Source organism: Sorex araneus, chromosome 8 (genome assembly GCF_027595985.1).
Source record: "Sorex araneus isolate mSorAra2 chromosome 8, mSorAra2.pri, whole genome shotgun sequence".
Lineage (NCBI taxonomy): Eukaryota > Metazoa > Chordata > Mammalia > Eulipotyphla > Soricidae > Sorex > Sorex araneus.
This window is the reverse complement of record NC_073309.1, coordinates 48,012,325-48,156,503: the sequence shown is the minus strand read 5'-3', so window position 1 is coordinate 48,156,503 and position 144,179 is coordinate 48,012,325. Positions and strand designations below refer to the sequence as shown.

The 144,179-nt window shown below is 47.7% G+C and overlaps 2 protein-coding genes across 2 annotated transcripts; one reads left to right on the top strand and one right to left on the bottom strand.

The window, feature by feature from the left end:
* The first annotated feature begins 65,757 nt into the window (after positions 1-65,757).
* Positions 65,758-136,579, top strand: LOC129406809 (nectin-2-like). Its single transcript, XM_055145993.1, has 7 exons — positions 65,758-65,914; positions 88,041-88,403; positions 91,292-91,409; positions 113,693-113,841; positions 133,239-133,616; positions 135,234-135,351; positions 136,447-136,579. The coding sequence occupies exons 1-6, from the start codon at positions 65,836-65,838 to the stop codon at positions 135,305-135,307; spliced, it is 1,161 nt and encodes a 386-aa protein (XP_055001968.1). The 5' UTR covers positions 65,758-65,835; the 3' UTR covers positions 135,308-135,351; positions 136,447-136,579.
* LOC129406775 (non-histone chromosomal protein HMG-17-like) lies at positions 114,190-115,287 on the bottom strand. Its single transcript, XM_055145555.1, has 2 exons — positions 115,263-115,287; positions 114,190-114,494 (listed from the first exon to the last, which is right to left on the bottom strand). The coding sequence occupies exons 1-2, from the start codon at positions 115,285-115,287 to the stop codon at positions 114,190-114,192; spliced, it is 330 nt and encodes a 109-aa protein (XP_055001530.1).
* Positions 136,580-144,179: the final 7,600 nt, after the last annotated feature.

The window sequence follows — 144,179 nt, the reverse complement described above, 5'->3', positions numbered from 1 at the left end:
CTGTATCTCACAGTGATCCAATAAAACTTCTTAGGAAAAGAAAAGAAAGTGAAGCCAAGGGTGTGTGTGTGTGTGTGTGTGTGTGTGTGTGTGTGTGTGTGTGTGTGTGTGTGTGTGTGTGTGTGATGGATACTGACAAACTCACCCCTACTCCAAAATCCACTGGATGCAGATCCAGGAGTAAGCCCTGAACATCCCCAGGTGTGGCCTCAAAACCAGATAAAGAAATGAAGGCAGAGTGTGTTTCTGGCTCAGGAAACAGTCTCGAGGGCAGCTCAGGCCCCCGGGATAAAGCTCCTGTACCCCATGGTCACACTCTTTTTTAAAAAATTTTATTGAATCACTGTGAGATAGTTACAAGCTTTCATGTTTGGGTGACAATCACACAATGATCAAACACCCATCCCTCCACCAGTATCCCTGATATACCCCCCCTTTCCCACCCTCCCCTTGCCTCCATGGCTACATTCTTGATGTGACTCGACCAGAGGGCACCCTGACCACCCCATTCCTGACAGCAGGAGGTGGCCGTGATGGAGAGAGACTCGCTGCCGTCCTGGCTGGCACAGCCTGTCCTGTCATTCCCACTCACGTGCCACGGGGCAGTGCAGAGCACCTGGGCCCTCTTGCCCCATGCACCCGGCTGCCCTGCCTTTCCTTCTCACCTGCCCTGTGGCCGTGCAGCTCCTCAGGCACTGAGCCTCCCTGCTGGGTCCCTGCCCCTCTGCTCCCAGGGTCAGTGACAGTGTCACTCTGAGATGGGGCCTGGCCTGCTGTGAGAGTGAAGAGGAAATGAGCTTAATGAGCAGCTAGTCACTCTCTGGACTCATCTACTCTTCTTTTTATTTGGGGTCAGGGCTGGGGTTTGGGCCCCATGTGGAGGTGCTCAGGGCTCACTCCTCCTGATGCTTTCAGGACACTTTGTGGTGCCAAGTACAGAACTGGGGTCCTTCCCCTTGGTTGCTGCATTTCTTATGCTGCTCCCTGACCATCAGCACCTCCAGACCTGGGTTTCCTGGGAATGCTCTGGGTCCCTCCCCGAGAGTGACCCCCGCAGGCCCGAGCGTCTGGGTTGGGGACCCCTGCTCTACTTCAGTCTCCCAATATCCCCGAAGCAGCAGGAATAACCCCTCCTGCTCCCAGCACGTTGCTGAGTTGGCCTCACAGCAACAAGACAATGGCCCTGTTGTCCTGGGCTGTGGCCAGCATGGGGCTTAGCAGGGCCAGATTTCAGCACCCACCCCCCACCCCCATGAATGGGCATTTTCAGGGAAACTGAGGCCCTGAGAGGGGAGAAATTTTCCAACAGCAGCCCGGGGCTCTAGGCTGCTGAAGATGGACCACAGATGGGCCATCTTTGATCCAGCCCCGCTCCCAGCCCATCTCAGCCCAGCCACCAGCACTAGGATGGGACCTGGTCTGTTCTGCCTCAGTCCTCACCTGGCGAGTAGGTGGCATCAGTGAGTCGCAGGCACAGTGCTGGCACAGGGCCTCACTGTGGACAGGTGCTCCCAGCTCTGTCACCACCTGGGCTCTGGGTCCCACTGCAGGGTATTCTCAGAATCACTATCGGGAAAAAGGCACAGAGCACACAGGCGCCTGGGCAGCTGCCCTGCGCCCCAGGGCCCTCACATGGCCCAGTCCCGCCCAGCTGGCGCTGCACCCACTATTCTGGCTGTTCTGAGGTCCTGTGGATGCTGGTGGGTGACCCCACACCCTGGCCTCCCCTTCTCCCTGCGCTCAGCTCCCCTGACTCCCCAAGCTGAGAGCCGCCCTCCTTCCTGGCCCCTAGTCCCAGCCACCCCGGATGCAGGGCCAGTGGCCGCAGGGCCTGGCTCTCGGCCACTCAGAAGGGACAGCTCAGTCCTGCGGTGAGACTCCTGGGGAAATTAGTGTGGAGAAATGCAGCAGGGGATGACCCCACAGGAGAGGGGTCCCACAGGCTGCTGGACATTTCTCCCCAGGGCCTCCAGATCAAACACCCATGCATGGAGGGGCCAGGCCCAGGGCCACATGAGTTCTGACCCAGATGTGTGACTCTAGAGTGCCCATCACGACATGCACAGCACGCACCCACTGGGTGACCATCTGCCACTGTCCCCAATGCACCGGGTCCCAGGTCCTGAGTCCACTGAGCTCAGAGCACTTTTAGGCATGGAAACTGGAGTGAGTTCATCAAGGCGCCTCAGCTGAGTTTTCAGGGTCTGTGTGGGGAGGGGCTGGTGGCAAATGTGTAGATGCACAGACAGAATCAACAATGTGATCATTAAGGCCATGACCAGTGGACATTCTGGGGCAGGACCAATTCCACAACCAAGGTCACATCCCGGGTGCATTTGTTCAGGTCAGGACAGAGGACCTCATAGCCTGGGCCGGGCAGAGCACTGAGCTGGGAGTCAGTATGCAGTTTGAGTGGACTGATAAGAGTCTTTCCCAGGGAGCATGGGGAGTGGGGAGAGACTTGGAGGTTTTCATTGTGGTTTTTTGTTTTTGGCCACACCTGCCTGGTGGTGCTCAGGAATCACTCCTGGCAGTGCTCAGGGACCATCTAGGGTGCCGGCATTGAATCTTGGTCTGCCACCTGCAAGACAAGCGTGCTGCTCACTGTCTATCTCTCTGGCCCAGGAAGAGCATTTCCCATGCGTCTTGGCCATCTGGAAGTCCCCTGGGAGAGTGTCTGTCAGGGTCTGGTAGAAGGCTCAGTAGCTGGAGCACAGGGTCTGCTCTGCACATGGAGTCCCTGCATGGCCCCCAGCCCTGTATGGTCTCCCATCAGCCCCCTCCCCACTCTCACCCCTCGCTGAACAGAAGAATCTAAACTTTTCCCCCATCTGTGGATGGTTTGTTTTTGTTTTTGTTGCTGAGTTTTGCTGAAACAGAGACTTCCATAGGCGCCTGGTGGGTCGAAGTCAGTCCAGACCTCACTACAGATGCCCAGGCTCAAATCCCACCTCTGCCCTTACCGGCTGTGACAGCAGCAAAGGAGACTGCGACTCAGTTTCCCTTTCTATGAATCAGGACTGACAGGAGCTTTTGGCTCCTGGAGCTGTTGGGAGACTAAGTCCTGAGCCAGGGGAACCCTAAGAACAGCACTGACTGTGGGAGCATTCGGGAGGGGTCACTGTTCTCAGTCCCTTTTCACTATTTAGGAAGATGGACCAGAGAGGCTCAGGAACCAGCCTGATGCCTCCCAGCAGAGTCTGAAGGTTGTAATCGGCCCCTTCTTGTGCCAGGACATTCCCTGAGAATAATGACACCCTTTGTCATCGATTCTAAGACTAGCGCATCTTCCCCATCACTCCTCTGAGTGGGGTTGCTGAGTGTGCCTTAAATGACAGGGTTATGCTAGCGCAATTTCGTGTATACTGACCCCCTCTAAATGTAGAATTGGGCTAATCAGTTGCCTTGACCTTTTCACACCTGCTGGCCACCCTGGGTTCTCAGACTGGCAATTAGTAACAGTCTGGGGGGCTCAGGGCTTTGCAGATTCTTGTGTTTGTTGTTCTTGGTTTTGTGGCCAAACCTGACATTATTCAGGGGGACCATATGGGATATGCTGACTGGACCCAGGTCAGCCACATGCAAAGCCCCAGTTTTATGGTCAGGGCTACTTCTGGAGGGTGTTTCAAGGCAGAAATGGGGGTCCGAGGACTGGATGTGGCCCTTGTGCTCAGCTACTACACTAGGTTGCTGTCCCTGCAGGACCCCGTGGTGACAAGCCTTTCCCGCTCCCCCTGTCACCAGCAGGGACTGAGACTGTCCTGGTGCCACACCCTGTCCCTGCCTTCCCCTCTCCTGTAAAGGACCCTGGTGTCTCCATCAGGGTCCCCAGGATGTCCAGGAGAATCTCCCGACCCAAGACCCTGAATTCATCTCCCTGCAAAGGGCTTTGTCCATGTCAGGGACAGTCACATGCTCAGGGATTAGGACCCGGATGTCTGGGACCATTATTCTACCCACCACTGTCCCCTGGGCCTGCTCCAGTGCAGAAACCGAGACTCTTCCCCGGGAGGGTATTTGTGGAGGGTATTTGTGCACAGAGAGGATGATGGAGGGATGGAGGGATGGATGTGAAGCTGGGTAGATGAATGTTTATATTGACAGATGGGTGCTAGGTGGTTGGATGGATAGCACATGGACAGAATGACAGACAGCTGGCTCAATGACAGATGTATAGAAGCTACATAAACAATAGGAGATGGGGTATCAGGGCTTCCCAACGTGGGAGCTACCAAACCCTGGGATTGCAGGAATGATCCAGGGGAGTAACTGTAGCCTTGAATGCAGTTGTGAAGGGAGCAATTTTGTTTCTTTTTTTCTTATTCTTTTTTTTGGGGGGTTACATCTGGCAATGCACAGGGGTTATTCCTGGCTTATGCACTCAGGAATCACTGCTGGCGATGCTCAGGGGGCCATACGGGATGCTGGGAATCGAACCCGGGTTGACTGAGTGCAAGGCAAACGCCCTACCCGCTGTGCTATCGCTCCAGCCCCTGTTTCTTTACTTAAAGAAGGTCGGTTCTGGGACCTGAGAGATAGTCCAGGCTGTCAGGCACTTTCCTTGCACACAGGTGACCTAGATTCAATCATAGGAACTACACAGGGTTCCCCAAAACCCACCAGGAGTGACCCTTGAACACAGCTGGGTGTGGCCTAAAACCTAAAAAATGAGGTAGATTTCCAGAAGGGCTCTCGTGAGTCCTTTCCTGAAAACCCAGGAGTCAGCCCTGAGCAGTGCAGGTGTAGACCCAACCCACTTCCCCTCCCCAACCACCACCCAGTGAAGACCTTGGGGCTGGAGTAACAGCCCAGGGGCAGGACTCCAGGCTGTGGTGGGAGGGAGACAGCAAAGGGTTTCTGGGCAGCCCTGAGGGGGAGAAGGAGAAAGAAGGTTCCGGGCTGTGGGCAGGGAGGTTCCCAGCCAAGCTGGTCCCGGTGTCTGGGAATAAGGAAACTGCAGCGGGTCCCTCACACGGTCTCTCCCTCTGCCCGACAGGGCGCAAGTAGGTCAGCCCCGGGGACTGCTGGGCCCCAGCTGTGAAAGGGTCCAGGAGATCACACCGGAAACCACTTTCATGGAGCTGACACAGGAAGTCACTAGAGCCAGAACAGTTTGTCACATGCTTGTGGTAGGTCACAACCATTGACCAGGCCTCCTAGCCCTTGTTGAGCTCACTTCTTATGGGAGACTGTGTTACTTTCTCTATTTGTAGGTAGGAGGAAGGTTAAGAGCAAAAATGACATAAGACAAGGAGCATGTGTGATTTAGTAGCCTCGGCTACGATAAAGGCTTCACCTTCTCCCTTCGCCTTCTTAAAACTGCCCCCTCCTCATGCCCTATTTCCATGGGCCCCAATTACGCCCTTCACCATCATCGCCCCCCTGCCCCCCGTCCATACCCACCGGCACCCTCTGGGTCCCCGCCACCCACATCCTTCTTCCGTCCTACTCTGCCTGCGGGTCCAGCACCCTCTTCTCAGCTCATCCTGGATATGGTCAACGCCTCTGCTGCCGCCATCACCGACCCCGCCTATGACCAATGCTGGATCTGCTACTCCTCTCAACCGCCATTCTCCGAAGGCATTGCTGTCCTCGGCTCTCCATTGAACGTCTCTGACGCCAACGAACTCCGCAGGGAAGTGGAGCCCACGCACCGATTGACTCTGGGACAAGTGGTGGGATCCGGACTTTGCCTGTTGGGGCCCAATATGCTCCCCCCCTATGATTTAGTACCTGTTTGCAATCAGACTCTTGTTATATCCAATTGCTCTCTCCACGTTAATGCCACCCTCTATCCTTTCTACGTCTTGGCCCCCAATGCCACATTGCCTGCTCCTCTGGCCTGACTCCTTACATTGTTACATCTGCCTTTCTGGCACATAGAGATTACTGCGTTTTGGTTCTGCTTTTGCCACGCCTCACGGTTCGCCCTGCCGATGCTCTGTTCTTCTCCTCTTGTTCCTCTCTCCTGCGCCACTGCCGTGAGCCTGTTACTGCCATCATGATTGCCCTCCTCCTTGGTCTGGGTGCTCCAGGCGCTGGTACGGGCATCTGCTCCCTTGTCTCCTCTCAGGAAAACTTCCACCAACTGTCCCTTGCTGTGGAGGCTGATGTCCGAGAACTTAAACAGGGCCTTCACTACCTAACTGACACTGTTGGCTCTCTGGCTGAGGTCGTCCAACTAAACAGACGCAGCCCTGACCTGGCCTTTTTGCGAGAGGGGGGAGTGTGTGCCGCTCTTTAGGAGGAATGCTGTTTCTTTTAAGATAAGCTTGGGCTAGTTAAGGATAGCATTAGACGAATGGAAGAAAGCTTAGAGGAAAGGAAAAGATTGAGAGACCAGGAGGAATCTTGGTATAAAAATTGGTTCTCCACCTCACCCTGGCTCTCGACCCTGTTGCCTAGCCTCCTTGGACCCTTCATTGGGTTCTTACTGCTAGTTTCCTTTGGCCCATGGGCATTCCGCCGACTCACAAATTTCGTTAAGAACCAGGTTGATGAGGCAACCAAACGTTCAGTACAGGTCCACTATCAGCCACTCTGCCAACACGACCCCGAAGGGCTGGATAACTTGGAAAAGCCCACACTTCAGCCCCTGAGCTTTGCGGAGTTCGAGCACCTGGCATCCCGGCCCCGCTCACTCTGTTCCCGGCTGTGGAAATGCCTAAGATGGAGATAGCTTGGTGCCAGTATCTGGGTGCGAACATGGCACCACCTACAGTCGTGCACACATTTTTCTAACCTTTTTTGGTCACTGCCATGTCCAGAACTGGGAGCCCACCAAGTAACCTAAGACAGGCACTCCACCCATCATTATTATAATGGAAAAAGGGGGGAGATGTTGGAGACTGTTCAGGACCCTGAACAAAAGAGGACCCCGAAACCTTTACCCTGGACAAACCGGAAAATTCCATTACCAGCGTTTGCATAACCTGAGGCACATGTGCCCTTGTGACAAAGGAAATAGCTAAACTCAAGAAGTAAAAGTAGCCCAGGGCAGTTAACCATGAGACCCCAAAAAGCCCGTAAAGTAGAGTGCCTTCCTCTACACTAAAAGCCTTGTACATTCCTCCTGACAGATGCTCCTGCCAGATAAACCCTTGTCTTCCCCTCCCCACTATTTCTCAACCGACTCTTGGAGAATGTTGTAAGCCCACCAAATAACACCCCGAACTTTTCCTTATTTGGTCTGAGAAGACACTTCCCTGATGATTGACAACTCATGTACCAACCCCCTGCTAAGAAAGGTATAAAACCAGCATGACTGCCAATAAAGACGCTCTTGATCGGCACGTGTTGTCTTGAGCCCCTGTTTACTAACCTCACCAGTTTTATTTTCAGATTGGGACCACTCATAGTGTTAAGTTAAAAGAAATTGTATTGAGTTAAAATGGTTGGCAGCCCACTTCTGACTTTTGTAACCTCGTTTTGTTCTGCTTCTGTAACCATGCTTATGCCCCCAAACTGTATATTACAATGCACTATGCCTGAATCCTGTCACTTACATCCTGACATCTGCCTGTCGGTTGGGTTGGAATTCAGGTATGTGCCTAACAGATAGGGACCTGCTCACAGAAGGAGTTGCTGAAAACAAGGAGCCCAGATAGTGACTCCATTCCCATGGCCCAGCAGATAGTGACTCCAGCCCAGCAGATGGTGACTCAGGCCCAGCAGATGGTGACTCCGGACAAACCCCAGGTAGCGACTCCGCCCCTGACGCAGAGCCCAGATAGTGACTCTGGTCCCACAGCGTTACAGATAGTAACTCCTGACGCAGGGCAAGGAGATTGAAAGAATGTCTTTGGACACACGAATTCTAAGAAAGTGGCTCTGGACGAGACTACGTGACAAACGTGACTGGCCCGGAGGACACAAGCCCTATAAAAAGGCTGCCCTAGCTAGCACAAATCCTGCATCTACTAGGGGTGCAGCCCCAGGATGTTGGTCTGAATAAACTTTTGTCTTGCAAGACTGGCCCGTCTCTGCTTCTTGCAGCTCCAGACCCAACAATAGAACCCACCCAATTAGGAGCGCTTTCCACTGTTGTCTCTCTGCGGGCTGGAGATATTTCCGGGGGAGCACACAAGTGGCCTGTTCTCTTGGATTCAATTCTCCCCTCTCTTCCCATCTGCCAAGTCCCTCCCAGGATTGCATATGTCAGGAATGTATTTGTCTCCAGCCTAATAAGGAAGCTGTGGGAGGAGACCATTGGGGTCTGGCTAGTGTTTCTCTAAAAGCTTTTAACTGTTAGGTGTCTGGTTTCTCCAGGAGCAGCTGCCCCTGAGGTCCTGCTCAGAGGGAACTAAAGAGCGAGATGTTAGGACCCCGAGGATGAAGGACACCTCTGGCCACCCTGCTCCAGCCTGCTAGGACTCTCCCCCCACACACACTTTCTCACATGGCCTGGACTGGGACCCTGCCGGGCCTGACTCTGCTGCTACCTCTGCTCTTACCGCCCTGGACACCCACCCGAGCCAGTAAGTGACCCCTTCTCCTGCGCTCAGACCCCAGGCTCCCACCTGCACCCAGTCCTGTGCAGAACTCACCCCAACCCCTGAGTTCGGTAGCCTCCAGCCGCTTCCCCCACCCCGGGGAGGTTGATGGCGAAGATGTGGCAGGCGAAGGAAGGAACGGAGCCAAGATGGTTGGTCTCACTTGTAGTTTATTCCAATCTTCCCTCTATACACTCTCCTCTGGAACTCTCCCCCTGCCCCCTCATACAGCTACCTTAAATCTCCCCGTCCCCCAGCAGCCTGGGGCTTATCTAAAGGTGTGGTTACAATCCATAGGGGGTATAGTTCTATCTCTTAGGGGAATGCCTTCACTAGGACAGAATCTCTCTTTCAGCAGGAAGATCCACCCAAGGGCAGAATCCCATGAATGTGTTTCTCTTCTCCTCAGCCAGCAAACATATAAGAATTCATAATATTAATTATTTTGTATGGACACAATAAGAGATGCATTAAAGCTTATAGAATTGCTCTCCTGGGGCCATCTCAATCTCAGACTACAGTGCTCAGGCCAGATCAGTCTTTCCTATCCCTGGCAGGGTCCCAGTCTCATAATTACTATTGGATCATGACAGCATTTGTCTATGATCAAGCTCTTAACTTATAGTTAAGAATTAGGCACTTTGGCCAGGCCCATCTCGATTCCAGGGTAGCACATAACTCACCGCTTGCCCTGGATCCTTCCCGTCCCACGTCGGGGACCCTACTTTGGGGTGCTAGGAACTGAGGGCAACTGAGGCTTAAGTGGAGAAAGCAGATGTCCAGAAGGGAATAATATTCGAGGCCAATTAAGTCTTAAGTTATAAAAACATAATATTGTCTTCTTGTGTCTATACAAAAAAGACATAGCTTTAAAGTAAATTATCCAAAAGGCATAAAGAGGAGAGAAAGGCAATGTTATAAGATTCAGTGTCCTAGGAAGTTCTGACCTTACCAATTAACAGAGTTTGATTAGAGGAAGAGCAGATAAACTGGTAGAATTGGTTACAGATAAACAAAGGAATGGGAGTGACTCGGGAGCACTTTGATGGGTGTGACTGATAAACCTAAGCTCCTAGTGGCAAGGGGGAAAGGACAAACCAATGATATCCAACATCACACTTTAAAAAATTTTTTGGAGTAGGATTGCCACTTTTGATTTCAATCTGACTTCAATATTTAAACACTTAAAACAGACAGACATACAGAAAGACAACAAAATCACATGCATGTGCATTCATACATACCTGATCCTGATTCTGACCCTCCAAGAACCAGAGAAAAAAACTGATGGACAGAGAAAGAAAGGGCAGTCCCCAGGGTAAAAATTTCCCTATCGGATGCGCTTTCCCCTAGAGATCTCTCCGGCCCGCGGAGAGACAACAGTGGAAAGCGCTCCTAATTGGGTGGGTTCTGTGAGCGGTTCCGACCTGAAATAAAACTAGTGAGGATAATAAATAGGGGGCCCAAGACGACACATGCCGATCAAGGGCAACTTTATTAACTGCCACACTGGTTTTATACTTTTCTTAGCAGGGGGTTGGTACATAAGTTGTCAATCATCAGGGAAGTGTCTTCTCAGACCAAATAAGGAAAGGTTCGGGGTGTATTAGGTGGGCTTACAACATTCTTCAAGAGTAGATTGAGAAATAGTGGGGAGGGGAAGGCAAGGGTCTATCTGGCAAGAGCATCTGGCAGGAGGAATGCACAAGGTAGAGGAAGGTATTCTACTTAATGGGGGGCTTAATAGCGTCTCTTAGTTAACTGCCCTGGGCTACTTTTACTTCTTGAGTTTGGCTATTTCCTTTGTCACAAGGGCACCTTTGCCTCAGGTCAAGCAAAGCTGGTAATGGAATTTTCTGGTTTGTCCAGGGTAAAGGTTTCGGGGTCCTCTTTTGTTCAGGGTCCTGAGCAGTCCCCAACAATCGGCCAATTGGGATTATCCCCCATTTTCAGTCCAACTAGCCTGTCTCTTGCTTGTAGAATTGGATCCAAAAAGAAAATAAGAGAAGCACTTCTGTTTTTACAAAGCCGGCCAAAATTCATGAAAAAGGAATCCACACTGCAGTTTTTTCATTTTCTATCCATTATTCACTGAGAAGTTTTAGTCTCTTTGTAGGACACCAAAAGTGGTTTCTGTTTGCTGAAATAACAGCAAAACCTCGGCCCCACCTTTTCACCTGGCCTGGCATCCAACTCCCAGAGACTGGGTCCCTGTAAAGGACCTTACATCTCTGATTAATTTTATCTGAATCATTTTTAATTCTATTAGAGCTTATTTCTTCTGAGCTATCCTGAATTTTCCAATGTTTTCACGCCGATGTCATTTCATCAGAGCAATTCAAAAAATTCAATGTGAACAGTGCAAACTTAAGAAATTGAAATATCTTTTGCTTTGGAAAGTTGTTGTGAATTTTGCCCAGATAATCAGTGCAGGCAATTTGCCAATCTTCATCAATTTCCTACAGCTCCTGAATTTGCTCATTAGTCAATGGTACAATATTTTCAGTAGGATCGTTCCCTATTAATTGTCTAGTTCTTCTTCTTCCTTTAAAAATTATCTGAGGGGCCGAAGCGATAGCACAGTGGGTAGGGCGTTTGCCTTGCACGCGGCTGACCCAGGTTCGATCCCCGGCATCCCATATGGTCCCCCAAGCACTGCTGGGAGCAATTCCTGAGTGCAAAGCCAGGAGTCACATCGCTGGGTGTGACCCAAAAAGCAAAAAAAAAAAAAAAAAAAATTAAAAAAAAATAAAAATTATCTGAGATATTTTATTTACATAAGTAACCAATGTTTTACTAGGCTTGTTACATAAAAAACTCCATTCCACAATATTAGTTCCTTGTACCAAAATCCCAATAGGAGAATGTGAAGTATGCAACACTATCAGATTTAAACATTCTGAAGAGTCAATTCTATCCACCTGAGCCTTATTAACAATTTCTTCAATTATTTCTAATTTCTTTTCAGCTGCCAGGCTAAGTTGCCTTGGTCTGTTTAAAGAGGGATCACCTTCCAATGTTTGAAACAAATTTTGTAGGGCATAGGTTACAATACCCAAAGTGGCCGTAGCCAATTTATATTTCCTAATAGTTTTTGAAAGTCATTTAAAGTTCTTAATTTATCTCTCCGAATTTGGACCTTTTGAGGTGTAATTTTACTCTCCCATATTATTTGTCCCAAAAATTCCCAAGGAACCTGACGTTGAATTTTGTCCTGTGCAATTTTTAAACCCCATAACTCTAGTTCATAAGTTACAGACTCATAAACCTTTTGCAAATTTATATGAGGTGGAGCAGTGATAAGAATATCATCCATATAGTGAATAATTTTGACGTCAGGGTACTGTGCCCTAATTATATCCAGTGGTTGATTAACAAAATACTGACACATCCTGGGACTATTCATCATCCCTTGAGGCAAAACAGTCCAGTGATATCTTTTAGCAGGAGTTTCACTATTTAAGGAAGGCACAGTAAAGGCAAATTTTTCTCTATCCTCTTCTCTCAAAGGGATGGTATAGAAACAATCCTTTAGATCAATTATAATAATATTCCATTGCTTTGGAATAATGGCTAAATTAGGTAGGCCCATTTGCAAAGGGCCCATTGGTTCCATGCAGTCATTAACTTTTCTTAGATCACTTAACATTCGCCATTTACCAGTCTTTATCTTGATAACAAATACTGGTGAATTCCAGGGACTAGAACTGAAAACAATATGTCCCAATTCAAACTGTTCTGTAACTAATTCATTTAAAGCCTTAAGTTTTTCTTTTGTTAAGGGCCACTGCTCAACCCAAACAGGCTGAACCTTTTTCCAGACTATTGGGAGAGCTGTTCTTCGAACTGCAGCCCAAATTAAAAAGGCGATTGCTGAGACACCTCTTTTTCTTTAATATATTTCACACCAAGTTTGGGGGCCATATGTTGCAACAAATCTCGTCCCCATGGGGTGATAGCTATTGGAGCAATATATGGCTGGATGACTGCCGTGTCTCCATCAGGATCACTACAACGAAGAGCCTGCACACTCTGTTGAACATCAGTGACTACACCCATACCAGAAAAAGTAACGTCCACACAACGCTTTTGCCAAACTTTAGGCCAATGATGGGAGGCGACAACAGTAACATCAGCACCTGAATCTAACATACCCTCCAGTCTTGTTCCATCCTCAAAGGTCATAACCAAAGTAGGCTTATCATCAGTAATCTTTTTTGCCCAAAATATTTCTGCATCAGTGCTTCCAAAATCACTTTCTTTTTATGCCTGTATTTTTTCCTAGTATACACGGAAGCAAAAGCAGTTGAGCAATACGTTCCCCTTTTAATATTCTAATATCCGCTTGGACAGTGACTATAATTGAGATTTCATTCACAAAATCACTGTCAATGAGTCCCACTTGTACATTAACACCTCACAGAGTCATACTACTTCTCCCTAAGATCAATCCTGCTGTTCCTTTTGGAAGGGGGCCATAAACATTAGTTGGAATGTTATAAATTTTATTAGGAGTCAGAAACAAATCCTGTAAAACTGAAATATCAGCTGCTACACTTCCCTCTGTTGCTTTTACAAGGTCTGTGTACAATTTATTGCTAATGCCTTTTGGTTTATTGATTGTTATCATGGTAGGGGATGAAGAACTCTTGATAGATTTTTCTGAAGATTTCCTGTATTGTTGAAGGGGCCCTGGGTGGAGCCCTGACTCCCGTTTCCCGATGGCTCATTATCTTTTCTAACTTTTTTTCTTTTGTAATGGCATTCATTGGCCCAAAGCTTCCCCTTCCTACATTTTCTACAGACGCCTGGTTCTTTTCTCATTCTAGAGTTAATACTTGTACAATTTCGTCTGAGATGTCCCAAAACTCCACAGCCGTAACATTTTATCTGGTTTACTCTTTTAAAAGTAGCGGTTATTATTTGTGTCTGATGGGTTGGTGTTCCCACTTCCCTACATACTTTAATAAAATCATCCAGAGAGTTTTTTCCCATTAGCTTAGCAGTTTGAATTGCCTTTTTGCAGTCTGCTGTAGCATTTTCCACCGCAAAAGTTAGCATAAGCATTTCACGAAGGCCTTCATCAGGTATAGCCTTTTCAAGAGAATCTTGGAGTCTGGCAAAAAATCTGTGTAAAGTTCATTTGCTTCCTGAAAGATTTTTGTGAATGACATAGTACGTTTTGCAAAGGTCTCAAGATAACGCCACGCCTTTAGACAGGTCTTATTAACAGCTTCTAAAACGTTTGCCTCTAAACGGACTTGTTCTTCCACTAAAGCCCACTTGCCAGTGCCTAAAATCTGGTTTATAGTGTTATCAACTTGTTTTGGTGTTTTAATTCTAGCAAATTTCTCAGCCTCTTCTCTCCACCAGGATTTAAATTGTACATATTGAGAATTTTCTAACACTGCCTTCGCAAGAGTTTGCCAATCAAACGGAATTATAGTATTAGCTTCTGCAAAATTTTCTAGAAGGGCTAGCAAATAGTTAGAAGTAACACCATAGGTGGTCACAGCTTGCTTAAGCGAGGAAAGAAACTTAAAAGGAACAGGCTCATATTCCCCTGCCTGTCTTTTTCTTTCTATATCAGGATTACAAACAACTGGAAAAGTCATAAACTGAGCAGGCTGTTGACTCAACTTTGTTTTATATAAAGGAGCTTCACATTTTTGCATCAGAGAATGCAACTCAGGAGTAAAATTAAAATGGCGACACAGAGATTTCTCTTCCCTATTCTTATATAATTGAGGGGAAGGAACTGCGAACGAGTCAGGATCAGTGATACCCTGTTCAGTAGGCATTATCTTTCTTTCAGAAGGATGGTACATCTCAAGGTACTTCATTTGTCTAATTAATTTATCTAATTTTTCATTAACTTTTCTGAACTCTTGGGAGTTTACATCCTCTTTTAAAACCGAATTTTCTGTGACTGACTTGACGCTGTCAGACTCAGACTGGGCAGGTGAATCATCAATTTGATATGATTCACCAGATAAGACAGATGCTATCAAAGATTCTTCCCCACTTTTCTCCTCTAACACAGGAGTTTCCCTGTAAGTTGCCTTAGAATTTGATGAATTAGTGGAAAGAGTAGTATGAGAAGACGAAGGAGCTGATGAATCAGTAGAGAGAGTAGTATGAGATGAGAGAGAAGGTTCCTCATACTCAAAGTCAAACTGTGAAAAATTCAGGGTGCCAGTAATGCTATTGTACGCCCTCCATTCCTTTGCTGGGATCAAATCTCCATTTTTCTGTGCATGACACAGTTCTCTCCCTATTTTTACCCATAAATCTAGATTGAATTGTTCTGTATTTTTTGGCTTAAACCAATGACAATACTTTTGTATCCTCTCAAGGAGGCATCTTATTATCTCTTCCTTTAAGGGCAGACCAGCTGCTTCTGTTAGAGAGTTCAAAGTGTCAACATAGGCATCCTGCTGAGAAGTTACAGAATTGCCCATTGCCCCTTTTTCTTCCTTTATTTATTCTTTATTTCTTTTCTCCCTTTCTCCTTTTTCTTCTTTTCCATTTCTTTCTTTATCTATCTTTCTTTCTCCCTTTCTTTCTTTTTCTTCTTTTCCCTTCTCTATATTTCTTCTTTCTCCCTTTCTCTTTTTTCTTCTTCCTTCCTTATCTATGTTTCTTCTTCTTTCTCCCTTTCTCCTTTTCTTCTTCCTTCCTTATCTATATTTCTTCTCCCCTTCTCTTTTTTCTTCTTCCTTCCTTATCTATATTTCTTATATTTCTTCTTTCTTCCTTCCTTTCTCTTTTACTTCTTCCTTATCTATGTTTCTTCTTCTTTCTCTCTATATTTCCTTATGCCCTTTCTCTTTTTCTCCTTTCCTTCCTTTCTATCTCTATTTCTTTATTCCCTTTTTCTTCTTTCCTTCCCTCTGCCCGACAGGGCGCAAGTAGGTCAGCCCCGGGGACTGCTGGGGCCCAGCTATGAAAGGATCCAGGAGATCCCACATGGAAAACGCTTCCAAGGAGCAAACGCTGAAATACATTGGCGCCAGGACAGTTGGTCATGGCACCTCAGGAAACTGCACAAAGATGGCCAAACCCAGAGACCCCAAAGCTCAAGAACCCCAAGACTCCCTGGCCCAGGAGGGACTAGAAAAAAGAGAGGGAGGGGGGGCTGGAGTGATAGCACAGCGGGTAGGGTGTTTGCCTTGCACGCGGCCGACCCGGGTTCGATTCCCAGCATCCCATATGGTCCCCTGAGCACAGCCAGGGGTAATTTCTGAGTGCAGAGCCAGGAATAACCCCTGTGCATCGCCAGGTGTGACCCCAAAAAGCAAAAAAAAAAAAAAAAAAAAAAAGAGAGGGAGGGACTTGGAGGGAGGGAAATAAAATCATGAAAGAGGCAAAACAAAACAAAAAAATTGTTCTTAAAGTTTGTCCCTCTGGGCCCCCTTTATTTGTTTAAGATAGATGGCCAAACCAACAGATAGGTGGGCCAATGATAAATATAAGGAAATTACATAAATGTTAGGAGATGAGGTGTCAGGGCCTCTCAAAGTGGGCACTGACAGGATGATTAATTAGGGTGTTTACAACCCTAATCACACAGAGCTGTTCATCATGAATCATGTAACTTCAATAATCATATTTTTATGAATTATGTGACTTCATTCCACATGTTCTTTCTGTTCTTTGAACAGACCAACAGCAGCTGCACTTCTTATGGGGAGACTCTCTACTTTCTCTTTTCCTAGGAAGTTTGAAAGCAAAAATGAGGCAAAACAAAGAGAACATGTGTGAGCTCCATGAAGCCCATTTCCTGATGCTTTTTTTTTATCTGTTTGCTTTTTGGGTCACACCCGGTGATGCACAGGGGTTACTCCTGGCTCTGCACTCAGGAACTGCCCCTGGAAGTTCTCAGGGGACCATAGGTGATGCTGGGAATCGAGCCCGGGTGGGCCACGTGCAAGGCAAACGCCCTACCTGCTATACTATCACTCGGGCCCCTCCTGATGCTTTTTACTGCTGAAAGAGGAAGCCTAAGTTTAGCCTTACCAGCTGCTGTGAACAGTCCACCCCACCCCCTTTTTTTTTGCTGGCCCATGTCCATTTTGACCTCCTGCAAATTCCTGAGCTTTTCTTAAAAGCCAGGAGTTAACAATAGTTCATCATAAAATTCTGCCCCAAAGCTTGGGCCAAAGGGAGGCTAAGATAGTGGGAAATATCTGAGGCAGAAGGGTGACAAGAATTGTTGAATCCTTGCATCCTTGTGACACTCGCCAAGACACCAATTTTCATATAAAAGGGCCTACAGGAAAACCCTTATCTTGAACTTCCCTGCATTCCCTGTAAACCAAAAACCCGGTTTTTCTCTAAAAACCCCAGAAAAAGAGCCATAGTAAACTTAGTCCTGTACAAATCCTCCCCACTTGGTGATCTCCTTTTATTCTCTTCTACTTTCTGATAAACTTTTCTACTTTCCAACTCTGAGTCTGAGCATCTTTATACTCAATAATTTCATTGTTGAAAATATTGAGGACCCTGGGAATCCTGCACGAAGAGACCTGCTGTCACACTCCAGCCGCACCTGCATCCATGTCTGGCTACTTCCTGGCTCCTAACTAAGTGCTCTATGGATGACTTCAAGCTCCCTATGAAATCTGTCTGGGGGAGCACGAGAATTGGGGAGCAGGGGTCCATGTCTGGCCCCCTCACCTCTTACCAACAGGCTCAGTCCTAGCACCTGGGGTGTCACCCCTCTCCCGACTCACACACAAGTACATGATGCCCTTTGGGGCCAGAATAACCACCTTCCAGTGAACCCCACACAACAGCCATGCCGAGAGAGGCCGGAAGGGAAGAATATTCTAGGCTTTTCAGGTGCGTGTTGTTCTCTTGGTCCATAACTGGCTCTGCAGAAGGGCCCATGGTGGACAGCAGGGATGGCTGCTGCTCCCAAGAAAAGTCCCTCATGTTCCACAGGGTCCAGGGTCAGTGGGCCTGGTGGACCCCAGTGAGCACACAGATAATCATGTGTGAGCACTAGAGTTGGGTGTGGGAGCTGCCCCCACAGCTACAGTCACGGGGGCGGGAAGGAGAGAAAATAATAAGAGTGAGAACCAAGTAAAACACAAATTCCAAGCAGATAAGAGTGAGAAAGTGAGCCTGAGCTTCTTATACAACTTCCTGATCATCCTGGAGGGAAATCCAAACCTCACAAGATCTAAAGATTCTATTGTTCTGTGGATGTCTGTGTGTGCCTTTGTGTACATGTATGTATGTGTTTGATGCATGTCTGTCTCTGTGTTTGTCTGTGTGCATGTTCACTGCCACCTGTTCAGGACTAAACCTGCCCTTTGTGCTTTCATGTGGTCCCCAAAGCCGTTGCTCACAGCTTTCCCACAATCAGCTTCTCCCTCACCCCAGACCCTGAACATCCCTGCAGAAAAAGGGGGGGTTCTCTCTTACCACAAACTATCTGTCAGCAAACACTGGGGCTCTGCCCCCCAGACTCACTGGAGGGACTGGAGAGAGAGTTGGAGCCAGGTGAAGGCTGTTGTCTTGACTGAAGCTGACTCTGGTCCAATTCCCAGCACCTCATTGTACCTGAGACTCACTGGGAGCGACGCATGAGCACAGAGCTGGGAGCTGCCTTGAGTCCCAGTGAGGGAGGCAAAAGCCAAACAGAACAAAAGCCCAGAACAGAGAATCAAACCAATCCCTTCAATCCCCACACCCTGCCCGCCACCAAGAAGGAGCCCCCACCTCCTGCCTGGACCTCACAGTCGCCTCTCACTGGGCCTCTGGCTTCCACCTGGACCCCTACAGCCTGATCCCCAAGCAACACCCAGGGAACCCCAGAACACAGGCCCAGCGCTCCCCACGGTGCAGTCCCTCTTTACTGTTTGGTTGTTGGTTTCTGGGCACACGAGGCAGTGCTGAGTGCTCAGTGCTTGAGCTCAATACTTGGAGGTGAGTCCTAGGGGTGCTCAAGGGACCAGATGTACCTGAAAATGAATTATGAATTCAGGCCTTCTGCACCCAAAGCTTGTTCTCTGCCCTCTGCACTATTGCTCTCACCATATCTTCTTTGGGTCTCTCTGTAGTTCTGTCTGTTTCTCTGTCTGTGTCTGTCTGTCTTCTGCTCTGCTGGTTCCTTACCATCAGCCCTTCCAGACTTGATGGTATTGAGGTCAGAGAGCGAGAGCACAGCACGTATATACCCTGCATACAGCTGGGTGTGGCCCCCACCTCCTTATCTCCCTACCCCTCACCAAATGAACAGGAAGAGAAAATTGAGGCTCCAAGGGGGGAAGCAAGTTGCTCACAGGAGCTCGGACCCTGCCTGTGGGGAGCCCCAGACTGTGGCTGCTGGGGAGGATCAGTGGACGCTAAGAACTGGGGGTCTCAGGGCTGGAGTGACAGCACAGCGGGGAAGGCGTCTTTTCCACAAGGCTGAGTTGGGTTCAATCTCTGTAACCACACAGGGTTCCTGAGCACTGCCAGAATGATCTCTGAGCACCGCTGGGTATGGGAGAAAAAAAAGGAGAGAAAGCAAGCAAGCAAGCTTGGTTCCAGTTTCCAGCATGACAAAATGCCCGTGTCTCAGAGCCAGAGCCAGAGAGATAGTCCAGTGATTAGTGAGTTTCCCTTGCCTGGGACTAACCAGCGTTCCATGACCAGGATTCCATATCTTCCCTGAATAATTACCTCACTACCTGCCCCCCACTGTATTACTGTAACACTGTCACCCCATTGTTCATTGATTTACTCTAGCGGGCATCAGTAACGTCTCTATTCCTCCCAGCCCTGAGAGTTTAGCAGCCTATCCTTACTCATCTTTCCCAATGATTAGAGGCTCTTTCAGGGTCAGGGCAATGAGACCTATCATTATTATTTTTGGCATATCGAATATGCCAAGGGGAACTTGCCAGGCTCTGCCCGTGCGGGCGGGTGGGATACTCTCAGTAGCTTACTGGGCTCTCCAAGAGGTATGTGTGTGTGTGTGCCAGGGCTGGGTCCTTTGGGGCGGGGAGGGTTCTCACCTGCCCCCATTTGGGCACCCTAAGGGAAAACAGTCTTGTGCAGAGTCCTACCACCCGCCCCGTAAATAAAGAAAAAAGGAAGAAAGTGGCCTGTTCTCTTGGATTGATGATGGGAATTTTGAATTTTCCACGATTCTTTACCCCCACCCTTGATAGTGCGCATGTCAGGAATGTAGCTGCACAGCTGGCTCAGAGCCAATAAAGAAGCTGTGCCCAGAGACCACTGGGGTTGGGCAACAGTCCCTCTAATAGCTTGTAACTGTTCAGCATCTGGTCTGACAGCAGCAGCTGTCCCTGGGTTTCTGCTCAGAGGGAACTAAAGAGGGGCCCCGAGGGCGAAGGGACACCTCTGCTCCAGCCTGCTAGGACCCCCCCCAGCCCCCCCCCAATGGCCCGGTCCAGAACCCTGCCGGGCCTGACTCTGCTGCCGCCTCTGCTCTTATCACCCTGGAGACCCACCAGAGCCGGTAAGTGACCCCTTCTCCTGCTCTCAGACCCCAGGCTCCTGCCTGATCCCAGCCCTGTGCAGTGCTTGCCTCACCCCTGCCGCCCCCACAGGCAGGATCAATGGCCCGGGGGCTACCCCTACAGCCATCTGGAAACCATCAATCCTAGTCCCAGGGGCTTTGTCACTCTGTGTAGGATAACATTGCTTTGTTGTTTCTCCCTGACTGCAGGGAGTTTAGGTTTATTGGATTACACCCATCACAGTATTCCCCAGGCACTCACATTCTTCAGTTTATCTGTAACCCCTTCTCTGTGCTCTGCTTCCCCAACTGGGCAATCACCTTTATCCCCAAATCAGACTCTGTTGACTTGGTCAGATCCTACTAGGATACTGGATTTGTATTTGTAAGTGTAACATTGCTTTTCTCTTCTCCTTATGCCCTTTGCATGGTTATGTTAGAGCAAGGTCCTTTTTGTACAGACACAGGAAGACCAGTTAATGCTATGCTTTGTAACTTGGGAGTTAACTGACTCTGAATAATACTCACTCCTGGGCATCTGTTTTCTCGATTTAAGCCTCAGTTTCCCCTTAGTTCCTAGTGTTGGGTCCGGAGCCGCAAGAAGCAGAGACGGGCCAGTCTTGCAAGACAAAAGTTTATTCAGACCAACATGCTGGGGCTGCACCCCTAGTAGATGCAGCGATTTGTGCTAGCTAGGGCAGCCTTTTTATAGGGCTTGAGTCCTCTGGGTCAGTCACGTTTGTCACGTAGCCTCGTCCAGAGCCACTTTCTTAGAATTCGTGTGTCCAAAGACATTCTTTCAATCTCCTTGCCCTGCGTCAGGAGTTACTATCTGTAACGCTGTGGGACCAGAGTCGCTATCTGGGCTCTGCATCAGGGGCGGAGTCGCTACCTGGGGTTTGTCCGGAGTTACTATCTGCTGGGCCGGAGTCACCATCTGCTGGGCCGGAGTCACTATCTGCTGGGCCGTGGGAATGGAGTCACTATCTGGGCTCCTTGTTTTCAGCAACTCCTTCTGTGAGCGGGTCCCTATCTGTTAGGCACATACCTGAATTCCAGCCCAACAGACAGGCAGATGTCAGGATGTATGTGACAGGACTCAGGCACAGTGCATTGTTATATACAGTTTGGGGGCATAAGCATGGTTACAGAAGCAGAACAAAGCGAGGTTACAAAAGTCAGGAGTGGGCTGCCAATCATTTTAACTCAATATAATTTCTTTCAACTTAACACTAGCACCCCAAAAGTAGGGTCCTGACGAGGGACTGGATGTACCCAGGGCAAACTGTGAGCTACCCTGGCACCGAAACGGGCCAGGACAAGTGCCAAAATACTTGTCATAATACTATAAGTTAAGAGCATGGTCATACCAGCAATACCACTGCTGGGAATATATCCCAGAAAAGCCAAAAATTATAGTCGAAATGACATCTGCACTTATATGTTCATCGCAGCACTGTTTACAATAGCCAGAATCTGGAAAAAACCTGAGTGCCCTGGAACAGATGACTGGTTGAAGAAACTCTGGTACATCTATACAATGGAATACTATGCAGCTGTTAGAAAAAATGAGGTCATGATGTTTGCATATAAGTGGATCAGCATGGAAAGTATCATGCTAAGTGAAATGAGTCACAAAGAGAGAGACAGACATAGAAAGATTGCACTCATCTGTGGAATATAGAATAATAGGCTATAAGACTAACACCCAATAGTAGAAATAAGTACCAGCAGGTTGTCTCCATGGCTTGGAGGTTGGTCTCTCATTCTGGGCAACTCAGAGAAGGGAACACCAAGTAAAATGTGGTCGGAGGTCATGTGGGGGAAGGGTGATGCGGGCCAAATATAGACTAGAGACTGAACACCTTTATTGCAAACCACAACACCTAATCAGAGAGAGAGAACAAAAGGGAATACCCTGCCATAATGGCAGTGTGGGGTGGGGGGAGACGGGACTGGGGAGGGTGGGAGGGATGTTGGGTTTACTGGTGGTGGAGAATGGGCACTGGTGAAGGGATGGGTTATCGAACTTTGTAAATATAAATAAAAATTAGAAAAAAGAAAAGATGAAGCCATAAAATTTGCATGTAAGTGGATCAACATGGAAAGTATCATGTTAAGTGAAATGAGTCAGAAAGAGAGAGACAGACATAGAAATATTGCACTCATCTGTGGAATATAAAATAAAAAAACAGAATAGGAGACTAACACCCAAGAATAGTAGAGATAAGTACCAGGAGGTTGCCTCCAAGGCTTGGAAGCTGGCCCCACATGCTGGAGGAAGGGGCAGCTCACATAGAGAAGGGAACACCAGGTAAAGTGTGGTTTGAGGACCCGCACGGGATGGGAAATGCACTCTGAAAATAGAGTATAGACCAAACACGATAGCCACGTAGTGCCTCTTGCAAACCACAACACCCAAAAGGAGAGAGAGAACAAAAGAGAATGCCCTGCCACAGAGGTGGGGTGGGGTGGGGGGGATGGGGTGGGAGGATGGGAGGGATACTGGGAACATTGGTGGAGGGGTCTAAGCACAGGTGGAGGGATATAAACAAAATGCAAACATGAAAGTTCATAAGTTTGTAACTGTAACTCATGGTGATTCACTAATAAAAAATAAATAAATGAACAAAAACAAGAAAAAAAAGAGCATGGTCATGGAAAAATTCTGTCATGACTCAAGTAGTAACAACTGGACTAGGACTCTGGTAGGGTTAGGAAAGACTAATCTGGCCTGAGCACTGTAGTCTGAGATCTATAGCAAGATGTCCCCAGGGGAGCCACCCTATCAGCTAGATGTATCTCTTACGGTGTCCAAACAAAATGACTAATATTATTAGGAGTAGAATTAGGATGAATGTTTAAATGGTTGTTGGATTAAGGAAAGGAGAAATGCACCCCTATATGGTATTTTGCCGTTAGGCGGGTCATCTTACCTTGGTCTGGAGTTTTCTGCCAGAGATGATGCCAGGTTTTATCAGGTATTATCACACAGGGACTGCTTCAAAGTTTCCTATGAATCTCCCTCAAGTCTTTGATACTAGTTCCTGCCTCTGCTGAAGTCTGGTCACTGTGTGATTGGGGCATTTCAGTCTCTTTCAGGTCCAAGGGTCCAGCTGCTCCTCTGCCCGACGGCTCCTCTGGGGTCCCTGAGGGCCAGGGTGAGACCCAGGTGGAGCCCTGGGTGTGGGGACAGCAGGGATAGCCCTCCCCATGGCGGGTCTGAACAGTGAGTGGGAACAGATGCTGGCAGGAGGCCAAGGTCTACCTCACTCACAGGGTGGCCACCACCCTCCCGGGCAGGTCACCCGGGACTCCTAATTCAGCCCAGGAGGCAGGGCTGGACTCCCTCCACATGGGCCACTGTTTGGGGAGACGAGATGTGTGGGTTCAGGTGAGGATTTGGATGCAGGAAATGGAATCTTTGCTTTCTCCCTTGGAACTGAATGAGGACACTGGGGGTCACTCCTCAGCTCCGCCTGCCCCCCTCTTCCTCCCACTGTGGTTCTCTTCTCTTAGGGGTGGGGGTTGATAAGCTTTATCAGCGTGTGGGTGGAGCTGGTGCTGTCTGAGCCGTGCTCTCTTGGGATCTGTCACATGGGTTTGGAGCCCAGTTGCCCGGATCTCAGACTGGCTGGCACCTTCCCTGCCCTGGGAGGGGGCAGGTCACTGGCCGTCAAGGCTTAATGTCCAGATCTGTAAAGGGCACCGGCAGAGTCCACCTTGCTGGACTGTGCTGAGGACCGGGGCTGGGCTCCTGGAGCCTCTCTGAGCCACTGTCTCATTCTTAGGGTTCTTCACATTTTGGGGTGGGGTGGGCAGTTTACAGTCCACACCTCTAGGGTTCAGGGGTCACTCCAGTTTTTACTCAGGAGGTGCTCCTGGCGATTCTTAGAGGATCATTGGGGTGCTGGGGATCAAACCCAAGCCTCTTGCATGCAAAGCCCACATGCAATCCCTTGGTCCCTATTATTAGTATATAATAAGATATTAATTAAAATTTCAGGGCTAGGACTAGGATGAATTGAGTGCCTTGTTTTCCTGAATTCTGCTCATGTCAGGACTGTAGCTATTTTAGAGCAAATAAGGAAGCCTTGGGCTTAAAAACAATAGCTGCCCCTGGGGTCCTGCTCAGAGGGAACTAAAGCCGAAGATGTTACCACTCTGAGGGCGAAGGGACACCTCTGGCCACTCTGCTCCAGCCCGCTAGGACCGCCCCCCTCACACCCCCGCATGGCCTGGTCCAGGACCCTGCCGGGCCTGACTCTGCTGCTGCCTCTGCTCTTACTGCCCTGGGTGCCCACCAGAGCCGGTAAGTGACCCCTTCTCCTGCGCTCAGACCCCAGGCTCCCGCCAGCTCCCAGCCCTGCGCATTGCTCGCCCCACCCCTGCCGCCCCCACAGGCAGGATCAATGACACGCCCCCCCCCACCCAGTTCTACCCCTACAGCTATCTGGAAATCATCAATCCTAGTCCCAGGGGCTTTGTCACTCTGTGTAGGATAACATTGCTTTGTTGTTTCTCCCTGAGTGCAGGGAGTTTCCGTTTATTGGGTTACACCCATCACAGTATTCCCCAGGCACTCCCATTCCTCTGTTTATCTGTAACCTCTTTTCTGTCCCCTGCTTCCCCAACTGGGCAATCACCTTTATCCCCAAATCAGACTCTGTTGACTTGGTCAGATCCTACTAGGACACTGGATTTGTATTTGTAAGTGTTATATTGCTTTTCTCTTCTCCTTATGTCCTCTGCATAGTTACGTTAGAGCAAGGTCCTTTTTGTACAGACGCAGGAGGACCAGTTAATGCTATGCTTTGTAACTTGGGAGTTAACTGACTCTGAATAATATTCACTCCTGGGCATCTGTTTTCTATATTTAAGCCTCAGTTGCCCTTAGTTCCTACCACCCCAAAAGTAGGGTCCTGATGAGGGACTGGATGTACCCAGGGCAAACTGTGAGCTACCCTGGCATCAAAACGGGCCAGGACAAGTGCCAAAATACTTGACATAATACTCTAAGTTAGGAGCATGGTCATGGAAAAATTCTGTCATGACTCAAATAGTAACAACTGGATTAGGACTCTGGTAGGGTTAGGAAAGACTAATCTGGCCTGAGCACTGTAGTCTGAGATCTATAGCAAGATGTCCCCAAGGGAGCCACCCTATCAGCTTGATGTATCTCTTACTGTGTCCCACAAAATGACTAATATTATTAGGAGTAGAATTAGGATGAATGTTTGAATGGCTGTTGGATTAAGGAAAGGAGAAATGCACCCTTAGATGGTAATTCGCCCTTAGGCGGGTCATCTTACCTTGGTCTGGAGTTTTCTGCCAGAGGTGGTGGTTTGATCAGGTATTATCACACAGGGACTGCTTCAAAGTTTCCTATGAATCTCCCTCAAGTCTTTGATACCAGTTCCTGCCTCTGCTGATGTCTGTCCCCTCAGTGGTGGTCTGGCCTTCTCTGGGTCTGTTACTGGGGCTAGATGGGGCCTCAGTTCCTGTTTTCCTGTAAATTTGGCTTCTGCAACTTCAAGGCTACTGATATTACTTCCCAGGAGACTCACTGACATTGCCTAGGAAGGGGCCTTCCCTCCCTCCCTGCCTACATCATGAGCAGGTGCTGGGTGCCAGGTGCTCTAAAGCCCAGGACGGGGCTGTGAGTTCAAGACACTCAGAGCATCTTTTGCAGAGTTTGAAGGGGGTTCAGAGTCTTTCTGAGGGAAGTTACCACATGGGGTGTTTCTGGAATTATTGAGCAGAGGGTTTTGTGTTCTCCCCACCCCACAACATACACACACACAAACACACACACACAGACACACACACACACACACACATGCTTATTTAAAAACCACCCTGGTTTGTTACATGCATTCAGTATTCAACCCCATCCACCACCACTGTCACCTTCCCTCCACCATTGTATCCATTTTTCCAGCCACCCATCAAGCCTGCCCTCATGGGAGGATGCAATAATTTATTTTATTTGCGCATTACCCATTAATGGCTAAAAGAATGATCAAAAAGTATTTACTCATAAGAAGATTAGTGAAAATTGTATGTCATCATGCAAATATTAATTTCTCACCTGAGGGATTATTAAGATGTTGTTACATGTTCAGCTTCAGTGTTAATAGTTTTGTTACCCAGATAAGTTGGCTTCTGCATTGCATCTCAGCCAGTCTGGTGAGCTGCCACGTGTCTTAGTGATATATTGTTCCTGTATGCTTTTGTTCATTATGAAATATTTTAGGTTACTTCTGTTTTTTCCTATATGCTTTTGTTCATTTTTGAACAAATGTTTGAAGTTATTTCTGCCTTTGGAGTTGTTTATCTCTGTGCCTACCCCTGAGGCCTGTGTGCCCAGAGTGGCTGTATAAACCCTCTGCTGTAAGCCCTCGGGGTCGAGCTCTGGCCTCCTGCTTCGGCAGGACAGCTCGGCCCCAGCTAGCTGGAATAGTAGTCTCGGTGTGTGTTTTGCAATCCTGTGAACTTATTGTCTCTCTGAATACTGAGGGGTGGTCTCGGTCCTAACAGTTTGTGGGCACCTTGAAAGTTTTACGTTCTTTGTCTGTGCTGGGTCGCCCTATTTTTAGCTTTAGAGAATCATCCCTGTTTCCCAGAGGAGGAACAGAAAATGAAACCAGCTTCCTCTTCCCCCACCCAGCTGCTCCCAGCCTGTGTTGGCTCCTCTTACGCCCAGGCCCCCAACAGCACAGGGGGAGTGATCGCTCACTGCCCTGTGGGTGCGCGTGTCCCCGAGAACCCACGGGGGATGGGGTGAGAGACACACTCCCCAGGCCCAGAAGTCAGAGAAACAGCAAAAGTGAGGTGCAGTGAGGTGAGGCGTGTCCTGGCCTCTGGCAAGAACAGGTGTGGGCTGGACCGGTCTTGGCTCAGGGAGCTGCTGGGAGACTAAGGGCTGAGATGGGAGAAGCCCTGGAACAGCCCTGACTGTGGGAGCGGTCACTATTCTCAATCCTTTTTCACTAACTAGGAAAAGGACCAGAGAGGCTCAGGAACAAGCCTGAAGTTTTCCAGCACAGCTCTCTTTCACTCTCTCTTTCTTTCTTGTTTTTGTTTTGGGTCCTACTCTGGAGTCAGATATTACCTAAGAAGTTTCCAGTGCACTTGTTTACTGAATAGAAGAGCCTCTATAAGCGTGCAGGGACTGCCCAGCCTGAGAGCACGGGGCTCAGTGCTCCCAACAGCCCTGACCTGAATCTACTCACTGTCATCCTATTGCTCATTGGTTTGCTCAAGCAGGCACCAGTAATGTCTCCATTGTGACACTTCCTGTTACTGTTTTTGGCATATCAAATACACCATGGGTAGCTTGCCAGGCTCTGCCATGCAGGCGGGAATCTCTCCGTAGTTTGCTGGGCTGTTCAAGAGGGGAAGAGGAATTGAACCCAGGTCAACCACATGAAAGGCCTTTCCGCTGTGCTATCACTCATACATCCTGTTTGACGCCATAAACTGGGGAGTTTTTATAAGCAAGCAAGCATGATTTTAGTACAGAGGCAGGATGTCCATGGTTTGCCTTAAATGGTTTTAAAAATTTGGCAACTGGAATGACGTATGGCAGCTACGTTGTCTATAAATCAGGTTATTCTCAGGGTTATTCTTAGGGGCTTCCTGTTCTTGGGCTGCTGCATTCTCAGTGTCCCATCCTGTTTCTCAGCTCGTTTTTATGAGTCACCTCTTTTTAAAACAATTTTTTTTTAATTTTATTGAATCACTGTGAGATAGTTACAAGCTTTCGTGTTTAGGTTACAATCTCACAATGATCAAACACCCACCCCTCCACCAGTGCACATTCCCCACCACCAATATCCCGGGTATACCCCCCCTTTCCCCACCCTCCCCTGCCTCCATGGCAGACGATATACCCCATACTCTCTCTCTACTTTTGGGCATTATGTCTTGCTACACAGACACTGAGAGGTCATCATGTTTGGTCCATTATCTACTTTTGGCATGCATCTCCCATCCCGACTGATTCCTCCAGCCATCATTTTCTTAGAGATCCCTTCTCTATTCCATCTGCCTTCTCCCCTCTGCTCATGAAGCAGTCTTCCAGCAACGGGGCAATCCCCCTGGCCCTTGTATCTACTGTCCTTGGGTGTCAGCCTCATGTGATGTTATTTTATACTCCACAAATGAGTGCAGTCCTTCTATGTCTGTCCCTCTCTTTCTGACTAATTTTACTTAGCATGATACTCTCCATGTTTATCCATTTATAAGCAATTTTTATGACATTATCTCTCCTAACAGCTGCATAGTATTCCAGTGTGTGGATTTACCAAAATTTCTTTAACCAGTCATCTGTTTTAGGGCACTCAGGTTGTTTCCATATTTTGGCTATTGTGAACAGTGCTGCAATGAATATATAGGTACAGATGTCATTTCTACTGGAATCACCTCTTTTTTAATGTAAGTTTGGGGTCACCTTGTCACAATACCTTGTGTGCTCAGGTCTTACTCCTGGCTCTATACTCAGAGTGTACTCCTTCAATCTGTGTTCAGAGATAACTCCTGGCAGTGCTCCAAGGATTATATCTGAGCTGGAGTTTGTCTCAAGTCAGCTGTATGGAATGCAAATGCCTTATTTGCTGTACTGTCTCTCCAGCTCCAAATGGAATTTTATTCTCTTTTGGGCCATACCGGCAGTTCTTGAGTTTTTCCTGGCTCTGCATTCAGAAGTTACTCCTTTTGGTGCTCAGGGGACCATATGGGATGCCAGGATAGAACTCAGGACAGCTGCATGCAAACAACCTACCCATTGTACTATTGTTGTATCCTCTGAATTTTTTGTTTTCTGAGGGACTATCCTGGCTCTGTACTCAGAGATGACTCTCAGTGGACTCAGAGTGCCAGCGTGCAAGGCCAGACACGGTCTGCCACGTGCAAGGCCAGTGCCCTTGTACTATTGCTCTGCCTCCTACATGGAATTTTCTTTCTTCTTTCCTTTTTCTTTTTTTTCCTTAAAGTTGGCTCACTCCCATCAATGTTAGGGTTCAATCCTGACTCTGAACTCAGGAATTAATCCTGGTGGTGCTCTGGGGACCATATAGGATGCCAGGGATCAAAACCAGGTCAGCTTGTGTGCAAGGATAGTGCGCTCACACTGTAGAATAGTTTCGGCCCCCATGGAATTCCTTACCACAATATTTTCTAACAATTTAAAATGTAGTAAACTTGGTTATATAAAATCTGTTCACAGCACAGAGCAGCCCATGCACCCCAGAGTACACCATTCCCGTCCCTCACCTCATCCTGCCCCAGCTGACTAGCTGTCACCCCCACACATACTCCATCCTGCTGACTTGCAAGTGACCATTCAGCTGAACAGCCCCGGGCTCCTCCCCACCCAGATCTGTGTCCCAGGATCTGCAGCCCCTTCAGCCTGGGCCCCTCTCCTCTCCCCTGTTTCTCCCACAGTGGCCAGGGAGGTGGTCGTGCTGGCGCCCACCGAGGTGCATGGCTCCCTGGGCAGCACCGTGACCCTGCCGTGTCACCTGCAACCTCTGGACTCCGAAACCCCACGGATGACTTATATAAGGTGGACGCGGCAGGAACCGCTGGGGGACCCCAGCATTGTGGCCGAATTCCACTGGGACCGGGGCCCCAGCATCGCGGAGCCCGACCGTGTGCACTTCGTGGCCACCCGGATGGATGCGGATTTGCTGGATGCCTCGCTGACCATGAGTGATTTGAGCCCTGGGGACGAAGCCAACTACACCTGCGAGATCCACATCAGCACGTCCCAGATGGGGAGTGCCCGCACCTGGCTCAGAGTGTTCTGTGAGTGTGAGGGGCATGGCTTCATGTGGGGGCGTGGTCGCGAGAGCGGGGCTTCTGGGAGGGCGGGGCTCGTGGGTAGGGAGGGGCGGAGCTAGCGGGTAGGAAGGGGCAGGAAGGTCTCAGAAGGGGAAGGGTCGGAGACCAAAGGCGGTAAAGCAGCAATGGAGGGGCAGGGGGTGCAGAGAATCTGATTCGGGGATGTACTCTCTGACAGAAGTATCTGGTTTTTCTGCTTTTCTTGTTCCTGGAAGAGGCCTCAGTTACTCAGAGCCTGTCATTGCAGTTCTCCGGCTAAGTGGGTCCTAACACCCCCACCCTGTAAAATAAAGGAAATAGGAAGAAAGCGGCCCCTCAAGGGAAGTTGCCAAATAGGGTGTTTCTGGGCCCATCTGGCAAAGGTTCTTGTGTTCTTCCTCCCCTCTCCCCCCACACACACTTTAAACATCACCCTGGGCTACAAAGTTGTATATGATGAATTGTTACAGACATTCAATATTCCAATACAATTCCACCACCCCTCTCACCTTCCCTGCACCACTGTGTCCATTTTCCCAGCCACCCGTCAAACATGCCCCCATAGCAGGCTCTCCATAATGTATTTTATATTGCTTGTTACCCATTAAGGGCTAATAGAATGATCAAAAAGTATTTCCTTATAAGAAAATTAGTGAAAAATTTTGTATCTCATATGAAGATATTAAGTATTGGTCTGAGGAATTATTATGATTCTGTGCAACCTGAACAACCACCGGGTGCCCAAGATAAACAAAAAGGGAAAATAAATATAAACCTGTAAAAAGAGAAAGTTATAAAATATTGGGGGAAATTTTTTAAATCCACTTACTGATCTATAATTTTTGTGAGATTTCATAAGTTTGACTTTATTACTATCTTCACGATAAATTTTTTAAACCCCTCTTATATGTAGGATATAACAAATATAATAAAGGAACAGCAAATAGTCAAAGCACCCAAGCTGGTGAGCTGGGTGTGAAGGCCGTGTCCGTGGGGAGGGTGTGGAGGGGCGCTGGGTCACGGGGAGGGAAGTGCTCTGTGGGGGTGGGTGCGGGACTGGGAAGACGCTTGCAGGAAAAGGACAGTCACCAGCGTAGTAAGGCAGGGTGCAGCAGTGAAAATGGGGAAAGAAAAAAAAATACTACAATAAAATAGTGCTGATAGTAACAGAGAAGCAGGTGCCCCCGCAGTGGACGGACGCAACCCTAGTTCTGCGCCCCCCACACACACCCGCCCTAGACCCCTGGACCAAGGTGCACACCCCGGTGAGCAGCCTCGGGGTTTCCTCCCCGTCCTGACCAGGGTCCTGTTGGTCTGAGACCCATGTTTCACTCTCTTCCAGCCAATGACATGACCGAGATGGCTCAGATGACCGTGTGGGCACCCACAGAAGTGCACGGCCGCCGGGGCGACATAGTGAAGCTGCCCTGTGAGCTGCAGTTTCGGGGGTCCGGCACCCCGAAAGTGACGCAGGTAACGTGGACGCGGCGGGCACCGTCGGGGGAATCCAGCGTCCTGGCGGCCCTCCACCCGCTGTCCGAGCCCAGCATCTCAGAACCCGGCCACGTGGAATTCGCGTCCGCCTGGCGGGGCCCAAAGCTACGGGACGCTTCGCTGCTGGTTCGCGGGCTGCAGCCGGAGGACGAGGCCAACTACACGTGCGAGGTGACCATGACCCATGGCGGGACCAGGAGCGCGGCCACCTGGCTTCGGGTGTTCTGTGAGTGCGGCCGGGCTGGGCTGGGGAGGGAGGTTGGGGGAGGGGGAGTTGGTTCCCCCAAGCTCAGATACTTTCTCAGGGTGGGGTTGTTGGGTCACCCACGGGTCCTGAGGGGTTCCTCCCGGCTCTGCACTCAGAATCACTCCTGGCGGTGCTGCTGAGATCAAAATCAGGTGAACCACATGCTCAGCAAGCACCCTGCCCGCTGCACTGACCCTCCAGCACCCTCCCAAGTTATCTTTATAGAATTATAGATCTCATTTTATGAGCTAAATTTAAAAGGAAAGCACCAAATACTTTTGTCTTTTAAGCCTCTCCTACCTGTAACCAGGGCTTACTCCTAACTGCTCTCAGGGTTCACTCCTGGCGGGCTGAGGCTTCCACAATCTCTCTGGCCCAGTAGAAATAATAGAGTTTGTTTCTGCCGTAGCAGCTGGCCAAATACTTCTATTTTCACTGGCTTGTAGGTGCAACAGTATTAAAAACCACTGGTCGGCACATATGCTGCCTCAGCCCCTGTGCTGCTTGTGCCCATGTGGCCAAGCACACGTGTCCCCCGCATCTCCCCCCTTGAGATGTGTACTTTCATGCTTTCATGCCTAATGCTGGAATGTGTGTGGGAGCTCTATCCGCCCCTGGAGAAGCCCGGGTTCTCTCTTGAACATGTTATTCACTTCCTCTTTCTCCTCCCCTCCAAAACCTCCAAATCAAATCTGTTTTACTTCAAAAACAAAACAGAACACAACAAAAAGCCGCTGGTCTACACTGGCTCCCTGGGCTGCTCAGCACTATCCATTGTCTACACCAGTGGTCTAGATCACACCTAGGGGATTCTCACTGTTCCCTGTGTCATCTACACTGGCTGCTGAGACCTGGTCTCCATGGACACCCTTCCCTTCCTGCCCTGTCTACACTGGCCCTACAGAAGAGTCTACACTGTCCTTTCTGGTGCAGAACCCATTGCCCTCCGCCATGATACCATCTACACCGGCTTCTCAGGGGTGCCTCCCTGCCCCACAGCTGCCTCCCTGCTGCCCCGTGGCTGTCTACACGGCCTCAACACCATCTGCCTGGTCCTCCTCTCACAGTCTCACCCCCACTAGCGCCCCCAGATCAGGACCCCAGTACAGCCAGATGTAGGTCTCATTGGGGCCATGTCCTGAGTGTCCCCCATGGTGCGTACACCCCAGAGTGTCTGACACCCTCCCAACCCTCCCAGCCACCCACACCAAATATCACCAAATATCACTCTGGCCCCCAGGGGCTGTGCCCACCATCTCTGCTCTGACACCTTCACACGACTTACACTGAGCCCATCAGGGGTCTACACTGCACTGCTGGACACTCCGAACCCCACTGGGGAGAGACCCAGTCCTTCCTGATGGCCTGGTGATGTACCTCCACACCGACTGTCCAGAAGCTCAGATATGGGGATCCTGAGACGCAGTGCCCAGCTGCCCTCCCACCCCAAAACCTTTAGCCCTCTGTCCCTCAGGGACCCACATCCCTCCCCCAGGCCTCCCATTGCAGCTGTTCCTGCGGGACCTGAACCCCACCTGAGTTTGTGTTCCTCGGGGTTCCTGTCCCTGAGCCCATCCCTATTCCCTTCCCAGATGCCCCCCAGGTCTCCATCTCTCTCTATGATGACATCGGGCAGCAGGGCCACAGGGAGACCAGCCTGACCTGTGACGCCCGCAGCAACCCGGAGCCCAAGAGCTATAATTGGAGCACGTGAGTTCTGGGCTGATCAGAGTCTAAGGGGGGGAGACTGGAATGGAATCTCTGCTCTGAGAGAGGAGACTGGGGAATGGGGTTCTGGACTGAGACGAGGGAGAAGTCAAAAGGATCCAGGGAGAAAAGTCCCCTCTGTTCCCTGTTAAATGTCTCGTTCTGGGGCTGGAGCTTAGCTCAATAGTGGGCAAAGCCCTTGTGTGGGAGTGCGCAACCCCCAGGTGGGTGTATCCCCAGCACCCTTCACTCACAAGCTACAATAATGTCATGAGACCCAAACTTTAACAACCGAACTCAGAAATTTGCTGTCAGAGGGCGGGCTGCAGGGGTTGGGGGGTTGTATGGGAGGGAGCCTGGGAGCAGTGGTGGGGGAAGATGACACTGATGGTGGGGTGAGGGCTGCAATATAGTATGTCTAAAACTAACTATGAATAGCTGTGTAAATCACTGTGCCTTAATAAAAATAAGTCAATTTTTTCAAAAGTGTCTTGCACACATGGTTTCTGAAGGGCTGAGCCCAGGGGGCAGGTGGTACCCCAGCTCTTCCCAGGGCTGCTCTGTGCCTGTCCTCACCTTCCTACCGCATTCCCCACACTCCCCACTCAGCACTGGGCCATGCAGGGTCAAAGATCACTTGCACCCAGTAGGTGCAACATTTGCCCAGTCACAGCCCTAATGAAGCAGAGATTACAACAAAGGAGGCTGAAACTAGTACCGGAATTGAGGTGATGGGATTCATCTAAGGGACTGACTTGCCTCTGACTGAGGTGGCAACACTGAACAGAGTTGGGCTTGAGCTCTGTTCCAGTAAATTCTCAGACCACCAGGTGTGTGTGTTGGGGAATGACAAGGAAGCAGGAACCAGGGGACAAGGTAGGAGTGGAGGCCACACAGGTCCTGAGGACTAGAAGGTTCTCGATGGATTCTGAAGGCGGGTCTCAGGACCTGCTGAGCACTTGTGGGGGAGAGGGAGAGTCGGGGGGACTCCAGGTACCCCTCAACTTGGGTCACACAGGGGGCAGTGCTGGGTTCCTCAGTCCCTGTCACTCTGGGCTCCAGCAGAGACGGTGTTCTCACCAGCCTGTGTCCCCCCAGGACCATGGGCCCCATGCCCCCCTGTGCTGTACCCCAGGGCTCCCGGCTCCTGATCCAGCCCACTAAGGAGTTCATCAACACGACCTTCATCTGCTGTGTCTCCAATGCCCTGGGGACAGGCCAGGCAGCCATGAGAGTCCAGCTCCCAGGTGAGGACCAGTGGGGAACATGGAGACACCCCAGTAGGAGGCCGAGCAGAATTGCCTCTTTTGAGGTGACAGGAGAGTCCCTGGTAAAGAACCCCTCAGCTTTGAGATGCTCCTGGACTCCTGCCATGGCCTCTGCTGGACACTCAGAAAGGCCTTTCCAGGGGAATGAGGCAGAACTCTGGTCATTGCATTTATTCAAACACCAGAGATGTCCAGAAAAGTGGCACATTATTTAAAGGTAGCTTCAGGTATGATACAATCTAGGTGCCCTAGTTATGTGTATAAACCAGGATCTGTATTTTTTCCTGTCATTTTTTCTATGCTAGCTCTGTTCTTCTGACTCATCCTCACAAGACAGGGGATCTGTAGGCTTTTCAGATTCCCATCACACCGTTCAATAATGGAGAGGGAAAGATAGCAGCGCTTTCAATAGCTCTGCTCAAAGTCCCAGACCTGTCTCTCATTGGCTCCTTGAATTCACATGACCTCCAGGAACCAATCCAGCAGTGTCACGAGGGGAACACTGTGATTGGTCAGTCTCGGGTCCCAACTCCTGAACCACAGAGCTCTATGGAGTAACAGTAGGGACTGCACACAGGAGTGAGGGGCGATGTTTGTGAGCAGCGGGACCCCAAAGTCTCTGATCCTAACCCCCTGCCTCCTCCTCTCCTCCCAGGATCTCCCCAGGAACTGTCACCCTTACTCTCGGCTCTTTGGATCAGCCTCTGCGTTTCAGGAATCGTGGTTGTGGCTGTGCTGGGGGCCCTGGTTTATTCCTGGGGTCGGAGACAGTCCCGTGAGTGTCTCCCTTCTGGAACATTCCCCACCCGTGTGTCAGCCCTGAACATCCTGAGCCCAAATCCCTGAGCCCGACCCTGCGCAAGGCTCTGTGCTCGTCCCCCCAAGCAATCTGTCCTGCGTGTCCCCACAGCTGGGCGGCCCCGACCTTGCAGACAGGGTCACTGAGGCAGGGGCTGGTCTTCCACCCGAGAGAGTGAGGCCCCCGATTATAGGCTTGTCAGCACTGGGAGCCAACCAGGGGCACAGGGGGGCCAAGGGCAGAGTGACACCCCCCAGCTGTCCCTCATGTCCCTTGCTAAAAGAGACCCCCTGATGCCCCTACAGACAGGAGGGGGCAGCAGGAACTGGAACCCTGGTCCCCAGCAGGAGCTGAGGTGGACTTGTGAAAACTTGCAGGGACAAGTGAATTAACAAGCCATGATGGACTCAGTCAGTATTGATTGATTATAGGGCTGGAGGTCAGAGCAATAGTAGAGCAGATAGGGTTCCTGCCTTGCACACAGCGAACCCGGATTTGATCCCAGCACCCTATGTGGTCCCCCAGCTTCACCAGCAGTGTTCGCTGAGTGCAGAGCCAACAGTGGGCCCTGAGCTTCGCTGGTTGTGGGCTAAAACCCAATACTACTACTACTATTGGTAATAATGGGGCAGGGATAGTGTTTGGCTTGTGTGATTTATTGACTTATATCCAATAACAGGCCGGATAGGGTTTGTGGTATTGATTCATTGATTGAAAATTAATAACAGGCCGGGATAGGGTTCAGTGGTGGAACATGTGACTTGCATATGTGAGATGCCAGGTGTGATTTCTGACACTGCAGAGGAAGGAAAGGAAAGAATGAAGTGAATCCCGAGGAGTTACTGAATAAAACCTCTCTCCAACCCTGTTTTAGAACTGTGGGTCTCTGAGGGAAGGGGAGCCCTGTGGGCCTGGAGTCATGGTCCCCAGGCCCCTGGGTCTGCCCGTGACTGCCTGCAGGTTCCTGACGCGTCTGCTCTGTGTCCACAGGTCAGGACCCCCACGGCGCCCCTGATCACGGGGTAAGTGCAGGCGGGTGCTGAGGTGGATGAGGTGCCCACAGAGCACTGCCCAGTTGCTCTCCCAGGAGCACCCCATTTGTGGCTCCCAAATCTCTCACACTTACTCACAACCGACCCTAGTTTGCTGGCTCTGTGCTAGGGCTGCTGGTAAGTTTACATTTCTGCACTCCTGACTCTGAGTTTGGGGATCAGCCAGGGCAGAGCTGGAGAATCATGTGTTTTCAAGGAAGAAACACAAGCCCCCCCAGTGGGCAAAACATGTGCCAGCCAGGCCAGCACCACTTCCTGTGCTGTCTCTCAAACGTGGGGTCTACATTTTAATGGGTGTTCCTTGTCGGCCCCTCAAGATGCATCTGGGGAAACTGCCTGGCCCCCAGAGAGAAAGACCCACAGGTCTGACCTCTGGGCCGAGGGGCTATTGGGAGAGTCGCTGGTTTTGTCTGAAAGGACCTTGCAGGTCAGGTTTGAATCTCCCCTTTCCAGCCTGTCTCCTATGCAGCTGTGCAGAGTGAAGCCGGCACTTCCCAGGATCCACCGACAGAGGACAAAGATGGACCAACCTAGAGATGCTGGAGCAGGGGCAGGTGAGTTCAGGGCTGACCTCAGGATGCTGACCTCAGGACAAAGCTCTCCCTGTACACTGATCCCCCCCTTACTTTTTGAATAGCAGCATAGAAGCTGTCCAGAAGCACAGAAGCTTTTAGCATAGTGGCGGAACTCTACTTAGTCATGCCACAGCAGGTGCCCAGCAGATATGCTGGTTACTTAGTGTTACAGCTCAGTTACAGTTCACGGAAAGGGCCCTGGTGAATCAATCAGGGATACTTCTGGGGACTGTTTAAAGGCAAAAGTGAGGGTGAAGATCAGATTGTGGAGCCTTGTGCCTACTACACTAGGTCGCTGTCCCTGCTGAACCCCGTGGTGACAAGCCTTCCCCGCTGCCCCTTGTCACCAGCAGGGACTGAGACTGTCCTGGTGTCATACCCGGTTCCCTTCTTTGCCCTCCTGCCTCCCTCTCTTCTGTAGAAGGACCCAGGTGTCAGCCATGCAGAAGAAACTCCCAACCCAAGACCCTGAATTCATCCTCCTGCAAAGGGCTTTGTCCATGTCAGGGACCATCACAGATTCAGGGATTAGGACCTGGATGTCTGGGACCCATTATTCTAACCTCCACTGTGCCCTGGGCCCTGCTCCAGAGCAGGTCCTGAGACTCTTCCCCAGGAGGATATTTCTGCACAGAGAGGATGATGGATGAATGGATGGACAGATTGATGATGGATGGATGGATAAATAGATGGGTAGATAGATGTTGGATACTATTGGTTAGTCTTTTCTTTATCTGATATCTGATGTCTTTCTTTATCTGATATCTGATGTCTTTTCTGATATCTTTGATGAATACAGATGCTAAGATCCTCAAAAAAGTATATAGCGAGACCCTCTGCTCCGCCCTCCCGGCCCCGCTTCCCGCCGCCTGGACTCCCCGAGACCCTCCAGCCACCCCAGCCCGTCTCCTCCGCGCCCCAGCTCCTGACCTGGCTTCCTAACTGCGGCCCGCCCTCGCAGGTACCGTCCCAGACCCTCCGCTCCGCCCTCCCGGCCCTGCTTCCCGCCGCCTGGACTCCCCGAGACCCTCCAGCCACCCCAGCCCGTCTCCTCCGCGCCCCAGCTCCTGACCTGGCCCCCTAACTGCGGCCCGCCCTCGCAGGAAGACACCGGGGGCGTGTCCGTATCTTAGTGGGTGTGGTCTAAAGTGGGCGTGGCCTCCTCTCAGAGCGGCCGCAGTTATTCATTGTTACCTCAGCTCACTCGGTACTTGTATTTTTTTGAAAATTCACCTTTGCGATCTCAAACACGCAAAATAGCCATTAGCTTAGTCTGACACTATAAAAGGTGTCAGTTAATAAGGGAACTTTAGCACCATCAGAAAACCTTCTTTCCACAAGAAGAAAAAGTTATAAATAACTACAAAGCTCCAACTCTATACTTCCGTAACAATATGAAGAAGCAGCGAAAATCCCCTCCGAGAAGAGAGGGGGAAGAAAAGATACCAGAAACCTCAACAGGGGCTTCTCACATCTACGACCTCTCAGATAAACAATTCAGAGAGGAAATCTGGAGGAGAGTCGACCTACTCCAAGCAAATATGGAACAGACATCCAATAAATTAAGGGAGGAGATGAATGAAGCGCTGGAACGGTCTACCAAGAAAATACAGGAAGAAATGAGAGCAGAAATGAGAGCAGAAATTTCAAACCTTCGAACGGAAGTCTCACAAATAAAGGAATCGGTAGATGAAATAAAAATCTCACTAGATGCCCTCAACAGTAGAATGACTACAGCCGAAGACAGAATCAGTGATCTGGAAGATGAGCTGCAGAAAGCTTATAGACAACAACAAATCATGGCCAAAGACCTCAAAATGGCTATAGAGCGAATCAGAGCCCTGGGGGATGACTTCAAGAGGAACAACATAAGAATCATTGGAGTACCAGAACCGCAGGGAAGCAACCCCAATGAAAAAAACACAGTCAAAGATATCATTGCTAAGAAATTCCCAGAGCTGGAGAAGGCAGGCATCCAGATACAAGGAGTCCGAAGAGTACCAGCAAAAAGAGACCCGAATAAAAAGACCCCAAGGCATATCATAGTCAGAATGACGGATACCATGGATAGAGACACAATTCTGCAAGCAGCAAGGTCAAGGAAGGAAATCACATACAAAGGAGCACCCCTCAGATTTACGGCCGATCTGTCAGAAGAAACCCTCCGAGCCCGAAGACAATGGTGGGACATAGTGAAAAAACTCAACGAAATGAATGCCTCACCAAGAATACTGTATCCGGCTAAACTCTCACTCAAACTCGAAGGAACCATACACTACTTCTCGGATAAACAACAGCTCAGGTCCTTCATAGACTCAAAACCAATCTTGAAACAAGGTCTAAAGGGGCTAATGTAAGACAAGGAGGAGCCCCATAAGAACAACAAATCCCACAGAAAGATGACACAAAACCACATCACAATAATCTCTCTCAATGTCAATGGCCTAAATGCACCTATCAAGAGACACAGAGTGGCTAAATGGATCCGGAAATTAAACCCAACATTCTGTTGCCTGCAAGAAACACACCTGAACAAACAGAGTAAACATAGACTCAAAGTCAAAGGATGGAAAACAATCCTCCAAGCAAACAGCCCCCTTAAAAAAGCTGGAGTGGCCATCCTGGTATCCGACAACATAGATTTCAGGATGAAAAAGATCAAAAGGGACAGCAAAGGTCATTTTCTGTTTATCAAGGGATATGTACAACAGGAAGAAATCACACTCTTAAACGTATATGCTCCTAATGAACGACTGGCTAAATATTTAAAACAACTCCTAACAGACTTCAAAGAGGACATCACAGCAGCACAATTGTAGTCAGAGACTTCAATACGGCCTTATCGCCTCTAGATAGATCCACAAGAACAAAACTCAACAAGGAAACACTGACTCTGAAAGAAGAAATTGAAGAGAGAGGCCTAATAGACCTATACAGGGCCTTACACCCTAAAAAGAAAGAATACACATTCTTTTCCAGTGCACATGGAACATTTTCTAAAATAGACCATGTACTGGGCCCCAGAACATACCTCAATAGAATCGGAAAAATAGAAATTGTATCAACCATCTTTTCAGACCACGATGCGCTGAAGATAGAAGCTAACCACTCACAAACACGGAAAATCAAATCAAACACCTGGAAATTAAACAATTCAATGTTGAACAATGAGTGGGTCAGGAAGGAAATTAAGGAAGAAATCAAAAGATACTTAGAAACAAATGAGAATGAAGACACGAGCTACCAAAACCTATGGGACGCAGCTAAAGCCATGTTAAGGGGAAAATTTATAGCTCTCCAAGCATTCCTCAGGAAGGAAGAAAGGACCCACATAGATAGCTTGACTTCACAACTCAAGACCTTAGAAAAGGACCAGAAAAAGGACTCCAAACCAGACCGAAGGAAAGAAATAATAAAAATTAGAGCAGAAATTAATGACATCGAAACCAAAAAAACAATCCGAAAGATCAATGAAACAAAGAGTTGGTTCTTTGAGAAAATAAATAAGATTGATAAACCGCTAGCAAGACTCACAAAGAAAGAAAGAGAGAAAACTCTAATAAATCGAATCAGAAATGAAAAGGGGGACATCACAACAGAAACCAGTGAGATTTAAAAGATCATTAGAGACTACTTTGAAGGTCTTTACGCCACAAAAAAAGGAGAACCTAAAAGAAATGGATGGATTCCTTGATTCCTACAATCTCCCAACACTGAAGAAAGAAGACCTGGAATACCTGAATAGACCCATCAATGTTAAGGAAATTGAAACGGTAATCAAAAACCTCCCCAAAAACAAAAGCCCAGGCCCAGATGGTTTCACTGGCGAATTCTTCCAAACATTTAAAGAAGACCTATTGCCTGTTTTCCTCAAACTTTTCCAGGAAATTGAAAAAACAGGAACTCTCCCAAACAGTTTTTATGAAGCACATATCTCCCTAATACCAAAAGCAAACAAAGACACCACTAAGAAAGAAAATTACAGACCAATTTCCCTGATGAACACCGATGCGAAGATCCTCAACAAAAGCAAATAGGATCCAACAACTCATTAAAAAGATCATACATCACGACCAAGTGGGATTCATCCCAGGGATGCAAGGATGGTTTAACATTCGGAAATCAATCAACATAATCCAGCATATCAACAAAAGTAAAGACAAAAACCATATGATCATATCAATAGATGCAGAGAAAGCATTTGACAAGATCCAACATCCTTTCATGATGAAAACCCTCGCCAAAATGGGGTTTGGAGGAACTTTCCTCAAGATAGTCGAAACCATCTATCACAAGCCTATGGCAAGCATTATCCTCAACGGGGAAAAACTAAGGGCCTTTCCTCTGAGATCGGGCACAAGACAAGGATGCCCACTCTCACCACTCCTCTTCAATATAGTACTGGAAGTACTTGCGATACCTATTAGACAAGAAAAAGAGATTAAGGGCATCCAGATAGGAAAGGAAGAAATCAAACTCTCACTATTTGCAGACGACATGATACTATATCTAGGATAGCATTGATAACGTCAAAAGGAGCCTGGAAGAAAGAAAAAGGGCTAGAGAAAAACAGGAGTCATGGTATCAAAATTGGTTTTCCACTTCACCCTGGCTGTCCACGTTACTGCCTAGTCTTTTGGGACCCCTCGTGGGTCTCCTGATACTACTGTCCTTTGGCCCTTGGGCCTTTAGTCGCTTAACCTCTTTTATTAAGTCGTAGATCGATCGACTCGGCTACCAGAAGCACGGTTGCTGTTCACTATCATCGCCTTGGACCGATTCCGCCTCTGGAAGAGGGAGTTCCTGACCAAGTCCCAGAGACAGACCGGCTCAACTTCTCCCCCCTAGCCGAGAGATTAGGGTCCCCTTGGTACCATAGACTCTGGGCTCATTTCCCAGGGACACGGCACCCTGACACCCCCTCTCCCACTCCGGGTCAGCTGTGAGGTTAGCCTATGACGGGAAATAGTGTAACGCCAGACCCGAATAGGAGCAGCAAGGGGTCTCCATGACGGGAGTAGTGTGAGGCCTTACCTCTTGAGTCACCATCACATGTTCACTAAGCGCTTACCCTGTGCAACCTCCCCTTAGCTTCACTTCGGGGGCGGCTGGCAGAAAAAATAACCAAGCGCCACATATAAGAGCACAGTGATGGCAAGAGTAAGAATCCCCTCAAATAGCCTAAGACAGAGCCCCTGCCCCCTCGGGTCTGGAGGTACGTTACATAGCCTAAGACACGGCACCTCACCTACCCAGGCGGCTCTCAGTAGCCCTCAATTTTTTCATATATAAAAACACAGGGGGAGATGTGGGGGACCGGGACCCTGGGAAAAGGAGAACTTAGCCATTTCTCCAGACAGGGAGTGCCCACCAAGATATTGTATTATGAAACAGACATCCCGTACCAAGGGCGAGACCCACAAAGATGACAGGCATATCATGTTCCAGTCTGCTGATCCCCCTTATGCAAATGCCCAGCGAATGCCCCGCATGAACCACCCTGGCCCCCTTGCAAAAGCCTTGCCCCTCAGCCTATATATTCTGTAAACTTTCCTTCAATAAACGAGACCTTGACAACAGTTCCTTGCTTGGTCTCCCTCTTCTTTCTCGCCCTTGCTATTTCAGGTAGGGCCTCTTCAGACCCTGGAATAACTTAGTCCCGCGAGACGGGACAATCATCCTGTTTTGCTGACCAAAGATGTTGAGAGGTCAGTGGTTTGATATCCACCTCGAAAGGGGGATATGTTATGATGAAATTTATGATATGTATCATTGATTTTATAATGGATTCATAACACCTAGTTTAAAGAGATGATTTTACTGGTTAGTGGAAAGACCATTTTCAAAGATGTCCACCCTGTCTGCACTTGGGATGAACTTCTGTTTCAAGCTAAGAAAATGCTGATGTCAAGAAACTCTCTGTAGGGGGCTGGAACAACAGTATAGTGGGTGGGATGTTTGCCTTGCACGCGGCTGACCTGGGTTCGATCCTTGGCATACCATATGGTCCCCCAAGCACCACCAAAAGTAACTCCTGAGTGCAGAGCCAGGAGTAACCCCTGAGCATCGCTGGGCATGACCCCAAAATCAAAAAAATTAAAATAAAAATAAGAAACTCCTTGTAGCCAGGCTTATAAGATGCCATCGTGTGCATGCAACCCTGCATTGATTGAACATGAAACAAAAATTATGATTAGGTTTCAGTAATGCCTGATGAACACAGACTGTGGGACCCCTTGATGTTGGTGGGCCCCACAGGTGAATTATGTGAAGCGAGGAGAAAAAAGATGGTCACTTTCTCCACAACCGCCTCTACCACCAGGGACCCAGGGTTACTGGGTTCTTGTCTTGCTCTCGGAAAAGGATTTCAGGAGTAGACAAGCAGTGAAGTAAACAGATTTTATTTAGAGGTTTCTGAGGGAAGGAGAAAGGATAACTGGGAGAGAGAATAGTAATAGTAACGTGCTGAAGAGAGAACTCGGACTTCTCCTAGAGTGGAGAGAGCCCCTACACACATCCAAGCTTTAGACACGAAAGCATGAAAGTCCACATCTCAAGAGGGGAGCTGTGGGCGACACATGTGCTCAGCCACGTGGGCATAAGCAGCACATGGGCTCAGGCAGCATATGCGCCCCCTTCCTTTGTTCAAGGTGGATTTTATAGGGTTTCTTCAACCTGCCCCCACGTGGGGCTCCTTTCCAGATAAAAGTCCATTGCTAAGAAGGTTACCAGGGATGTTGGGAGTGGTGATGGCCTTCTTGGGGCTGAATTAATCAGGGAGAGTTTGAGGAACTTTCTGGGAGAGGGGTCCATCATCCTCAGGGTCTGCTGATGGTCTTTGATGGTCTTATCCAGTCTTCTGTTTTCTGGATCCAAAAGGTGGATCAGTCTTAAGATTCTCCTTCCTGGAAACTTTGATAATCGAAGTTTAATTGCCCAGGGCCTTTCCCTATATACGTGCCTACATCACCCTGAGATTTGTCTAGGCCTCAGGGGCTCGCCTGCCTGGACCCACCAGTCTGATCAACCTCCCATTCTCCTACCATGGATTGTCTCGATGCGCTGGATTAAGGGAACACTGGTCACAACAATAAAACAGTATTGCTCTCGAATTTTGTCCCCCTGGGTCCCCCACTTATTATTAGACTTTGCTTATTTTTCTTTTCCAAGGAAGGAGGACGTTTGAGAGCAAAAATGAGGCTAAACAAAGAACATGTGTGAGCTCCATGGACCCCACTTCCTGTTGCTTTTTATTGCTTTGCTACTTCCTGCCTTCTAAATAAATGTTTGCTTGTGATTCTGAGGTCCCGTAGAATCCTTCTGGGGGAGCACAAGAATCAGTGAGCAGGGGACATATCCTGACCCCTCACCTCTTTCCCCTGCTCAGTCCCTGACACCCTGGAAGTGGCACCCCTCCCCCCCACAAACACAAGATACCCTTTGGGGCCAGAACAACCACCACCCAGTGAACCACACAATGACAACCTTTATGAGAGGCCAGCAGGGGAGAATGTTCTAGGCTTTTCAGACATGTGGTGTTCTCTCAGGCCCAGAAATGGCTCTGCAGAAGGCCCCACGGTGGACAATAGCGATGGCCACTAGTCCCGAGGAAAGTCTTCCGGGTCACTACAGGGTCCCCAGGACTGTGGGCCTGAACCTCAGTGAGCACCACAGAAAACCATGTGTGAGCAAAGAGCTGAGTGTGGGAGCCGCCCCCACAGTTATAGCCACAGGTGGGGGGTGGGGAGGAGAGAAAATAATAACAGCGAGAACAAAGTGATAGTAACACAAGTTCCTGAACAGAAAGGGTGAGAAAATGAGCTTGAATTTCTAGGACAATGTTCTGATCATCCAGGAGGGAAATCCAAATCTCATGAGATCTAAAGATTTCTATTGTGTGTATGTCTGTGTGTGTCATTGTGTACATATACGTGTGTGTCTGATACGTGTCTGTTTCTCTGTGCATGTTCGCTGTCACCTGTTCAGGAATAACCCTGCCCTTGGTACTTTCACGTGGTCCCTAAAGAAGACCATCACCACTCCCAACCTCCCTGGGAACCTTAGCAACGAACTTTTACCTGGAAGGAAATCCCACGTGGAGGCAGGTTGAAGAAACCCTATAAAAGACACACCTTGAACAAAGGAAGGGCGCATATGCTGCCTGAGCCCATGTGCTGCTTGTGCCCACGTGGCTGAGCACATGTGTCGCCCACAGCTCCCCTCTTGAGATGTGGACTTTCATGCTTTCGTGTCTAAAGCTTGGATGTGTGTAGGGGCTCTCTCCACTCTAGGAGAAGCCCGCGTTCTCTCTTGAGCACGTTACTATTACTATTCTCTCTCCCACTTATCCTTTCTCCTTCCCTCAGAAACCTCTAAATAAATCTGTTACTTCACTGCTTGTCTACTCCTGAAATCCTTTTCCGTGAGCAAGACAAGAACTCAGTAACTCTGGGTCCCGGGTGGTAGAAGCGGTTGTGGAGAAAGTGACTGTCTTTCTCCTCCCTGCTTCACATAAGTCACCTGTGGGGCCCACCGACATCACTGGGAGACTAAGGACTGACATGGGGGAAGCCCTGGAACATCCCTGACTGTGGGAGCACTCGGGAGTGCTCAGTGTCCTCATCCCTTTTCACTAACTAGGAAAAGGACCAGAGAGGCCCAGGAACCAGCATGATGCCTCCCAGCAGAGCCCTCTGTCTCCTTCTCTTTCTTTCCTATTTGTATTTTTGTTTTCACGCCATGCTCTATTGGGGTGAGTAGCCAAGAAGTCTGGCTCACCCCTGTTTGCCTAATTAAAGAGCCTTTATTAATCCGCAGGGGCTGCTGAACCTACAAGGGTTTCAGGGCAAGGAACAGCCCAAGCTGAGTCCAGGCAGAGTTTTCACACATTCTTATCACATCCTGGTTGGAACATCCATGAGCTGTTTTTTTAAGCAAGCAAGCATGATCTTAGTACAGAAGCGGGATATTCCAGTTTAGCCTTCAAAAGTTTAGAACTGGTTTTTTTTGTTTGTTTGTTTGGCAGCTGGAAAGAGCAATGTATGGCAGCTACTTTGTCTATAAATGAGGCTATTCCCCAGTTTGTTCTGGGGTTTCCTGTCCCTGGGTCCCTGCACCCCTGCAGTGTCCCATCCTGTTTCTTGGCTCTTCTTTTATTCAACTTGTGTTTTTCTGCTAACTTTGGGTCATCTCGTCACAATACTTGGTGGAACTCGGTTTAACAGTGACCAAAATGCAGAAAGAGCCCAAAGAATGGGAAATAATATTTATCCAATACCCATCTGAGAAGGAATTAATACCCAGGATATACAAGACACTAGTAGAATTGTATAAGAAAAAACCTCCAACCCCATCAAAAACTGGGGAGAAGAAATGAACAGAAGTTTCCTCAAAAAAAAGAAATACAAATGGCCAAAAGGCACTCCTGGCTCTATACTCAGGAATTACTTCCTGCAGTGCTCAGGGACCAAATGGGAAACTGGGGTTGTGTAGGATAAGATAGCCTCTGGTAGTTTAGGCTTATTGGGTTACTCCCACCACAGTGCTCCCATTCCTCTGTGTTTCTTTGTAGCTTCTTAATGTTCTGTTGACTTGTAAATATTGTTTTTCTCTTCTCCTTGAGTTATTTGCATAGTTCATTCAGAGCAATGTCCTTTTTGTATGGACATAGCAAGAGATACATTGAGGCTTACAAGGCAGCTTTCCTGGCAACATCTTGCCACAGACTCAGACTACAGCACTAAGGCCAGATTAATCATTTCTCACCTTAGCAGGGTCCGAATCTAGTTATTACTTTTTGGATCATGACAGCATTTGTCCATGACCAAGGTCTTAACTTATAGTTAAGCATTAGGCACTCTGGCCAGGCCCATCTTGATGCCAGGGTAGCACATAACTCACCGCTTGCCCTGGGTCCATCCCGTCCCTCCTCGGGACCCTGCTTTTGGGGGTGCTAGGAAGTAAGGGCAGCTGAGGCTTAGGTTGAGAGAACAGATGCCCAGGAGGAAAATATCATGTAGAGTCAAATGACTCCCAGGTTACAAAAGCATAGAATTTGCTAAGTCTTCCTGTGTCCATACAAAAAAGGACATTGCTCTGAATAAACTATGCAAAGGACTCAAGGAGAAGAGAAAAACAATATTTACAAGTCAACAGAACATTAAGAAAGAAGCTACAAATAAACACAGAGGAGGGGCTGGAGTGATAGCACAGCGGGTAGGGCATTTGCCTTGCACTTGGCCGACCCGGGTTCGATTCCCAGCATCCCATATGGTCCCCTGAGCAACACCAGGGGTGATTCCTGAGTGCAAAGCCAGGAGTAACCCCGTGCATCGCCGGGTGTGACCCAAAAAAGAAAAAAATAAATAAATAAACACAGAGGAGTGGGAGCACTGTGGTGGGAGTAACCCAATAAACCTAAACTACCTGAGGCTATGTTATCCTATAGGGTTGAACCTGGGTCAGCCAGTTACAAGGCAAATGCCCTGGTCCCACTGTACTAGTGCTCTGACTCTTGGAATCTGGTTTTGAACAACACCCTGCAATACTCGTGGGTTACTACGGGCTCTACACTCAGGAATTACTACTACTGGCAGTCTTCAGGGAGCCCTATGGAATGATGTGGATCAAAATGTGGTCAGCCAGGTGCAAGGCAGTGGCCCACCTGCTGTACTATCTCTCCATCCTCACATATGAATTTTTTTTTTTGGCAGCACCCAGCAATTCTCAAGGGTTGCTCCTGGCTCTCTGCTCAGAGATCACTCTTGGTGAGCTCACGGGACCATATGGGATGCTGGGAATTGTTGGTCCGCTGAGCATCAATGCAAGCACCTCTGTATTAGTTCTGGTCATGGAACATTTTAACCACAATATTTTTTCAAAATTTAAAAATGCAGCGCCCCACATGCAGGCACTGGCAGGAGGGAACAGAGCAGAAATTCCCAAGCATGTGACACTGCAGAGCAGGGTCTGGATCCCGAGGACATGAGCACATTTGACATCTGTCCCCAGGTCACTAAAGTGACAGAATGAGATTCTGACCCTCTCAAGACATCCCAAATGCCTCAGGGCCATGTCATGTTGCCTGACTCAGCTGCCCTTCATGGCACCTGTATGAAATGTGGGCGGGATCTTCTCTTCTCTTCAAGTGTGGGCTCCTCGGTGTTCCTGTCCCAGAGCCTGTCCCTGTCCCGTCTCTAGATGACCCCGAGGTCTCTATCACCCTCTATGATGACATCGGGCAGCAGGGCCACAGGGAGACCAGCCTGACTTGTGAGGCCCGCAGCAACCCGGAGCCCAAGAGCTATAACTGGAGCACGTGAGTCTTGGGGCTGATCTGGGCCTGACAGGGGAGGCTAGGGATGAACTCCCAACTATTGGGGGGCAGGACCTGGCTTCCCAGACTCCAAGGTGAAGAGGAGGAGGGCCTGACCTGGACTCCTGTATTTGAGGAAACGGTGCTGGGAGCCAGGGACTAGTGAGGGGGCTGGGATGGACTCCTGGGTCTGAGGGAGAAGGGACAGGGGGTGATTACTAGTTCCTAGGGAAAAGGCTGCGTTGGACAGCTGGGTCTGAGGGAGGAGGTATTGGGGCTGCACCTCTGGGTCTGAGGGAGGAGGTATATGATGGATCTGTGGATCTAAAGGGGGGAGGATTGCAAGACAGACTAATTAGGGAGAGGGAGGAAAGACTAAGGTGTGAACTCCTTGATCAGTTTCGGGTATTTTTGTTTGTGTCAGGGGCTCAAACCAAGCAGTGCCAGGGCTTATTCCTGGCTCTGCAATCCGGGATCACTCCTGGTGCGGCTCCAGGGATTGTGTGGGGTCTTGGGGGTCAAATCTGGGTTGGTCACAGGCAAGGCAAGTTCCCTACCTGCTATCTCTCTGGCTCTGGACTCCTGGGTTTGAAGGGGAGGAGGCTGGCAAATAAACTACTGGGTCTGAGGGAGGAGGCTGGAGATGACCCCTGATCTGCAAGGAAGGAAAAGCAAAGGGATCCAGAGAGAGAGATAGAGAAAAAGAGAGAGAGAGAGAGAGAGAGAGAGAGAGAGAGAGAGAGAGAGAGAGAGAGAGAGAGAGTCACCTCTGACCCCTAATAGACTGTCTTGTCTGTGGGCAGGAAAAAGTGCTCAGGGCTCAGTTGAGGACAGGGACCCAGATGTGTGGACCTGGAACTCAAACCTAGCACCCACACCCACATTGGTCTTCTATGAAATAAAGGGAACATGCACACACAGTTTCTGGGGGCTTCAGCCCTGGCAGCAGGTACCCCAGCTCTTCACAGTTCTGCCCCTTGCCTTGTCTTTACCTCCTGCCCTCATCCCCACTGAGCACTGGGCCATGCGGGGTCAAAGATCACCTGCACCCAGTAGGGGCATCACTAGCTGGTTCCCCCCAAGGACCCGGAGAGCAGAGCAAAGGAGGCGGTAACTGACCCGGGGTCTGAGGGATCGGGGCAGCTCTGGGATTCTTCTCAGGACTGGGCTTTCCTCTCACTGAGGCAGGAGCTCTCTGGGTCACTGACAGAGGAGGGCCTGGAGGTCAGTTCCAGCAGGTTCTCTCAGGCCACCAGGTGTGTGCTGAGGAGAGCAGCAGCTTGGGGACAGGGGTCAGAGTGGAGGCCACACAGGCCCTAAGAACTGGAAGGTTCTGGATGGATTATGAAGCTGACCCAGGACCTGCTGTGCACTTATGGGGGAGTGAGAGGGAGAGTGGGGGGACTCCAGGTACCCCTCAACTTGGGTCATACAGGGGAAAGTGTGGGGTTGCTTAGTCCCTGTCACTCTGGGCCCCAGCAGAGGCCGCGTTCTCACCCGCCTGTGTCCCCCAGGACCACGGGTCCCTTGCCCCCATCTGCTGTACCCCAGGGCTCCCGGCTCCTGATCCAGCCCACTGAGGAGTCCATCATCACGACCTTCATCTGCTGCGTCTCCAATGCCCTGGGGACAGGCCAGGCAGCCATGAGAGTCCAGGTCCCAGGTGAGAACAGTGGGGAGCACGGAGATGCCCCAGCAGGGCTGTCTCTGAGGAGGGATGGGAGAGTCCCCAAGGAAGGAGCCCTCAGCCATGAGATGCTTCTGGACTCCTGCCGAGGCCTATGCCTGGACACTCAGAAAGGCCTTTCTAGGGGCTGGGGCCGAGCTCTCGCCATTGCAGCTGCTGGAAATGCTACAGATGGAGATGAAAATGGCCCAGTCAGGTTTGATTAGATCTGGGAGCCCCAAGTGCGGGTGTAAAGCAGGAACTTTCCTGATTTTCTCTGCACTGTTCTTGGTGCTGGCTCTATTCTCAGCCGACTCTGCCCTCAGTAATCAGAGGCACGTGGGCACTCCAGGTGCCCATCCCGCCCTTTAGTGGGGTCTGGGAGAATGCAACACCTTTTCCTGTTTTGCTTTTCTTTTGGTGGGGGGGAGTGTCACACTCGGGGTTGCTCAAGGTTTATTCCTGGCTCTGTTCTCAAGGATGATACCCGATAGTACTTTGGGGACCATATGGGGTAGTGGAGAAGGAACCCAGGTAGTTGTGTGCAGGGCCAGCGCTTCCCCACTGTGCAGTCTCTCAGGCCCCTGAACTCAACACTGACAGTGGTTCTGGCCAATCCCATAAGCCAAAAAGAGGGGAGCGCTCTGATTGGTCAGTCCTGGGTCCTGCCTCCTGGACCACAGATCTCTATGGAGTGAAATTAGGGGCAGCGGATAGGAGTGAGGGACAATGCGCAGGCAGGGGGACATCATAGTCTCCCATCCTAAATTCCTCTTCCTCCTCTTCCTCCAGGATCTCCCAGGGAACCGTCACCCTCTCGCTCGATTCTCCGGTTCGGACTCTGGGTTTCAGGAATCGTGTTTGTGGCTGTGCTGGGGGCCCTGGTTTATTCCCAGAGTCGGAGACAGTCCCGTGAGTGTCTCTGGAACATTCCCCACCCTTGTGTCGGCCCTGAGCATCCCGAGTCACGATTCCTGAGCCCGACCCCGCGCGAGGCTCTGTGCTTGTCCCCCCAGGCAGCCTGTCCTGCGTGTCCCCACAGCCGGGCAGCCCCGACCCTGCAGACAGGGTCTCCCACCCGAGAGAGTGAAGCCCCCGATTCCAGGCCCGATAAGCAGTGGGCACCCACCTGGGACACAGGGGGACCGAGGGCAGAGTGACACCCCCAGCTGTCTCTCATGTCCCTTGCTTGGAGAGACCCCTAATGCTCCTACAGAAAGGAGGGGGCAGCAGGCACCTGGACCCCTCTGCAGGGGCTGAGGAGGAAGAACTGGGAAATGTGAAGTAACAGGCCACGATGGGTTCAGCCAGTATTGATCGATGATTAATTCTAGGGCTGGGGACCCAGAACCACTGCACAACAGGTAGGATGCCTGCCTTGCCCACAGCCAGCCCCCTTTTAACACTGACTTCTTATTTGGTCACCCATGTCCACCATGTTGTAGGATATCATTGGTTTGTCCTTTCTCCTTTGTCACAAAGAGTTTGGGTTTATCTGGTAATAATCTCTAAACATTTTAAGACAACATTGGTAGGTCCTGTTCTCCTTGCTACAAGGAGCTTAGGTATATTGGTCACACCCGTCAAAGTGCCCCTGAGTCATTCCCATTCTTTTGTCTATCTGTTACCACTTCTCTATGCTCTCTTCCCCAACCAGTTATTCAGATTTTCCCCCAATCAGACTCTGTTAATTTGTAAGGTCAGACCTTTCTTGGACACTGAACTTGTATTGTAAGTTAATATTACCTTTCTCGACCGGCACCGCCTGCTGCCAAGATGTGATCTCGGGGGCCGCATGTGTGTGCGGCCTCTCCACAGCTGCATGAACGTGACTCCAGATGCCAGCTAAATTTTTCGGCATGGGTAGCTCCTCGCAGAATGTCTCCAGACTGAGAACTAAACCATGGCCCTATGCCCGCCCAGGAGGGGAAAGGTATTTCTCTCTCTTGTCTCTTCCTTGCTGGGGGTGAAGGGCGTGGTGACCGCCATATTATGATGACCACAGATGGGGTTAACAAGCTTGCAATGATCCAATACCTGGAAGAAATCTCCCTGGACTTAGTTGCTAAAGTACAGAAATCCAAAACCACGCAGCCGCTACCGTGGCCACGTGACCTCATATCTCTTCACAACAAGTCTGACTCTAGTGGGGTACTCCTAACAATAATAGTGAGGTTTGTGTTGAAATATTGAATGTAACCAAAGTAAATAAAGTGAAATTTATCAATTATAAGGTGGAGGGGTGTGGGGGGTGGCGAGATGGGAGGTGTACATTTTTTTTTGGTGGTAGGATATGGGCACTGGTGAAGGGATGGTTGTTTCAGCATTGTATAACTGAGACTTAAGCCTGAAGGCATTGTAATTTCCACATGGTGATTCAATAAAAAAAAATTTAAAAATTGCCTTTCTCCTCTCCTTGTGTCATTTGAATAGTTTACTTTAAAGCAATGTCTTTTTTGCATGTACAAAGAAAGACAGTTGTTAATATGCTTTTGTAACATGGGATTTAATTGGCTTTGAATATTATTCACTACCGGGCATCTGCTTTCTCGACTTAAGCCTCAGCTGCCCTTACTTCCTAGCACCTCCAAAAGCAGGGTCCCGATGAGGGACAGGACGGATCCGGGGCAAGCGGTGAGTTATGTGCTACCCTGGCATCGAGATGGGTCTAGCCAAAGTGCCTAATGCTTAACTATATGTTAAGAGCTTGGTCATGCTGTCATGATCCAAAAGTAACAACGAGACAAGGACCCTGCTAGGGATAGGAAAGACTAATCTGGCCTGAGCACTGTAGTTTGAGATCGAGGTGACCCCAGGAGAGCAATTCTATAAGTTTAATGCATCTCTTGCTGTGTCCATACAAAAATATTAATATTATGAATGCTTATATGTAAGCTGGACAAGGAGAGGAGAAACACACCCATGGGACCCTGCTCTTGGGCATGTTGTCCTGCTGCAAAAGATTCTGTCTAGAAGAAGCATTCCCTGATGGAAATGCTTCTTTTCTTCTAGGGGGAAAGAATTTTACCCCTATTGATGGTGACCACACCTATGTGCAAGCCCCAGCCCCTCATTTTTGGGGATTTAACTAGGCTGAAAGAGTGGGCTGGGGGCCAGTCCCAGTGCCAGATCTGGAGAAGGCAGATCGAGATCCAGATCCAGAGGAGAAGGAGAATGAAGTAGCATGGGGGAAGGAAGAAGCAGGAGGAGACTCAGAGGAGAATGGGGATTGGAATGGAATAAACTGCAACTTAGACCAACCAGCTGGCCCTTGTTCCTTCCTTCGCCTGCCTCGTCATCACAATCAACCTCCCCGGGGTGGGGGAAGCGGCGGGAGACTACCAAACACAGGCAGTGGGAGAGATAGAGCACTGCTGCCCTGTTGCCCATTGTGGTGCCTCCCTTCTTATTTTGTGTGTTTACACGCCATGTGTGATCCGTGAGTGCAGAAGCAGGAATAATTCTTGAGAACCAGTGGTTTTGAGCCAAATCCCAATAACAACAACAACAGCAACAACATTAATAATAGTGCTGGAATAGGATTCCGACTGTGTTGATTTTATTCACAGATAATTAATAACAGACAGGGATAGAGTTTGGTGGTAGAACATGGTATAGCACAAGTGAGATGCTGGATTTGATCCCCGACACAACAAAGAACTAAATCCAAAGAAAAGAATCTAGTGAATCCCGAGCTGACTGGATGCAGCTTCTCCCCAGCCGTGTTTTAGGACTGTGGGGCCCTGAGGGAAGGGGGAGTCCCGTTGGCCTGGAGATGCGGGACCCGCACCCCGGGGTCTGACCGTGACTGTCTGCGGGTTCCTGAAGCGTCTGCTCTGTGTCCGCAGGTCAGGACCCCCACAGCGCCCCTGAGCACGGGGTAAGTGTGGGCGGGTGCTGAGGTGGGTGAGGTGCCCACAGAGCACTGCTCAGTCACTCTCCCAGGAGCACCCCCTGTGCTGCCCCTAAATCAGCCGCATCAGACTCAAAGGCCGAGTCTAGTTTGCTGGGTCTGTGCTGGGGACTGCTGTTCAATTTCCATTTTGCCACTCCTGAGTCTGGGCTCAGGGGTCGCTCAGGGTGGGGTTTTGGGGACCAGACACAAACCCCCAATGGGCAAAACCTGTCCTCAGCCAGGCGAGCATCACTCTTCCCAATGCCCCTCTAAAGTGGGGTCTGCATTTTAATGGACGCCCCTTGCCGGCCCTTCATGCTGCTCTTGGGAAACTGCCCCACCCCGGGGAGAAGGGCCTACATGCCTGACTTCTGGAACCCGGGACTGCAGGGAGAGTCGCTGGTTTTGTCTGAAAGGACCTTGCAGGGCAGGTTTGAATCTTCCCTTTCCAGGCTGTCCCCTGTGCAGCTAAGAGTGAAACCAATGCTTCCCAGGACCCCCGGACAGAGGGCGCCAGGAGACAGACGAACCACCTGGAGACACTGGGGCAGGGAGGAGGAGTCAAGGCTGCCTGCTGTCCCCAGGACAAAGCTCCCTCCAGAGTCTGGGCCCTGCCCCAGGCAATCCCCAGGGGGTCTCCTCTGCATCCTAACTAACACAGTCCGCAAGTGAGAGCTTGGGGGCCCATCACCATCCAGTTTCCAGAGTGGCAGGAAGGACTCGCGGGACTCAGGGGAGCCGGGCGGTTCCTCACCCTGACCTTGTGCGATCCAGGTCTGCAAAGGGAAATCACGGGGCTCTGGGGGGACCAGCTCTGGCGCTGCTGTTTCCTGTCAAGTCCCACCCACCATCTTCTCCCAGGACCCCGCGTGCCGACCCCCACCCAGTTACTCAGCTCAGTTCCACATCCAGAGTTTCTCTGGGGTCCCCCTTGGGACCAACCTGGGCTCTAGCCCCAGCAGAGATGCAGCCGATACACGTCAGCGGACGCCCATCACCGCACAGTCAGCGTAGACTCTCCCCAAGCCTCACCCCCTACTCGTTTCGTGAAAGCGAAGACTGCTTATCGTGAGGTTGTGAGTTTGATCCCTGGTGCCCCCACATGTGCTGAGTGTGGATCCTGCCCTGATAATGAACTGAGCATGGTCAGTGGTCCACAGCCAGGGGTGTGTGAGCACCACAGCTAGAGAACTGCCGGCTGAGTGAGCCCCATAAGTGAGCCCCCCAGGAAGCACCATGACCCACATGTGGGACCCGCACCCCAGTGAGCACCAAAACCAGCGCGTGTGGGAGATGCGGCCCTTGCAACAGCAGCAGAGAAAGAAGAGGACACTTTCTTTTTATTTTCTCTTCAGTGGATTTTAAATTTTCTTATTTTAAAAAATTTTTTTCCTCATTTTGGGAGACCACACCCAGTGGTGATCAGGGATCATATGATGCCCATTTAGTGCTGATGTTTCCCTCGGTGAAACCTTCACTCAGTCCTTACAACCGCAATACCGGTTATTTATTTATTTATTTATTTATTTATTTATTTATTTATTTGGGGTGGTCACACCCAGTGATGATCAGGGGTACTCCTGGCTCTACACTCAGGAGTTACTTCTAGCAGTGCTTGGGGGACCATATGGAATGCTGGGGATTGAACCCAGGTCGACTGCGTACAAGGCAAATGCCCTACCCACTGTACTATCTCTTTGGCTCCAGTCCCGGTAATTTTTAAAGAATTTGCTAATGGGGTGATAGTGCAACAAATGGGATCCTGCCTTGCACATGGGTGACCCAGGATCTGATCTCTAGTACCACATATGATCCCCCAACCCCACTAGGAGCCCACTGAGGACAAACACCAGGAGTTAACTCCTAAGCACTGCTGGTTATAGTCAATTAAAAAAAAAAGGTTGGGAGGCTCTATGACAGATCCTGAACCAGAATCAGCAGCTGGGCTGCATGAGATCTTTAAAAGACTATGAGAATTAATTTTATTCTATGGAGAGACAAAATCTGACTCTGTAAGACCCTGACCTTGAATGTCTCGGTCTCTGCACCCGTTGAACACATAACAAGTCCTAGCCACTGGCCCTAGTCACCAGCATGACTGAGACTGTCCTGGTGTCACACGCAGTCCCCGTATTTCCCTCCTGCCTCCCTCTCTCCTGTGGAAGGACCCTCCTGTCAGCGACCAGGGCCCCTGGATACCCAGGAAAAGCTCCTGACTAAGGTCCTGAATTCATCACCCTGCATAGGCCTTTGTTGGTGTCAGGGACAGTCACAGGCTCAGGGATTAGGATCTGGATGTCTGGGACTCATTATTCTACTGACCACTGTCCCTGGGTCCTGCACCAGCGCAGGAACCAAGACTCTTCCTCGGGAGGGTATTTCTGCACAGAGAGGATGATGGAGGGATGGATGATGGGAGGGTGGATGGGAAGATAGAGGGAAGAACCATGTTCATGTCATACCTGCAATTACCGCTGAGGGCGATTCGAGCTCATGTCTTTTGGCTCAGGTTGAGGCTGTGTAGGACACTGACCTGAAAGGGAGCTTACAAGAAAAAAACCTCCAACCCCATCAAAAAATGGGGAGAAGAAATAAACAGAAACTTCCACAAAAAATAAATTCAATCGGCCAAAAGACACATGAAAAAATGCTCCACATTGCTAATCATCAGAGAGAAGCAAATCAAAACAACAATGAAGTATCATGTGGTACACATTAATAAGAACAAGAACAACCAGTGCTGGCGCGGATTCAGGGAGAAAGAGACTCTCATTCATTGTTGGTGGGAACGCCGATTGGTCCAGCCCTTTTGGAAAACAATAAGGACATTCCTCCAAAAACTAAAAATTGAGCTTCTATATGACCCAGTAATACCACTCCTGGGAATATATCCCAGAGATGCAAAAAAAGTACAGTAGAAATGATATCTGCACTTGTATGTTTATTTCAGCACAGTTTACAATAGCCAGAATCTGGAAGAAAAAAAAACCCGAGTGCCTGAGAATAGATGACTGGTTGAAGAAACTCTGGTACATCTACACAATGGAATACTATGCAGCTGTTAGGAGAGATGAAATCATAAAATTCACATATAAGTAGATAGCCATGAAGAGTATCATGCTAAGTGAAATTAATCAGAAAGAAAAGGACAGACATAGAATGACTGCACTCACCTGTGGAATATAAAGTAGCATAATATGAGACTAACACCTAAGGACAACAGAGATAAGGGCCAGGAGGATCACACTATGGTTTGGAAGCTGGCCCCACATGCTGGGGGAAAAGGCAGGTGGGACGGAGAAGGAAGCACTAAGTAAGTGATGATTGGAGGGATCGCCCAGGATGGGAGATGTGTGCTGAAAGTAGACCGAGGACCAAACACGATGACCTCTTAGTATCTGTATTGTAAGTCATAATGCCCAAAATTAGAGAGAAAAAAAGATTGTACCTGTCACAGAGGGGTAGGGGTGGGGGTTGCGGGTGGGACACTGGGAACAATGGTAGTGGAAAACCTGCACTGGTGGAGGGATGGGTGCTCCAGCATTGTTTGAAACACAATCATGCAAGTTTGTAACTGTATCTCACAGTGGTCCAATAAAACTTCTTAGGAAAAGAAAAGAAAGTGAAGCCAAGGGTGTGTGTGTGTGTGTGTGTGTGTGTGTGTGTGTGTGTGTGTGTGTGTGTGTGTGTGTGTGTTATGGATACTGACAAACTCACCCCTACTCCAAAATCCACTGGATGCAGATCCAGGAGTAAGCCCTGAACATCCCCAGGTGTGGCCTCAAAACCTAATAAAGAAATGAAGGCAGAGTGTGTTTCTGGCTCAGGAAACAGTCTCGAGGGCAGCTCAGGCCCCTGGGATAAAGCTCCTGTACCCCATGGCCACACTCTTTTTTAAAAAATTTTATTGAATCACTGTGAGATAGTTACAAGCTTTCATGTTTGGGTTACAATCACACAATGATCAAACACCCATCCCTCCACCAGTATCCCCGGTATACCCCCCTTTCCCACCCTCCCCTTGCCTCCATGGCTACATTCTTGATGTGACTCGACCAGAGGGCACCCTGACCACCCCATTCCTGACAGCAGGAGGTGGCCGTGATGGAGAGAGACTCGCTGCCGTCCTGGCTGGCACCGCCTGTCCTGTCATTCCCACTCACGTGCCACGGGGCAGTGCAGGGCACCTGGGCCCTCTTGCCCCATGCACCCGGCTGCCCTGCCTTTCCTTCTCACCTGCACTGTGGCCGTGCAGCTCCTCAGGCACTGAGCCTCCCTGCCGGGTCCCTGCCCCTCTGGTCCCAGGGTCAGTGACAGTGTCACTCTGAGATGGGGCCTGGCCTGCTGTGAGAGTGAAGAGGAAATGAGCTTAATGAGCAGCTAGTCACTCTCTGGACTCATCTACTCTTCTTTTTATTTGGGGTCAGGGCTAGGGTTTAGGCCCACATGGTGGTGCTCAGGGCTCACTCCTCCTGATGCTTTCAGGACACTTTGTGGTGCCAAGTACAGAACTGGGGTCCTTCCGCTTGTTTGCTGCATTTCTTATGCTGCTCCCTGACCATCAGCACCTCCAGACCTGGGTTTCCTGGGAATGCTCTGGGTCCCTCCCCGAGAGTGACCCCCGCAGGCCCGAGCGTCTGGGTTGGGGACCCCTGCTCTACCTCAGTCTCCCAATATCTCCGAAGAAGCAGGAATACCCCCTCCTGCTCCCAGCACTTGGCTGCATTGGAATCACAGTGACAATGGCCCTATTGTCCTGGGCTGTGGCCAGCATGGGGCTTAGCAGGGCCAGATTTCAGCACCCACCCCCCACCCCCATGAATGGGCATTTTCAGGGAAACTGAGGCCCTGAGAGGGGAGAAATTTTCCAACAGCAGCCCGGGGCTCTAGGCTGCTGAAGATGGACCATAGATGGGCCATCTGTGATCCAGTCCCGCTCCCAGCCCATCTCAGCCCAGCCACCAGCACTAGGATGGGACCTGGTCTGTTCTGCCTCAGTTTCCTCACGTGGCCAGTAGGTGGCATCAGCGAGTCGCAGGCACAGTGCTGGCACAGGGCCTCACTGTGGATGGGTGCTCCCAGCTCTGTCACCACCTGGGCCCGTCCCAGGCTCTGCGTTCCACTGCAGGGTATTCTCAGAATCACTATCGGGAAGAAGGCACAGAGCACACAGGCGCCTGGGCAGCTGCCCTGCGCCCCAGGGCCCTCACATGGCCCAGTCCCACCCAGCTGGCGCTGCACCCACTATTCTGTCTGTTCTGAGGTCCTGTGGATGCTGGTGGGTGACCCCACAAGACTGACCTCCCCTTCTCCCTGCGCTCAGCTCCCCTGACTCCCCAAGCTGAGAGCTGCCCTCCTTCCTGGCCCCTAGTCCCAGCCACCCCGGATGCAGGGCCAGTGGCCGCAGGGCCTGGCTCTCGGCCACTCAGAAGGGACAGCTCAGTCCTGTGGTGAGACTCCTGGGGAAATCAGTGTGGAGAAATGCAGCAGGGGATGACCCCACAGGAGAGGGGTCCCACCACGGGGTGACCTGCAGAGACCCCAAAGGCTGCCAGACATTTCTCCCCAGGGCCTCCAGATCAAACACCCATGCATGGAGGGGCCAGGCCCAGGGCCACATGAGTTCTGACCCAGATGTGTGACTCTAGAGTGCCCATCACGACATGCACAGCACGCACCCACTGGGTGACCATCTGACACTGTCCCCAAGGCAGCGGGTCCCAGGTCCTGAGTCCACTGAGCTCAGAGCACTTTTAGGCATGGAAACTGGAGTGAGTTCATCAAGGCGCCTCAGCTGAGTTTTCAGGGTCTGTGTGGGGAGGGGCTGGTGGCAAATGTGTAGATGCACAGACAGAATCATTAATGCGATCATTAAGGCCATGACCAGTGGACATTCTGGGGCAGGACCAATTCCACAACCAAGGTCACATCCCGGGTGCATTTGTTCAGGTCAGGACAGAGGACCTCATAGCCTGGGCTGGGCAGAGCACTGAGCTGGGAGTCAGTATGCAGTTTGAGTGGACTGATAAGAGTCTTTCCCAGGGTGCATGGGGAGTGGGGAGAGACTTGGAGGTTTTTATTGTGGTTTTTTGTTTTTGGCCACACCTGCCGGGTGGTGCTCGGGAATCACTCCTGGCAGTGCTCAGGGACCATCTAGGGTGCCAGCATTGAATCTTGGTCTGCCACCTGCAAGACAAGCGTGCTGCTCGCTGTCTATCTCTCTGGCCCAGGGAAGAGCATTTCCCATGCGTCTTGGCCATCTGGAAGTCCCCTGGGAGAGTGTCTGTCAGGGTCTGGTAGAAGGCTCAGTAGCTGGAGCACAGGGTCTGCTCTGCACATGGAGTCCCTGCATGGCCCCCAGCCCTGTATGGTCTCCCATCAGCCCCCTCCCCACTCTCACCCCTTGCTGAACAGAAGAATCTAAACTTTTCCCCCATCTGTGGATGGTTTGTTTGTTTGTTTGTTTTTGTTGCTGAGTTTTGCTGAAACAGAGACTTCCATAGGCGCCTGGTGGATCAAAGTCAGTCCAGACCTCGCTACAGATGCCCAGGCTCAAATCCCACCTCTGCCCTTACCGGCTGTGACAGCAGCAAAGGAGCCTGCGACTCAGTTTCCCTTTCTATGAATCAGGACTGACAGGAGCTTTTGGCTCCTGGAGCTGTTGGGAGACTAAGTGCTGAGCCAGGGGAACCCTAAGAACATCACTGACTGTGGGAGCATTCGGGAGGGGTCACTGTTCTCAGTCCCTTTTTACTATTTAGGAAGAAGGACCAGAGAGGCTCAGGAACCAGCCTGATGCCTCCCAGCAGAGTCTGAAGGTTGTAATCGGCCCCTTCTTGTGCCAGGACATTCCCTGAGAATAATGACACCCTTTGTCATCGATTCTAAGACTAGCGCATCTTCCCCATCACTCCTCTGAGTGGGGTTGCTGAGTGTGCCTTAAATGACAGGGTTATGCTAGCGCAATTTCGTGTATACTGACCCCCTCTAAATGTAGAATTGGGCTATTCAGTTGCCTTGACCTTTTCACACCTGCTGGCCACCCTGGGTTCTCAGACTGGCAATTAGTAACAGTCTGGGGGGCTCAGGGCTTTGCAGATTCTTGTGTTTGTTGTTCTTGGTTTTGTGGCCAAACCTGACATTATTCAGGGGACCATATGGGATATGCTGACTGAACCCAGGTCAGCCACATGCAAAGCCCCAGTTTTATGGTCAGGGCTACTTCTGGAGGCTGTTTCAAGGCAGAAATGGGGGTCTGAGGACTGGATGTGGCCCTTGTGCTCAGCTACTACACTAGGTTGCTGTCCCTGCAGGACCCCGTGGTGACAAGCCTTTCCCGCTCCCCCTGTCACCAGCAGGGACTGAGACTGTCCTGGTGCCACACCCTGTCCCTGCCTTCCCCTCTCCTGTAAAGGACCCTGGTGTCTCCATCAGGGTCCCCAGGATGTCCAGGAGAATCTCCCGACCCAAGACCCTGAATTCATCTCCCTGCAAAGGGCTTTGTCCATGTCAGGGACAGTCACATGCTCAGGGATTAGGACCCGGATGTCTGGGACCATTATTCTACCCACCACTGTCCCCTGGGCCTGCTCCAGTGCAGAAACCGAGACTTTTCCCCGGGAGGGTATTTGTGGAGGGTATTTGTGCACAGAGAGGATGATGGAGGGATGGAGGGATGGATGTGAAGCTGGGTAGATGAATGTTTATATTGACAGATGGGTGCTAGGTGGTTGGATGGATAGCAGATGGACAGAATGACAGACAGCTGGCTCAATGACAGATGTATAGAAGCTACATAAACAATAGGAGATGGGGTATCAGGGCTTCCCAACGTGGGAGCTACCAAACCCTGGGATTGCAGGAATGATCCAGGGGAGTAACTGTAGCCTTGAATGCAGTTGTGAAGGGAGCAATTTTGTTTCTTTTTTTCTTTCTTTTTTTTTGGGGGGGTCACATCTGGCAATGCACAGGGGTTATTCCTGGCTTATGCACTCAGGAATCACTGCTGGCGATGCTCAGGGGGCCATACGGGATGCTGGGAATCAAACCCGGGTCGACTGAGTGCAAGGCAAACGCCCTACCCGCTGTGCTATCGCTCCAGCCCGTTTCTTTACTTAAAGAAGGTCGGTTCTGGGACCTGAGAGATAGTCCAGGGGGTCAGGCACTTTCCTTGCACACAGGTGACCTAGATTCAATCATAGGAACTACACAGGGTTCCCCAAAACCCACCAGGAGTGACCCTTGAACACAGCTGGGTGTGGCCTAAAACCTAAAAAATGAGGTTGATTTCCAGAAGAGCTCTCGTGAGTCCTTTCCTGAAAACCCAGGAGTCAGCCCTGAGCAGTGCAGGTGTAGACCCAACCCACTTCCCCTCCCCAACCACCACCCAGTGAAGACCTTGGGGCTGGAGTAACAGCCCAGGGGCAGGACTCCAGGCTGTGGTGGGAGGGAGAGAGCAAAGGGTTTCTGGGCAGCCCTGAGGGGGAGAAGGAGAAAGAAGGTCCCGGGCTGTGGGCAGGGAGGCTCCCAGCCAGGGGGATCCCGGCGTCTGGGAATAAGGAAACTGCAGTGGGTCCCTCACAGGGTCTCTCCCTCTGCCCGACAGGGCGCAAGTAGGTCAGCCCCGGGGACTGCTGGGCCCCAGCTGTGAAAGGGTCCAGGAGATCACACCGGAAACCACTTTCATGGAGCTGACACAGGAAGTCACTAGAGCCAGAACAGTTTGTCACATGCTTGTGGTAGATCACAACCATTGACCAGGCCTCCTAGCCCTTGTTGAGCTCACTTCTTAGGGAGACTGTGTTACTTCTCTATTTGTAGGTAGGAGGAAGGTTAAGAGCAAAAATGACATAAAACAAGGAGCATGTGTGATTTAGTAGCCTCGGCTACGATAAAGGCTTCACCTTCTCCCTTCGCCTTCTTAAAACTGCCCCCTCCTCATGCCCTATTTCCATGGGCCCCAATTACGCCCTTCACCATCATCGCCCCCCTGCCCCCCGTCCCTACCCACTGGCACCCTCCGGGGCCCCGCCACCCACATCCTTCTTCCGTCCTACTCTGCCTGCGGGTCCAGCACCCTCTTCTCAGCCCATCCTGGATATGGTCAACGCCTCTGCTGCCGCCATCACCGACCCTGCCTATGACCAATGCTGGATCTGCTACTCCTCTCAACCGCCATTCTACGAAGGCATTGCTGTCCTCGGCTCTCCATTGAACGTCTCTGACGCCAACGAACTCCGCTGGGAAGTGGGGCCCACGCACCGATTGACTCTGGGACAGGTGGTGGGATCCGGACTTTGCCTGTTGGGGCCCAATATGCTCCCCCCCTATGATTTAGTACCTGTTTGCAATCAGACTCTTGTTATATCCAATTCCTCCCTCCATGTTAATGCCACCCTCTATCCTTTCTACGTCTTGGCCCCCAATGCCACCTACATTGCCTGCTCCTCTGGCCTGACTCCTTACATTGTTACATCTGCCTTTCTGGCACATAGAGATTACTGCGTTTTGGTTCTGCTTTTGCCACGCCTCACGGTTCGCCCTGCCGATGCTCTGTTCTTCTCCTCTTGTTCCTCTCTCCTGCGCCACCGCCGTGAGCCTGTTACTGCCATCACCATTGCGCTCCTCCTTGGTCTGGGTGCTACAGGCGCCGGTACAGGCATCTGCTCCCTTGTCTCCTCTCAGGAAAACTTCCACCAACTGTCCTTTGCTGTGGAGGCTGATGTCCGAGAACTTAAACAGGGCCTTAAATACCTAACTGACACTGTTGGCTCTCTGGCTGAGGTCGTCCACCTTAACAGACATGGCCCTGACCTGGCCTTTTTGAGAGAGGAGGGAGTGTGTGCCGCTCTTTAGGAGGAATGCTGTTTCTTTTAAGATAAGCTTGGGCTAGTTAAGGATAGCATTAGACGAATGGAAGAAAGCTTAGAGGAAAGGAAAAGATTGAGAGACCAGGAGGAATCTTGGTATAAAAATTGGTTTTCCACCTCACCCTGGCTCTCGACCCTGTTGCCTAGCCTCCTTGGACCCTTCATTGGGTTCTTTCTGCTAGTTTCCTTTGGCCCATGGGCATTCCGCCGACTCACAAATTTCGTTAAGAACCAGGTTGATGAGGCAACCAAACGTTCAGTACAGGTCCACTATCAGCAGCTCTCCCAACACGACCCCGAAGGGCTGGATAACTTGGAAAAGCCCACAGTTCAGCCCCTAAGCTTTGCGGAGTTCGAGCACCTGGCATCCCGCCCCCGCTCACTCTGTTCCCGGCTGTGGAAATGCCTAAGACGGGGATAGCTTGGTGCCAGTATCTGGGTGCGAACATGGCACCACCTACAGTCGTGCACACATTTTTCTAACCTTATTTGGTCACTGCCATGTCCAGAACTGGGAGCCCACCAAGTAACCTAAGACAGGCATTCCACCCACTCGCTCATTATTATAATGGAAAAAGGGGGGAGATGTTGGGGACTGTTCAGGACACTGAAGAAAAGAGGGCCCCGAAACCTTTACCCTGGACAAACCGGAAAATTCCATTACCAGCATTTGCATAACCTGAGGCACAAGTGCCCTTGTGACAAAGGAAATAGCTAAACTCAAGAAGTAAAAGTAGCCCAGGGCAGTTAACCACAAGACCCCAAAAAGCCCGTAAAGTAGAGTGCCTTCCTCTACACTAAAAGCCTTGTGCATTCCTCCTGACAGATGCTCCTGCCAGATAAACCCTTGTCTTCCCCTCCCAACTATTTCTCAACCGACTCTTGGAGAATGTTGTAAGCCCACCAAATAACACCCCGAACTTTTCCTTATTTGGTCTGAGAAGACACTTCCCTGATGATTGACAACTCATGTACCAACCCCCTGCTAAGAAAGGTATAAAACCAGCATGACTGCCAATAAAGACGCTCTTGATCGGCACGTGTTGTCTTGAGTCCCTGTTTACTAACCTCACCAGTTTTATTTTCAGATTGGGACCACTCATAGTGTTAAGTTGAAAGAAATTATATTGAGTTAAAATGGTTGGTAGCCCACTCCTGACTTTTGTAACCTCGCTTTGTTCTGCTTCTGTAACCATGCTTATGCCCCCAAACTGTATATTACAATGCACTATGCCTGAATCCTGTCACTTACATCCTGACATCTGCCTGTCAGTTGGGTTGGAATTCACCTATGTGCCTAACAGATAGGGACCCGCTCACAGAAGGAGTTGCTGAAAACAAGGAGCCCAGATAGTGACTCCGGTCCCACGGCCCAGCAGATAGTGACTCCGGCCCAGCAGATGGTGACTCCGGCCCAGCAGATGGTGACTCCGGCCCAGCAGATAGTAACTCCGGACAAACCCCAGGTAGTGACTCTGCCCCTGACACAGAGCCCAGATAGAGACTCTGGTCCCACAGCATTACAGATAGTAACTCCTGACGCAGGGCAAGGAGATTGAAAGTATGTCTTCGGACACACGAATTCTAAGAAAGTGGCTCTGGACGAGGCTACATGACAAAGGTGACTGACCCAGAGGACTCAAGCCCTATAAAAAGGCTGCCCTACCCAGCACAAATCTCTGTATCTACTAGGGGTGCAGCCCCAGCATGTTGGTCTGAATAAACTTTTGTCTTGCAAGACTGGCCCGTCTCTGCTTCTTGCGGCTCCAGACCCAACAATAGAACCCACCCAATTAGGAGCGCTTTCCACTGTTGTCTCTCTGCGGGCCGGAGAGATTTCCGGGGAATGCACAAGTGGCCTGTTCTCTTGGATTCAATTCTCCCCTCTCTTCCCATCTGCCCAGTCCCTCCCAGCTATTGCGTATGTCAGGAATGTAGCTGTCTCCAGCCTAATAAGGAAGCTGTGGGAGGAGACTATTGGGGTCTGGCTAGTGTTTCTCCAACAGCTTTTCACTGTGAGGCGTCTGGTTCCTCCAGCAGCAGCTGCCCCTGAGGTCCTGCAGAGCGAGATGTTAGGACCCCGAGGATGAAGGACACCTCTGGCCACCCTGCTCCAGCCCGCTAGGACCCTCCCCCCCACACACACACTTTCTCACATGGCCTGGACCGGGACCCTGCGAAGCCTGACTCTGCTGCTACCTCTGCTCTTACCGCCCTGGACACCCACCAGAGCCAGTAAGTCACCCCTTCTCCTGCGTTCAGACCCCAGGCTCCCACCTGCACCCAGTCCTGTGCAGAGCTCACCCCACACCTGCCGCTCCCACAAGCAGGATCAATAGCCCTCGGGCTACCCCTACAACCACCTAGAAATCATCAATACTAGTCCCAGGGACTTTGTCACTCTGTGTAGGATAACATTGCTTTGTTGTTCTCCCTGATTGCAGGGAGTTTCGGTTTATTGGGCTACACCCATCACCGTATTCCCCAGGCACTCACATTCCTCTCTTTGTCTGTAACCTCTTCTTTGTGCTCTTCTTCCCCAACTGGGCAATCACCTTTATTCCCAAATCAGACTCTGTTGACTTGGTCAGGTCCTACTAGGACACTGGATTTGTATTTGTAAGTGTAATATTGCTTTGCTCTTCTCCTTACGTCCTCTGCATAGTTACGTTAGAGCAATGTTCTTTCTGTACAGATGCAGGAAGACCAGTTAATGCTATGCTTTTATAACTTGGGAGTTAACTGACTCTGAATAATATTCACTCCTGGGCATCTGTTTTCTTTATTTAAGCCTCAGTTGCCCTTAGTTCCTAGAACCCCAAAAGCAGGGTCCTGACGAGGGACTGGATGTATCCAGGGCAAACTGTGAGCTACCCTGCCATCGAAACAGGCCAGGACAAGTGCCATAATACTTGCCATAATACTATAAGTTAGGACCATGGTCATGGACAAATTCTGTCATGATCCAAAATGTAACAACTGAACTAGGACTCTGGTAGGGTTAGGAAAAACTAATCTGGCCTGAGCACTGTAGTCTGAGATCTATAGCAAGATGTCCCCAGGGGAAACGTCCTATTAGCTTGATGTATCTCTTACTGTGTCCACACAAATGGCTAATATTATTAAGGAGTAGAATTTGGATGAATGTTTGAATGGCTGTTGGATTAAGGAAAGGAGAAATGCACCCTTAGATGGTAATTCGCCCTTAGGCGGGTCATCTTGCCTTGGTCTGGAGTTTTCTGTCAGAGGTGGTGATTTGATCACAAAGGGACAGCTTCAAAGTTTCCTGTGAATCTCCCTCAAGTCTTTGATACTAGTTCCTGCCTCTGCTGAAGTCTGTCCCCTCAGTGGTGGTCTGGCCTTCTCTGGGTCTGTTACTGGGGCTAGATGAGGCCTCAGTTCCTGTTTTCCTGTAAATTTGGCTCTGTAACTTCAAGGCTACTGATATTATTACTTCCCAGGAGACTCACTGACATTGCCTAGGAAGGGGTCTTCCCTCCCTCCCTGCCTACATCATGAGCAGGTGCTGGGTGCCAGGTGCTCTAAAGCCCAGGACGGGGCTGTGAGTTCAAGACACTCAGAGCATCTTTTGCAGAGTTTGAAGGGGGTTCAGAGTCTTTCTGAGGGAAGTTACCACTTGGAGTGTTTCTGGAATTGTTGAGCAGAGGGTTTTGTGTTCTCCCCACCCCACAAAACACACACATGCTTATTTAAACACCACCCTGGTTTACAAATTAAGAAACTTATTTGTTAGCTCTCCACCGAGATGCGACCCTGGTGGCCACACGTTTGTTTGGCCCCTCTGATGCTGGTCGACCACGATCCAGAGGCCAACTAGACTACTTTTTGTACCAGCAGCTGCTTGCAGAAATGTCTCTAGACTGTGAACTAAACCATAGCCCCATGCTGCCCCAGGAAGAGAAATGATGCAATTTCTAACATAAATCTCCCTGGACTTAGTTACTAAAATACTGAAATACAGAACTCCCAAACCGCATGGCCGCAATTTGATATCTCTTCATTCTCAGCAATGGAAAACTAATTATCAAATGCTTCCTTGTGAGCAGGGCTGTTTTTTGGGGGGAAACTCCAACAACAAAAGTGAGTTTTGTGTTGAAATATGGAATGTAATCAAGGTAAAGAGAAAGTAAAGTGAAATTTATCAGCTACGCAGGCGGGGGTGGAGGGATCGGGTGGGTGTTATACTCGGGTTTTTGCTGGTGGAATATGTGCACTGGTGAAGGGACGGGTGTTTGAGCATTGTATAACTGAGACATAAGCCTGAAAACTTTGTAACTGTCCACATGGTGATTCAATAAAATAAATTAATTTTTAAAAAAAGAAACTGTTGCAACAATGTTGCAATTTTACCGACGGTCAGAGGCATTTTACTCGCACAAGAAATATACATTTTTTTTGGGAGGATCACAGGACTGCCTCCGGAGGTTTTGTGTTATGGCCTGCCAGAGAGCAGTCTGTTCAACGTCCTTTTATTTACTAGGTTAACGTACAAACCAATTATATTCAGCCACATAAGCTGAATATGCAAATTAACCAACGGGAACAATAACAGTTATTTAAAGTTACAGTGACAAAAACATAAACCGTCGTTTACATCCAGGCCTAGCTAGGCCTGAGATTATGGGATGTTGTATACCAACATTTCCCCCTTTTTTGTTTAAAATGACCAGTAGTAAATAATACAAACATTTTCATAAATCTTTCAGGTAATACCTCAAGAAAATCTTAAGAAAATCTAACCTTATTTTGCAGAAATTGTTTTTCATTTTATAATACAGAGTTTATACACATTAAGCAATATTTCAGTTCCAGTCCTGGTTCAGAGACATTTGTCAACGAAGATCAATTAGTCTCTATTAGTTAGTTCAAAAACAACACTTTCATGCTATTTTTGGATGAACTTCACAGTCCAGGTTTTTCCACAATCAGTAACTGTCGAAGTACTCCTGTTATCAGATACTTCTCTCAGAAGAATCACCGGCATCCATAAGTAAAATTAGAAATTTCCTCCTTCTCAAACTTCATAAATGTCCCAATAAAATATGCATGGAATATCATCCAGTTTCTTATAATAAACCTGTTATCTCTTAAAATAAACCAATATCTTTTGAACCTATTTCATACACAGTTATATCAAGTCTCTCTTAGCGGCTCATTTAATAGTTCTTATGCTTTAGATATTTTAAATCATGAACCTTTTATATCAATCTTTAACAGTTTTTACCTTGGTTTCATGCTCTAATTTTACAACTCTTAATAAGCTCCAAAAAACACTCACACTTTAAAAAATTTTTTGGAGTAGGATTGCCACTTTTGATTTCAATCTGACTTCAATATTTAAACACTTAACACAGACAGACATACAGAAAGACAACAGAATCACATGCATGTGCATTCATACATACCTGATCCTGATTCTGACCCTCCAAGAACCAGAGAAAAAAACTGATGGACAGAGAAAGAAAGGGCAGTCCCCAGGGTAAAAATTTCCCTGTCGGCCCATTGGGATTATCCCCCATTTTCAGTCCAACTAGCCTGTCTCTTGCTTGTAGAATTGGATCCAAAAAGAAAATAAGAGAAGCACTTCTGTTTTTACAAAGCAGGCCAAAATTCATGAAAAAGGAATCCACACTGCAGTTTTTTCATTTGCTATCCATTATTCACTGAGAAGTTTTAGTCTCTTTGTAGAACACCAAAAGTGGTTTCTGTTTGCTGAAATAAAAGCAAAACCTTGGCCCCACCTTTCCACCTGGCCTGGCATCCAACTCCCAGAGACTGGGTCCCTGTAAAGGACCTTACATCTCTGATTAATTTTATCTAAATCATTTTTAATTCTATTAGAGCTTATTTCTTCTGAGCTATCCTGAATTTTCCAATGTTTTCCCGCCGATGTCATTTCATCAGAGCAATTCAAAAAATTCAATGTGAACAGTGCAAACTTAAGAAATTGAAATATCTTTTGCTTTGGAAAGTTGTGAATTTTGCCCAGATAATCAGTGCAGGCAATTTGCCAATCTACATCAATTTCCTACAGCTCCTGAATTTGCTCATTAGTCAATGGTACAATATTTTCAGTAGGATCGTTCCCTATTAATTGTCTAGTTCTTCTTCTTCCTTTAAAAATTATCTGAGGGGCCGGAGCGATAGCACAGCGGGTAGGGCGTTTGCCTTGCACGCGGCCGACCCAGGTTCGATCCCCGGCATCCCATATGGTCCCCCAAGCACTGCCGGGAGCAATTCCTGAGTGCAAAGCCAGGAGTAACCCCTGAGCATCGCTGGGTGTGACCCAAAAAGCAAAAAAAAAAAAAATTAAAAATTATCTGAGATATTTTATTTACATAAGTAACCAATGTTTTACTAGGCTTGTTACATAAAAAACTCCATTCCACAATATTAGTTCCTTGTACCAAAATCCCAATAAGAGAATGTGAAGTATGCAACACTATCAGATTTAAACTTTCTGAAGAGTCAATTCTATCCAGCTGAGCCTTATTAACAATTTCTTCAATTATTTCTAATTCCTTTTCAGCTGCCAGGCTAAGTTGCCTTGGACTGTTTAAAGAGGGATCACCTTCCAATGTTTGAAACAAATTTTGTAGGGCATAGGTTACAATACCCAAAGAAGGCCGTAGCCAATTTATATTTCCTAATAGTTTTTGAAAGTCATTTAAAGTTCTTAATTTATCTCTCCGAATTTGGACCTTTTGAGGTGTAATTCTACTCTCCCATATTATTTGTCCCAAAAATTCCCAAGGAACCTGACGTTGAATTTTGTCCTGTGCAATTTTTAAACCCCATAACTCTAGTTCATAAGTTACAGCCTCATAAACCCTTTGCAAATTTATATGAGGTGGAGCAGTGATAAGAATATCATCCATATAGTGAATAATTTTGACGTCAGGGTACTGTGCCCTAATTATATCCAGTGGTTGATTAACAAAATACTGACACATCGTGGGACTATTCATCATCCCTTGAGGCAAAACAGTCCAGTGATATCTTTTAGCAGGAGTTTCACTATTTAAGGAAGGCACAGTAAAGGCAATTTTTCTCTATCCTCTTCTCTCAAAGGGATGGTATAGAAACAATCCTTTAGATCAATTATAATAATATTCCATTGCTTTGGAATAATGGCTAAATTAGGTAGGCCCATTTGCAAAGGGCCCATTGGTTCCATGCAGTCATTAACTTTTCTTAGATCACTTAACATTCGCCATTTACCAGTCTTTTTCTTGATAACAAATACTGGTGAATTCCAGGGACTAGAACTGAAAACAATATGTCCCAATTCAAACTGTTCTGTAACTAATTCATTTAAAGCCTTAAGTTTTTCTTTTGTTAAGGGCCACTGCTCAACCCAAACAGGCTGAACCTTTTTCCAGACTATTGAGAGAGCTGTTCTTCGAACAGCAGCCCAAATTAAAAAGGCGATTGCTGAGACACCTCTTTTTCTTTAATATATTTCACACCAAGTTTGGGGGCCATATGTTGCAACAAATCTCATCCCCATGGGGTGATAGCTATTGGAGCAATAGATGGCTAGATGACTGCCGTGTCTCCATCAGGATCACTACAACGAAGAGCCTGCACACTCTGTTGAACATCAGTGACCACACCCATACCAGAAAAAGTAACGTCCACACAACGCTTTTGCCAAACTTTAGGCCAATGATGGGAGGCGACAACAGTAACATCAGCACCTGAATCTAACATACCCTCCAGTCTTGTTCCATCCTCAAAGGTCATAACCAAAGTAGGCTTATCATCAGTAATCTTTTTTGCCCAAAATATTTCTGCATCAGTACTTCCAAAATCACTTTCTTTTTATGCCTGTATTTTTTCCTAGTATACACGGAAGCAAAAGCAGTTGAGCAATACGTTCCCCTTTTAATATTCTAATATCCGCTTGGACAGTGACTATAATTGAGATTTCATTCACAAAATCACTGTCAATGAGTCCCACTTGTACATTAACACCTCGCAGAGTCATACTACTTCTCCCTAAGATCAATCCTGCTGTTCCTTTTGGAAGGGGGCCATAAACATTAGTTGGAATGTTATAAATTTTATTAGGAGTCAGAAACAAATCCTGTAAAACTGAAATATCAGCTGCTACACTTCCCTCTGTTGCTCTTACAAGGTCTGTGTACAATTTATTGCTAATGCCTTTTGGTTTATTGATTGTTATCATGGTAGGGGATGAAGAACTCTTGATAGACTTTTCTGTAGATTTCCCGTATTGTTGAAGGGGCCCTGGGTGGAGCCCTGACTCCCGTTTCCCGATGGCTCATTATCTTTTCTAACTTTTTTTCTTTTGTAATGGCATTCATTGGCCCAATGCTTCCCCTTCCTACATTTTCTACAGACGCCTGGTTCTTTTCTCATTCTAGAGTTAATACTTGTACAATTTCGTCTGAGATGTCCCCAAACTCCACAGCCGTAACATTTTATCTGGTTTACTCTTTTAAAAGCAGCGGCTATTATTTGTGTCTGATGGGTTGGTGTTCCCACTTCCCTACATACTTTAATAAAATCATTCAGAGAGTTTTTTCCCATTAGCTTAGCAGTTTGAATTGCCTTTTTGCAGTCTGCTGTAGCATTTTCCACCGCTAAAGTTAGCATAAGCATTTCACGAAGGCCTTCATCAGGTATAGCCTTTTCAAGAGAATCTTGGAGTCTGGGAAAAAATCTGTGTAAAGTTCATTTGCTTCCTGAAAGATTTTTGTGAATGACAGTACGTTTTGCAGAGGTCTCAAGATAACGCCACGCCTTTAGACAGGTCTTATTAACAGCTTCTAAAACGTTTGCCTCTAAACGGACTTGTTCTTCCACTAAAGCCCACTTGCCAGTGCCTAAAATCTGGTTTATAGTGTTATCAACTTGTTTTGGTGTTTTAATTCTAGCAAATTTCTCAGCCTCTTCTCTCCACCAGGATTTAAATTGTACATATTGAGAATTTTCTAACACTGCCTTCGCAACAGTTTGCCAATCAAACGGAATTATAGTATTAGCTTCTGCAAAATTTTCTAGAAGGGCTAGCAAATAGTTAGAAGTAACACCATAGGTGGTCACAGCTTGCTTAAGCGAGGAAAGAAACTTAAAAGGAACAGGCTCATATTCCCCTGCCTGTCTTTTTCTTTCTATATCAGGATTACAAACAACTGGAAAAGTCATAAACTGAGCAGGCTGTTGACTCAACTTTGTTTTATATAAAGGAGCTTCACATTTTTGCATCAGAGAATGCAACTCAGGAGTAAAATTAAAATGGCGACACAGAGATTTCTCTTCCCTATTCTTATATAATTGAGGGGAAGGAACTGCGAACGAGTCAGGATCAGTGATACCCTGTTCAGTAGGCATTATCTTTCTTTCAGAAGGATGGTACATCTCAAGGTACTTCATTTGTCTAATTAATTTATCTAATTTTTCATTAACTTTTCTGAACTCTTGGGAGTTTACATCCTCTTTTAAAACCGAATTTTCTGTGACTGACTTGACGCTGTCAGACTCAGACTGGGCAGGTGAATCATCAATTTGATATGATTCACCAGATAAGACAGATGCTATCAAAGATTCTTCCCCACTTTTCTCCTCTAACAGGAGTTTCCCGGTAAGTTGCCTTAGAATTTGATGAATTAGTGGAAAGAGTAGTATGAGAAGACGAAGGAGCTGATGAATCAGTAGAGAGAGTAGTATGAGATGAGAGAGAAGGTTCCTCATACTCAAAGTCAAACTGTGAAAAATTCAGGGTGCCAGTAATGCAATTGTACGCCCTCCATTCCTTTGCTGGGATCAAATCTCCATTTTTCTGTGCATGACACAGTTCTCTCCCTATTTTTACCCATAAATCTAGATTGAATTGTTCTGTATTTTTTGGCTTAAACCAATGACAATACTTTTGTATCCTCTCAAGGAGGCATCTTATTATCTCTTCCTTTAAGGGCAGACCAGCTGCTTCTGTTAGAGAGTTCAAAGTGTCAACATAGGCATCCTGCTGAGAAGTTACAGAATTGCCCATTGCCCCTTTTTCTTCCTTTATTTATTCTTTATTTCTTTTCTCCCTTTCTCCTTTTTCTTCTTTTCCATTTCTTTCTTTATTTATCTTTCTTTCTCCCTTTCTTTCTTTTTCTTCTTTTCCCTTCTCTATATTTCTTCTTTCTCCCTTTCTCTTTTTTCTTCTTCCTTCCTTATCTATGTTTCTTCTTCTTTCTCCCTTTCTCCTTTTCTTCTTCCTTCCTTATCTATATTTCTTCTCCCCTTCTCTTTTTTCTTCTTCCTTCCTTATCTATATTTCTTATATTTCTTCTTTCTTCCTTCCTTTCTCTTTTACTTCTTCCTTATCTATGTTTCTTCTTCTTTCTCTCTATATTTCCTTATGCCCTTTCTCTTTTTCTCCTTTCCTTCCTTTCTATCTCTATTTCTTTATTCCCTTTTTCTTCTTTCCTTCCCTCTGCCCGACAGGGCGCAAGTAGGTCAGCCCCGGGGACTGCTGGGGCCCAGGTATGAAAGGATCCAGGGGATCCCACATGGAAAACGCTTCCAAGGAGCAAACGCTGAAATACATTGGCGCCAGGCAGTTGGTCATGGCACCTCAGGAAACTGCACAAAGATGGCCAAACCCAGAGACCCCAAAGCTCAAGAACCCCAAGACTCCCTGGCCCAGGAGGGACTAGAAAAAAGAGAGGGAGGGACTTGGAGGGAGGGAAATAAAATCATGAAAGAGGCAAAACAAAACAAAAAAATTGTTCTTAAAGTTTGTCCCTCTGGGCCCCCTTTATTTGTTTAAGATAGATGGCCAGACCAACAGATAGGTGGGCCAATGATAAATATAAGGAAATTACATAAATGTTAGGAGATGAGGTGTCAGGGCCTCTCAAAGTGGGCACTGACAGGATGATTAATTAGGGTGTTTACAACCCTAATCACACAGAGCTGTTCATCATGAATCATGTAACTTCAATAATCATATTTTTATGAATTATGTGACCTCATTCCACATGTTCTTTCTGTTCTTTGAACAGACCAACAGCAGCTGCACTTCTTATGGGGAGACTCTCTACTTTCTCTTTTCCTAGGAAGTTTGAAAGCAAAAATGAGGCAAAACAAAGAGAACATGTGTGAGCTCCATGAAGCCCATTTCCTGTTGCTTTTTTTTTATCTGTTTGCTTTTTGGGTCACACCCGTGATGCACAGGGGTTACTCCTGGCTCTGCACTCAGGAACTGCCCCTGGAAGTTCTCAGGGGACCATAGGTGATGCTGGGAATCGAGCCCGGGTGGGCCACGTGCAAGGCAAACGCCCTACCCGCTATACTATCACTCGGGCCCCTCCTGATGCTTTTTACTGCTGAAAGAGGAAGCCTAAGTTTAGCCTTACCAGCTGCTGTGAACAGTCCACCCCCCCCCCTTTTTTTTTGCTGGCCCATGTCCATTTTGACCTCCTGCAAATTCCTGAGCTTTTCTTAAAAGCCAGGAGTTCACAATAGTTCATCATAAAATTCTGCCCCAAAGCTTGGGCCAAAGGGAGGCTAAGATAGTGGGAAATATCTGAGGCAGAAGGGTGACAAGAATTGTTGAATCCTTGCATCCTTGTGACACTCGCCAAGACACCAATTTTCATATAAAAGGGCCTACAGGAAAACCCTTATCTTGAACTTCCCTGCATTCCCTGTAAACCAAAAACCCGGTTTTTCTCTAAAAACCCCAGAAAAAGAGCCATAGTAAACTTAGTCCTGTACAAATCCTCCCCACTTGGTGATCTCCTTTTATTCTCTTCTACTTTCTGATAAACTTTTCTACTTTCCAACTCTGAGTCTGAGCATCTTTATACTCAATAATTTCATTGTTGAAAATATTGAGGACCCTGGGAATCCTGCACGAAGAGACCTGCTGTCACACTCCAGCCGCACCTGCATCCATGTCTGGCTACTTCCTGGCTCCTAAATAAGTGCTCTATGGATGACTTCAAGCTCCCTATGAAATCTGTCTGGGGGAGCATGAGAATTGGGGAGCAGGGGTCCATGTCTGGCCCCCTCACCTCTTACCAACAGGCTCAGTCCTAGCACCTGGGGTGTCACCCCTCTCCCGACTCACACACAAGTACATGATGCCCTTTGGGGCCAGAATAACCACCTTCCAGTGAACCCCACACAACAGCCATGCCGAGAGAGGCCGGAAGGGAAGAATATTCTAGGCTTTTCAGGTGCGTTTTGTTCTCTTGGTCCATAACTGGCTCTGCAGAAGGGCCCATGGTGGACAGCAGGGATGGCTGCTGCTCCCAAGAAAAGTCCCTCATGTTCCACAGGGTCCAGGGTCAGTGGGCCTGGTGGACCCCAGTGAGCACACAGATAATCATGTGTGAGCACTAGAGTTGGGTGTGGGAGCTGCCCCCACAGCTACAGTCACGGGGGCGGGAAGGAGAGAAAATAATAAGAGTGAGAACCAAGTAAAACACAAATTCCAAGCAGATAAGAGTGAGAAAGTGAGCCTGAGCTTCTTATACAACTTCCTGATCATCCTGGAGGGAAATCCAAACCTCACAAGATCTAAAGATTCTATTGTTCTGTGCATGTCTGTGTGTGCCTTTGTGTACATGTATGTATGTGTTTGATGCATGTCTGTCTCTGTGTTTGTCTGTGTGCATGTTCACTGCCACCTGTTCAGGACTAAACCTGCCCTTTGTGCTTTCATGTGGTCCCCAAAGCCGTTGCTCACAGCTTTCCCACAATCAGCTTCTCCCTCACCCCAGACCCTGAACATCCCTGCAGAAAAAGGGGGGGTTCTCTCTTACCACAAACTATCTGTCAGCAAACACTGGGGCTCTGCCCCCCAGACTCACTGGAGGGACTGGAGAGAGAGTTGGAGCCAGGTGAAGGCTCTTGTCTTGACTGAGGCTGACTCTGGTCCAATTCCCAGCACCTCATGGTCCCTGAGATTTACTGGGAGCGACGCATGAGCACAGAGCTGGGAGCTGTCTTGAGGACCAGTGAGGGAGGCAAAAGCCAAACAGAACAAAAGCCCAGAACAGAGAATCAAACCAATCCCTTCAATCCCCACACCCTGCCCGCCGCCAAGAAGGAGCCCCCACCTCCTGCCTGGACCTCACAGTCGCCTCTCACTGGGCCTCTGGCCTGGACCCGTACAGCCTGATCCCCAAGCAACACCCAGGGAACCCCAGAACACAGGCCCAGGCGCTCCTCACGGTGCAGTCCCTCTTTACTGTTTGGTTGTTGGTTTCTGGGCACACGAGGCAGTGCTGAGTGCTCAGTGCTTGAGCTCAATACTTGGAGGTGAGTCCTAGGGGTGCTCAAGGGACCAGATGTACCTGAAAATGAATTATGAATTCAGGCCTTCTGCACCCAAAGCTTGTTCTCTGCCCTCTGCACTATTGCTCTCACCATATCTTCTTTGGATCTCTCTGTAGTTCTGTCTGTTTCTCTTTCTGTGTCTGTCTGTCTTCTGCTCTGCTGGTTCCTTACCATCAGCCCTTCCAGACTTGATGGTATTGAGGTCAGAGAGCGAGAGCACAGCACGTATATACCCTGCATAAAGCTGGGTGTGGCCCCCACCTCCTCATCTCCCTACCCCTCACCAAATGAACAGGAAGAGAAAATTGAGGCTCCAAGGGGGGAAGCAAGTTGCTCACAGGAGCTTGGATCCTGCCTGTGGGGAGCCCCAGACTGTGGCTGCTGGGGAGGATCAGTGGATGCTAAGAACTGGGGGTCTCAGGGCTGGAGTGACAGCACAGCGGGGAGGGCGCCTTCTCCACAAGGCTGAGTTGGGTTCAATCTCTGTAACCACACAGGGTTCCTGAGCACTGCCAGAATGATCTCTGAGCACCGCTGGGTATGGGAGAAAAAAAAGGAGAGAAAGCAAGCAAGCAAGCTTGGTTCCAGTTTCCAGCATGACAAAATGCCCGTGTCTCAGAGCCAGAGCCAGAGAGATAGTCTAGTGATTAGCGAGTTTCCCTTGCCTGGGACAAACCAGGGTTCCATGACCAGGATCCCATATCGTCCCTGAATAATTACCTCACTACCTGCCCCCCACTGTATTACTGTAACACTGTCACCCCATTGCTCATTGATTTACTCTAGCGGGCATCAGTAACGTCTCTATTCCTCCCAGCCCTGAGATTTTAGCAGCCTATCCTTACTCATCTTTCCTAATGATTAGAGGCTCTTTCAGGGTCAGGGCAATGAGACCTATCATTACTATTTTTGGCATATCGAATATGCTAAGGGGAACTTGCCAGGCTCTGCCCGTGCGGGCGGGTGGGATACTCTCAGTAGCTTACTGGGCTCTCCAAGAGGTATGTGTGTGTGTGTGCCAGGGCTGGGTCCTTTGGGGCGGGGAGGGTTCTCACCTGCCCCCATTTGGGCACCCTAAGTGAAAACAGTCTGGTGCAGAGTCCTACCACCTGCCCCGTAAATAAAGAAAAAATCAAGAAAGTGGCCTGTTCTCTTGGATTGATGATGGGAATTTTGAATTTTCCACGATTCTTTACCCCCACCCTCGATAGTGCGCATGTCAGGAATGTAGCTGCACAGCTGGCTCAGAGCCAATAAGGAAGCTGTGCCCAAAGACCACTGGGGTTGGCCAACAGTCCCTCTAATAGCTTGTAACTGTTCAGCATCTGGTTCTGACAGCAGCAGCTGTCCCTGGGTTTCTGCTCAGAGGGAACTAAAGAGGGGCCCCGAGGGCGAAGGGACACCTCTGCTCCAGCCTGCTAGGACCCCCCCCAACCCCCCCCCCCCCCGCATGGCCCGGTCCAGGACCCTGCCTGGCCTGACTCTGCTGCCGCCTCTGCTCTTATCACCCTGGAAACCCACCAGAGCCGGTAAGTGACCCCTTTTCCTGCGCTCAGACCCCAGGCTCCTGCCTGATCCCAGCCCTGTGCAGTGCTTGCCTCACCCCTGCCGTGCCCACAGGCAGGATCAATGGCCCGGGGGCTACCCCTACAGCCATCTGGAAACCATCAATCCTAGTCCCAGGGGCTTTGTCACTCTGTGTAGGAGAACATTGCTTTGTTGTTTCTCCCTGACTGCAGGGAGTTTAGGTTTATTGGATTACACCCATCACAGTATTCCCCAGGCACTCACATTCTTCAGTTTATCTGTAACCCCTTCTCTGTGCTCTGCTTCCCCAACTGGGCAATCACCTTTATCCCCAAATCAGACTGTGTTGACTTGGTCAGATCCTACTAGGACACTGGATTTGTATTTGTAAGTGTAATATTGCTTTTCTCTTCTCCTTATGCCCTTTGCATGGTTATGTTAGAGCAAGGTCCTTTTTGTACAGACGCAGGAAGACCAGTTAATGCTATGCTTTGTAACTTGGGAGTTAACTGACTCTGAATAATACTCACTCCTGGGCATCTGTTTTCTCGATTTAAGCCTCAGTTTCCCCTTAGTTCCTAGTGTTGGGTCCGGAGCCGCAAGAAGCAGAGACGGGCCAGTCTTGCAAGACAAAAGTTTATTTCAGACCAACATGCTGGGGCTGCACCCCTAGTAGATGCAGCGATTTGTGCTAGCTAGGGCAGCCTTTTTATAGGGCTTGAGTCCTCTGGGTCAGTCACGTTTGTCACGTAGCCTCGTCCAGGGCCACTTTCTTAGAATTCGTGTGTCCGAAGACATTCTTTCAATCTCCTTGCCCTGCGTCAGGAGTTACTATCTGTAACGCTGTGGGACCAGAGTCGCTATCTGGGCTCTGCGTCAGGGGCGGAGTCGCTACCTGGGGTTTGTCTGGAGTTACTATCTGCTGGGCCTGAGTCACCATCTGCTGGGCTGGAGTCACTATCTGCTGGGCCGGAGTCACCATCTGCTGGGCTGGAGTCACTATCTGCTGGGCCGTGGGAATGGAGTCACTATCTGGGTTCCTTGTTTTCAGCAACTCCTTCTGTGAGCGGGTCCCTATCTGTTAGGCACATACGTGAATTCCAACCCAACTGACAGGCAGATGTCAGGATGTAAGTGACAGGATTCAGGCATAGTGCATTGTAATATACAGTTTGGGGGCATAAGCATGGTTACAAAAGTCAGGAGTGGACTTCCAATCATTTTAACTCAATATAATTTCTTTCAACTTAACACTAGCACCCCAAAAGTAGGGTCCTGACGAGGGACTGGCTGTACCCAGGGCAAACTGTGAGCTACCCTGGCATCGAAACGGGCCAGGACAAGTGCCAAAATACTTGTCATAATACTATAAGTTAAGAGCATGGTCATACCAGCAATACCACTGCTGGGAATATATCCCAGAAAAGCCAAAAATTATAGTCGAAATGACATCTGCACTTATATGTTCATCGCAGCACTGTTTACAATAGCCAGAATCTGGAAAAAACCTGAGTGCCCTGGAACAGATGACTGGTTGAAGAAACTCTGGTACATCTATACAATGGAATACTATGCAGCTGTTAGAAAAAAATGAGGTCATGATGTTTGCATATAAGTGGATCAGCATGGAAAGTATCATGCTAAGTGAAATGAGTCACAAAGAGACAGACATAGAAAGATTGCACTCATCTGTGGAATATAGAATAATAGACTATAAGACTAACACCCAATAGTAGAAATAAGTACCAGCAGGTTGTCTCCATGGCTTGGAGGTTGGTCTCTCATTCTGGGCAACTCAGAGAAGGGAACACCAAGTAAAATGTGGTCGAAGGTCATGTGGGGGAAGGGTGATGCGGGCCGTATATAGACTAGAGACTGAACACCTTTATTGCAAGCCACAACACCTAATCAGAGAGAGAGAACAAAAGGGAATACCCTGCCATAGTGGCAGTGTGGGGTGGGGGGAGATGGGACTGGGGAGGGTGGGAGGGATGTTGGGTTTACTGGTGGTGGAGAATGGGCACTGGTGAAGGGATGGATTATCAAACTTTGTAAATATAAATAAAAATTAGAAAAAAAGAAAAGATGAAGCCATAAAATTTGCATGTAAGTGGATCAACATGGAAAGTATCATGTTACGTGAAATGAGTCAGAAAGAGAGAGACAGACATAGAAATATTGCACTCATCTGTGGAATATAAAATAAAAAAATAGAATAGGAGACTAACACCCAAGAATAGTAGAGATAAGTACCAGGAGGTTGCCTCCAAGGCTTGGAAGCTGGCCCCACATGCTGGAGGAAGGGGCAGCTCGCATAGAGAAGGGAACACCAGGTAAAGTGTGGTTTGAGGACCCGCACGGGATGGGAGATGCACTCTGAAAATAGAGTATAGACCAAACACGATAGCCACGTAGTGCCTCTTGCAAACCACAACACCCAAAAGGAGAGAGAGAACAAAAGAGAATGCCCTGCCACAGAGGTGGGGTGGGAGGATGGGAGGGATACTGGGAACATTGGTGGAGGGGTCTAAGCACAGGTGGAGGGATATAAACAAAATGCAAACATAAAAGTTCATAAGTTTGTAACTGTAACTCATGGTGATTCACTAATAAAAAATAAATAAATAAATGACAAAAAAAAGAAAAAAAAGAGCATGGTCATGGAAAAATTCTGTCATGACTCAAGTAGTAACAACTGGACTAGGACTCTGGTAGGGTTAGGAAAGACTAATCTGGCCTGAGCACTGTAGTCTGAGATCTATAGCAAGATGTCCCCAGGGGAGCCACCCTATCAGCTAGATGTATCTCTTACGGTGTCCAAACAAAATGACTAATATTATTAGGAGTAGAATTAGGATGAATGTTTAAATGGTTGTTGGATTAAGGAAAGGAGAAATGCACCCCTATATGGTATTTTGCCCTTAGGCGGGTCATCTTACCTTGGTCTGGAGTTTTCTGCCAGAGATGATGCCAGGTTTTATCAGGTATTATCACACAGGGACTGCTTCAAAGTTTCCTATGAATCTCCCTCAAGTCTTTGATACTAGTTCCTGCCTCTGCTGAAGTCTGGTCACTGTGTGATTGGGGCATTTCAGTCTCTTTCAGGTCCAAGGGTCCAGCTGCTCTTCTGCCCGACGGCTCCTCTGGGGTCCCTGAGGGCCAGGGTGAGACCCAGGTGGAGCCCTGGGTGTGGGGACAGCAGGGATAGCTCCCCCCATGGTGGGTCTGAGCAGTGAGTGGGAACAGATGCTGGCAGGAGGCCAAGGTCTACCTCACTCACAGGGTGGCCACCACCCTCCCGGGCAGGTCACCCGGGACTCCTAATTCAGCCCAGGAGGCAGGGCTGGACTCCCTCCACATGGGCCACTGTTTGGGGAGACGAGATGTGTGGGTTCAGGTGAGGATTTGGATGCAGGAAACGGAATCTTTGCTTTCTCCCTTGGAACTGAATGAGGGCATTGGGGGTCACTCTTCAGCTCCGCCTGCCCTCCTCTCCCCCCCACTGTGGTTCTCTTCTCTTAGGGGTGGGGGTGGATGAGCTTTATCAGCGTGTGGGTGGAGCTGGTGCTGTCTGAGCCGTGCTCTCTTGGGATCTGTCACATGGGTTTGGAGCCCAGTTGCCCGGATCTCAGACTGGCTGGCACCTTTCCTGCCCTGGGAGGGGGCAGGTCACTGGCCGTTAAGGCTTAATGTCCAGATCTGTAAAGGGCACCGGCAGAGTCCACCTTGCTGGACTGTGCTGAGGACCTGGGCTGGACTCCTGGAGCCTCTCTGAGCCACTGTCTCATTCTTAGGGTTCTTCACATTTTGGGGTGGGGTGGGCAGTTTACAGTCCACACCTCTAGGGTTCAGGGGTCACTCCAGTTTTTACTCAGGAGGTGCTCCTGGCGATTCTTAGAGGATCATTGGGGTGCTGGGGATCAAACCCAAGCCTCTTGCATGCAAAGCCCACATGCAACCCCTTGGTCCCTATTATTAGTATATAATAAGATATTAATTAAAATTTCAGGACTAGGACGAATTGAGTGCCTTGTTTTCCTGAATTCACATCAATTCCCCACCTCCAACCCCCTTCTGCGCATGTCAGGACTAGCTATTTTAGAGCAAATAAGGAAGCCTTGGGCTTCCTAAAACAATAGCTGCCCCTGGGGTCCTGCTCAGAGGGAACTAAAGCCTGAGATGTTACCACCCTGAGGGCGAAGGGACACCTCTGGCCATTCTGCTCCAGCCCGCTAGGACCACCCCCCTCACCCCCCCCCCCCCCCCCCCCCCGCCGCATGGCCGGGTCCAGGACCCTGCCGGGCCTGACTCTGCTGCTGCCTCTGCTCTTACTGCCCTGGGCGCCCACCAGAGCCCGTAAGTGACCCCTTTTCCTGCGCTCGGACCCCAGGCTCCCGCCAGCTCCCAGCCCTGCGCATTGCTCGCCCCACCCCTGCCACCCCCACAGGCAGGATCAATGACACGCCCCCCCACCCCGTTCTACCCCTACAGCTATCTGGAAATCATCAATCCTAGTCCCAGGGGCTTTGTCACTCTGTGTAGGATAACATTGCTTTGTTGTTTCTCCCTGAGTGCAGGGAGTTTCCGTTTATTGGGTTACACCCATCACAGTATTCCCCAGGCACTCCCATTCCTCTGTTTATCTGTAACCTCTTTTCTGTCCCCTGCTTCCCCAACTGGGCAATCACCTTTATCCCCAAATCAGACTCTGTTGACTTGGTCAGATCCTACTAGGACACTGGATTTGTATTTGTAAGTGTTATATTGCTTTGCTCTTCTCCTTATGTCCTCTGCATAGTTACGTTAGAGCAAGGTCCTTTTTGTACAGACGCAGGAGGACCAGTTAATGCTATGCTTTGTAACTTGGGAGTTAACTGACTCTGAATAATATTCACTCCTGGGCATCTGTTTTCTCTATTTAAGCCTCAGTTGCCCTTAGTTCCTACCACCCCAAAAGTAGGGTCCTGATGAGGGACTGGATGTACCCAGGGCAAACTGTGAGCTACCCTGGCATCAAAACGGGCCAGGACAAGTGCCAAAATACTTGCCATAATACTCTAAGTTAGGAGCATGGTCATGGAAAAATTCTGTCATGACTCAAATAGTAACAACTGGGTTAGGACTCTGGTAGGGTTAGGAAAGACTAATCTGGCCTGGGCACTGCAGTCTGAGATCTATAGCAAGATGTCCCCAAGGGAGCCACCCTATCAGCCACCCTATCACCCCCACCCCTGTGTCCCACAAAATGACTAATATTATTAGGAGTAGAATTAGGATGAATGTTTGAATGGCTGTTGGATTAAGGAAAGGAGAAATGCACCCTTAGATGGTATTTTGCCCTTAGGCGGGTCATCTTGCCTTGTTCTGGAGTTTTCTGCCAGAGGTGGTGGTTTGATCAGGTATTATCACACAGGGACTGCTTCAAAGTTTCCTATGAATCTCCCTCAAGTTTTTGATACCAGTTCCTGCCTCTGCTGATGTCTGTCCCCTCAGTTGTGGTCTGGCCTTCTCTGGGTCTGTTACTGGGGCTAGATGAGGCCTCAGTTCCTGTTTTCCTGTAAATTTGGCATCTGCAACTTCAAGGCTACTGATATTATTACTTCCCAGGAGACTCACTGACATTGCCTAGGAGGGGGCCTTTCCTCCCTCCCTGCCTACATCATGAGCAGGTGCTGGGCGCCAGGTGCTCTAAAGCCCGGGGCAGGGCTGTGAGTTCAAGACACTCAGAGCATCTTTTGCAGAGTTTGAAGGGGGTTCAGAGACTTTCTGAGGGAAGTTACCACATGGGGTGTTTCTGGACCCTTTGAGCAGAGGGCTTTGTGTTCTCCCCACCCCACAACACACACACACACACACACACACACACACACACACGCGCTTATTTAAACACCACCCTGGTTTACAAATTGAGAAACTCATTTGCTACAGGCATTCCACATTCCAACGCCATCCACCCACCACTGTCACCTTCCCTCCATCATTGTCTCCATTTTTCCAACCATCCATCAAACTTGTCCTCATGGGAGGATGCAATAATTTATTTTGTTTGCGCATTACCCATTAATAGCTAAAAGAATGATCAAAAAGTATTTGCTCAGAAGATTAGTGAAAATTTTATGTCATCATGCAAATATTAGTTCCTCGCCTGAGGGATTAAGATGTTGTTACATGTTCAGCTTCAGTGTTAATAGTTTTGTTACCCAGATATGTTGGCTTCTGCATTGCATCTCAGCCAGTCTGGTGAGCTGCCACGTGTCTTAGTGATATATTGTTCCTGTATGCTTCTGTTCATTATGAAATATTTTAGGTTACTTCTGTTTTTTCCTATATGCTTTTGTTCATTTTTGAACAAATGTTTGAAGTTATTTCTGCCTTTGGAATTGTTTATCTCTGTGCCTACCCCTGAGGCCTGTGTGCCCAGAGTGGCTGTATAAACCCTCTGCTGTAAGCCCTCGGGGTCGAGCTCTGGCCTCCTGCTTCGGCAGGACAGCTCGGCCCCAGCTAGCTGGAATAGTAGTCTCGGTGTGTGTTTTGCAATCCCGTGAACTCTTTTTTTCTCTGAATACTGAGGTGTGGTCTCGGTCCTAACAGTTTGTGGGCACCTTGAAAGTTTTACGTTCTTTGTCTGTGCTGGGTCGCCCTATTTTTAGCTTTAGAGAATCATCCCTGTTTCCCAGAGGAGGAACAGAAAATGAAACCAGCTTCCTCTTCCCCCACCCAGCTGCTCCCAGCCTGTGTTGGCTCCTCTTGCACCCAGGCCCCCAAAAGCACAGGGGGAGTGAGCGCTCACTGCCCTGTGGGTGTGCGTGTCCCCGAGAACCCACGGGGGATGGGGTGAGAGACACACTTCCCAGGCCCAGAAGTCAGAGAAACAGCAAAAGTGAGGTGCAGTGAGGTGAGGCGTGTCCTGGCCTCTGGCAAGAACAGGTGTGGGCTGGACCGGTCTTGGCTCAGGGAGCTGCTGGGAGACTAAGGGCTGAGATGGGGGAAGCCCTGGAACAGCCCTGACTGTGGGAGCGGTCACTATTCTCAATCCTTTTTCACTAACTAGGAAAAGGACCAGAGAGGCTCAGGAACAAACCTGAAGTTTTCCAGCACAGCTCTCTTTCACTCTCTCTTTCTTTCTTGTTTTTGTTTTGGGTCCTACTCTGGAGTCAGATATTACCTAAGAAGTTTCCAGTGCACTTGTTTACTGAATAGAAGAGCCTCTATAAGCGTGCAGGGACTGCCCAGCCTGAGAGCACGGGGCTCAGTGCTCCCAACAGCCCTGACCTGAATCTACTCACTGTCATCCTATTGCTCATTGGTTTGCTCAAGCGGGCACCACTAATGTCTCCATTGTGACACTTCCTGTTACTGTTTTTGGCATATCAAATACACCATGGGTAGCTTGCCAGGCTCTGCCATGCAGGCGGGAATCTCTCCGTAGTTTGCTGGGCTGTTCAAGAGGGGAAGAGGAATTGAACCCAGGTCAACCACATGCAAGGCCTTTCCGCTGTGCTATCACTCATACATCCTGTTTGACGCCATAACCTGGGGAGTTTTTATAAGCAAGCAAGCATGATTTTAGTACAGAGGCAGGATGTCCATGGTTTGCCTTAAATGGTTTTAAAAATTTGGCAACTGGAATGACGTATGGCAGCTACTTTGTCTATAAATCAGGTTATTCTCAGGGTTATTCTTAGGGGCTTCCTGTCCTCGGGCTGCTGCATTCCCAGTGTCCCATCCTGTTTCTCAGCTCGCTTTTATGAGTCACCTCTTTTTAAAACAAATAAAACAATTTTTTTTTAAATTTCATTGAGTCACCGTGAGATAGTTACAAGCTTTCGTGTTTGGGTTACTATCACACAATGATCAAACACCCATCCCTCCACCAGTGCACATTCCCCACCACCAATATCCCGGGTATACCCCCCCTTTCCCCACCCTCCCCTGCCTCCATGGCAGACGATATACCCCATACTCTCTCTCTACTTTTGGGCATTATGGCTTGCTACACAGACACTGAGAGGTCATCATGTTTGGTCCATTATCTACTTTTGGCATGCATCTCCCATCCCGACTGATTCCTCCAGCCATCATTTTCTTAGAGATCCCTTCTCTATTCCATCTGCCTTCTCCCCTCTGCTCATGAAGCACTCTTCCAGCTACGGAGCAATCCCCCTGGCCCTTGTATCTACTGTCCTTGGGTGTCAGCCTCATGTGATGTTATTTTATACTCCACAAATGAGTGCAGTCCCTCTATGTCTGTCCCTCTCTTTCTGACCCATTTCACTTAGCATGATACTCTCCATGTTTATCCATTTATAAGCAATTTTTATGACATTATCTCTCCTAACAGCTGCATAGTATTCCAGTGTGTGGATTTACCAAAGTTTCTTTAACCAGTCATCTGTTTTAGGGCACTCAGGTTGTTTCCATATTTTGGCTATTGTGAACAGTGCTGCAATGAATATATAGGTACAGATGTCATTTCTACTGGAATCACCTCTTTTTTAATGTAAGTTTGGGGTCACCTTGTCACAATACCTTGTGTGCTCAGGGCTTACTCCTGGCTCTATACTCAGAGTGTACTCCTTCAATCTGTGTTCAGAGATAACTCCTGGCAGTGCTCCAAGGATTATATCTGAGCTGGAGTTTGTCTCAAGTCAGCTGTATGGAATGCAAATGCCTTATTTGCTGTACTGTCTCTCCAGCTCCAAATGGAATTTTATTCCCTTTTGGGCCATACCGGCAGTTCTTGAGTTTCTCCTGGCTCTGCATTCAGAAGTTACTCCTGTTGGTGCTCAGGGGACCATATGGGATGCCAGGATAGAACTCAGGACAGCTGCATGCAAACAACCTACCCATTGTACTATTGTTGTATCCTCTGAATTTTTTGTTTTCTGAGGGACTATCCTGGCTCTGTACTCAGAGATGACTCTCAGTGGACTCAGAGTGCCAGCGTGCAAGGCCAGACACGGTCTGCCACGTGCAAGGCCAGTGCCCTTGTACTATTGCTCTGCCTCCTACATAGAATTTTCTTTCTTCTTTCCTTTTTCTTTTTTTTCCTTAAAGTTGGCTCACACCCATCAATGTTAGGGTTCAATCCTGACTCTGAACTCAGGAATTAATCCTGGTGGTGCTCTGGGGACCATATAGGATGCCAGGGATCAAAACCAGGTCAGCTTGTGTGCAAGGATAGTGCACTCACACTGTCGAATAGTTTCGGCCCCCATGGAATTCCTTACCACAATATTTTCTAACAATTTAAAATGTAGTAAACTTGGTTATATAAAATCTGGTCACAGCACAGAGCAGCCCACGCACCCCAGAGTACACCATTCCCGTCCCTCACCTCATCCTGCCCCAGCTGACTAGCTGTCACCCCCACACATACTCCATCCTGCTGACTTGCAAGTGACCACTCAGCTGAACAGCCCCGGGCTCCTCCCCACCCAGATCTGTGTCCCAGGATCTGCAGCCCCTTCAGCCTGGGCCCCTCTCCTCTCCCCTGTTTTTCCCACAGTGGCCAGGGAGGTGGTCGTGCTGGCGCCCACCGAGGTGCATGGCTCCCTGGGCAGCACCGTGACCCTGCCGTGTCACCTGCAACCTCTGGACTCCGAAACCCCACGGATGACTTATATAAGGTGGACGCGGCAGGAACCGCTGGGGGACCCCAGCATTGTGGCCGAATTCCACTGGCACCGGGGCCCCAGCATCGCAGAGCCCGACCGTGTGGACTTCGTGGCCACCCGGATGGATGCGGATTTGCTGGACGCCTCGCTGACCATGAGTGATTTGAGCCCTGGGGACGAAGCCAACTACACCTGCGAGATCCACATCAGCACGTCCCAGATGGAGAGTGTCCGCACCTGGCTCAGAGTGTTCTGTGAGTGTGAGGGGCATGGCTTCATGTGGGGGCGTGGTCGCTTCTGGGAGGGCGGGGCTAGTGGGTAGGGAGGGGTTAGTGGGTAGGGAGGGGCGGAGCTAGCAGGTAGGAAGGGGCAGAAAGGTCTCAGAAGGGGAAGGGTTAGAGACCAAAGGCGGTAAAGCAGCAATGGAGGGGCAGGGGGTGCAGATGGGGCCGGTGTTGTGGGTCAGGAGAGAGGAAATGGCCTGGTTCTTTTAATTTTTTTTTAAGTTTTTAATGAGTAATTGTGAGGTACAGTTACAGACTTACAAATTTTTGTGATTATGTTTGTCATACAATGGTCCCTCCACCAGTGCCCATTCTCCACCACTAAAGTTCCCAGTACCCCTCCCACCACCCCCATCCCATCCCAGCGCCCCCTCGCCTCTGTGGCAGGCACATTCTCCTTTACTCTCTCTCTCCTTTTGGGAGTTATGGTTTGCAATACAGGTATTAAGTGGCCATCATGTTTGGTGTACAGTCTACTTTCAGCACGCATCTCCCATCCCAAGCGAGCCCTCCAAGCATCATTCACTTGGTGGTCCCTTGTCCATCTCAGCTGTGGCCTGGTTCTTGCGTGGAATCTTGGAGAGTGTTTTGGTTGGGGCCTTTTTTTCTTTCTTTCTTTCTTTCTTTCTTTCTTTCTTTCTTTCTTCTTTCTTTCTTTCTTTCTTTCTTTCTTTCTTTCTTTCTTTCTTTCTTTCTTTTCTTTCTTTCTTTCTTTCTCTCTTTTTCTTTCTCTCTCTTTTTCTTTCTCTCTTTCTTTCTTTCTTTCTTTCTTTCTTTCTTTCTTTCTTTCTTTCTTTCTTTCTTTCTTTCTTTCTTTCTTTCTTTCTTTCTTTCTCTCTTTTTCTTTCTCTCTCTTTTTCTTTCTTTCTCTCTTTCTTTCTTTCTTTCTTTCTTTCTTTCTTTCTTTCTTTCTTTCTTTCTTTCTTTCTTTCTTTCTCTCTCTTTCTCTCTCTCTTTCTTTCTTTCTTTCTTTCTTTCTTTCTTTCTTTCTTTCTTTCTTTCTTTCTTTCTTTCTTTCTTTCTTTCTTTCTTTCTTTCTTTCTTTCTTTCTTTCTTTCTTTCTTTCTTTCTTTCTTTCTTTCTTTCTTTCTTTCTTTCTTTCTTTCTTTCCTTTCCTTTCCTTTCTTTTCTTTTCCTGGATGGGAGCCACTATTCAGAACCGGATTAAGGACCTGGATTAGCTTCCCATACTCCCCTGAGTTGATTCAGGTCAACACTGAGAACAGAGATGCGCATGCTCAGTCCCTGCCTCCAGCACAGTGTCAGCAGCGCTGTCTTGACCCAACACTAAAATCACCACTTCAACCCTCATTGTCTACACCTGAGCCACAGACACCCATACCGCACCAACCCTCGTGGTCTACACCTGAGCCACAGACACCGCCATTGCACCAACCCTCATTGTCTACATCTGAGCACCAACACTACCAATCTTTTCGGTCTGCTCCAACTTTTCAGGTCACAGATATTCCTGTTCCCCGTTGCCTCCCTGACTGCTGTCTACACTGATTCCCACACTGTCTCCACCTGCTCCTTCAGCAGAGTCCATACACACTGCCTCAGCTGCTCTCTGCCCTGCGCTGCCCACTCTGGCACACTGCTGCCCCAACCACCCCCTCTGCTCGGCTACCAGCTCGTTCCCGTGCCCCTTTCCAGCATCTCCACCAGCGCTTCCTAACCCCTGTCCACAGCCTGGTGCCAATACACAGAAATTTCCTGCTGGACCACGGGAAAATTCACTAGGACTCGTCAGTAGCATTTTTATTTACTGCTTGATTTCTGTTTTAAGTTAAATAAATATGGAATTTTTATTATGATAATAAAATTAATAATGAATACACAAAGTACTTTATAAATTTTGTTTATTATTTATTTTTTAGTGGTTAGTGACATTTTTATTTTCAGTGGTCTGTAGGTGCAGAAGGGTTTAGCCACTGGTTGACACTGGCTCCCTGGGCCACACACTGTCCACGGTCTACACCAGTGGTCTAGGCCTCAGCTAGGGGAGTTCTCCCTGTACCCTGTGTCATCTACACTGATTGCTCAGACCCTGTCTCCATGGACCCCATTCATTTCCTACCCTGTCTACACTGGCCCTGCAGGAGAAGGATCTACACTGTCCATCCTGGTACAGAACACTCTGGTCTCTGCCCAGCTGTTCAGGGGCTGCCTACCTGCCCCACAGCTGCCTCCCCGCTGCCCCGTGGCTGTCTACACGGCCCCCAACACCATCTGCCTGGTCCTCCCCACACAGCCTCACCCCCACTAGCGCCCCAAGATTAGGCCCCTGGAACATCCACATGTGGGTCACAGCAGGGCCCTGTCCTGAGCGTCCCCCACACTGTGTGTGTCCTGGGAGTGTCCAACACACACTCCAGGGATTGCCTGCTTCTTGGTTCTTCAAGGAGCATAGTGTGTCAGGGGCTTCATGGACACTGTGCCAGGTGCCAGGCAGTGTGGACAGTGAGGATCCAGACTCATGTCTACACTGACCAGCTAGTGCCATCTACACCCGCTCACAGCCTGTCTTTCCCCACTCCCGGGACACGCTCAGCTGCATGTGCAGGCCCTGGCAGGAGGGAGCAGAGCAGACATTCCCAAACACGTGACACTGCAAAGCAGGATCTGCACCCCTGAAGGACATGAGCGCATTTGGCATCTGTCCCCAGGTCACTAAAGGGACACAGCAAGACTCTGACCCTCTCCAGGACACCACGTAATGCACCCAGAGTTATGTCATGTCGACCAGACTCAGCTACCCCTGGTGTCTGCCTGTAGGAAATGTGGGTGGGGGCTCTTCCAAAGTGTGGCCCCCTTGGGGCTCTTGTCCCTGAGCCCATCTCTGTCCCCCCCACCAGACGCCCCCCAGGTTTCTATTGCCCTCTATGATGACATCGGGCAGCAGGGCCGCAGGGAGACCAGCCTGACCTGTGACGCCCGCAGCAACCCAGAGCCTGAGAGTTATGACTGGAGCACGTGAGTCCTGGGCTGATCCGGGTCTGAGGGGGGAGGCTGGGAATGGACTCTGGGTCAGAGTGGGGAGGCTAGGGATGAACTCCCCCCTCTATTGGGGGACAGGGCCTGGCTGCCCAGAACCCAGAGTGAGGAAGAGGAGGGGGTGATCTGCTTCTATACCGAGAAAGTTGCTGGGAGCATGGGCCCAAGGTCTAAGGGAGGAGGCTGAGGATGGACCCTTCAGGTGTGAGGGGGAAGTCTGAGCATGCACTCCTGGATCTAAGGGAGAAGGCACTGGGGAAGGACTTCTGGGTCTGAGAGAGGAGGCTGGGGATGGATTCCTGGGTCTGAGGGAGGAGGCATTGTGATGGGTGCCAGTGTCTGAGGGAAGAGGTACTGGGGATGAACTCCTGGGTCTGAGGGAGGAGGCTGGGGATGCACCGTTGGTCTGCAAGGAAGGAAAAGAAGAGGGATGGAGAGAGTCCCCTCTGACCCTATTGGACTGTCTTGCCTGTGGCAGGACCTCAGCTCATGGTGGACAGGCACCCATGTGTGCAGACCCGGGCTCAGCCCCAGGAACAACATCAACCATTTAGCCTGAGGACATAACAAAACATTGTATGCCTTGATGTCTCAAAGTTCTTCTGTAACTTCTTTGTTTCCCTTAGAGGCATCTAGGGTAGGATAGTAAATAAAAAGAGGCCTCAGGAAGCTCTACCTGACATTCTCCACAGTAACCCTCTGACTTCAACTCTCCTTTATAGACTAGGCTGCTTACCTACAGTCAGTTAATCAAGTTTTATTTATCTAAATTATCCAAAGATGGTACCTTTTAAACCAAGATTAGAATATATTTATTCAGTCGCCTTTGTAGAATTAGAATCTGATTCTTATAGAAAACAAGTTAAAGAAACACGGTTTTCTCTCCACCTCCATTTTAAATTTGCCAGATGGCTTAATAAACCTGGCTCGTTCTTTTGCACAAATACAGCAAAATTGGAGAACTCTCCATTTGGGGTATCCCTTTATTTACTGAGAAGTCCTGGGGACTGGCTAAAGACAGGTGGCACACCAATAACGACATTAATTTTTTTAAACCTCACGTCAGGGCTACCCCAGGCTTGGCTATAAGATGTGAAGATCAGGTCCCACGATGAACTTGAGGTAGAGCCTTCAGATCCAACTGAATGTGGCCTCATGCCTCTTGCCCTCCGTAGGTATGTGCAGGGAAAACGAGTCCATCCCATCCCTTCTTCAGGGCTGGGAGAGGTCCTGGTTCCCAGGCTTTTACAGGGCCCAGGCCAAGTCAGTCATTGCAGATTTCCAGAATCCTCCTTTTCCATAGCAGAGATAATTTCCAGTCTTTCCTTGAGCTGGCCTGCCTCTAGGATTCCTCTGAGGTTTGTAGGTACTTGAAACAGTACCTGTTTAGTACCTGCTTCTGTCATTTAGACCAATCCCTTGACTGTTTCCCTGGAAGAGGGTTTGGGGTCCCATAGCTGTTTTTCTTGTCTGCATGAGGGGTAGACCCTATTACAGACAGAAAAGACTTTTATCTGGATTTATGCAAACCAACATAGTGCCATGAAGCATCTCAAAAACATACTGAAGGTACAAAGAAGAGAAAAGCAAGAATTTCGCTTTACTTACAATGAGATGAAATACACCCGCTTGCTGTGGGTCCTAGTCAAAAGAAGCTAAAAACTGTAGAGATAAAGCATACAATTTAGCATCATGTTTAAACCTTGACTTCCCATTTTCTAAGAGCATTGTACCAGGAGTCCAGTGTATAATTTTCCATATCTAATTCATTTAATCCCGTGTAAAAAAACCCTTGATTTCCTGTAACTTTTGAAGAATTCAATTATCTAAGAGCACTGTAACAGGAGTCCCGAAAATCTGTCCAATATGTTTTTCATAAAGTTTACCAAAAAGATTACAGGTACTCATAAAGTTTACCAAAAAGATTACAGGTACTAAACAGGTACTGTTTTTCATAAAGTTTACCAAACAATTCTGCAGGTGTAATTTAAAGAGTTTCTTATAACAATACAATTAAAAAATTTTTTATTAGTGAATCACCGTGAGGTACTGCTACATACTTACAAATGTTCATGTTTGTGTTTCAGTCATACAATGATCGGTTACCCACCCCTCCACCAGTGCCCATTCTCCACCACCAATGATCTCAGTAACCCTCCCACCCCCCTCCAGCTCCACATTTCCACCCCACCTCTGTGGCAGGGCATTCCCTTTTGTTCTCTCTCACCTTTTGGGTATTGTGGTTTGCAATAGAGGTATTGCGTGGCCATCATGTTCGGTCTATAGTTTATTTCAGCAGCTCCCAACCCAAGTGGGTCCTCCCAGCACCCTTTACTTGGTGTGCCCTTCTCTATCTGAGCTACCTTTACCTCCAGCATGTGGAACCAGCTTCCAAGCCATAGTGCAAACCTCCTAGTCCTTATCTCTGCTATTCTTGGGTGTTAGTCTCCCATTCTGTTACTTTATATTCCACAGATGAGTGCAATCTTTCTATGTCTGTCCCTCTATTTCTGACTCATTTCACTTAACATGACACTTTCCATGTTGATTCACTTGTATGCAAATTTCATGACTTCATCTTTTCTAACAGCTACATAGTATTCCATTGTGTAGCTGTACCAGAAGTTTCTTTAACCAGTCATCTGTTCTTGGGCATTCGGGTTTTTCCCCAGATTTTGGTTATTGTAAACAGTGCAGCAATGAACATACAAGTGCAGATGTCATTTCTACTATACTTTTTTGCCTCTCCGGGGTATATTCCCAGAAGTAGTATTGCTGGGTCAAATGGGAGCTCAGTTTCTAATTTTTGAGAATCATCCATACTGTTTTCCAAAAGGGCCGAACCAGTCGGCATTCCCACCAGCAGTGAAGGAGAGTCCCTTTCTCTCCACATCTGCGCCAACACCAGTTACTTTTGTTCTTTTGGATGTGTGCCAGTCTCTGTGGTGTGAGGTGATATCTCATTGTTGTTTTGATCTGCATCTCCCTGATGATTAGTGATGAAGAGCATTTTCTCATGTACCTTTTAGCCATTCTGATTTCTTCTTTGAGAAAGTTTCTGTTCATTTCATCACCCCAATTTCTGGTGGGGTTGGATGTTTTCTTCTTGTGGAGTTCTACCAGTGCCTTGTATATCCTTGATATCAGCCCTATATCAGATGGGGATTGGGTCCTGGCCCCACACCTGCATGAAGAAGGAGGAAGCCTGGGGTCTGCGGTGCAGCGGCTGGGGCAGGGAGTCCTGCCCGCGGGATGCTGGGATGAGATTCGGTCCTGGTGCCGAGCGCAGGCCCGGGATTGGGGCGTACCTGGGTGAAGCACAATACAATTTAATCAGTTTCTTTCCTTAAAACACAACCTCAAACCTTCTACACATTCCTTAACATTCATTCTGTCCTGTAACTTTCATCCCATTTCAAAGCCAACTTCACTTTAATAGGATTCCTCTCCTTTTTCCCATTGGTGATATCCATCCATTATCTTTCTGACTTATGACATACATCTATATTAGTACACCTTGATCTCCTAAGTTTAGACACAAGTTACCAATCATCTCACTTAACATGACAAAACTGTACTGTGCAGTGCTATTTCAAAAGCATTAGATCAGTTCTATAGATATTCAAAAAGCCTTAAAAATGCTCACAAGTAGCTCCAGCCGCCCCAGCCCGTGTCCTCCGCGCCCCGGCTCCTGACCTGGCCCCCTAACTGCGGCCCGCCCTCGCAGGTACCGTCCCAGACCCTCGGCCATGCCCTCCCGGCCCCGCTTCCCGCCGCCTGGACTCCCCGAGACCCTCCAGCCGCCCCAGCCCGTGTCCTCCGCGCCCCGGCTCCTGACCTGGCCCCCTAACTGCGGCCCGCCCTCGCAGGAAGACACTGGGGGCGTGTCCCGTATCTTAGTGGGCGTGGTCTTAAAAGTGGGCGTGGCCTCTCAGAGCGGCCGCAGTTATTCTTTGTTACCTCGGCTCAATCGGTACTTGTATTTTTTTGAAAATTCACTTTTGCGATCTCAAACACGCAAAATAGCCATTAGCTTAGTCTGACACTATAAAAGCTGTCAGTTAATAAGGGAAGTTTAGCACGATCAGAAAACCTTCTTTCCACAAGAAGAAAAAGGAATAAATAACTACAAAGGTCCAACTCTATACTTCCGTAACAATATGAGGAAGCAGCGAAAATCCCCTCCACCAAGAGAGGGAGAAGAAAAAATTCCAGAAACATCAATGGGGGCTACTCACATCTACGACCTCTCAGATAAACAATTCAGAGAGGAGATCTGTAGGAGAGTCGACCTACTCCAAGCAACCATGGAACAGACATCCAATAAACTAAGGGAGGAGATGAATGAAGCACTGGAACGGTCCACCAAGAAAATACCGGAAGAAATGAGAACAGAAATCTCAAACCTACGAACGGAAGTCACACAAATAAAGGAATCGGTAGACGAATTAAAAATCTCTCTAGGGCTGGAGCGATAGCACAGCAGGTAGGGCGTTTGCCTTGCACGCGGCCTACCCGGGTTCGAATCCCAGCATCCCATGTGGTCCCCTGAGCACCGCCAGGGGTGATTCCTGAGTGCATGAGCCAGGAGTGACCCCTGTGCATCGCCGGGTGTGACCCAAAAAGCAAAAAAAAAAAAAAAATCTCTCTAGATGCCCTCAACAGTAGAATGACTACAGCTGAAGAAAGAATCAGCGACCTGGAAGATGAGCTGCAGAAAGCTTATAGACAACAACAAATCATGGCCAAAGACCTCAAAATGGCTATAGAGCGAATCAGAGCCCTGGGGGATGACTTCAAGAGAAACAACTTAAGAATCATTGGAGTACCAGAACCACAGGGAAATAACCCCAATGAAAAAAACACAGTCAAAGACATCATTGCTAAGAAATTCCCAGAGCTGGAGAAGGCAGGCATCCAGATACAAGGAGTCCGAAGAGTACCAGCAAAAAGAGACCCGAATAAAAAGACTCCAAGGCATATCATAGTCAGAATGACGGATGCTATGGATAGAGACACAATTCTGCAAGCAGCAAGGTCAAAGAAGGAAATTACATACAAAGGAGCACCCCTCAGATTTACAGCAGACCTGTCAGAGGAAACCCTCTGAGCCCAAAGACAATGGTGGGACATAGTGAAAAGACTCAACGAAATGAATGCCTCACCAAGAATACTTTATCCGGCTAAACTCTCACTCAAACTCGAAGGAACCATACACTACTTCTCGGATAAACAACAGCTCAGGTCCTTCATAGACTCAAAACCAAACTTGAAAGAAGGTCTAAAGGGGCTACTGTAAGACAAGGTGGATCCACATAAAAACAACAAATACCACAGAAATATGACACAAAATCCTATCACAATAATCTCTCTCAATGTCAACGGCCTAAATGCACCCATAAAGAGACACAGAGTGGCAAAATGGATCCAGAAATTAAACCCATCATTCTGCTGCCTGCAAGAAACACACCTGAACAAACAGAGTAAACATAGACTCAAAGTCAAAGGATGGGAAACAATCCTGCAAGCAAACAACCCCCTTAAAAAAGCTGGAGTGGCCATCCTAATATCCGACAACATAGATTTCAGGTTGAAAAAGATTAAAAGGGACAGCGAAGGTCATTTTCTGTTTATCAAGGGATACGTACAACAGGAAGAAATCACACTCTTAAACATATATGCACCTAATGAGCGACCAGCTAAATATTTAAAACAACTCCTAGCAGACTTCAAAGAGGACATCACTAACAGCACAATAGTAGTCGGAGACTTCAATACGGCCTTATCGCCTCTAGATAGATCGACAAGAACAAAACTCAACAAGGAAACACTGACTCTGAAAGAAGAAATTGAAGAGAGAGGCCTAATAGACCTATACAGGGCCTTACACCCACCAAAGAAAGAATACACATTCTTTTCCAGTGCACACGGAACATTTTCTAAAATAGACCATGTACTGGGCCCCAGAACATACCTCAATAGAATCAGAAAAATAGAAATTGTATCAACCATCTTTTCAGACCATGATGCGCTGAAGATAGAAGCTAACCACTCACTGACACGGAGAATCAAGTCAAACACTTGGAAATTAAAGAATTCAATGTTGAACAATGAGTGGGTCAGGAAGGAAATCAAGGAAGAAATCAAAAAATACTTAGAAACAAATGAGAAGGAAGACGCGAGCTGCCAAAACCTATGGGACGCAGCTAAAGCCGTGTTAAGGGGAAAATTTATAGCTCTCCAAGCATTCCTCAGGAAGGAAGAAAGGGTCCACATAGACAGCCTGACTTCACGACTCAAGACCTTAGAAAAGGACCAGAAAAAGGAACCCAAACCAGATCGAAGGAAAGAAATAATAAAAATTAGAGCAGAAATTAATGACATGGAAACCAAAAAGACAATCCGAAAGATCAATGAAACAAAGAGCTGGTTCTTCGAGAAAATAAACAAGATTGATAAACCGCTAGCAAGACTCACAAAGAAAGAAAGAGAAAGAACCCTAATAAATCGAATCAGAAATGAAAAGGGGGACATCATAACAGAAACCAATGAGATTCAAAAGATCATTAGAGACTACTTCGAAAGTCTATATGCCACAAAACAGGAGAACATAAAAGAAATGGATGGATTCCTCGATTCCTACAATCTCCCAAGACTGAACAAAGAAGACTTGGAATACCTGAATAGACCCATCAATGTTAAGGAAATTGAAACTGTGATCAAAAACTTCCCCAAAAACAAAAGCCCAGGCCCATATGGTTTCACTGGCGAATTCTTCTAAACATTTAAAGAAGACCTGCTGCCTGTTTTCCTCAAACTTTTCCAGGAAATTGAAAAAACAGGAAATCTCCCAAAGAGTTTCTATGAAGCACACATCTCCCTAATACCAAAAGCAAACAAAGACACCACTAAGAAAGAAAATTACAGACCAATATCCCTGATGAACACCGATGCGAAGATCCTCAACAAAATACTGGCAAATAGGATCCAACAACTCATCAAAAAGATCATACATCACGACCAAGTGGGATTCATCCCGGGGATGCAAGGATGGTTTAACATTCGGAAATCAATCAACATAATCCACCATATCAATAAAAGTAAAGATAAAAACCATATGATCATATCAATAGATGCAGAGAAAGCATTTGACAAGATCCAACATCCTTTCATGATGAAAACCCTCGCCAAAATGGGGTTTGGAGGAACTTTCCTCAAGATAGTCGAAGCCATCTATCACAAGCCTACGGCAAGCATTATCCTCAACGGGGAAAAACTAAGGGCCTTTCCTCTGAGATCAGGCACAAGACAAGGATGCCCACTCTCACCACTCCTCTTCAATATAGTACTGGAAGTACTTGCGATAGCTATTAGACAAGAAAAAGAGATTAAGGGCATCCAGATAGGAAAGGAAGAAATCAAACTCTCACTATTTGCAGGCGATATGATACTATATCTAGAGGAGCCCAAAACCTCTACTAAGAAACTCTTAGAAACAATAGACTTATACAGTAAAGTTGCAGGCTACAAAATCAATACCCAAAAATCCATGGCCTTCATATATGCAAACAATGAGGCAGAGGAAAGGGACATGAAAAAAGCAATCCCATTCACAATCGTGCCCCAGAAAATCAAGTACCTCGGAATCAGCTTAACCAAGGAAGTAAAAGACCTCTACAAAGAAAACTACAAAACGCTACTCCATGAAATCAAAGAGGACATGAGGAAATGGATACATATACCCTGCTCGTGGATAGGGAGAATCAATGTTGTCAAAATGGCAATACTCCCCAAAGCATTATACAGATTCAACGCGATCCCTATAAGTATACCCATGACATTCTTCAAAGAAATGGATCAAGCAATCTTAAAATTCATATGGAACAACAAACGTCCAAGGATAGCTAAAACAATTCTTGGGAAAAAGACGATGGGAGGCATCACCCTCCCCAACCTCAATCTTTACTACAAAGCAGTAACAATTAAAACAGCATGGTACTGGAACAAAGGCAGAGCCGTAGACCAATGGAACAGGGTGGAATACCCTTACACACAACCACAACCCCAAATGTATGATCATCTAATCTTTGATAAGGGAGCAAGAGATGTGAAGCGGAGCAAGGAAAGCCTCTTTAACAAATGGTGCTGGCACAACTGGACAACCACATGCAAAAAAATGGGCGTAGACCTTGACCTGACACCATGCACAAAAGTCAGATCAAAATGGATTAAAGACCTCAACATTAGACCACAAACCATAAGGTACATTGAAGACAAGGTCGGCAAAACCCTCCACGATATTGAAGATAAAGGTATCTTCAAAGGTGACACAGAACTAAGCAATCTAGTAAAAACAGAGATCAACAAATGGGACTACATTAAACTAAAAAGCTTCTGCACCGCAAAAGATACAGTGACCAGAATCCAAAGACTATCCACAGAATGGGAAAGGATATTTACACAATACCCATCAGATAAGGGGTTGATATCAATGGTATATAAAGCACTGGTTGAACTCTACAAGAAGAAAACATCCAACCCCATCAAAAAATGGGGCGAATAAATGAACAGAAACTTTACCAAAGAAGAAATACGAATGGCCAAAAGGCACATGAAAAAGTGCTCTACATCACTAATCATCAGAGAGATGCAGATCAAAACAACCACAAGATACCACCTCACACCACAGAGACTAGCGCACATCCAAAAGAACAAAAGCAACCGCTGTTGGAGAGGATGTGGGGAGAAAGGGACCCTTCTACACGGCTGGTGGGAATGCCGACTGGTTCAGCCCTTCTGGAAACAATATGGACGATTCTCAAAAAATTAGAAATTGAGCTCTCATTTGACCCAGCAATACCACTGCTGGGAATATATCCCAGAGAGGCAAAAAAGTATAATCGAAATGGCATCTGCACATGTATGTTCATCGCAGCACTGTTTACAATAGCCAGAATCTGGAAAAAACCCGAATGCCCTAGAACGGATGACTGGTTGAGGAAACTTTGGTACATCTATACAATGGAATACTATGCAGCTGTTAGAAAAAAGGAGGTCACAATTTTTTTTTTTAATTTTATTTTATTTTATTAAATCACCGTGTGGAAGATTACAATGCTTTCGGGCTTAGGTCTGAGTTATACAATGCTGAAACAACCATCCCTTCACCAGTGCCCATATACCACCACCAAAAAAAAAAAAAAACCCACACAGTACACCTCCCATCCCGCCCCCTCACCCCTACCTTGTAACTGATAAGTTTCATTTTACATTCTGTTTACTTTGTTTACATTCAATATTTCAACACAAACCTCACTATTGTTGTTAGGAGTACCCCACTAGATTCAGACCTACTGTGAAGACAAATAAGGTCGCGCGGCCGCAGTAGCGGCCACGCGGTTTTGAATTTCTGTACTTTAACAAGAAGTCCAGGGAGATTTCTTCCAGATATTAGAAATTCCAGGCTTGAAAACCCAATCTGTGGTCGTCTTAATATGGCAGCCACCGCGCCCTTCATCCCCGGAGAGAAAGAGGCGAGAGAGAGAGAAATACCTTTCCCCTCCTGGGCGGGCACGGGGCCGAGGCTTAGTTCTCAGGCTGGAGACATTCTGCGAGGAGTTGCTCACGCCGAAAGAGGTTTTGCTGGGTCTGGATTCACGCTTGTGCAGCTGCGGAGAGGCCGCACATGCGTGCGGCTCCCGGGATCATATCTCGGCGGTCACAAATTTTTTATTTAAGTGGATCGGCATGAAAAGTTTCATGCTAAGTGAAATGAGTCAGAAAGAGAGAGACAGACATAGAAAGATTGCACTCATCTATGACATATAGAATAACAGAGTGGGAGACTAACACCGAAGAATTGTAGAAACAACTACCAGGAGGTTGACTCCATGGCTAGGAGGCTGGCCTCACATTCTGGGGAAAGGGCAACTCAGAGAAGGGATCACCAACTATAATGTAGTCGAAGGCCATGTGGGAGAAGGGAGTTGCGGGCTGAATGAGGGCTAGAGACTGAGCACAGTGGCCACTCAACACCTTTATTGCAAACCACAACAGCTAATTAGAGGGAGAGAACAGAAGGGAATGCCCTGCCACAGTGACAGGGTGGGGTGGGGGGAGATGGGATTGGGGAGGATGGGAGGGATGCTGGGTTTACTGGTGGTGGAGTATGGGCACTGGTGAAGGGATGGGTTCCCGAACTTTGTATGGGGGAAGCATAAGCACAGATGTGTATAAATCCGTAACTGTACCCTCATGGTGATTCATTAATTAAAAATAAATAAATTTATTATTAAAAAAATGCTCACAATTAAAGTTCTTGCAATGTATATTCCCCGGGGCAAAAGTTCACTTCACATTAGAAATTAACCAGGAGACCCTTTCCGGCCCTGCGCGAGATCGACCCCGGAGGCAACTGAACCACTTTGGACACGAGCGGCGCCCCCAAAATGCCTCCAAACTGTGGGCTCGGAGCTTCTGGCCCAGGCGCTGCCGGCAGGGTATGGTCTTTTCTCTCTCAACTCTTTCTTTTTGAACGCAGCGAGGCAATAGCCGGTTTTTAGACTCTACAGGAAGCCCGGGAAGGACGATGGGCGGGACTTCCGGATCCGCCCTGTGCCGGCCGACATTTAAGCACAGAGCCATGTGGGGACGCTCCTTTCCGGCCCCGTGAGAGATCGACCCCGGAGGCAACTGAACCACTTTGGACACGAGCGGCGCCCCCAAAATGCCTCCAAACTGTGGGCTCGGAGCTTCTGGCCCAGGCGCTGCCAGCGAGTGATGCAATTACCAAAAGAATTTTCCCTGGACTTCATATAGAAATCCAAAACCACTATTGCAGCCGTGCGACCTAATATCTCTTGATTGTCAGCAACATGTAAATGTTCCTTTTTGGCAGGGCTTAACGTGGGGGAAAACTCCAAACAATAGTACTTAAGTTTTTTGTTGAAGGGTAAAAGATTGTAGCGATAGAATTTTAGGCAGAATTTTCCCCGGACTTTATATAGAAACCCAAAACCGCGTGGCCTCGGCAGCCTAATGTCATCTAATCATCAGCAATATGAAATGGTTCCTTTGTAATGGGTTGGACTTTGGGGGGACCATAATAGGGTTAAAGTTTGTAGCGACATGTAATTTCTGGCTGTACTTTCCCTGGACTTTATACAGAAATTCAAAGCCGCGAGGCCGCTGCCATGGCCACGCAACCTATTGTCATTTAATCATCACCAATATGAAATGGTTCCCTTTTAACGGGTCGGACTTTGGTGGGAAATCCTAACAAGAATAGTAAGTCTTTTGCTGAATTATTGAAGGCTACCAAAGTGGTAGCCATCTCTATAGACTGAACTAAGCCATATCCCCACGCCAGCTGAGAAGAAATATCCTTCTTTCTCAGGAAGAAACGCGGCGTGGCATTAACCATAGTATGATGTCCATTAAGCTGACAGGGACCTGGTGGCGTGGGAATGGGATACAAGGGAATAAATTATTATGCACTTGGAACAGCGGGACGCTGGTGGAATCTTGAGCCGGGGCCGATACCAGCGTATTACTTTTGGTTCCAGAAACTGCTTGCAGACATTCTACCAGACTATCAACTAAGCCAGAGCCCCACGCCGGCTGATGACGAGAAATAACCATCTTCTTTGGTTTGTTTTCCCTTTGTCAGGCAGCGTGGTGATTACTAAACAGGCGTGATCTCGGTGGTGCGGGACGAGGGGGGAAAAATAGAAAAGTTATGTAACAAACAGCAGGACTTAATATCTCTACATTCTCAGCAATGGAGAGCCATCAAATGCTTCCTTGACAGTGGGACTGTCTTTTCTTTTTTGGGGGAAACCCTGGCAACAATAGTGAGTTATGTGTTGAAACATGGGATGTAACCAAGATAAAGCATAAACGAAGTGAAACTTATCACTTACAAGGGCGGGGACTGGGGGGGCGGGAGGGGGCGGGAGGTATACTGGGGTGGTTGGTGATGGAATATGGGCACGGGTGAAGGGAAGGGTGTTTGAGTATTGTATAACTGACATAATCCTGAGAACTATGTAACCCTCCACATGGTGATTCAATAAAATTTAAATTAAAAAAAACAAGAAATTAACCACAAGACATCTTTAGAATTCTGATCTCTAGGAAAACATAAAAGGATTAAAACGCTCATAGATTACCATGAAACAGTAAGGATTTCACACTTGTCTGATGGTCGGTATAGGTTGATACCTGGTGACAAAGTTTTGCATGAAATAAAGCACCAACTGACCACTTTAAAAAAAAAAAAGAAATAAGCTCAGAGTCACTCAAAGGCAAAGCAACAGTAAGTATATGATTGACAGTCCATGTTGCATGCTGAGAATGTTACAATATTAACTGGTTCAGAATAATCTCGTAAAAGAGAAATGATTGCAAACAATTGATTCTTTTGAACAGAATTATATGGAGTTTGTAAAAATTTATCATTTTGCGTATCAGAATAAACAGCCTTTTCTTCTTTGCGAGCATCTATAAAGAATGTAACTGCTGACTCAATAGGTTCAGCTTTCATAATGCTAGGCCAAATCCAATTAGTAAACTTAGGAAATTGAAACATCTTTTGCTTTGGAAAGCTGTTATGGATTTTGCCCAAATACTTAGTGCAGGCAATTTGCCAATCCTCACCAAGTTCCCATAGCGCTTGGATTTGTTCATTAGTCAATGGTACAATAATTTCAGCAGGATCTTTCCTATTAATTGCCCGGTTCTTTTTCTTTCTTTGAGACTTATTTGAGATACTTTATACACATAAGTGACAATTTTTAGTAGGCATTTTACGTAAAAAACTTCATTCCACAATATTAGTTCCTTATACTAGAATCCAAATGGGAGAATGTGAAGTACACAACACTATCAGATTTAAATTTTCTGAAGAATCTACTCTATCTAGCTGAGTCTTATTAACAATTTCCTCAATTAGTTCCAATTCATGTTCAGCTGCCAGGCTGAGTTGCCTCAGACTGTTAAGAGAAGAATCACCTTCCAATGTATGGAACAAATTTTGCTGGGCATAAGTTGGAATGCCCAGAGAAGGCCATAGTCAATTTATATTTCTCAGTAGTTTTGGAAAATCATTTAAAGTTTTTAACTTATCTCTCCAAATTTGGACCTCTTGAGGCATAATTTTACTCTCCCATATTATTGGTTCCCCAAATTACCAAGGAATCTGGTGTTAAATTTTATTCTGTGCAACTTTTAAATCCCATGACTCTGATAGATTACAGCTTCATACACCTTCTGCAAATTGGTCTGAGATACAGCAGTAATTAGAATCTCATCGATATAGTGAGTAATGTTGACTTCGGAGTACTGTGACCTTATTAAATCTTAATGGTTAATTAACAAAATATTTGCATATCATGGGACTGTTCATCATCCCTTGGGGCAAAATAGTCCACTGATATCTTTTAGTAGGAAGTTCATTATTTAAAGAAGGCACAATAAAAGCAAATTTTTCTCTATCCTCTTCCCTTAAAGGGATGGTATAGAAACAATCTATTAAGTCAATTTCAAGATTTTCTAGGGCCACTGGTCAAGCCAAACAGGCTGAACCTGTTTTCAGACTATTGGGAGAGCTCTTTTTGAGCAGTGGCCCCAATTAAAAAGGCAATTCCCGAGACACCGTTCTCTCTTTAATATATTTCACACCAAAGTTTTTGCAATAAATCCCGTCCCCATAAGGTGATGGCTATTGGAGCAATGTACGGCTGGATGACTGCTGTGTCTCCATCAAGATCAGCACAATGAAGAGGCCACACACTCTGCTGAACACCACTGACCACACACATACCAGAAAAAGTAATGTCCACATGACGCTTTTGCCAAGCAACAGGCCAATGTTGAGAGGCAACAACAGTAACATCAGCACCTGAATTCAACATACCTTCCAGTATTTGGTTCAGCTCTTTTGGAAAACAATATGGACCATTCTCAAAAAATTAGAAATTCAGCTCCCATTTGACCCAGCAATGCCACTCCTGGGAATATATCCTAAAGAGGCAAAAAGGCATAGTTGAAATGACATCTGCATTTATGTGTTCATTGCAGCACTGTTTACAGTAACCAAAATCTGGAAAAACACGGAGTGCCCAAAAATAGATGACTGGTTAAAGAAATTTTGGTACATCTGCATAATGGAATACTCTGCAGCTGTTAGAAAAGATGAAGTCATGATATTTTCATATAAATGTATCAACATGGAAAGTATCCTGTTAAGGCTCTCCGCCAAGATGTGACACGAGTGCCGCACGTGTGTGTCCTCTCCGTTGCTGGATGACCATGATCCTGGAGGCCAGCTAAACTACTTTAGGTACGAGCAGCTTCTTGCAGGAATGTCTCTAGACTGTGAACTAAGCCACGGCCCCATGCCACCCCAGGAGGGGAAAGGTTTTTCTCTCTCAGCTTTTTCCTTCCTGGGGAGGAGGGGTAGGCTTGACGACTGCCATTTTATAAGGACCACTAAAGAGAGGTACGAGCTTGCAATGATGCAATTTCTGGCAGTAATTTCCCTGGACTTAGTTACTAACATACTAAAATACAGAAATCCAAAAAAAGAGACCTCATATCTCTTCATTCTCAGCAATAGATGTTGCAACAATGTTGCAGTAAGATTTAGCTAGACAGTCTGAGGCATTTAAGATATGCACGCGAAAGAAATATACGTTTTTTGGGAGGATCACATAACTGTCTCTGGAGTTTTTTGTATTGTGGCCTGCTGGAGAGCAGCCTGTTCAGCCCCTTTTTATTAACTAGGTTGATGTTTTAGCCAATGATATTCGGCCACATAGGCAGAATATGCAAATTAACTTAATCAACGGAAACAGTATCAAAGTCAGTTACACAACCGGAAGTATAGTCAGTTAAAGTAACAGTAACAGAAAAATGATGTTTACATCCAAGCCTAGCTAGACCTGAGATTATGGGATGTTGTACACCAACAATGGAAAACAAATTACCAAATGGTTTCTTTTCAGCAGGTCTGATTTGGGGAGGAAACTCCAAACAATAATAGTGAGTTTTTTGGGAAAAACTGAATTAATAAAAGTAAAGAGAAAGTAAAGTGATAATTATCAGCTACACAGGTGGGAGGGTGGGGATGGGAGGGGAATTATACTTGGGTTTCTTGGTGGTGGAATATGTGCACTGGTGAAGGGATGGGTGTTCGATCACTGTATAACTGAGACTTAAGCCTGAATGCTTTGTAACTTTCCACATGGTGATTCAATTAAAAATAAATAAATAAAATAAAAATAAATTTTAAAAATAAAGGTATTTTTTAAAAGAAAGTATCATGTTAAATGAAATGAGTAAAAAAAAAGAGACAGACATAGGAAGATTGTACTCATCTGTGGAATATAAAATAACAAAGTGGGAGATTAACATCCAAGAGTAGTAGAGATAAGGACCAGGAGGTCTGCCCCACAGCTTGAAAACTGGCCTCACATGCTGGGGGAAAAGGCAGCTCAGATAGAGAAGGGAACACCAAGTAGAGGATGTTGGGAGGACCCATTCGGGTTGAAAGATGGGTGACGAAAGTAGACTATAGACCGAACATGATGGTCACTCAGTACCTCTATTGCAAACTACAACACCCCAAAAAAGAGAGAGAACAAAAGGAAATACTTTGCCGCAGAGGCAGGGTGGTGTGCTGGGGGTTGGGGTGGGGGTGGTGGGAGGGATACTGGGATCATTGGTTGAAGATAATGGGCACTGGTGGAGGGCTGTAAACAATCACTGTATGACTGAAATGCAAACATGAAAGTTCATAAGTTTGTAACTGTACCTCACGATGATTCACTAATAAAAAATTAAAAAACAAAAGCAAAAACAAAAAACCATACCTTCTTGTTTTGTCCGGTCCTCAAAGGTCATAATTAAAGTAGGCTTATCATCAATAATCTTTTTTTCACCCAGAATATTTCTGCATTAATGCTTCCAAAATCACCTTCTCTTTTCATGCCTGTTTTTCCCTAGTATATACAGAAGCAAAAGCAGTTGAGCAATATGCTCCCCTTTGAATATCCTGATGTCTGCTTGAAAGGTGACTATAAGTGAGATTTCATTCACAAAATCACTGTCAACAAGTTCCATCTTTACGTTAACACCATGCAAAGTCATGCTGCTTCTCCCTAGGACCAACCTGGTGTCTCTTTTGGAAGGGGGCCATAAACATTAGTTGGGATATTATCTATAGTATTAGGAGTCAGAAAAAAATCATGAAAAGTCAGAATGTCAGCGGCTGCACTTCCCTGTGTTGCCCTTACAAGGTTAGTATAAGATGATTTTTTGCTGATGGTCTTAGGTTTGTCAATTATCACCATCGTGGGGGAGGTAGAGCCCCCGGATTTAACTTGGGGGTCTACTGACAATTTTCTGTATTGTTGCCCAGGTGGGGGCCCGACTCCCATTCCCGACGGCTCACCTAGGAGGTTGCCAAATTTGTCTCATTTTGAGCGACATTCATTAGCCCACTGCTTCCTCTTTTCCACATTGCCTACAAGTACCCAGTAATTCCTACCTTGCTCCAGATTTAGCACGAATACAATCTGAAATGTCCAACTGCTCCGCAGTCGTAACATTTCGTCTGATTAGCATTCTTTTTTTTTCAGATAAAATATTATAGGTTTATTTAAAACTTAATTCTCACCTTGAGTATGCAAAATACAAACTCCACAAAATGTTCATTTTTACTTTGTAGTTCACAAATATATAAAATAGAAGTTTGTTTAAATTTATATTACATATTTATTAAGGCAAGGAACTATATAGAAAAAAAACATTTGTTCTGCTTAAGGCATACATGGGGAATAAACCATTGTACAAATTATTGCACATTTGAAACCACAGTGCATAACAGACTGTCTGCATAAAATCGGTAAAGAAATAAACCAGGCGTATTTACCTGACTTAGGTCATACATGTAGATCAGAAGACAAAAATAGATTTTTCTTGTCAAAGTATGCAGCAGTTTGAGAACTTTGGCTTCCTTGTTTGGTACCTATAGAACCAAGACTCACCAAGCACCACCATTTAGGCTATTAAAACACATTTTTCCGTACCTGAATTTCTTCTTCTTCTAATATAATAATGGCTTTTGGAAGGCAAAGAGAATACAAGTTGATCTTTTATACTTCTATTGCATCAGAAAACAATTCAAGGGAACTCTGGTTTTCCCTCCCCCCCAATGCACAGATCTGATGTATACCCTGATATCCACAAATTCCAGTCACCCCCCCTCCTTGGCGTTTTGTAAGTCCAGGCATATTCAAGTTGGATTTTTAAAAATTGGAATGATAGAAGATCCAGCCACAGGCCCGTCTGTTCTTTGATTTGTCTTTTGGTTTCTTCACGTCTCCTGATTATCCATTCAGGGATAGACTCGTTGGGAACTTGACCATGATTGTAGCGGTTTCCAGCTGGGCGTACCTCCCCCTCTTCAGGAAGACAGTGTGAAAAATTAAAAAATACTGAATTCTCTTCTGGCTGTGTGGGGAATTAAAAGTGCCCTTCATGTGTAAGGCAAGGTGGTCCGACCTGGAGAATGCCCGGTCACACTTCTGGCCCTGGAAGGGGCAGTGCCCGGTGTGCTTGCGGTAATGTCTGGTCAGTTCATCAGAGCGGGCAAATTTCCACCCACAGCCGTCCCAGTCACAGTGGTAAAGTTTCTCACCTGTGTGGGTCCTCAGGTGTGCCTTGAGATGAGAACTCTTCGTGTAGGTTTTGTCACAGCCCGCGTAATCACAAGTGTGAGTGGCAGTCCTTTTCCGGGGCCATGACCTTCTCCCCCTCTTTGGCTTGGGCTCCTCTGTCAGGCAGGAACCGGGTGGCATGAGCTCTTGGTAGTGGAGCACCACACCTGGGTCTGTATCTGGTCGGTCAGGAAGGGCGGGTAGTTGGGCCCGGGGTGGGGATGGAAGCCACAGGGGAGCGACAGGGCAGGGTGACAGTCCCTGCTGCTCAGCAGTTCCTGGGCACCCAGGGTTGGGGTAGTCCTGCTGGGGAGCTGCTGCCCCAGGGGGAAGTCGTGTGCCACTGGCCAGTGGCTGGTGGCCGTTGCTCAGCATGGATCCGGCGCCCAAGTGGACCTCTAAGGAGCGGCTGACCGTGTACGAGGACACGGCCTTCTGCTTGATCATGAGGCACATGTGCGGCGGCCTGCCGCTGTAGGTCACCACCACCACCGGGTGGCCACTATTGGGGCTGACTTTGCTAACCCTGATTAGCATTCTTAAAAGCAGCGGCTATCATTTGGGCCATTCTTCCCACCTCGGTACACACGCTAATAAAATCATCCAGGGAGTTTCTACCCATTAATTTAGAAGTCTGAATTGCTTTTAGGCAGTCTTCTGTAGCATTTTCTACTGCCAGAGTTGACATAAGCATTTCATGAAGAGTCTTATCAGATACAGCCTTTTCAAGAGAGTCCTGGAGCCTGCCGATAAAATCAGTATAAGGTTCTTGGCTTCTTGAAGGATTTTAGTAAATGGCATAATACATTTTGCAGAGGTCCCAAGATAGCACCACACCTTTAGATAGGTCATATTGACAGCTTCCAAAATGTCTGCCTCCAAGGCCAGCTAGACTACTTTTGGTACCAGCAGCTGCTTGCAGAGATGTCTCCAGACTGTGAACTAAGCCATAGCCCCACGCCGGCCAAGGAGGGGAAAGGTCTTTCTTTCTCGGCTTTTTTTCACTTTTTGGGGAAGGACGGTGTGGTGTCTGCCATTTTATAAGGACCATTAAGGAGGTACAAACTTGCAGGCATGGAAGGAGAAAAAAAAAAGCTATGAACTTAAAACAGCGGGATGAGTGCGTGATCTCAGGATGAGGGCAATACCAGCGTGCTCTCTGCCGAGATGCCACTCCGGTGGCCACACGTTTGTGTGGTCGCTCTGCAGCTGATCGACCATGATCTGGAGGCAAGCTAGACTACTTTTGGTACGAGCAGCTGCTTGCAGAGATGTCTCTAGACTGTGAACTAAACCATAGCCCCATGCTGCCCCAGGAAGGGAAATGATACAATTTCTAACATAAATCTCCCTAGACTTAGTTACTAAAATACTAAAACACAGAAATCCCAAACTGCGCAACCGTGACTTCATGTCTCTTCATTCTCAGCAATGAAAAACTAATTATCAGATGCTTCCTTTTCAGCAAGGCTAGTTTTGGGGAGTAAAACTCCAACAACAATAGTGAGTTTTGTGTTAAAATATGGAATGTAATCAAGGTAAAGAGAAAGTGAAGTGAAATTTATCAGCTATGCAGGCGGGGGCGGGGATGTGAGGGGGTGGGAGGTATACTGGGGTTTTTGGTGGTGGAATATGTGCACTGGTGAAGGGACGAGTGTTAGAGCATTGTATAACTGAGACATAAGCCTGAAAGCTTTGTAACTTTCCACTGGGTGATTCAATAAAATAAACAAATTTAAAAAAATGTCCACCTCCAAGAGGACTTGTTTTCCTGCAGAAGCCCACTTACCAGTGCCTGAAATCTGGTTCACAGTGGCATCAACATGTTTTGGTGTCTTAATCCTAGCAAATTTCTCAGCCTCTCCAACATGACTTAAATTGTACATATTGAGGATTCTCTAACACTGCCTTTGCAAGAGTCTTCCAATCAAGTGGGAGCAGAGTGTTAGCTTCTGCAAAATTCTCAAGAAGAGCCAGTGCATAGTTAGAAGTAATGCCATAGGTAGCTACTGCTTGTTTGAGCAAGGGAAGAAACTTAAAAGAGAACAGGCTCATATTCACCTGCCTGCCTATTGTTTTGCAGTCAGGATTACTAAGGACCAAAAAAGCCACCAACTGAGCAGGCTATTGGCTCAATTTAGCCCGATATAAAGGAATTTTGGATTCTTGCATCAGAGAATATAACTCAGGAGTACACTGAAAACGGTGATGCGAAAATTCCTCTCCCCTATTCCGATACAGAGAGTCTCTTGCCCTCACGCCTGGCTGTCTTCCCCGGGGCCTCTCGGAGGGGATGGGCTCCAGCTTCCCTCCCCACCCCAAGCAGAGCTCCTTGCGCCGAAGACCACCGGAATCTAGCTACAGCCATGCCCGAGGCCCCTCTCCACACGTTCGGACAGGCCTGAGGAACCCGGGTGTGTGTAATTCCTTCAACAGCCAATATCCAGAGACTTAAAAGCAAGCTCCCAGAAGAGATATCTTGTAGCCTACTTCTCCCTCTGGGAGAAACTGGCAAGCTTCTGAGAGTTTCCTGCCCACATGGGACAGCCTTGCAAGCTTCCCATGGGACAGCCTTGCAAGCTTCCCATGGTGTATTCATATGCTAAATCCAGCAACAAGCTGGATCTCATTCCCCTGACCCTGAAAGAGTCTCCAGTGCGACATCATTGGGAGGGCCAAGTCGAGAGAGACTTCTAAGATCTCAGGGAAAGGACGAATGGAGAGGTTACTGAGCCCGCTCGAGAAATCGACAATTAACGGGGATTTCGTGACTTGTGATTCTGATACAAGGAAGGAAAAGGAACTGCCAGAGGGTCAGGGTCAGTGAGCCCCTGTAGGGTGGGGATCATCACTCTTTTGGAAGGGCGGTGCTCAGGGTACCACATCTGTAAAGCAATCGATCCAGTTTTTTATTAACTGCCCCCATTCTCGGCGAGTTACCTCCTCTCTTGAAACAGAGGTGTCCGTGTCTGACTCGGAGCTCTCAGACTCGTCCTGGGCAGGTCAGTTATCAATCTGATGTGAATCAACAGGTAATAGAGATGCCATTGGCTTAGCCAGAGGTAAAGTCTGAATCAAGTTCTCTTCCCTACCCTGCTCCTCTAATACAAGAGTTTCCCTGTTAGTTACTTCAAAAACTGGCAGATCAGGGGAGAGAGCTATTACTAGAAGATGGAAGAGAAGCCGCCGCAGACTCAGAGCCAGATTGAGAAGGAGTCAGGGTGGGAGCAACACCACTATACTCCCCATTCATCTGCAGGGATCAGGTACCCTTTTTGATGGGCATGATGCAATTCTATTCCTACTCTTTTCCACAATTCTAAATCGAACTGATCTCTATCTCTGGGCTCAAACCAATAGCAATATTTATGTACCCTCTCAAGGAGGCATCACCTTGTCTGCTCCTTCAGAGGGAAACCAGCTGGTTTTGTCAGAGCGGTCAGGATGTCAATATAGGCATCCTGCTTCAATGTTTCAAAATTACCCATCACCTTTTCTCTCTGGTCTATGCAAGCTTGGTGCAACTTTATCTCTCCAGGTTTCTCCTGTATCCTGTCTATCGGGCCTGCACATTAGGTGCCAGAAGTTGTGTGGATATTTGTTCAGTCAGAGGCAATGAGACAAGGAACTTGAGAGAAATTGAATTAGAAATTGAAATCCCAGAGGATCACAGGTTCCTTCAGACCCTGTGACAAAGGCAGAGCTTCCTGAGGCCTCTTTTTATGTACTATCCTACCATATACACCTCTAAGAGAAACAAAGAAGTTACAGAAAGAACATGGAGACATCAAGGCACTCATTGTTTTGTTATGTCCTCAAGCCAAATGGTTACAACCTCTGGAAAGGAATGCAAGGCCAAGAGCTCTGGTATTATGGGTTACAACCTCTCTCTTATTACCTGGGCTGATAAGGGGATATAAGAATGTCTGCATATCAAAGACAAGCTGGGTCTGGGATCCATGGAAAAGAAAAGACTCACTCTTGTTATACTAAGAGTTAGGCTGCTGCTAAAGGCAGCTTAAAGAAAGAGATGTTAACCCTTTCCAGACCAGTCCAGACACACCAGTCAGAAACTCGCCCATTTTGATTGGGTCCTTAGTCCTGCCCATTTGCGGGTCAGTCTCCATAGACTTATCCTAACAATCTGGTTGGGCACCAACAGGGGACGCACCCTAAGTGCCAGGCTTTCCTCTGAGGCAGGAGTCTCAGGGTCGCTGAGCAGAGGAGGGCCTGGAGATCTGCTATTTTGAGTTCTCTCAGGCCACCAGGTGTGTGTTGCTGGCTGACAGGTGAGCAAGAGCCAGGGGATGGGGTCAGAGCAGCACTCACACAGGCCCTGAGGACTGGAAGGTTCTGGATGGATTCTGAAGGCGGGTCTCATGACCTGCTGAGCAGTAATAGAGGAGTGAGAGGGAGAATGGGGGGGGGGGACTCCAAGTACCTCTCAACTTGGGTCACACAGGGGGAGGTGCTGGGGCTCCTCAGTCCCTGTCACTCTGGGCTCCAATAGAGGTCGTGTTCTCACCTGACTGTGTCCCCCAGGACCACGGGCTCCCTGCCCCCCTCTGCTGTACCCCAGGGCTCCCGGCTCCTGATCCAGCCCACTGAGGAGTCCATCAACACGACCTTCATCTGCCGCGTCTCCAATGCCCTGGGAACGGGCCAGACAGCCATGAGAGTCCAGCTCCCAGGTGAGGACAGTGGGGAGCACGGAGACACCCCAGGAGGTGCTGAGCAGGACTGTTTCTGAGGAGGGATGGGAGGGTCCCTGGGGAAGGAGCCCTCAGCCATGAGATGATTCCGGAGTCCTGCCAGAGCCTCTGCCCGGACACTCAGAAAGGCCTTTCCAAGGACTGGGGCAACTGGAAGGGCATACTAGTGCCCTTCCCCCAAAACAACAATGAGTGTTCTGTGTGCTAACAACATAGCTTAAAAAGAAAAGGTAAAAAAAATTCTGCAATTTTATAAAACTTGATAAAATGCAACATTTTAAACTGTACAATCACCGGGAGTACACAGTTATCGAAGATGCACACGCTTCACTTGGCATCTCCAGCACCTTCAGCTTTCTGTGCCTGGTTTGTTTTGGCATCTCTGTTTTCTGCAGGGTTATTTCCATCCTTGCCAGCATCGGCCTTCCCCTTTTTCCCTTTGGGCACCTTCTCTCCCTTCTTTGCGGTGGCCTTTTTAGGCTTGGGCTCTGGCTTTGGAGGAGCAGGTTTAGCTGATAACCTCGCAGATCTTCTCTGTGGTTCATCCTTCGCCTTGGCTTTATCTCCTTTAGCGTCCCCTTTAGCCTTTCTCTTGGGCAGGGTGGCCACAGCGACGGGACGTGGGCGATGGACTCGGGGTACAGCGGCGTGTGGGCTTTGGTCGGTCCAGGGGTCGTTCTTGCCTCTTCTTCCTCTACCATAAATTCTTGCTGCTTTTCTTTCTTCAGAACCTACCGGAGAACTGTCACATGCAGACTCCATCCTCAAGCCCAGCCTCCTGTTTGCGGGAACTGTGTTTGTCTCTATGTTGGGAGCCCTGCTTTAGTTCCAGTTTTAAAAGGTCCAGTGAGTTTCTCTGGAACATTCCCCACCCGTGTGTTGGCCCTGAGCATCCCAAGCCACGATCCCCGACTCTGACCTCGACTGAGGCTCTGTGCTCGTACCCCCAGGCAGCCTGTCCTGCATGTCCCCACAGCTGGGCAGCCCCAACCCTGCAGACAGGGACACTGAGGCAGGGGGCTGATCTCCCACCCGAAGGAGTGAGGCCCCTGATTCCAGGCCCTGTCAGCACTGGGTGCCCACCAGGGGCACAGAGGGATGGAGGGCAGAGTGATACCCCTTCTCCAACTGTCCTTCATCTCCATTGTTTTGAAGGACCCCCTAGTGCTTCTACAGAATGGAGCCGGCAGCAGGAATTGGAGTCAGGATCTCACTCCACAGGGGTCAAGAGAAAGAAGTGGGACACATGAAGTGTTAGCAGCTGGAGATCAGGGCATATCTGGGACCACAGTGCTCGTTTACCCACAAAGAAACTTCTCATAACACTAACAGAGACCTCCTCCTCCAGGAAGTCCTTCCTATTGCCCCAGAAAATGTAGTGTTTTCGCTGGGCTGCTCACCCCAACTGGGCCCACTCTGCGTCATGCTATGAAGGCTCATGTCTGTGTCTCCTGTGGACTGTGAGGCCCAAGGGCAGGACTTTCAGGATCTGTGTCCTCTGCACCCTGGCACCAGGCTGGACTCAGGTGTTGGAGCAGGTGACTCCGAGTGTGTCATCCCCAGAATGCAGCGGCCTGTGCTCTGTCACTCCTGGCCTCATTGCTGTCACTAGCACATCATCGGGGCAGGGAAAACAACACTGGGAGCCTTGGTGCCCAGTTGGTTCTCCTGCCCTGGGGAAGCCCCTGTCATGAGGAAACACTTAGGATTGGCTGAGAGGCCCTAAGAGGTGAGAAACTGAAGCCCAGAAATGGGAGAGCAGAGGTCAAGGTCACAGGGCTCCTGAGGGTAAAGGCCAGACCCAGACCCAACCCGACTCCTGAAGCCACAGTATGCCATAATGGTGGGATGGAACTTGATATTGTTTATAATGAATAATGTCCAGAACTGGGATGAGTCAGTATTGATAGTATTGATTTCTAATCAATCACCAGCTGATGGAGCACATAACTTTATGTTTGAGACTCTAGGTTTGATTCCTTGACACCGCACAAAAACTAAGTTCTGATTTTTTTAATTTTTATTTTGGAGTATCCAAGTGTTAGGGGCGGCAGATCTCTGCCTGGGGGAGGCTCGGAGAGACAAAAGAACAAAACCAAGACAACTCTTTCTGCAAATGCATGGGGTTTATTTAAGCCAATATAGCTATATTGGGACCTTCAATTGTGCCTCAATAGCGTGGCATAACCCAAGGCCCCAAACTCAAAAAGCTAGCTGTTTTTATACCCTTTTGGGGGAGAAATGAAAATCTCACATATCAAAGGGAATCACATAGGTCACTTCATTTGCATATCTAGACATTTGTTGACAAATGAAAATCTCACATATCAAAGGGAATCACATCTATATATCAAAGGGGATCACACATAGGTCACTTGATTTGCATATCTAAACATTTGTTGACTGTTAACTATTTCCCTGCAAATGTTTGCCTATAGTTCCTAGGGCAGTTTGTTGGCCCATTTGGTGACAGAGTCCTGCCCAGTGGTAGGTCCTGAAGACATCTTTCAAAGCAGTCAAGTAGTTACAAAGGGCAACTTCAGTGGTTAACCCTTAACCTGCCTTTCAGTTCTTGACTCTTAACTTGCCCTCCTCTTCAATACTAGTTCCTGCCTCTGCTGAAGTCTGTCCCCTCAGTGGTGGTCTGGCCTTCTCTGGGTCTGTTACTGGGGCTAGATGAGGCCTCAGTTCCTGTTTTCCTGTAAATTTGGCTCTGCAACTTCAAGGCTACTGATATTATTACTTCCCAGGAGACTCACTGACATTGCCTAGGAAGGGGCCTTTCCTCCCTCCCTGCCTACATCATGAGCAGGTGCTGGGTTCCAGGTGCTCTAAAGCCAAGGACGGGGCTGTGAGTTCAAGACACTCAGAGCATCTTTTGCAGAGTTTGAAGGGGGTTCAGAGTCTTTCTGAGGGAAGTTACCACTTGGAGTGTTTCTGGAATTATTGAGCAGAGGGTTTTGTGTTCTCCCCACCCCACAAAACACACACATGTTTATTTAAGCACCACCCTGGCTTACAAATTAAGAAACTTATTTGTTCGCTCTCCACCGAGATGCGACCTGGTGGCCACACGTTTGTTTGGCCCCTCTGATGCTGGTCGACCACGATCTAGAGGCCAATTAGACTACTTTTTGTACCAGCAGCTGCTTGGAGAAATGTCTCTAGACTGTGAACTAAACCATAGCCCCATGCTGCCCCAGGAAGAGAAATGATGCAATTTCTAACATAAATCTCCCTGGACTTAGTTACTAAAATACTGAAATACAGAACTCCCAAACCGCATGGCCGCAATTTGATATCTCTTCATTCTCAGCAATGGAAAACTAATTATCAAATGCTTCCTTGTGAGCAGGGCTGTTTTTTGGGGCAAAACACCAACAACAAAAGTGAGTTTTGTGTTGAAATATGGAATGTAATCAAGGTAAAGAGAAAGTAAAGTGAAATTTATCAGCTACGCAGGCGGGGGTGGAGGGATTGGGGGGTGGGTGTTATACTCGGGTTTTTGGTGGTGGAATATGTGCACTGGTGAAGGGACAGGTGTTTGAGCATTGTATAACTGAGACATAAGCCTGAAAACTTTGTAACTGTCCACATGGTGATTCAATAAAATAAATTAATTAAAAAAAAAGAAACTGTTGCAACAATGTTGAAATTTTACCAGACTGTCAGAGGCATTTTACTCGCACAAGAAATATACATTTTTTTGGGAGGATCACAGGACTACCTCCGGAGGTATTGTGTTATGGCCTGCCAGAGAGCAGCCTGTTCAACCTCCTTTTATTTATTAGGTTAACGTACAAACCAATCATATTCAGCCACATAAACTGAATATGCAAATTAACCAACGGGAACAATAACAGTTATTTAAAGTTACAGTGACAAAAACATAAACCGTCGTTTACATCCAGGCCTAGTTAGGCCTGAGATTATGGGATGTTGTATACCAACATTTCCCCCTTTTTTGTTTAAAATGACCAGTAGTAAATAATACAAACATTTTCATAAATCTTTCAGTAATACCTCAAGAAAATCTTAAGAAAATCTAACCTTATTTTACAGAAATTGTTTTTCATTTTATAATAGAGTTTATACACATTAAGCAATATTTCAGTTCCAGTCCTGGTTCAGAGACATTTGTCAACGAAGATCAATTAGTCTCTATTAGTTAGTTCAAAAACAACACTTTCATGCTATTTTTGGATGAACTTCACAGTCCAGGTTTTTCCACAATCAGTAACTGTCGAAGTACTCCTGTTATCAGATACTTCTCTCAGAAGAATCACCGGCATCCATAAGTAAAATTAGAAATTTCCTCCTCTCAAACTTCATAAATGTCCCAATAAAATATGCATGGAATATCATCCAGTTTCTTATAATAAACCTGTTATCTCTTAAAATAAACCAATATCTTTTGAACCTATTTTATAAACAGTTATTTCAAGTCTCTCTTAGCGGCTCATTTAATAGTTCTTATGCTTTAGATATTTTAAATCATGAACCTTTTATATCAATCTTTAACAGTTTTTACCTTGGTTTCATGCTCTAATTTTACAACTCTTAATAAGCTCCAAAAAACACTCACACTTTAAAAAATTTTTTGGAGTAGGATTGCCACTTTTGATTTCAATCTGACTTCAATATTTAAACACTTAAAACAGACAGACATACAGAAAGACAACAAAATCACATGCATGTGCATTCGTACATACCTGATCCTGATTCTGACCCTCCAAGAACCAGAGAAAAAAACTGATAGACAGAGAAAGAAAGGGCAGTCCCCAGGGTAAAAATTTCCCTGTCAGCCAATTGGGATTATCCCCCATTTTCAGTCCAACTAGCCTGTCTCTTGCTTGTAGAATTGGATCCAAAAAGAAAATAAGAGAAGCACTTCTGTTTTTAAAAAGCCGGCAAAAATTCATGAAAAAGGAATCCACACCTTAGTTTTTTCATTTGCTATCCATTATTCACTGAGAAGTTTTAGTCTCTTTGTAGGACACCAAAAGTGGTTTCTGTTTGCTGAAATAACAGCAAAACCTCGGCCCCACCTTTCCACCTGGCCTGGCATCCAACTCCCAGAGACTGGGTCCCTGTAAAGGACCTTACATCTCTGATTAATTTTATCTAAATCATTTTTAATTCTATTAGAGCTTATTTCTTCTGAGCTATCCTGAATTTTCCAATGTTTTCCCGCCGATGTCATTTCATCAGAGCAATTCAAAAAATTCAATGTGAACAGTGCAAACTTAAGAAATTGAAATATCTTTTGCTTTGGAAAGTTGTTGTGAATTTTGCCGAGATAATCAGTGCAGGCAATTTGCCAATCTTCATCAATTTCCTACAGCTCCTGAATTTGCTCATTAGTCAATGGTAAAATATTTTCAGTAGGATCGTTCCCTATTAATTGTCTAGTTCTTCTTCTTCCTTTAAAAATTATCTGAGGGGCCGGAGCGATAGCACAGCGGGTAGGGCGTTTGCCTTGCACGCGGCTGACCCAGGTTCGATCCCCGGCATCCCATATGGTCCCCCAAGCACTGCCGGGAGCAATTCCTGAGTGCAAAGCCAGGAGTAACCCCTGAGCATCGCTGGGTGTGACCCAAAAAGCAAAAAAAAAAAAAATTAAAAAAATTAAAAATTATCTGAGATATTTTATTTACATAAGTAACCAATGTTTTACTAGGCTTATTACATAAAAAACTCCATTCCACAATATTAGTTCCTTGTACCAAAACCCTAATAGGAGAATGTGAAGTATGCAACACTATCAGATTTAAACATTCTGAAGAGTCAATTCTATCCAGCTGAGCCTTATTAACAATTTCTTCAATTATTTCTAATTTCTTTTCAGCTGCCAGGCTAAGTTGCCTTGGACTGTTTAAAGAGGGATCACCTTCCAATGTTTGAAACAAATTTTGTAGGGCATAGGTTACAATACCCAAAGAAGGCCGTAGCCAATTTATATTTCCTAATAGTTTTTGAAAGTCATTTAAAGTTCTTAATTTATCTCTCCGAATTTGGACCTTTTGAGGTGTAATTCTACTCTCCCATATTATTTGTCCCCAAAATTCCCAAGGAACCTGACGTTGAATTTTGTCCTGTGCAATTTTTAAACCCCATAACTCTAGTTCATAAGTTACAGCCTCATAAACCTTTTGCAAATTTATATGAGGTGGAGCAGTGATAAGAATATCATCCATATAGTGAATAATTTTGATGTTAGGGTATTGTGCCCTAATTATATCCAGTGGTTGATTAACAAAATACTGACACATCGTGGGACTATTCATCATCCCTTGAGGCAAAACAGTCCAGTGATATCTTTTAGCAGGAGTTTCACTATTTAAGGAAGGCACAGTAAAGGCAAATTTTTCTCTATCCTCTTCTCTCAAAGGGATGGTATAGAAACAATCCTTTAGATCAATTATAATAATATTCCATTGCTTTGGAATAATGGCTAAATTAGGTAGGCCCATTTGCAAAGGGCCCATTGGTTCCATGCAATCATTAACTTTTCTTAGATCACTTAACATTCTCCATTTACCAGTCTTTTTCTTGATAACAAATACTGGTGAATTGCAGGGACTAGAGCTAAAACAATATGTCCCAATTCAAACTGTTCTTTAACTAATTCATTTAAAGCCTTAAGTTTTTCTTTTGTTAAGGGCCACTGCTCAACCCAAACAGGCTGAACCTTTTTCCAGACTATTGGGAGAGCTGTTCTTCGAACAGCAGCCCAAATTAAAAAGGCGATTGCTGAGACACCTCTTTTTCTTTAATATATTTCACACCAAGTTTGGGGGCCATATGTTGCAACAAATCTCATCCCCATGGGGTGATAGCTATTGGAGCAATATATGGCTGGATGACTGCCGTGTCTCCATCAGGATCACTACAACGAAGAGCCTGCACACTCTGTTGAACATCAGTGACCACACCCATACCAGAAAAAGTAACGTCCACACAACGCTTTTGCCAAACTTTAGGCCAATGATGGGAGGCTACAACAGTAACATCAGCACCTGAATCTAACATACCCTCCAGTCTTGTTCCATCCTCAAAGGTCATAACCAAAGTAGGCTTATCATCAGTAATCTTTTTTGCCCAAAATATTTCTGCATCAGTGCTTCCAAAATCACTTTCTTTTTATGCCTGTATTTTTTCCTAGTATACACGGAAGCAAAAGCAGTTGAGCAATACGTTCCCCTTTTAATATTCTAATATCCGCTTGGACAGTGACTATAATTGAGATTTCATTCACAAAATCACTGTCAATGAGTCCCACTTGTACATTAACACCTCGCAGAGTCATACTACTTCTCCCTAAGATCAATCCTGCTGTTCCTTTTGGAAGGGGGCCATAAACATTAGTTGGAATGTTATAAATTTTATTAGGAGTCAGAAACAAATCCTGTAAAACTGAAATATCAGCTGCTACACTTCCCTCTGTTGCTCTTACAAGGTCTGTGTAGGACAATTTATTGCTAATGCCTTTTGGTTTATTGATTGTTATCATGGTAGGGGATGAAGAACTATTGATAGATTTTTCTGAAGATTTCCAGTATTGTTGAAAGGGCCCTGGGTGGAGCCCTGACTCCCTTTTCCTGAAGGCTCATTATTTTTTCTAACTTTTTTTCTTTTGTAATGGCATTCATTGGCCCAATGCTTCCCCTTCCTACATTTTCTACAGACGCCTGGTTCTTTTCTCATTCTAGAGTTAATACTTGTACAATTTCGTCTGAGATGTCCCAAAACTCCACAGCCGTAACATTTTATCTGGTTTACTCTTTTAAAAGCAGCGGCTAATATTTGTGTCTGATGGGTTGGTGTTTCCACTTCCCTACATACTTTAATAAAATCATCCAGATAGTTTTTTCCCATTAGCTTAGCAGTTTGAATTGCCTTTTTGCAGTCTGCTGTAGCATTTTCCACCGCTAAAGTTAGCATAAGCATTTCACGAAGGCCTTCATCAGGTATAGCCTTTTCAAGAGAATCTTGGAGTCTGGCAAAAAATCTGTGTAAAGTTCATTTGCTTCCTGAAAGATTTTTGTGAATGACATAGTACGTTTTGCAGAGGTCTCAAGATAACGCCACGCCTTTAGACAGGTCTTATTAACAGCTTCTAAAATGTTTGCCTCTAAACGGACTTGTTCTTCCACTAAAGCCCACTTGCCAGTGCCTAAAATCTGGTTCACAGTGTTAGCAACTTGTTTTGGTGTTTTAATTCTAGCAAATTTCTCAGCCTCTTCTCTCCACCAGGATTTAAATTGTACATATTGAGAATTTTCTAACACTGCCTTTGCAAGAGTTTGCCAATCAAATGGAATTACAGTATTAGCTTCTGCAAAATTTTCCAGAAGGGCTAGCACATAGTTAGAAGTAACACCATAGGTGGTCACAGCTTGCTTAATCGAGGAAAGAAACTTAAAAGGAGCAGGCTCATATTCCCCTGCCTGTCTTTTTCTTTGTATGTCAGTATTACAAACAACTGGAAGAGTCATAAACTGAGCAGGCTGTTGACTCAACAACTTTGTTTTATATAAAGGAGCTTCACATTTTTGCATCAGAGAATGCAACTCAGGAGTAAAATTAAAATGGCGACACAGAGAATTTTCTTCCCTATTCTTATATAATTGAGGAGAAGGAACTGCCAATGAGTCAGGATCAGTGATACCCTGTACAGTAGGCATTATCCTTCTTTCAGAAGGGTGGTGCATCTCAAGTTACTTCATTTGTCTAATTAATTTATCTAATATTTCATTAACTTTTCTCAACTCATGGGAGTTTACATCCTCTTTTAAAACCGAATCTTCTGTGTCTGACTTGACGCTGTCAGACTCAGACTGGGCAGGTGAATCATCAATTTGATATGATTCACCAGACAAGACAGATGCTGTTGGCTTAGCACAAAATTTTGGTAATATCAAAGATTCTCCCACTTTTCTCCTCTAACACAGAAGTTTCCCTGTAAGTTGCCTTAGAATTTGATGAATTAGTGGAGAGAGTCCTATGAGAAGACAAAGAGTTGATGAATTAGTAGAGAGAGCTGTATGAGAAGAGAGAAAAGGCTCCTCATACTCAAATCAAACTGAAAAATTCAGGGCGCCAGTAATGCTATTGTACGCCCTCCATTCCTTTGCTGGGATCAAATCTCCATTTTTCTGTGCATGACACAAATCTCTCCCTATTTTTACCCATAAATCTAGATTGAATTGTTCTATTATTTTTTGACTTAAACCAATGACAATACTTTTGTATCCTCTCAAGGAGGCATCTTATTATCTCTTCCTTTAAGGGCAGACCAGCTGCTTCTGTTAGAGAGTTCAAAGTGTTAACATAGGCATCCTGCTGAGAAGTTACAGAATTGCCCATTGCCCCTTTTTCTTTTTCTTCCTTTATTTATTCTTTATTTCTTTTCTCCCTTTCTCCTTTTCTTCTTTTCCCTTTCTTTCTCCCTGCCTATCTTTCTTTCTCCCTTTCTTTCTCTTTTTTTTCTTTTCCCTCTTATCTATATTTCTTCTTTCTCCCTTTCTCTTTTTTCTTCTTCCTTCCTTATCTATATTTCTTCTTCGTTCTCCCTTTCTCCTTTTTTCTTCTTCCTTATCTATATTTCTTTTCTGTCCCTTTCTTTTTCCTTCTTCCTTTCTATTTCTTTACTTCCTTTCTTTCTTTCTATATTTCTTCTTTCTCCCTTCCTTTCTCTTTTAATTCTTCCTTATCTATATTTCTTCTTCTTTCTCTCTATTTATATTTCTTTATTCCCTTTATCTTTTTCTTCTTTCCTTCCTTTCTATCTCTATTTCTTTATTCCCTTTACCTTCTTTCCTTCCTTTTTTTCTCTCTATATTTCTTCATTTATATTTCTTTCTTCCCGTTATCTTTTTCTTCTTTCCTTCCTTTCTATCTCTATTTCTTTATTCCCTTTTCCTTCTTTCCTTCCTTTTTTTCTCTCTATATTTCTTCATTTATATTTCTTTATTCCCTTTATCTTTTTCTTCTTTCCTTTCTTTCTATCTCTATTTCTTTATTCCCTTCCTTTTTCTTCTTTCCTTCCTTTCTCTCTATATTTCTTCATTTATATTTCTTTATTCCCTTTATCTTTTTCTTCTTTCCTTCCTTTCTATCTCTATTTCTTTATTCCCTTTTTCTTCTTTTCTTTCTTTCTTTCTATCTTTCTTTCTTTCTTTCTTTCTTTCTTTCTTTCTTTCTTTCTTTCTTTCTTTCTTTCTTTCTTTCTTTCTAATTTCTTCTTTTATATTTCTTATCTCTCCCCTTTCTCTATTTCTTCCGAACCAAGCCTTTATCTTCGAACATGACAGCAGGGGCTTCGGAAGTACAGGGAAGTGGGGGCAAGTAGCCATCCCAGTTCCATAAGGTTGGGTGCTTTCAGCCACAGGGACCCTTGTACTTGAGGATTTGCAGGATTAAGTTCACTGTGAGGCTCGTTGTCCTGAGGTGAGGGATGCTTGTTTGGAGGGGTAGGAGCCAGAAGCTGCCAGGACTTTGGGTGGGATCTGGCCTGCCCCCCACCCCCCGAGTGTTATGGGTACTAGGAGAGATGCACTAGGAAAAGTTTGTCAGGAATTGTTAGTTAGCAGATCAGTGACTCTTTTCTCTGTCCAGAATTTCAACAAGAGAGCAGAACCACCCCCCAAATATGATTTTGAGCTTTTTGTGGACCTCATTCTCCTCCCATTCTCATGCTAAGTGAGCAAGCCACACACAGAAGCCAAAGATAAGCGATTAGTAAAGCAATCTATTGATTCCAAAATAGGACTATTTCTAGGAGAGTAGGTGAGTTATTCCGACAGAAGAAAGGAAGGTGAGGGCGGGGACAGGAGGGAGTACAGTGGGGAGGGCACTTACCTTACATGTGACTGACCCGGGTTTGATCCCTGAGACCCCATTTGGTTCCCCCTGAGTACAGAGCCAGGAGTAATCCCTGAGCACTGCTGGGCGTCTCTCCCCTCCCCAGCAAAGCAGGGAGCAGGGGTAGAGAATACTAGAACAGCAGGGAGGGCACTTGCCTTGCATATGACCAACTTGGGTTTGATCCCCTGCACCTCACTCATGGTCCCCTGAATCCCCTGAACTGTGCCAGGAGTGATCTCTGAGTGCAGAGCCAGGAGTAAGCCCTGAGCACCACCAGCTGTGGCCCAAGAACAAGCAAGGAAAGAAGGGAGGAGGGGGAGAGGGGAGAGATGGTACTTGGGATCCTGTCTGTCCTTGCTCCCAAGGAAGGGAAGGAGGGAAGGCAAGCTCCAGCTGCCTGCCTTCAGGGGAATTCATCAGCAACCAATTGCTGGGTGGGGGCATTGGGCAAGCAAAGGGCAGAGAGTTTTGCTTTACTTACAAGTGGTGGTGGAAGGAAGAGTGACTATGTAAATGGAGAAAGAACTCCCCTCCCCCCTTCTCCGCCAGCTACTTTCTCTCAAACCCTTTTTTTTTTTGAGTTTGCTTGTCCTGTGGGGTGGGCTGGAGCTATAGTACAGCAGGTGAGACATTTGCCTTGCACACAGCCAACCTAGGTTTGATTCCTCCACCCCTCTCGGATAGCCTGACAAGCTACCGACAGTATCTCACACGCATGGCAGAGCCTGGCAAACTACCCATTGCATATTCGATATGCCAAAAGCAGTAACAACAAGTATCACAATGGAGATGTTACTGGTGCCCGCTCGAACAAATTGATGAGCAACGGGATGACAGTGATACAGGTGAGCTATTCACTGCTTAACAAAGAGCCCCCACCCCCATAAGATACTAAAGATAAGACAGTTGACAATAGTCAAACAAATATCAAAACAGAGTAGTCAGGTAACAGTTAAACAACTGATTGGTTGATTCTGGGACTAACACATATCAGCAGCAGGCTACCCTCTTCATTGATCCCCCACATCTTGGGACTTGTTTTTCTGCCAAGTGAACACAAGTCCTGCCTCTCTGCCACAGGAGCTCACACCCTGCTTTTCAGCCAAGCTCCCTTGCACACATCCTGCTTTTCTGCCCTGTGAATATACATCATTTTACCTGTCAAGGGGGCTCACATTCTGGGCTCCAGGGGCAAAGTTTGCCTCTTTCTCAGGTGTGGAGACCCTCCACAGGACCGCTTCGTAAACAACACCTGTTCTTGTTAATTTCACTGTGCTTTGAAAACAGGATGTCCTGTCCCGCCCACAAGGTGTAACTAGCCTATCAGCTGCAGACACTTGGGCGTAAACAAACAGCGAGAGGTACATAAGGAGGGAAGCTGCCCAGCTAGTGCGTCGCCCCTTGGTTCCTTTTCCTTCCTTCGTCCTCTTTTCCGTTTGCATGAGAAGGTTTTTTAATAAATCGCTGCAAGAAGAATCTCCGGGTTGGGTGTTACTTTACACTCAGGGGATGGGGTCAGTTGGTCTCCCACCCCGAGAGCGACCCCTCGTGTCTCAACCGGGTGAACGTCTGAGAAGATTTTGCAGCAAGTTAGTTGATCGATCCCTTTAGAGATTTATGTGTCCTGGAACAAGGCCAGTAAGCATGAGCTTACCTGCTGGCTAAGGTGGTTTGTGGGCACCTTGAAGGTTTTATGTTCTTTGTCAGTGCTGTGTCACCCTATTTTTAGCTTTTGAGAATCATCCTGTTTGATGATTCTCTTGTTTGATGAACCATCCTGTTTGATGATGAGAAATCATCATTTCTGTTTCCCAGAAACAGAAAGTGAAACCAGCTTCCTCTGCCCCCACCACTCTGCTCCCAGCCTGTGTTGGCTCCTTTTATACCCAGGCCCCAACAGCACAGGGGGAGTGAGCGCTCACTGCCCTGTGGGTGCACGTGTCCCCGAGAATCCACGAGGGATGGGGTGAGAGACACACTCCCCAGGCCCAGAAGTCAGAGAAACAGCAAAAGTGAGGTGCAGTCAGGTGAGGCGTGTCCTGGCCTCTGGCAAGAACAGGTGTGGGCTGGATGGGTCTTGGCTCAGGGAGCTGCTGGGAGACTAAGGGCTGAGACGGGGGAAGCCCTGGAACAGCCCTGACTGGGAGCACTCGGGAGTGCTCACTGTTCTTTTTTTTTTTTCACACCCACCTATGCTCAGGGGTTACTCCTGGCTCTGCACTCGGGAATTACTCTTGGCGGTGTTTGGTGGGCCATGTGGGATGCTGGGGATTGAATCCCGGTTGGCTGAACGCAAAGCAAATGCCCTACCTGCTGTATTACCACTCTGGCCCGGTGCTCACTGTCCTCACTTCTTTTCACTAATTTAGGAAAGGACCAGAGAGACTCAGGAATCAGCCTGATGCCTCCCAGCAGAGCTCTCTGTCTCTGTCTCTTTCTCTTTCTTTCCTATTTTTTGTTTTTGTTTTCAGGCCAGACTGTTGTGGGGTGAGAAAGTAGCCAAGAAGTCTGGAGCACCCATGTTTGCCTAATTAAAGAGCCTTTATTAACCCACAGGGGCTGCTGAACCTAACAGTAGTGTTTCAGTGCAAGGAACAGTGCCAGCCCGAGTCCAGGTAGTTTTCAGGCATTAGATTCTTCTCCTGTTTGGCAACATCCATTGCAGTTTTCCTGAGAAATGAACATGATCTCAGTGATGTGGGCAGACAGGGAGATAGGGAAGGGCCCTCCCTCAAGGCAATGGCAAGGCAATAAATTTCCTGGGAAATAATAATGTCAGTAGGCCTGAAGTTGTAAAAACAACTGCAGAAAACAGGAACTAAAGTCTGATAAGACTTTCACCTGGCCAGCAACAGACCCAGAGAAGGATGGACCCACCTCTGAAGGAAAGTCCAGCAGATACTAAAGGCCAGAAAAGGCTTTTTTTTGTTTTCCCGTTCTCTCTCTCTCTCTCTCTCTCTCTCTCTCTCTCTCTCTCTCTCTCTCTCTCTCTCTCACACACACACACACTCACCATGAGATACAGTTACAAAGCTTTCATGCTTGAGTTTCAGTCATACAAAGATTGAACACCCATCCCTCCACCAGTGCACATTTTCCACCACCAATGTCCCCAATATCCCCCCATCCCAGCCCTCCCCGTGCCTGTATAGCAGACAACTTCCCCCATCCTTTCTCTCTCTACTTTTGGGCATTATGGTTTGTAATATAGATACTGAGAGGCGATCACGCTCGGTCCTCTATCTACTTTCAGCACACATCTCCCATCCTGAACAATCTCTCCAACCAGTCATCCCTTCTCTATTCCAACTGCCTTCTACCCCAGCTCATAAGGCAGGATTCCAATTATGGAGCAATATTCCTGGCCGTTGTGTCTACTGTTCTTGGGTGTCAATCTTATACTATTTCATTTTGTACTCCACAAATGAGTGCAGTCATTCAATGTATGTCCCTCTCTTTCTGACTCATTTCATTTACCATGATACTCTCCATCACCATCCACTTATAAGCAAATTTCATGACTTCACCTTTCTTAACAGCTGCATAGTATTCTATTGTGTATATGTACTAAAGTTTCTTTGACCAGTTGTTTTTTCTCGGACACTCTGGTGGTTTCCAGATTCTGGCTATTATGAACAGTGCTGCAATGAACATACAGGTGCAGATGCTTTTTGTACCTTCAGGATGTATTCCCAGAAGTGGTATTGCAGGGTCATATGGAAGCACAATTTCTAGTTTTTTAAGGATGCCCATTTTCTTTCCAAAAAAGCTGGACTAGTCACATTCCCCCTATCAATGAAAGAGTCTTTTTCTCCCCACATTTGCTCCTGCACTTTTTTTTTTATGTACGCCAGTATCTTTGGGGTGAGATGATATCTCATTGTTTGTTTGATTTGCCTCTCCCTGATGATTAGCGATGTACAGCATTTTTTTTTCATGTGCCTTTTAGCCATTTGTAATTTTCTCTTTTTTTGGAGGAAGCTTCTCTTCATTTCTTTTTCCCATTTTTTGATGGGGTTGAAGGATTTTTTTTGTGTGTGTACAATTCTACTGGTGTCTTGTATATCCTGGATATTAACCCCTCATCAAATGGGTATTGGGTAAACACCCGTTCAGTGAAATCTTTCTGTATTTTGGTCACTGTTTCTTTTGAGATGCAGAAACTTCTTAGTTTAATATTAAATTTATTGATGTTTGTTTCCACTTGCTTGGTCAGTGGTGTTTCATCCTTCAAGATGTTTTTAGCTTCAAAGTCATGGAGGGTTCTGCCTACATTTTCTTCTATGTACCTTATGGATTCGGCTCTCTGTAGATCTGTCTGTTTTGTATTTCTCTGTCTGTGTGTCTGCTGCTCTCCTGCTTCATAACCATCAGCCCTTCCAGATATGACGGTGTTGAGGTCAGAGAGAGAGGGAGAGAGAGCAAAGTGTGTAGGGTACTTGAGCACAGCTATATGTGGCCCCCATCTCCTCTGAAAAAGAAAAGAAGGAAAGATAAAGAAAAAAAATAGAAGCTCCAAGAGGGGAAGCAAGTTGCTCACAGGAGCTTGGACCCTGCCTGTGGGGAGCCCTGTACTTTGTCTGCTAGGGAGGATCAGAGGATGGTTAAGAACTGAGGGTCTCAGGGCTAGAGAGACAGCACAGCAGAGAGGGCTCCATTAGGCTGAGCTGGATTCAATCTCCAGCACCACACAGGGTCCCTGAGCACTGGTAGGAGTCATCCCTGAATGCCATTGGATGTGCGAATTAAAAAAAAAAAAGAAGGAAGAACAGGAGAAAGAACGAAAAGAAGAGAGAAAGGGAGAAAGGAAGAAGGATGGAAGAAAGAGAGGAAGGAAGGAAGGAAGGAAGGAAGGAAGGAAGGAAGGAAGGAAGGAAGGAAGGAAGGAAGGAAGGAAGGAAGGAAGGAAGGAAACTGGAGTCACTCTTGGTCCAGTTTCCAGCATGAGAAAATGTCTGGGTCTCAGAGATGGAGAGATAATCCAGTGGTTAGGGAGTTTCACTTGCCAAGTGCTAACCAGGGTTCCATGACCGGGATCCCATATTGTCCCCGAGCACAGCCAGGAGTAAGCCCTGAGTATAGACGGGTGTGGGCCCAATCACCTCATCTGCCCCTGTTAGAGTTCGGAGTCGACCACCCCTCAAAGACAGAGAACAGAACCGATATTGCAAATCACATAGCGAGGTTTATTGCTCCAGCTAGCTGGGGTCCAAATGTCCACCCGACACAGCGGGCTTCAACAAGGACCCTGAGCACTAGGTTCAGCAAGTTCTTATACTTTCATTTTGGCAAGTCAGCATTACTCAGCAGATTTTTTTTACATTTATTTATTTATTTATGTATTTATTTATTATTGAATCACCACGTGGAAAGTTACAGAGCTTTCAGTCTTAAGTCTCCATTATACAATGCTCCACACCCATTCCATCACCAGTGCACATTTTCCACCACAAGGAACACTCCCCCCCCCCCTGCATGTGTAGCTGATAGATTTCACTTTACTTTGATTACCTTCAATATTTCAACAAAAAACTCACTATTATTGTTTGGAGTTTACCCCCAAAGTCAGACCTGTTGAAAAGGAAACATTTGATAATGTTTTACATTGCAGACAATTGAGAGATATGAGGTCACGGTTGCGGCCGAGCAGTTTTGTATTTCTGCATTTTAGTAACAAAGTCCAGGAAAATTTCTTCCAGGAATTGCATCACTGCAAGCTTTTACTTCCCTTCTGTGGTGCTCATAAGATGGAAAAGCCGAGAGAGAAAAACCCTTCCCTCCTGGCGCCACATGGGGCAGTGGCTCAGTTCACAGTCTAGAGACATTTCTGCGAGCTGCTAATGCCCAAAGTAGTTTAGTTAGCCTCTGGGATCATGCTCGTGCAGCAGTGGAAAGGTCTACTCAGCAAATTTCTATTACCTACGGAGTACACGCATATTTGTGTTGTTGTTGTTTTGGCCCGCAACATCCAGCCCACCTCCCCGACAGTCACTTTTCAGAGAATCTGATTCCGGGGATGTACTCTCTGACAGAAGCATCTGGTTTTTCTGCTTTTCTTGTTTCTGGAAGAGGCCTAAGTTACTCAGAGCCTGTCCTGGCAGTTCTCTGGCTGAGTGGGTCCTAACACCCCCGCCCTGTAAAATAAAGAAAAAAGGAAGAAAGCGGCCCCTCAGACCAGCATCAGCATCAATTTCCTCTCCAGACTGTGGGGCTCGTCCCTTGGGTGAGCTGTGGGGCAGCCACAGAGCAGAGGAAAAAGCTGAGGGCAGAAGGGGCGGGCGTTTGGGGACGGGTGGAAAGTCCTTCCCACAGTGTGTAAGCTTCAGTCAGGCATCTGGTTCCTGAAGTAGCAACTGCCCCTGGGTTTCTGCACAGAGGAAATCATGGGGCAGGATGTTAGGACCCCATGGCGGAGGAGACCCCCGGCCACCCTTCTCCAGCCCGCTAGAAACCGCCAATATGGCCCGCCCCCCCCCCCCCCCCCGCTGGACCTGACTCTCCTGCTGCTGCCTCTGCTCTTACTGCCCTGTGCGCCCACCAGAACCGGTAAGTGACCCCTTCTCCTGTGCTCGGACCCCAGGCTCCCACAGGCTCCCAGCTCTGCACAGTGCCTGCCGCACCCCTGCACCTCCACAGGCAGGACCAATGGCCCCGTGGGGCCCCTGCAGCCATCAGGGAATCAGCAGCTCCAGTTCCACAGGCTCAGTCACCGCAGAAGGGGCACAGCACCCCATTTCACTCTGCCCCAGCTGTCCAATTGGAGGGTGCCTATTAGCCAGCATTCACCTAGCAGTGACCCCTCATTGCTCCCCTCACCCCCATGTTCCAGGGACCAGGCTGACCACTCCTCAGCTCAAAACAGGGCCAGGCATTGACCCCTGGAAGGGCACCTCAGTGTCCCCAGAAATGCTGGAGAGTGGAGAGGATGGACTGTCATGAGTGAGAGGCCGTCAGACCGTGTTCTCAGGGGCCGTTTTTGTAGGGGCTCTGGGCCCAGGCTGGGTTCCAGGGTGTCTGAGCAGGTGCTGGGCACCAGGTGCTCTAAATCCCGGGGCAGTGCTGTGAGTTTAAGACCCTCAGAGCATCTTTTGCAGAGTTTTTAGGGGTTTTAGAGTCTTTCCAAGGGAAGTTACCAAATAGGGTGTTTCTGGGCCTATCTGGCAAAGGTTCTTGTGTTTTTCCTCCCCTCTCCCCACACACACACACTTTAAACACCACCCTGGGTTACAAAGCTGTATATGATGAATTGTTACAGACATTCAATATTCCAATACAATTCCACCACCCCTCTCACCTTCCCTGCACCACTGTGTCCATTTTCCCAGCCACCCGTCAAACATGCCCCCATAGCAGGCTCTCCATAATGTATTTTATATTGCTTGTTACCCATTAAGGGCTAATAGAATGATCAAAAAGTATTTCCTTATAAGAAAATTAGTGAAAAATTTTGTATCTCATGTGAAGATATTAAGTATTGGTCTGAGGAATTATTATGATTCTGTGCAACCTGAACAACCACCGGGTGCCCAAGATAAACAAAAAGGGAAAATAAATATAAACCTGTAAAAAGAGAAAGTTATACAATATTTGGGGAAAAAATTTTTTTTTGCTTTTTGGGTCACACCCAGCAATGCTCAGGGGTTACTCCTGGCTTTGCACTCAGGAATTGCTCTTGGCAGTGCTTGGGGGACCATATGGGATGCCGGGGATCAAATCCGGGTCAGCCACTTGCAAGGAAAACGCCCTACCCGCTGTGCTATCACTCCGGCCCCAGGGGGAAAATTTTTTTAATCCACTTACTGATCTATAATTTTTGTGAGGTTTCATAAGTTTGACTTTATTACTATCTTCACGATAAATTTTTTAAACCCCTCTTATATGTAGGATATAACAAATATAATAAAGGAACAGCAAATAGTCAAAGCACCCAAACTGGCGAGCTGGGTGTGAAGGCCGTGTCCATGGGGAGGGTATGGAGGGACACTGGGACAGGGGGAGGGAAGTGCTCTGTGGGGGTGGGTGCGGGACTGGGAAGATGCTTGCAGGAAAAGGACAGTCACCAGCATAGTAAGGCAGGGTGCAGCAGTGAAAATGGGGAAAGAAAAAAAATACTACAGGGGCCGGAGTGATAGCACAGCGGGGAGGGCGTTTGCCTTGCACGCGGCTGACCCCGGTTCGATCCCTGGCATCCCATATTGTCCCCCAAGCACTGCCAGGAGAAATTCCTGAGTGCAGAGCCAGGAGTAACCCCTGAGCATCGCTGGGTGTGACCCAAAAAGCAAAAAAACAAAAAACAAAAAACTACAATAAAATAGTGCTGATAGTAACAGAGAAGCAGGTGCCCCCGCAGTGGACGGATGCAACCCTAGCTCTGCGCCCCCCCCCCCCCACACACACGCCCTAGACCCCTGGACCAAGGTGCACACCCCGGTGAGCAGCCTCGGGGTTTCCTCCCCGTCCTGACCAGGGTCCTGTTGGTCTGAGACCCATGTTTCACTCTCTTCCAGCCAATGAGATGACCGAGATGCCTGAGATGACCTTGTGGGCACCCACAGAAGTGCACGGCCGCCGGAGCGACATAGTGAAGCTGCCCTGTGAGCTGCAGTTTCGGGGGTCCGGCAGCCCGGAAGTGACGCAGGTAACGTGGACGCGGCGGGCACCGTCGGGGGAATCCAGCGTCCTGGCAGCCCTCCACCCGCTGTCCGGGCCCAGCATCTCAGAACCCGGCCACGTGGAATTCGCGTCCGCCTGGTGGGGCCCAAATCTACTGGACGCTTCGCTGCTGGTTCGCGGGCTGCAGCCGGAGGACGAGGCCAACTACACGTGCGAGGTGACCATGGCCCATGGCGGGACCAGGAGCGCGGCCACCTGGCTTCGGGTGTTCTGTGAGTGCGGCCGGGCTGGGCTGGGGAGGGAGGTTGGGGGAGGGGGAGTTGGTTCCCCCAAGCTCAGATACTTTCTCAGGGTGGGGTTGTTGGGTCACCCACGGGTCCTGAGGGGTTCCTCCCGGCTCTGCACTCAGAATCACTCCTGGTGGTGCTGCTGAGATCAAAATCAGGTGAACCACATGCTCAGCAAGCAACCTGCCTGCTGCACTGACCCTCCAGCACCCTCCCAAGTTATCTTTATAGAATTATAGATCTCATTTTATGAGCTAAATTTAAAAGGAAAGCACCAAATACTTTTGTCTTTTAAGCCTCTCCTACCTGTAACCAGGGCTTACTCCTAACTGCTCTCAGGGTTCACTCCTGGCGGGCTGAGGCTTCCACAATCTCTCTGGCCCAGTAGAAATAATACAGTTTGTTTCTGCCGTAGCAGCTGGCCAAATACTTCTATTTTCACTGGCTTGTAGGTGCAACAGTATTAAAAACCACTGGTCGGCACATATGCTGCCTCAGCCCCTGTGCTGCTTGTGCCCATGTGGCCAAGCACACGTGTCCCCCGCATCTCCCCCCTTGAGATGTGTACTTTCATGCTTTCATGCCTAATGCTGGAATGTGTGTGGGAGCTCTATCCGCCCCTGGAGAAGCCCGGGTTCTCTCTTGAACATGTTATTCACTTCCTCTTTCTCCTCCCCTCCAAAACCTCCAAATCAAATCTGTTTTACTTCAAAAACAAAACAGAACACAACAAAAAGCCGCTGGTCTACACTGGCTCCCTGGGCTGCTCAGCACTATCCATGGTCTACACCAGTGGTCTAGATCACACCTAGGGGGATTCTCACTGTTCCCTGTGTCATCTACACTGGCTGCTGAGACCTGGTCTCCATGGACACCCTTCCCTTGCTGCCCTGTCTACACTGGCCCTACAGGAGAAGAGTCTACACTGTCCTTCCTGGTGCAGAACCCATTGCCCTCCGCCATGATACCATCTACACCGGCTTCTCAGGGGTGCCTCCCTGCCCCACAGCTGCCTCCCTGCTGCCCCGTGGCTGTCTACACAGCCTCAACACCATCTGCCTGGTCCTCCTCTCACAGTCTCACCCCCACTAGCGCCCCCAGATCAGGACCCCAGTACAGCCAGATGTAGGTCTCATTGGGGCCATGTCCTGAGTGTCCCCCATGGTGCGTACACCCCAGAGTGTCTGACACCCTCCTCACCCTCCCAGCCACCCACACCAAATATCACCAAATATCACTCTGGCCCCCAGGGGCTGTGCCCAAAATCTCTGCTCTGACACCTTCACACGACGTACACTGAGCCCATCAGGGGTCTACACTGCACTGCTGGACACTCCGAACCCCACTGGGGAGAGTCCCAGTCCTTCCTGATGGCCTGGTGATGTACCTCCACACGGACTGTCCAGAAGCTCAGATATGGGGATCCTGAGACGCAGTGCCCAGCTGCCCTCCCACCCCAAAACCTTTAGCCCTCTGTCCCTCAGGGACCCACATCCCTCCCCCAGGCCTCCCATTGCAGCTGTTCCTGCGGGACCTGAACCCCACCTGAGTTTGTGTTCCTCGGGGTTCCTGTCACTGAGCCCATCCCTATTCCCTTCCCAGATGCCCCCCAGGTCTCCATCTCTCTCTATGATGACATCGGGCAGCAGGGCCACAGGGAGACCAGCCTGACCTGAGACGCCCGCAGCAACCCGGAGCCCAAGAGCTATAATTGGAGCACGTGAGTTCTGGGCTGATCAGAGTCTAAGGGGGGGAGACTGGAATGGAATCTCTGCTCTGAGAGAGGAGACTGGGGAATGGGGTTCTGGACTGAGACGAGGGAGAAGTCAAAAGGATCCAGGGAGAAAAGTCCCCTCTGTTCCCTGTTAAATGTCTCGTTCTGGGGCTGGAGCTTAGCTCAATAGTGGGCAAAGCCCTTGTGTGGGAGTGCGCAACCCCCAGGTGGGTGTATCCCCAGGACCCTTTACTCACAAGCTACAATAATGTCATGAGACCTAAACTTTAACAACCGAACTCAGAAATTTGCTGTCAGAGGGCGGGCTGCAGGGGTTGGGGGGTTGTATGGGAGGGAGCCTGGGAGCAGTGGTGGGGGAAGATGACACTGATGGTGGGGTGAGGGCTGCAATATAGTATGTCTAAAACTAACTATGAATAGCTGTGTAAATCACTGTGCCTTAATAAAAATAAGTCAATTTTTTAAAAAGTGTCTTGCACGCATGGTTTCTGAAGGGCTGAGCCCAGGGGGCAGGTGGTACCCCAGCTCTTCCCAGGGCTGCTCTGTGCCTGTCCTCACCTTCCTACCGCATTCCCCACACTCCCCACTCAGCACTGGGCCATGCAGGGTCAAAGATCACTTGCACCCAGTAGGTGCAACATTTGCCCAGTCACAGCCCTAATGAAGCAGAGATTACAACAAAGGAGGCTGAAACTAGTACTGGAATTGAGGTGATGGGATTCATCTAAGGAACTGACTTGCCTCTGACTGAGGTGGCAACACTGAACAGAGTTGGGCTTGAGCTCTGTTCCAGTAAATTCTCAGACCACCAGGTGTGTGTGTTGGGGAATGACAAGGAAGCAGGAACCAGGGGACAAGGTAGGAGTGGAGGCCACACAGGTCCTGAGGACTAGAAGGTTCTCGATGGATTCTGAAGACGGGTCTCAGGACCTGCTGAGCACTTGTGGGGGAGAGGGAGAGTCGGGGGGACTCCAGGTACCCCTCAACTTGGGTCACACAGGGGGCAGTGCTGGGTTCCTCAGTCCCTGTCACTCTGGGCTCCAGCAGAGACGGTGTTCTCACCAGCCTGTGTCCCCCCAGGACCATGGGCCCCCTGCCCCCCTGTGCTGTACCCCAGGGCTCCCGGCTCCTGATCCAGCCCACTAAGGAGTCCATCAACACGACCTTCATCTGCTGTGTCTCCAATGCCCTGGGGACAGGCCAGGCAGCCATGAGAGTCCAGCTCCCAGGTGAGGACCAGTGGGGAACATGGAGACACCCCAGTAGGAGGCCGAGCAGAATTGCCTCTTTTGAGGTGACAGGAGAGTCCCTGGTAAAGAACCCCTCAGCTTTGAGATGCTCCTGGACTCCTGCCATGGCCTCTTCTGGACACTCAGAAAGGCCTTTCCAGGGGAATGAGGCAGAACTCTGGTCATTGCATTTATTCAAACACCAGAGATGTCCAGAAAAGTGGCACATTATTTAAAGGTAGCTTCAGGTATGATACAATCTAGGTGCCCTAGTTATGTGTATAAACCAGGATCTGTATTTTTTCCTGTCATTTTTTCTATGCTAGCTCTGTTCTTCTGACTCATCCTCACAAGACAGGGGATCTGTAGGCTTTTCAGATTCCCATCACACCGTTCAATAATGGAGAGGGAAAGATAGCAGCGCTTTCAATAGCTCTGCTCAAAGTCCCAGACCTGTCTCTCATTGGCTCCTTGAATTCACATGACCTCCAGGAACCAATCCAGCAGTGTCACGAGGGGAACACTGTGATTGGTCAGTCTCGGGTCCCAACTCCTGAACCACAGAGCTCTATGGAGTAACAGTAGGGACTGCACACAGGAGTGAGGGGCGATGTTTGTGAGCAGCGGAACCCCAAAGTCTCTGATCCTAACCCCCTGCCTCCTCCTCTCCTCCCAGGATCTCCCCAGGAACTGTCACCCTTACTCTTGGTTCTTTGGATCAGCCTCTGCGTTTCAGGAATCGTGGTTGTGGCTGTGCTGGGGGCCCTGGTTTATTCCTGGGGTCGGAGACAGTCCCGTGAGTGTCTCCCTCCTGGAACATTCCCCACCCGTGTGTCAGCCCTGAACATCCTGAGCCCAAATCCCTGAGCCCGACCCTGCGCAAGGCTCTGTGCTAGTCCCCCCAAGCAACCTGTCCTGCGTGTCCCCACAGCTGGGCGGCCCCGACCTTGCAGACAGGGTCACTGAGGCGGGGGCTGGTCTTCCACCCGAGAGAGTGAGGCCCCAGATTATAGGCTTGTCAGCACTGGGAGCCAACCAGGGGCACAGGGGGGCCAAGGGCAGAGTGACACCCCCCAGCTGTCCCTCATGTCCCTTGCTAAAAGAGACCCCCTGATGCCCCTACAGACAGGAGGGGGCAGCAGGAACTGGAACCCTGGTCCCCAGCAGGAGCTGAGGTGGACTTGTGAAAACTTGCAGGGACAAGTGAATTAACAAGCCATGATGGACTCAGTCAGTATTGATTGATTATAGGGCTGGAGGTCAGAGCAATAGTAGAGCAGATAGGGTTCCTGCCTTGCACACAGCGAACCCGGATTTGATCCCAGCACCCTATGTGGTCCCCCAGCTTCACCAGCAGTGTTCGCTGAGTGCAGAGCCAACAGTGGGCCCTGAGCTTCGCTGGTTGTGGGCTAAAACCCAATACTACTACTACTATTGGTAATAATGGGACAGGGATAGTGTTTGGCTTGTGTGATTTATTGACTTATATCCAATAACAGGCCGGATAGGGTTTGTGGTATTGATTCATTGATTGAAAATTAATAACAGGCCGGGATAGGGTTCAGTGGTGGAACATATGACTTGCATATGTGAGATGCCAGGTGTGATTTCTGACACTGCAGAGGAAGGAAAGGAAAGAATCAAGTGAATCCCGAGGAGTTACTGAATAAAACCTCTCCCCAACCCTGTTTTAGAACTGTGGGTCTCTGAGGGAAGGGGAGCCCTGTGGGCCTGGAGTCATGGTCCCCAGGCCCCTGGGTCTGCCCGTGACTGCCTGCAGGTTCCTGATGCGTCTGCTCTGTGTCCACAGGTCAGGACCCCCACAGCGCCCCTGATCACAGGGTAAGTGTGGGTGGGTGCTGAGGTGGATGAGGTGCCCACAGAGCACTGCCCAGTTGCTCTCCCAGGAGCACCCCATTTGTGGCTCCCAAATCTCTCACACTTACTCACAACCGACCCTAGTTTGCTGGCTCTGTGCTAGGGCTGCTGGTAAGTTTACATTTCTGCACTCCTGACTCTGAGTTTGGGGGTCAGCCAGGGCAGAGCTGGAGAATCATGTGTTTTCAAGGAAGAAACACAAGCCCCCCGCCAGTGGGCAAAACATGTGCCAGCCAGGCCAGCACCATTCCTGTGCTGTCTCTCAAACGTGGGGTCTACATTTTAATGGGTGTTCCTTGTCGGCCCCTCAAGATGCATCTGGGGAAACTGCCTGGCCCCCAGAGAGAATGACCCACAGGCCTGACCTCTGGGCCGAGGGGCTATTGGGAGAGTCGCTGGTTTTGTCTGAAAGGACCTTGCAGGTCAGGTTTGAATCTCCCCTTTCCAGCCTGTCTCCTGTGCAGCTGTGCAGAGAGAAGCCGGCGCTTCCCAGGATCCACCAACAGAGGACAAAGATGGACCAACCTAGAGATGCTGGAGCAGGGACAGGTGAGTTCAGGGCTGACCTCAGGATGCTGACCTCAGGACAAAGCTCTCCCTGTACACTGATCCCCCCCTTACTTTTTGAATAGTAGCATAGAAGCTGTCCAGAAGCACAGAAGCTTTTAGCATAGTGGCGGAACTCTACTTAGTCATGCCACAGCAGGTGCCCAGCAGATATGCTGGTTACTTAGTGTTACAGCTCAGTTACAGTTCACGGAAAGGGCCCTGGTGAATCAATCAGGGATACTTCTGGGGACTGTTTAAAGGCAAAAGTGAGGGTGAAGATCAGATTGTGGAGCCTTGTGCCTACTACACTAGGTCGCTGTCCCTGCTGAACCCCGTGGTGACAAGCCTTCCCCGCTGCCCCTTGTCACCAGCAGGGACTGAGACTGTCCTGGTGTCATACCCGGTTCTCTTCTTTGCCCTCCTGCCTCCCTCTCTTCTGTAGAAGGACCCAGGTGTCAGCCATGTAGAAGAAACTCCCAACCCAAGACCCTGAATTCATCCTCCTGCAAAGGGCTTTGTCCATGTCAGGGACCATCACAGGTTCAGGGATTAGGACCTGGATGTCTGGGACCCATTATTCTAACCTCCACTGTGCCCTGGGCCCTGCTCCAGAGCAGGTACTGAGACTCTTCCCCAGGAGGATATTTCTGCACAGAGAGGATGATGGATGAATGGATGGACAGATTGATGATGGATGGATGGATGGATAAATAGATGGGTAGATAGATGTTGGATACTATTGGTTAGTCTTTTCTTTATCTGATATCTGATATCTGATGTCTTTCTTTATCTGATATCTGATGTCTTTTCTGATATCTTTGATGAATACAGATGCTAAGATCCTCAAAAATGTATTAGCAAATAGAACCCAGCAATTCATCAAAAAGATTATACGTCATGACAAAGTGGGTTCATGCCAAGGATGCACGGATGGTTTAACATTTGCAAGTCAATCAACATAATTAATCAGATCAATAAAAGAAAAGACAAAAACCAAATGATCAGATCAATAGATGCAGAGAAAGCATTTGATAAGATCCAGCACCCATTTATGATGAAAACTCTCACCAAAATGGGAATTGAAGGAACTCAATTAGTCAAAGCCATCTACTACAATTCTACAGCAAGCATCCTCAACTGGAAAAAACTAAGAGCCTTCCTTCTAAGATCAGGGACAAGACAAGTATTCTCACTCTCACCACTATTATTCAACATAGTACTGGAAGTACTAGAAATAGCAGTCAGGCGAGAAAAAGACGTTAAGGGCATCCAAATAGGAAAGGAAGAAATCAAATTGTCACTATTTGCAGATGACATGATACTATATTTAGAGAAAATTTCTCAAAGAAGAAATTAGAATGGCCAAAAGGCACATGAAAAAATGCTCTTCATCACTAATAATCAGGGAGACACAGATCAAAACAACTATGAGATTGTCACCTCACACCAAACAGACTGGCAGACATCCAAAAGAACAAAAACAATAAGTGTTGGTGTAGATGTGGGGAGAAAAGGACTCTCTTTCACTGCTGGTGGGAATGCCGACTGGTCCAGCCTTTTTGGAAAACAATATGGACATTTCTCAAAAAACTAGAAATCAAGCTCCCATGTGACCCAGCAATAGCACTTCTGGGAATATATCTGGAGATGCAAAAAAGTACAGTAGAAATGACATATGCACCTGTATGTTTATTGCAGCACTATTTACAATAACCAGAATCTGGAAAAAACCTGAGTGCCTGAGAACAGATGACTGGTTAAATAAACTTTGGTATATCTACACAATGGACTACTATGCAACTGTTTAGAAAAAAATGAAGTCATAAAATTTGCATGTAAGTGGATCAACATGGAGAGTATCATGCTAAGTGAAATGAGTCAGAAAGACAGGGACAGACATAAAAGGACTGGACTCATTTGTGGACTATAAAGTAACATAATAGGAGACTAACACCTAAGGACAGTTAAAATAAGGGTCAGGAGGACTGCCCCACAGCTTGATAGCCAATCCATTGGACTAGGGGAAAAGGTAGCTGAGACGGAGAGAGGAGCACTAAATAAATGATGGTTGGAGAGATCACTCGGGATAGTAGATGCATGTTGAAAGTAGACTATGGACCAAACATGATGGCTATTTGTTACCTGTATTGCAGACCATAACACCCAAAAGGACAGAAAGAGTAAGAGGGATTGTGCCTGCCACAGAGGCAGGAGGTGGGAAGGGGTGGGGGTGGGGGAGGGATACTGGGAACATTGTGGGTGGGGAATGGGCACTGGTGGAAGGGTGGATACTTGAACATTGTTTGACTGAAATGCAATCATGAAAGTTTTTAACTCTGTAAGTGTATCTCACAATAATTCATTTAAATAAATAAATAAATAAATAAATAAAAATTGATGATTGGAAGAAAGGGAAGATGGTCATGGAGGGTCTTAGAGGAGCCCCTGAGACATCCATGATAATTATTGTTTTACGATATTTAAATTTAAATTCAGACCTTTTGAAAAGAGAGAAAGCAAAGTGTCTGTGATTTGCCCTCGTGTGAAAATCAGAGCCTGCAGGATGATTTAAGGGTTGTGTCCAGTAGGTTGAGGTAAAGGGCTCCCAGCGGATTCTCCACTCTGGAGCTGCTAGAGTGAATCGCAACACAAAACCCATAATGTCCCTCTACCCGAGGAAGTCCAGATGCCAGAGAGGTCCCAGCGCTGCCCAATGAAGACCCAGAAGGTGTACATCCAGCAGTGCACAAGCGTGAGGAATGAACCTTGGGCCATGAGCTGTGGCCTGGGGCCTCTCCATCTCTGCAGGCTGCTGCCACTGCCTCTGGCTGTCGCATGAACCCTGATGCTGACCTAGGACTGGTGGCCAGCGCCCCTGGGGATTGGGACTGGATAGGAAACAATTATTTGTGTTCTTGGTCAGACGCTATGTCTTATTAAAAATGGTATTATCATCCTGTTTTGCTGACCAAAGATGTTGAGAGGTCAGTGGTTTGATATCCACCTCGAAAGGGGGATATGTTATGATGAAATTTATGATATGTATCATTGATTTTATAATGGATTCATAACACCTAGTTTAAAGAGATGATTTTACTGGTTGGTGGAAAGACCATTTTCAAAGATGTCCACCCTGTCTGCACTTGGGATGAACTTCTGTTTCAAGCTAAGAAAATGCTGATGTCAAGAAACTCTCTGTAGGGGGCTGGAACAACAGTATAGTGGGTGGGATGTTTGCCTTGCACGCGGCTGACCTGGGTTCGATCCTTGGCATACCATATGGTCCCCCAAGCACCACCAAAAGTAACTCCTGAGTGCAGAGCCAGGAGTAACCCCTGAGCATCACTGGGCATGACCCCAAAATCAAAAAAATTAAAATAAAAATAAGAAACTCCTTGTAGCCAGGCTCATAAGATGCCATCGTGTGCATGCAACCCTGCATTGATTGAACATGAAACAAAAATTATGATTAGGTTTCAGTAATGCCTGATGAACACAGACTGTGGGACCCCTTGATGTTGGTGGGCCCCACAGGTGAATTATGTGAAGCGAGGAGAAAAAAGATGGTCACTTTCTCCACAACCGCCTCTACCACCAGGGACCCAGGGTTACTGGGTTCTTGTCTTGCTCTCGGAAAAGGATTTCAGGAGTAGACAAGCAGTGAAGTAAACAGATTTTATTTAGAGGTTTCTGAGGGAAGGAGAAAGGATAAGTGGGAGAGAGAATAGTAATAGTAACATGCTCAAGAGAGAACTCGGACTTCTCCTAGAGTGGAGAGAGCCCCTACACACATCCAAGCTTTAGACACGAAAGCATGAAAGTCCACATCTCAAGAGGGGAGATGTGGGCGACACATGTGCTCAGCCACGTGGGCATAAGCAGCACATGGGCTCAGGCAGCATATGCGCGCCCTTCCTTTGTTCAAGGTGGCTTTTATAGGGTTTCTTCAACCTGCCCCCACGTGGGGCTCCTTTCCAGATAAAAGTCCATTGCTAAGAAGGTTACCAGGGATGTTGGGAGTGGTGATGGCCTTCTTTGGGCTGAATTAATCAGGGAGAGTTTGAGGAACTTTCTGGGAGAGGGGTCCATCATCCTCAGGGTCTGCTGATGGTCTTATCCGGTCTTCTGTTTTCTGGATCCAAAAGGTGGATCAGGACTTCTCTGCGCCTGCAGCCCCAGAATGACTGAGGAAGAGGAGGAAGCTGCTTTGGACACCAGCAGCCCGCCAGCAACCTGCAGTATGTGACTTGAGCGTTTCCGCTAGGTCCCCCGTGCGGGGGCCCGGCGTTTCTCTTTTTTTTAATCTCTCTCTCTCTCTCCTTCAACTTCTCCTGAGCACAGCACAGACTCCACCCCACTTCTCTGAGCACAAAATGGAGAGACGCACCCAAATGCGCGGCGCGGCTGGCGGGAGATCGAGGGCGCGGAAGTATTGGTCTCCGCCCACATCGGACACTTAAAGAGAGTGCAGCCACGTGGGCTTTCCCACTTTTCCACGCCCGCAGCCCCAGTATGACGGAGGAGGACAAGGGAGCTTTCCCACTTCCGCCCGTGCGGGGGGGCCGGTATTTCTCTAGGTTTTCCCATCTTATGAGCACCATAAAAGGGTAAAAGATTGTAGTGATAGAATTTCAGACAGAATTTTCCCTGGACTTTAGACAGAAACCCAAAACCGCGTGGCCGCGGCCGCGCGACCTAATGTCATCTTAGTATCAGCAAAACGTAATGGTTCCTTCTTAATGGGTCGGACTTTTGTGGGAGATCCTAACAAGAATAGTAAGTATTTTGTTGAAATATTGAAGGCAATCAAAGTGGTAGCCATCTCTCTAGACTGAACTAAGCTATATCCCCAAGCCGGCTGAGAAGAAATATCCTTCTTTCTCGGGAAGAAACGCGGCGTGGTGTCAAACATAGTGTGATGTCCATTAAGCAAACAGACTTGGTGGCGTGGGAATGGGATATAAGGGGAAAAATTATGTACATGTAAAAATTCTGTACAAAAATTATGTACAGAAAACCAGCGTCCCGCTGGTGGTATCTCGAGCCGGAGCCGATATCAGCGCAAGACCTTTGGTTCCAGAAACTGCTTGCAGACACTCTACTAGACTATCAACTAAGCCAGAGCCCCACGCCGGCCGATGACGGGAAATAACCATC

What these genes read in the sequence shown, in the direction of transcription:
- LOC129406809 (XM_055145993.1), top strand. Translation starts at nt 65,836, where the DNA reads ATGGCCTGGACCGGGACCCTGCGAAGCCTGACTCTGCTGCTACCTCTG. An exon ending in GAGAGTTATGACTGGAGCAC is followed by an intron (nt 91,410 to 113,692) that starts GTGAGTCCTGGG and finishes TGTGTCCCCCAG; the next exon opens with GACCACGGGCTCCCTGCCCC. An exon ending in CACCTGGCTTCGGGTGTTCT is followed by an intron (nt 133,617 to 135,233) that starts GTGAGTGCGGCC and finishes TTCCCTTCCCAG; the next exon opens with ATGCCCCCCAGGTCTCCATC.
- LOC129406775 (XM_055145555.1), bottom strand. Translation starts at nt 115,287, where the DNA reads ATGACGCAGAGTGGGCCCAGTTGGG. An exon ending in GCAGAGTGGGCCCAGTTGGG is followed by an intron (nt 114,495 to 115,262) that starts GTGAGCAGCCCA and finishes CTGTACCCCGAG; the next exon opens with TCCATCGCCCACGTCCCGTC.